The sequence below is a fragment of the Schistocerca cancellata genome, chromosome 10 (assembly GCF_023864275.1).
Source record: "Schistocerca cancellata isolate TAMUIC-IGC-003103 chromosome 10, iqSchCanc2.1, whole genome shotgun sequence".
Taxonomy (NCBI): domain Eukaryota; kingdom Metazoa; phylum Arthropoda; class Insecta; order Orthoptera; family Acrididae; genus Schistocerca; species Schistocerca cancellata.
In genome coordinates this window covers 180,815,950-180,960,128 of record NC_064635.1, presented here as the reverse complement: position 1 = coordinate 180,960,128, position 144,179 = coordinate 180,815,950, and positions in this window count along the sequence as shown.

Genomic DNA, 144,179 nt, shown 5'->3' with positions numbered 1-144,179 from the left:
GTTTGCTCGGACTTTCCACATAGCTGGCGTCGACAAACCAATATTGATGATCGATTTCCTGAAGCATTTTGGCCTATACACAGATCTACCGACTGCACCATGCTACTGGCACTTGCAGCCCTGGTGTTTTCAGTCCTTCTACCCCTCGAATATTCACAAAACGGTGACCCACTTCTGCTCGCCCTCTCCAATTGCTCTATACTGACTACTCACCTCATTCCCTCAGTGGTGAAGATTCCGACTGAGCACTCCGAGATTGAAGCCCTATACGTTTGTAATGTCGAGCTGAAACAACTGATTGATGCTGTATCAGAGAAACTGTCATGCACTCACTGCACATTCTGCTGCCTATGCACGTAGTCGACACATCCACCACAGCCAACATGCCCCTGCCAGGGATTTGGCATCTGCACGCTACGGTTAGTAACATTCTGTTTCCTAGAGTATCATGTGACCGTGCCTCTGCCCCTTGTTCCTTCTTCACTTACACAAGATGTACAATTAGGCACGACAACTAACTGCACCTGCCACAGGATAACCACCGTGGAAGGTCCTCCCATACACCACAAGGCTCGCTGCTTCTCACCAAAGAAAGTAAGCCACACGAAAGTAACTGTTAATGACCTTTTACATGTGGGAATCATATGCCCCCCAGACAGTGACTGGTCATCACTCATTCATCTTGTGCCTAAGATGAATGATTTGTTCCAGTTATGTGACTATTGGAAACTAAATGCTCACACCATTGTAAATATTTACCTTATTGCCCAACTGCTTAATGGGCATGAGTGTTTAGTGTTCTTGATTGCTGGAATGTGTACCTTCAGATCCCTGTGTTCAAAGATGATATTGCTAAAATGGCAATTGTTACACAATACGGACTATGTGAGTTCAGCTTTATGCCTTACAGCCTAAAAAATGCAGCCAGATATGGCACAGGTTCAATGGCTCTCATACTGTTATGCCTTCCTCAACAATATCCTGATCTTCTACCCCTCTGTCGAAGGACGTGGGTACCCGGCCCAGGTTTGGCCTGCCCTAAGTGACAATGGTGTAGAAATTCACCACAAGTTGCAGTCGGGCTGTGCATGTGTAACCTTTCTTGGTACCACCGTTCGCTACTGACGGCATCCATCCAATGTCTGATTGTGTTGATTTCATTTGTAATCTCCCATTATTCATGAATTACCATGATTTGTGCTGATTTATTCGTATGATAAATTACTACTGAAGACATTTGCCCCACAGTGCCTCCATCCAGGCACCACTCACAGACACTTTGGCTGGGAAACGGAAGGTACAGTGGTCGAATGAAATGATTCAATGCACTCAAGACAGCACTTTTGAATACTGTCACACTTACGCACCCAGCCTCAGGTACTTGCATCTTCATCACAGCTGACATCAGTGACACTTTGATTGATGCTGTTCTTAAGCAACATGTCAACGTTGCAACCCAACCACTCCGATTCTTCTTGAGGAACCTCATGGCTTCTCAATGGAAGCATTCGACTGCAAGTTACTCGAGGTTTATGAAGCCGTGAGATACTTCTGTGATGATATTGAAGGTTGCACAAATTTACAAATCACAACCCTCTACAGGACCTTCCTCTGAGGAGATTCCACCACAGGGACCTGATTAGCCAATATACCACAGACATTTGGTACAGCCGAGGAGCAGACAATGTGGTTGCGAATTACCTTTTCAGAGTGAACTCCATCACTTTTCCCTCTGGACTTACATGAGCTGGTACAGCAACAGGAGAACAATGTTGAACTTCAGTATCTGCAACAGGATCCTAACTTGGTGCTGACCTTGAAATCCAACTGCCTTCCCAGTTCTTCACTCCCTATATTATGTGATACGTCTATGGGCAACCTCTGTCCCCTCACTCCTGCTCCTCTCCAATGGACAGTTTTCTAAGCTATTCGTGACCTCACACATCCAGGCATCAAGGCTACCAAACACTTCACTGTGGAGCATTTTGGCTAGCATGAAAACGACTGCTGCACATGGACACATGCTTGCATTCAGTGTTAATGAAGCAAGGTCGGACATGATACACAACCACCACAGGGTAAATTTGACACAGCGACTGAATGCCTTGGACATGTGCACCTCAATATAGTACTCTCATTCCCCGATCAGAGTGGATAAGTATATTCTTTCAGCCATCGATCAGGTAACCAATGTTTGTTTACTGTAGAAAGGGATGGGTCTTTATCAATGGTCGATTCAAATTGTTCCCAGAAGCGGGACCACATTTCGACATCTCCACAAAATGACTCAAGCTTAATTGCTGGTAGCTTGACAGAGTGGAATACAGTTGGTTGTGTGAGCACTGGTGGTGACGTAATATTCATCTGCGACGTTGTGGCTGAAAGCTTGTAATCAATTGCTTTTGTAGCCTTCTGTATAGCGCGTTTGACTTTGTCTATATATTCCTCACAGCTCAGCACGTCTGCATTGTATTCATCGTCAGAGAGAAAATTATGAATAGCACCATCTAATGAAACGAGCTTCTCTAGAGTTTCTTGAAGACATTTCCTGTAATGTTCAAAATCATCAAATGGGCTTTCTGTGGTAAGAGCATCAACAGCCGCACAAAACCACGTAGCATTAGTCCTCTCCCTAGTTTGCTTTCTTTTGAAGTATGCTAACTGTATCTCTGATTTGTCCTGCATTATGTCTTACTGGAGACGGCTGTTGTAAGATTGTTTACGAGTGTGCTTGTGAATAGCTTAAACGTTTAACAAGCAGTGTATGCGCAAACATAAGTGAACGAAAACCTTTTAACAAAACTAGCTACTCTGAGTGCAAGTTTCAGGCTTGCAGTACAAAGCCGCAAAAATTGTTTTGAAGCAACCAGTTCATGCGATCATATTATATTGGAATGGACTTAGCTTGTGATGCGGTCCGACATCGTCTCTCGTTTTCTACAGCGTGAAGTAAGCCGTTAACTGTTGAAATCACACAGGAAATCGCAATTTCTTCCCGGGTTTCGGCACCAAAATATTACGGACACACAACACCGTGATTCCAATACGACATTAATTTATTTCTCTCCAAGGAACGTACATCATGGAATATAGAGCATTAATTCGAGGATAATCAATATTTCCAGAGTGTCTATAATAACAATATCAACGCGCAACACACATCATGACCGATTCAACTGCGTGCACTTTCATCTCCATGTGGATTGCATGCTACAGGTTCCCTCATCTACTACCACTGACTAAGGATGACAGTTCAAGTCCTTACTCTGTGATAAATTATGTGCCTTGTGTGGTGTCGACAAGTTCCATACAACAATATACCATCTGTAGAACAACAGGCTTGTAGAATGTTGACATTGCACACTCAAAGCCGTTCTAATGTGGCACAGCGGTTCCTGGTTGGAGGACCTGCTGTGGGTCTTACTTGGCATTTGCTCTGCTGACAAAGATGACTGGAACACTTCTCTGGCACATATCCTTTATGGCAAGCCTCTAACGCTTCCGACTGAGTGCATGGAACACTCCGAGCTCCCTGCCCTAGTGGAGTGCATCCACATATACCGTGAACATATGCACCCCAATACCATAGCCACATATCCTGCCATGGGTGTTTATACATAACAAACTGTCTCACTGTGGATTTGTCATGTTATATGATGACAGTTTCAGTGGCACTTCGGCCACCATACTCTGGCCCACACTGGATACTCAGCTACGTGAGTAACATAATGCACATCTTACTCAACGGGAAATGCCAAACAGTTTCCATCAACAGAGTAAAACATGCTTGCTCCCTGGACAATGATTCCTCCTCTGCTGCCTCCACTGATGCAGAAGTGACATGCAATGATGCCCCTGCCTCGTGTGATGACAAATCTATTTGGTGTGTGCCGTGACACTGTCTTTTCATGTGACACTTGCCCTCCGGAGGGGTAGTTAGGATACACGAGTGCTCTTCGACTTCTCCACCCCCGTGACCCCACACAGGGCTGCTGTGTTCACTGTCTATGATTTCAACTTTTGCATCGAGGATCTCCTCATCCGACTTCACAACAGCACGATCTTTGTGTTTGATGTTCCACTGCCCAAACACGACGACATGTCAACCACCGAAATCACTTTGCTTTGCTCATTCCAGATACCAGTTGATACCAACAAGTACAACATTGCAGCCATATTTGCCAGTGATGGCTGCCTCTCCACTACAGTTCAGTTGCTTGTGCATTTGCAAGACATTGGGCACTCGACGGGGACACTCCTTTCCGTGTGGGCTGGGCCCTACCACCGCCCGACCACCCATTGGCTCTGACACTACATTGTTTCATGCATTTGTGCCCTCATCCTCCATTGGCCATTGAGAAATGACTCAGCCGTGCCTTCTTTTGGGACCCATCATGATAGAGCTGGCCATGCAAGATCACTGTGTGGTCCACCTGATGCTGGCCACTTATCACATCACCTTATGTGGCTCCACATTAACCTCATTAGTCCCTTCTCCTCTTCGAGCTCTCCACACCCATAGAGGGAGGGAGGGCAGCTCTGTAGTGACTATCGACAGTGAACCAAATAATTTCATCAAAGTAAGTGGAGATCTTTGACTTTTGTTTGCTTTAGATCATTTTTGTATAAACGCAAGCCTGCTTGTAGTGTGTTTGAGATAGGAATAAATAATTACGACTAGGTGAGTTTCTACGTCTATCTCCGCTGAGTTTAGTAGCTAAAACACAGAGACATATGGTCCTTCATAAATGAGGAGAGAGGGAAAGTAACAAGAACAAAAATACAGAGGACTTTCGTCCACCAAGTGAAGTTGATCCTCTAGAAATACCACATGCTATATAACTGTAGTAACTGAACTGATAAAACAAAATGAAACAAATGAAGAAAATAAAATGCAAAAATCCCTCCCTCCCACCAATTGCATTTGTCCCATCAAATGACACAGAAGCTTTTAACCTAATCAAGAAACTAAAAGTCAAACATTCACCAGGATCACATGGTGTTACATCACACCTTATAAAGGAATGTAGGAAAAGATACTGAAACCCTTGCCACATGCACTGAATGCTACACTAGAGGAAGGTATGTTTCCAGAGTAACTAAAAGCAAGTAAAGAAAAGCCAGTACTTAAGAAATGAAGCAGAGGTGAATTAGGAAATTGATCTCCACTTTTGCTAAAATATGTGAAATGATGATAAAGGATATAATTGCAAGTTTTATAAATAAATTTAAAGTACTACACTCACCACACTATTATTTCGGAGAAGGGAAATCAGCTACATCACCATCAACAGATATTTAGGTGAACATATTCTCAGTTCACCTGAGAGGCAGCTGAAGACTAGCAGGATCTTCGTGGATCTGTCTAAAGCATTCATCATGATCATCATCATCATTTAAGACTGATTATGCCTTTCAGCGTTCTGTCTAGAGCATAGTCCCCCTTATAAAATTCCTACATGATCCCCTATTCAGTGCTAACATTGATGCCTCTTCTGATGTTAAGCCTATTACTTCAAAATCATTCTTAACCGAATCCAGGTACCTTTTTCTTGGTCTACCCCAACTCCTCCTACCCTCTACTGCTGAACCCATGAATCTCTTGGGTAACCTTGCTTCTCCCATGCCCCCACCATCTAATCCTGTTCGCCCTGACTGCTACATCTATAGAGTTCATTCCCAGTTTTCCTTTGATTTACTCATTGTTGACACCCTCCTGCCATTGTTCCCATCTACTAGTACCTGCAATCATCCTAGCTACTTTCATATCCGTAAGCTCAACCTTATTGATAAGGTAACCTGAATCCACCTAGCTTTCGCTCCCATACAACAAAGTTGGTCGAAAGATTGAACGGTGCACAGATAACTTAGTATTGGTACTGACTTCCTTCTTGCAGAAGAGAGTAGATCGTAGCTGAGCGCTCACTGCATTAGCTTTGCTACACCTCGCTTCCAGTTCTTTCACTATGTTGCCATCCTGTGAGAATATGCATCCAAAGTACTTGAAACTGTCCACCTGTTCTAACTTTGTTTCTCCTATTTGGCACTCAATCCGTTTATATCTTTTACCCACTGACACTACTTTCGATTTTGGAGATGTTAATCTTCATACCATAGTCCTTACATTTCTGATCTAGCTCTGAAATATTACTTTGCAAACTTTCAATCGAATCTGCCACCACAACTAAGTCATCCGCATATGTGAGACTGCTTATTTTGTGTTCACATATCTTAATCTCACCCAGCCAGTCTATTGTTTTCAACATATGATCCATAAATAATATGAACAACAGTGGAGACAGGTTGCAGCCTTGTCTTACCCCTGAAACTACTCTGAACCATGAACTCAATTTACCGTCAACTCTAACTGCTGCCTGACTATCTATGTAAAGACCTTTAATTGCTTGCAGAAGTTTGCCTCCTATTCCATAATCTTGTAGAACAGACAATAACTTCCTTCTAGGAACCCGGTCATATGCCTTTTCTAGATCTATAAAGCATAGATACAATTCCCTATTCCACTCATAACACTTCTCCATTATTTGCCGTAAGCTAAAGATCTGGTCCTAACAACCTCTAAGAGGCCTAAACCCACACTGATTTTCATCCAATTTGTCCTCAACTAATACTCGCACTTTCCTTTCAACAATACCTGAGATTTTACCCACAACGCTGATTAAAGAGATACCTCTGTAGTTGTTACAGTCTTTTCTGTTTCCATGTTTAAAGATTGGTGTAATTACTGCTTTCGTCCAGTCTGATGGAACCTGTCCCGACTCCCACGCCATTTCAATTATCCTGTGTAGCCATTTAAGACCTGACATTCCACTGTATTTGATGAGTTCCGACTTAATTTCATCCACCCCAGCCGCTTTATTGCACTGCAATATATTGACCATTTTCTCCACTTCCTCAAATGTGATCCTATTTCCATCATCATTCCTATCCCACTGTACATCGAAATCTGAAATATTACTGATCGTATTTTCACCTACATTGAGCAACTCTTCAAAATATTCCCTCCATCTGCCCAAGGCAACAACAGGATTCACCAGCAGTTTTCCTGACCTGTCCATAATACTTGTCATTTCCTTCTTACCTCCCTTTCGAAGACTGCTAATTACACTCCAGAATGGATTTCCAGCAGCTTGACCCAAAGTCTCCAACCTGTTTCCAAAGTCTTCCCAAGATTTCTTCTTGGATGCTGCAATTATCTGTTTGGCTTTGTTTCTTTCTTCAACATAATTTTCCCTGTCTACCTGAGTTCTAGTGTGTAGCCATTTTTGATACGCCTTCTTTTTCCTTTTACAGGCTGCTTTGACTGTGTCATTCCAACAAGCTGTTTGCTTCATCCTACCTTTACACACTACTGTTCCAAGACATTCTTTAGCCACTTCTAGTACTGTGTCCCTGTACCTTGTCCATTCCTTTTCCAACGACTGTAATTGACTACATTTAACTAACTGGCACCTTTCTGAGATAACTGTTATGTACTTGTGCCTGATTTCCTTATCTTGAAGTTTCTCCACTCTTATCCTCCTACATATGGACCTGACCTCCTGCACTTTTGGCCTCACAATCCCAATTTCACTGCAGATTAAATAATGATCAGTGTCATCAAAGAATCCCCTGAATACACGTGTGTCCCTCACAGCCTTCCTGAATTCCTGATCTGTTATTATATAGTCAATGACAGATCTGGTTCCCCTGCCTTCCCAGGTATACCGGTGAATGTTCTTATGTTTAAAAAAGGAGTTTGTGATTACTAAGCCCATACTAGCACACAAATCCAAGAGTTGTTTCCCGTTCCTGTTGGCCTCCATATCCTCTCCAAATTTACCCCTTCTGTTCGATTTCCAATCCTAGCATCAAAATCACCCATGAGCAGAACACTGTCCTTGTCCTTTACTCTAACAACTACGTCACTGAGTGCGTCATAAAAACTATCTATCTTATCTTGATCTGTCACTTCACAATGCGAATATACTGACACAATCCTAATTTTCTTGCTAGACACTGTCAAATCTATCCACATAAGTCGTTCGTTTATGTACCTTATTGCAACTACGCTGGGTTCCATTTCTTTCCTGATGTAAAGCGCTACACCCCATTGTGCTATTCTGCTTTGACTCCTGACAGGTAAACCTTCTATTCTCCCACTTCCTCTTCTTTCTCAACCCTTACCTGAATGTCACTAACAGCTAAAACGTCCGACCCCATCTTACTTGCAGCCTCTGCCAACTCTACCTTCTTCCCAGAGTAGCCCCCATTGATATTAATAGCTCCCCATCTCGTTACCATTCGTTTGCCGAGTCGTATCTTAGGAGTCCCTGGTTTGTCAATTAGAGGTGGGACTCCGTCACCTCCAAAGGTCCAAGGCATTTTGCTCTGGTTGTTGCCAGCATCATATTTAAAGTACCAGGGAAGCAGGTTGCTAGCCTTACTTGCCCCGAGTCCCATTGGGTTTTACCCCTAACGGCTGAGGGACTAACCGGTGGATTTGGTAGTCTTTGCCGTCTGAGCACAAAGGCGACCACGACTCAGAATATGTCCGAGATGCCCAGCCTTATTCCAAAGTAACTGGTATCCTGAGTGTCAGGACCACTTACTTGGCCACTCACACATTGCCTGTGGTTCATGAACTAGGACATGACAACAGGAACCCACACAATGAACCATTTAACTGTATAACTCATTTCAGGCTAATGGAGAAACTCTACTAGTATGGGATTCAAGGGCTATGCTATGACAAAGTCAAATTATACATTATGAATAGGAAACAGTGCACAGAAATCAGACATACGGTGTGCCATAAGGTTCTGTGCTCACACCAATACAGTTTGTTCTCTTTACGTACATAATTTCCCAGAATGTATAACACATATAATGTATGCTGATGATACTAAAATTATAAGTGCAGCTGAGACAGAGGAGGAGCTTGAAAAGGAAGCACTCCTAACCACTAAAACTGCAAATAAATACCTAGTACAAAACAGTCATAAATCAGTCTAAAACAGTGTCTGTAGTGTTCCAAACTAGAGTGAAATGTATAATGGAAATATTAAATTAAGTAATGAGGCAGTTAAAGAAGAAGGCAGCACAAAATTTTAGGAACTATTATAGATAAGCATTTGACACAGGAGCAGCAGATATATGTGGTGTGTAACAAGGGAAACATACAATATAATAACCTCATATGTGCCTTTAAAATGTAATTCTCTTTTCACTACTGAAAATTCATTGTGCATATAAAATTGTATGAAGCTCCCTATATTCTTAGCTGATAATTGTCAGCTAGAATCCATGGGCAAGGAATAAATAAATAAACAAAGCTTCAGTGACAAATTGCAATTTGCCTTTATTATAAAGCAATTTTGCTGACAAAATTTGAATCCCTGCAAATGTTATGCTTTACTCCTTTTTCAAAGAAGAATCATCGCAAATTTAAGACATGTTAATGAAACTCTAGCAAATCAGCTGCAAAATTACAGTAAGGGTAGTTTGACTGGCCAAAAGTTGTGTTAAACTATCATGTGAAACTCCACAACAAATCGGCTGCTTTACAGCTTCAGCTTCATCTGATGAGCATGGTCAGATGGAAGCATATGATAAGTTTAAAGTCAGTTTGGGTTCTCTTGCGGCTTCCCACCTTCAAATCCACAGTGTCAGTAAGCGCAGTCTGAAAGACCATATCAAATACAAGGTTAACCAGGCTTCAAGAATAACAAGCAGCATCTGCTTGTGGCTTCCAATCTGGTGAGTTGCAATAGCCTGAGGTTCAATAAAAGTTGACACCTGGCACGGTGGCTGATGCGACATGCTGTAAACAGGAAATGCTTTCGCACCTGAGAACTATAAAGATACTGTAAGATAAAGATTGAGAAACTCTCTTAAATTCCCCAAAGGCTTGGGTACCAGTTTAACAACGCAAAAAAGTCTCAGGAACTTTTATTAAGCAGCCCATTAGTGTGGTATGGAATCTGTCACTTGGTGGTGGGGACACTATCTGGTAGTCGTAAAAGCCACCATAGACCAAAGCAAGTTTTAATTAAATTGTGACTGACAAATGTTTTTAAAAATCTTGTGTTTTCTCATACTCCAAAATACTGATTTGCATGACAAACCATGATGGATAGTTGTAGAGCTTCAAGGAAAAAAGCATGTATGGAAATTTGACATTTTTTAGAGAAAAAGATATTCTTGCAAAATGGTAGCTACAAAAGGTATGGGTCGGGCAGTCCTGCTGATATACAATGGTTCAAAATTTACTTACTTTGGTAGCAAATCTGTTTTTGGGCAAATTTGCCCCTGTAGCCTATATATAAAAAGATATGAGCCCAAAAGTGATAAAACTAACAAACTTTGTAAACGTGCTGCTAGACAATAAAGGTTACAAAAGATGAAATTTCTAAACCAACTTGTTCTAACTTGGGAGAAATTTTTTTGTGACAAAATTTATTGACAAATTTTGGTGGCACTTGCATTAGAGCAAAAATAGTGAACCAAATAACCTAAAACTTATAGAATGTGCATAATGCCAACTGTTAGACTATCTTGCAAAGTTTTTCAGCTTTATATCAACTATCTACTGAATTACAGTATTTCACACATGATTAAAATGTTCAAAATTGATCTAAATCTTCTCTCTGTCTTTTAGCAAACCTGGACACCAAATCAGAACAAAGTCTGAGGTGGTCTCATAACTTCAAATGTTCAGAGGGCAAATATATACTTAGTAACTACTGTATTGACATTGCATCTTTTGATGAAATAGGAAAGTAACGTGGAATGAGCTGCAGTATACATGATCACAAAGATGAAGTGACGTTTGAGATTGCATCGATAACTAATTATAATTAAAGATATGTGCAAAAAGAAAGCTGAAATCAAGATAGAGGATAAAACTGCTGTAAATCCTTCTCAAATTTCTGAATTATTTAATGAATTCTTTATAAATGTAAACGAATCTAATGTCAGTGTAGCAGGTTACCCAGATAAGGTAAATATCTTCAATATTGAGCAATTTCACAGGGAATTTTTCAGTACATTTACCAAAACTACTGTAAAAGATATAGAAAATGTGATACTATCACTAAAAAGTAAAACATCAGCAGGATGGGATGAGATACCAAAAAAGTGTCAAAAACAGTCTCTAAATTAACTGTGCAGCCACTAACTACAATAGTTAACCAGTCCCTTCAAGAAGGTTATTTTCCAGACACATTGAAGTACTCAGTAGTTAAGCCACTATTCAAAAAAGGTACAAAAGAACATACAGGAAACTATTGTACCTTGCAAATAAATTAAATAGCCTAGCATTTGCAATGAGAATACTGTATAATGCTACCAGTATGGGCATAAGAAAAATAGTATATCACAGATACTTTGAATAAGTAATAAGGTATGGAATTGTATTTCTGGGTAACTCCAATCATGTGTTGAATACTAAAACTTAAGAAAACCATCATTAGAAATATGCACAATGTAGGGTGAAGAAAATCATGTCGCCCAGTCCTGAAAAATCTAAGTATATCAAGTGTTCTTTCACTATACATATACGAGCTGATTATGTTTGTACATATTAACCCTGATTTATTTGTAGCAAATCATTTTAAGCATGATACAACACTAGAAATCAAAATAATTTTATGCTCCCTACCCACCATTTTAAACTTTATGCTCAAACTCCTCATTATATGGGTACGAAAATTTATAACAAAGAGAAGGGAAGGGAATTGCTCAGCATAAATGTAGAAACACTGAAAAAATCCTTATATGAGAAACTAGAGCAGAAATGTTACTATTCAGTAGAAGAATTCATAAATGACAACCTGAAAATTTGAGCAGAAGAGAGCAAGTACTTAGGACTGTTAATCTTCAATTGCTTAACTAAGTAATTTTTCAGTGCTGTATATTATACTACTGGTATTATAAGGAAAACTGTAAACCAGTATTTGTGCTTTGCGAGTCTCCTGTACCTCAAGTCAATGGCTTGAAATTGTATGTTACGAGACAGTAAACTTCTATTCTATTCTATATTTCCAGTACTCCGTGCGTAAAAAAATCTTATGTTTTGGCATCACATAGTTAACAGGTAAACTCAATTCTTGAACAAACTGATGATTTTCTTTTAAATCAGGAGATGCTGAGGGATATTGGCCTGCTGCAACATTCTTAGCTAGTTAGTTACGTGTTCCATTGATCAATAGCACGGAAAAACCGTTATGATGTGGAATGTGGCAATTGCACAAAAAATGCACAGAGGAAACAAGTTTTTTTTTTTTGAACATTGCAGTGTTATACCTAAAAATTTCTATTACTTATCCCATTCCCTTAAATGGCACAAAATGCATATATTATATCTCCATATTTATTTACTCATATTCAAGAATTCATCTATGGTATAGAACGAGTTGCCAAGGACGTATGATTTCAATTTTTTTTGAAACTATTACTGCTGTCTGTCAGATATTTTATTTCATCTGATAATTTATCAAAAAATTTTATAGCAGCATATTTAACCCCTTTCTGTGCCAAAGATAGGTTAAGTAAAGGATATTGTAGGTCTTTCTTTTTTCTGGTATTGTAATCATGAATGTTGGTGTTGATTTTAAACTGGTCCATGTTGTTGAGAAAAAATTTCATTACTGAGTAAATGTATTGTGAAGCAGTTGTAAGAATTCCTACTCTTTTAAACAGATGCCTACAAGATGAGCGACTATAAAACCCACAAATTATTCTAACTACTTTCTTTTGAGCAGTGAATACCTTTTGCCTAAGTGTTGAGTTGCCCCAGAATATTATTCCGTATGACATTAGAGAGTGGAAGTATGAAAAGTATGTTAGCTTACTAATTTTTACATCCTCAAAATTGGCAATTATTCTGATTGCAAAAGTTACTGAACCTAGTCGCTTTAGGAGATCCAAAATACGGCTTTTCCAATTAAGATTCTCATCTATATGTACACCCAAAAACTTATTATGCTCTACCCTGGCTACTGACTTCTTTTGATGTGTTATGTTTACTGAAGGAATTATACTTTTTGCAGCAGAAAATTGGATGTACTGTGTTTTTTCAAAGTTCAGAGCAAGCTCATTCACAGAAAACCAATTAACGACTTTTCCAAAGACCTTATTTGTATCATTTTCCATTGGACTTTCTTTTACTGGATTAAAAATTATGCTTGCGTCATTAGCAAACAGTGTCTGTTCAGGGGACCCATGATCGAACCTTGTGGAACACTTAATGTAATTTCACCCCAGTTAGATGAAGTGGCAAACTCCTTTGAATCACTTGAAGCATATAAAGAGACTTTTTGCTTCCTGTTCTGTCGATATAACTTAAACCACTCATATGCTGTTCCATTTATACCATAGAATTGCAATTTCTCTGACGTAATGTCATGGTTCACACAATCAAATGCTTTGGATAAGTCACAGAATATTCCTACTGGTGACATTTTACTATTTAAAGACTCTGTTATGTGCACAGTGAAATTGTATATTGCTGGCTCAGTGGAACAGTATTTCTGAAATCCAAACAGTGATTTACTAAGTATCCCATTACTGTTGAGATGGCTAACACTCTTGAGTACATTACTTTCTCAAAGATTTTTGAAAATGCTGTAAGCAAGGATACTGGCCAGTAATTATTGACATCTGTGGTTTCCCCCTTTTTGTAGAGAGGCCTGACAATGGCATATTTTAACCTGTCTGGAAAAATACCCTGAGTCAGTGATGCATTACATATGTGACTCAAAACATCAGCTGTAATTGCTCCACCTTGTTTTAATAACTTGTTCGAGATGTCCTCTACTCCAACAGAACATTTATTTTTCAAAGATTTTATAATTTTTCTTATTTCACAAGAGGTTGTTAGATGAAACTTAATCTGACTAAAATTTTTCAAAACCGACTCTTCCATGTACTGCCTGGCCTTTTCTTTTTAACTATTCTCACCATTTTTTTCTCCTGCACTTAAGAAGTGATTGTTAAATACATTGTCTACCTGTGTACTGTTGGTTAAGATGGTCTCATTCTCTTTAATAGTAATACTACTTACCCCAGTGGCTACTTTTCCTGTCTCCCTTCTAACAACAGTCCATATTGATTTTATTTTATTGCTGGAGTTGTTAATTTCTTCTCTAACATACATATTTCTTGATTTCCTTACAACTTTTCTCAGTATGTTACAATAATTTTTATTGTGTAGAACTACTTCTGGATTTTTAATAGTTCTTGCTGTCTCATACAGTTTCCTTTTTCTTTCTGAAGACACTTTAATACCGGTAGTAATCCAAGGTTTCTTTCAAAAGTTTGTGGTCTTCCATTTAGTAATTTTCTTTGGAAACCAATGTTCAAAAAGGGATATAAATTTATCAAGAAATATGCTGTATTTATCATTAGCATTTGGCACATTATATACATCTTCCCAGTTTACATTTCCTAAACTTTCTCTGAAGTGATCTGTAGATACCGGGTTGAGCACCCTCACACTTTTACTTAATGGTTTCTTAACAAAGAGGTAATGATAATGATTACCTGTTCGCAGTAACTATTATTAGTTACTGAAGGATGGGGAGTGCTTTTCAATTAACGTTGATTCCTTTCTTCGTTTGAACATGGCAGCGAATCTTGGCGTGAAAAACAAAAAAATGAAAGTTCGTAAGTTGCGTTTCTCAACTAAAATCAGGAAATTCGTTACTTGTCCATAGTTATCACTGGTTAAAACGTCACTGACTTGGTTGATTAGTTCCACTACTGAAAAAATTGAAATATTGTGCCACGCGACGCAAAAATCTCAAGAATTCCATTTGAATCATGGAAATATCGAACGTTTGTTGCTACCAAAGCACCACCAAAGACTTTGCCGCCACCGTTTGAAAGGGGGACTAGTCCACCGCGTTGCCGACAGATGGCAGAGAAATCCTCTGCACTGTGTGCAGTTTCCCTGCAGGGCTTGCACTGTTTTTCCAACAGTCTGCTGTGACTGTATCTTTTCGTAACCTGTTAGAGAAGGGTGGTGTTGCGCTCTGCCGAAACACCCGCTCGGTAGTTTTGGCACAGTACTTAAATGACATAGTAAATGGTAGGATTGCCGGTACTATTGATAGCAATGGTAGCGAAAGAATCATAAATGAATGTGTGAGAGAAGCAGGAAGCCGACGACTTCTCTTTGTTTACTTGATTGGCACATAATTCGAACCACGCATCGTTCAGTGTAGTCCGCTGTGGATTTTATGTTCTTATAAAATATAAATTGTGTTTTATACTTAATAAATATTGGTTAATAGCGTAACTTCTGCACTTTTATGTAGCCAAAGCAAATACTTTTGATGCAACTAGAGTTTACATGCGGAAAGAGTTAAAAAACCAAATAATTATTATTGTTCTTCGTCATTATCAAAGGTAAAAGTTTCCGGTTATTATAGATAAGTGCGAAATTTGTTTATGAATAACAGAAACATGTCCTATACAAGCTCGACGAAGCGATGATAGCTGTGTTTGTTGTGCGCTGTATTGTAGTTGTTTCTTTTACATTTTCTAGCGCTATATGACAAATCTGTATTGTTTTTTTTTCTTTTTAGTACAATATCCCTCTGTTTCACGTTAGAAATCAGTAAATTTCGAACAGAAGCTGAGTTAAATATTGACAATTTCTACTTTGCTATAACCCCCCCCCCCCCGTTTTTTTTTAAGTAACCGACAGGGGGGTGGCGAGGTAAATAAAACAAAAACGTTCCGTAGGCTACGCAGCCCTGTATATATCCTCAGTCACTTAGTTTCCAGACGGTTCATCGCTTCCGGTTTCTACGGCGATCTAGTATAACACTGATCGCATACGCAAACCAAAGACACAAACAAAGCGATTACGATTTTACCTGAACAAGGATACAAACAAAAGTGCTGTGGTCTACGCTTACTTATGGTAGCCTGCGGCATTTTACAATTCTTGATAATTTCTGACGTAAGTCGCCATCTGATAATCTGTTTCCTTAGCGAGTATGTGTTACTATTTACTAATACAACAAAACTAGAAAAAAATATTATCGATGATTAAAGAATGTTCTTCTTAGCTGTGTTTCTCCGATTCTTGCAACTATTCAACAATCCTCGCTTCACTTTCTCTGTATTTCACTTCGGAAACGACGCCTTGCAAAAAAATCTACTTACTTGTTTTCCTTACACATAACAATTCCTTTGTATGTGCCTTAGTTCTGGAATTCTTAATCTTTATATGAGGCACTTTTACATCCTCTGGGGTAGCCGAACTCAAACGAGTATTTTGCTGCTCTGTGTGTGCCATTCCCTTTTCTTCGCAGCTGAAAGCAATGGAATTACAATCTTTATGGAGTGGGCATATTGTACTGCACATGTCGCCAACATCAAACGGGAAATGTCACGTAAGTCTTGGGTGTAACACTTGTTTATTTTGTTCGAAAAGACGAAGCTTTAAAATGAAACGTATTTCTCCTGGTTTGACACATCTGAGTCACTGTTACTGCTACGAATGCAACTCGAAATACGTGAAAGGAGAAAAAATCACTTTTCATAGACATGGGCGGTGTAAAGCCTAGTTTACACGACGACATTGGGTTGCGCCACTCGTGTGGAATGAGTTGCACGCAAATGGTTTCATATTTGACTGTAGACACGGCGAAACCAGTATATACTTCAGTTTCGTCGTTTTGTGGGTTCCTGAGTCACGTCTGAAATGAAAGTTTTGGCGGCTGCACGTCGCATGAGTTGTGATGGAGTTAAAACTTGTTGCGTGGAATCGCTGCATAAGAAAAAAATAAGAAACGTGTTTCGATTCGTGACTGGATGAAGCTCGATTGCTCAGCATCCTTGCTGAAATAATTTGTAATGGAAGACCCAAGTAGTTCTTTTAATTATCTTAGAATGACACCAGAACTCTTTACGTTTCTTCTAAATAGAGTTCATTATGCGATAAGGAATAAATATACTGCAATGCATGAAGCACTGTCGCCAGAACCGAAATTACATATCACACTGCTTACATTACAATCGAGAACATTCGGTATGCTATATGATGCTGTTTTAATTGTTGATGGCGCTTTTTCATTAACACCAATAATTAATTACTTTAATGGTAATAATTATTAACATTAACAGCATTAATTATTTGAATCAGGCCGCATTAAGAAGAGAATGGTTTGCAAACTACTCTCTTGAAGATAGATCTGTGCAGTGGAAATATTTCAAAATTCAAACATATGTGAATGGGGAGCACTGCTGCGACGTTTTCAATAGGTGAATACTGAATAAAGAATGCAGCTTCTTGATTTGTGTAGCCTTCCCTCCTGTCAACAACATTCATTAAAAAAAAAAAAAAAACTTGAAGGATGGGAGTTCAGTCTTGTAGACGAGAGTATTTCCACAGCTAGAATTAGATTCGCTTGTATTTTTATTAATTCAGTTGTATATGCAGTGTGCGATTTGCGATCAGATCATCACCTCCTCTGGTTTTGGTTTATGCATCCCTACCTGGGATGTTTATTTCCCACGCACTGGAGTAAAACTTTACATATAATTTAAATTTGTGGAACCGAACACTGGAAGTTTTTAATAAGTCTTACTATTAATATGTTTCAGTTTTCTATAATCAGAATAAGTACAACTTTTCACAAATGTGCCTCTACTTTTTGAATTCCCCTCATATATCTGTACCTGTATGTAGATGATTTTGTAGATAAGCTTTACTTATAATGTACTTTTAAAGATATAACAAGAGATGGATTTTCTGATAGTGCATACGCGTCAATAGTGAGTTTCGGCATTAACATCTATTTATAAATAGCTGTTTAACCATGCGTAACGCCACGGTCCAAGGTAGTAACATATATAATTCTACTAACCCCCTAAGACATCCCCCCCACTGGTAAAAGCACCCTGTGTATATGTGCTTCTAATTCAATAAATTTTGCCCTGCAGCTCAGATATCGTCAAACTGTCTGTGTTCTGATCGCACGTGAAGGTCTCAGGAGCAGCAATATAGTGCTTATTTTTGTAATCAGCATCACAGAAATCTCACAAACACCTATCCAAAGCAAAGGTATCCAAAAAGCGAACATCGCTCTCCGTTCCTCACTGCATATTTCAGTTTGTCTACACTCTACGAACACACATAACCTCAAAGTTGACGTCTTTTCTTCATCCAGTCACGAATCGAAGCACGTTTCATATTTTTTTCTTACGCAGCGATTCCACGCAACAAGCTTTAACTCCACCACAACTTGTGCGATGTGCAGCTGCGAAAAGTTTCATTTCAGACATGACTCAGCGACCCACAAAACGACGAAACTGAAGTGTACACCGGTGTCGCCGTGTCTATAGTCATACATGAAACCACTTGCGTGCAACTCATTTTACGCAACGAGTGGCGCAAACCAATGTCGTCGAGTAAACTAGGCTTTACCCTGAGCCCAAGCGCAAGACTTGTATATAGAGTGTTCACAGTTAGTGGCGAAAACTGGCACGGTGAACGTTTGCGAGGGAAAAATGTTCTCAAACTGGACCTGTTCGTAAGTACACTACTGGCCATTAAAATATCTACACGAAGAAGAACTGCAGATGATATTCATTGGACAAATATATTATACTAGAAGTGACATGCGATTACATTTTCACGCAATTTGGGTGCATGGATCCTGAGAAATCAGTACCCAGAACAACCACCACTGGCCGTAATGACGGCCTTGATACGCCTGGGCATTGACTCAGACAGAACTTGGATGGCGTGTACAGGTACAGCTGCCCATGCAGCTTCAACACGATACCACAGTTCATCATGAGTAGCGACTGGCGTATTGTGATTATCCAGTTGCTCGGCCACCATTGACCAGACATTTTCAATTAGTGAGAGATCTGGAGAATGTGCTGGCCAGGGCAGCAGTCGAACATTTTCTGTATCCACATGGGCCCGTACAGGACCTGCAACATGCGGTCGTGCATTATCCTGCTGAACTGTAGGGTTTCGCAGGGACTGAATGAAGGGTAGAGCCACGGGTCGTAACAAATCTGAAATGTAACGTCCACTGTTCAAAGTGCCGTCAATGCGGACAAGAGCTGACCGAGACGTGTAACCAATCGTACCCCATACCATCACGGCGGGTGATACGCCAGTATCGCGATGACGAATACACGCTCCTAATGTGCGTTCACCGCGATGTTGCCAAACACGGATGCGACCATCATGATTCTGTAAACAGAACCTGGATTCATCCGAAAAAATGACGTTTTGCCATTCGTGCACCCAGGTTCGACGTTGAGTACACCATCGCAGGCGTTCCACTGTGTGATGCAGCGTCAAGGGTAAACGCAGCCATGGTCTCCGAGCTGATAGTCCATCTGCTGCAAACGTCGTCGAACTGTTCGTGCTGATGGTTGTTGTCTTGCAAACGTCCCCATCTGTTGACTCAGGGATCGAGACGTGGCTGCACTATCCGTTACAGCCATGCGGATGAAGATGCCTGTCATCTCGACTGCTAGTGATACGAGGTCGTTGGGATCCAACAGGGAGTTCCGTGTTACCGTCCTGAATCCACCGATTCCATATTCTGCTAACAGTCATTGGATCTCGAGCAACGCTAGGAGCAATGTGGCGATACGATAAACCGCAATCGCGATAGGCTACAATCCGACCTTTATCAAAGTCGGAAAGGTGATGGTACGCATTTCTCCTCCTTACGCGAGGCACCACAACAACGTTTCACCAGGCAACGCCGGCCGACTGCTGCTTGTGTATGAGAAATCGGTTGGAAACTTGCATCATGTCAGCACGTTGTAGGTGTCGCCACCGGCGCCAACCTTGTGTGAATGCTCTGAAAAGCTAATCATTTGATTATCACAGCATCTACTGGCCATTAAAATTGCTACACCACGAAGATGACGTGCTACAACCGCGAAATTTAACCGACAGGAAGAAGACAAGCAAGTCGCCCATAGTGGCGTAAACTAGAAAGACTTGCGACTCGGCGGCCGAAATTTTCCAGGAGATCCTAGCCGTCAATCCCATACGATCATTTTATTTCATTTTTTATTCAGCTCTGTAGTAATGTCTAAATATTTTATTTTATATTAGATGTGGCTTATAATACGCTTATCTTAAAATCTGTATGTAAAACACGTAGAATGCCTGGTTAGATGAAGGAGACAGCCTGTTGGCTCTAATATCGCCAGGGTAAATAAATAAAACGATGATGAAAAATGAGTAGGAATGGCGCACTGAGAGTCCTGTGCAAACTTAATTATGTGTATATATGTTTCATCCATCCCGGGAATCGCGAATTTCTGTGGTTTGGCCCGTTATCGATATCCATACTGAGAAGATACCCGTACCGGGAATTCCAAGACTGTGTCAGCATCTATACAGTAATCTCTGAGACTAGACACGACATGCAAAAAGAAACGAGCAGGGCACTTCAGTTTTATATACACTCCTGGAAATTGAAATAAGAACACCGTGAATTCATTGTCCCAGGAAGGGGAAACTTTATTGACACATTCCTGGGGTCAGATACATCACATGATCACACTGACAGAACCACAGGCACATAGACACAGGCAACAGAGCATGCACAATGACGGCACTATTACAGTGTATATCCACCTTTCGCAGCAATGCAGGCTGCTATTCTCCCATGGAGACGATCGTAGAGATGCTGGATGTAGTCCTGTGGAACGGCTTGCCATGCCATTTCCACCTGGGGCCTCAGTTGGACCAGCGTTCGTGCTGGACGTGCAGACCGCGTGAGACGACGCTTCATCCAGTCCCAAACATGCTCAATGGGGGACAGATCTGGAGATCTTGCTGGCCAGGGTAGTTGACTTACACCTTCTAGAGCACGTTGGGTGGCACGGGATACATGCGGACGTGCATTGTCCTGTTGGAACAGCAAGTTCCCTTGCCGATCTAGGAATGGTAGAACGATGGGTTCGATGACGGTTTGGATGTACCGTGCACTTTTCAGTGTCCCCTCGACGATCAACAGTGGTGTACGGCCAGTGTAGGAGATCGCTCTCCACACCATGATGCCGGGTGTTGGCCCTGTGTGCCTCGGTCGTATGCAGTCCTGATTGTGGCGCTCACCTGCACGGCGCCAAACACGCATACGACCATCATTGGCACCAAGGCAGAAGCGACTCTCATCGCTGAAGACGACACGTCTCCATTCGTCCCTCCATTCACGCCTGTCGCGACACCACTGGAGGCGGGCTGCACGATGTTGGGGCGTGAGCGGAAGACGGCCTAACGGTGTGCGGGACCGTAGCCCAGCTTCATGGAGACGGTTGCGAATGGTCCTCGCCGATACCCCAGGAGCAACAGTGTCCCTAATTTGCTGGGAAGTGGCGGTGCGGTCCCCTACGGCACTGCGTAGGATCCTACGGTTTTGGCGTGCATCCGTGCGTCGCTGCGGTCCGGTCCCAGGTCGACGGGCACGTGCACCTTCCGCCGACCACTGGCGACAACATCGATGTACTGTGGAGACCTCACTCCCCACGTGTTGAGCAATTCGGCGGTACGTCCTCCCGGCCTCCCGCATGCCCACTATACGCCCTCGCTCAAAGTCCGTCAACTGCACATACGGTTCACGTCCACGCTGTCGCGGCATGCTACCAGTGTTAAAGACTGCGTTGGAGCTCCGTATGCCACGGCAAACTGGCTGACACTGACGGCGGCGGTGCACAAATGCTGCGCAGCTAGCGCCATTCGACGGCCAACACAGCGGTTCCTGGTGTGTCCGCTGTGCCGTGCGTGTGATCATTGCTTGTACAGCCCTCTCGCAGTGTCCGGAGCAAGTATGGTGGGTCTGACACACCGGTGTCAATGTGTTCTTTTTTCCATTTCCAGGAGTGTATATGCACACATCAAAAACGTTTTGCATCACCTCGGCTCCGAGAGTTCCGGAACCTGTACAGAAAATGGGAATAGAGATCAACATAAACATCATTTCCGCCCTTTTTATTGCTCACGAAAACCACGCATTGCACATTGTACCACTCTACAGCGGGGCCTTCAGAGGTGGTGGGCCAGGTTGCTGTACACACCGGTACCTCTGATACCCAGTAGCACGTCCTCTTGCATTGATACATGCCTGTATTCGTCGTGGCCTACTATCAACAAGTTCATCAAGGCACTGTTGGTCCAGATTGTCCCACTCCTCAATGGAAATTTGGCGTAGATCCATAAGAGTGGTTGGTAGGTCACGTCGTCCGTAAACAGCCCTTTTCAATCGATTCCAGGCATCTTCATAGGGTTCGTGTCTGGAGAACATGCTGTTCTCTCTAGTCGAGCGATGTCGTTATCCTGAAGGAAGTCATTTGCAAGATGTGCACAATGGAGGAGCGAATTGTCGTACATGAAGACGAATGCGTCGCCAATGTGCTGCCGATATGGTTGCCCTATCGGCCGGAGGACGGCATTCACGTATTGTACAGCCATTACGGTGCCTCCCATGACCACCAGAAGCGTACGTCAGCCCCACATAATGCTACACAAAAACAGCACGGAACATCCACCTTGCTCCACTCGCTGGACAGTGTGTCTAAGGCGTTCAGCCTGACCGGGTTGCCTCCAAACGCGTCTCCGACGATTGTGTGGATTAAGGCATATGCGACACTCATCGGTGAAGAGAACGTGATGCCAATCCTGAGCGGTCCGTTCGGCATGTTGTTGGGCCCATCTGTACCGCGCTGCATGGTGTCGTGGTTCCAAAGATGAACGCCGGGAATGAAGTTGCGCATCATGCAGCCTAATGCGCACAGTTTGAGTCGTAACACGACGTCCTGTGGCTGCACGAAAAGCATTATTCAACACGGTGGCGTTGCTGTCAGGGTTCCTTCGAGCCATAATCCGTAGGTAGCGGTCATCCACTGCAGTAGGGGCCCTTGGGCGGCCTGAGCGAGGCATCCCATCGACAGTTCCTGTCTCTCTATATCTCCTCCATGTCCGAACAACATCGCTTTGGTTCACTCCGAGACGCCTGGACAGTTCCCTTGTTGAGAACCCTTCCTGGCTCAAAGTAACAATGCGGACGCGATGGAACCGCGGTATTGACTGTCGAGGCATGGTTAACTACAGACAACACGAACCGTATACCTCCTGTCTGGTGTAATGACTGGGACATCTCTGAACAGTCAAGGGAACTGTGTCTGGATACAATATCCATCCACAGAAAATAAATAAATAAATAAATAAATATATATATATATATATATATATATATATATATATATATATATATATATATATATATGTTGCTCTCGTCATGCATGTATTTTCTCCGTATTATACGAGAGGTTATGAGCATCTAAAGATAATTGTATGTTTCCATATTCACCCACTAATAATTGCGTCAGTCGTCGGGTTTGGCCGGCAACTCACGAAATAAATTTATATGCGAAAACTACTGCTGTCTACATTATTTTACTAGGTATTTCTGTTGCGAACAGCTTTTCTCCGTTATGAATATCTGAATACACGAAATAAACTTTGAGCTTACGAGAGCCCAGTCGCTTGCTGTTGAAATTTCTAACCTGTGCCGACAGATGGCAGGCAAGCACCAGACTGAAACTTGTGCAGTGTGAACACACCACATTTCCAAAGATTTTTTGCAAGCACGGATATTTGCGTTTATGTCTATGCAGATAGGCCGTTGCGCGGTGGACGGGCCATTAAATTAGAGTTTCCAGCAATACCGAAAATTACTGAGGATTATTTCCCGTCTGCAGAGCTATAAACTCATGACGCCATCAAAACACTAAAAATCAACGAAGCAAGTGGTGAAGAGTCCATCACAGCAGAACTATTGAAATTATCGCAACTAACGATTATGAGCGCCTCAGGCTTGCGTTTTGAGAACAATTTGGAAAACATAAAAGGTCCCAGAAGAGTGGAAAAAAGCATTAATCAGCCTGTTGCACAAAAAAGGAGACAAAATGTCAACAATTACAGAGGAGTGTCGCTGTTGCCAGTAGCAACAAAAGTTAAGACTGTCAAAAATTCTTGTGAACAGAGTTGGAGAAACTTTAGACAAACAACCGGGAGAATATCAGGGTGGTTTCGAAATAAAGATCCTGCACAGAACAGTTTTCAAATTCGCCACAGAACGTTAAACATATAATAGCATCATTTATCGATTTCAAGAAAGCATTTGATCTGTTAGACAGAGAAACGTTTGGCGAAATCATTAGAGAATTTGGTGTCAAAGCTAAATTAGCGAACATAACTAGTGAAACTCTAAAAAATACGATATATAAAGTTGAATTTATGGGAAAATAATCTCAGACATTTGAAATAAAAACTGGCGTTAGACATGGTGATGGTTTATCACCTTTACTGTCTTCGCGATTTTTAGAAAAAAAAATGTAAAGATCTGAGATTTAGAGCTAAAAAATATCACAAAATTGAACCAATGATCCTGTGAAGGATAACAAATGGAATTAAGGTGAACTGCTTGGCCTCTACAGACGACATTACAGTACTTTCAGGAAATCGATAGAAGCAATTACTCCAATAACTTTTCCGGAAAAAAACAGCAAATAGAGTTTCATCTGAATTATCAAAATTCAATGGCAAGTATAAAAAATGCACCAAAATACATAGAAACACTAACTGGTAAAATAGAGTGAGTTAATAAATTTAAATATCTTGGAGAAACTGTACAGCAGAATGGACTAGAAAAAATTGCGTTAGATGTAAGCGCTAATAAAACAGAAAGAGAATATGGTTTCCCAAAAAAATCTTCAAAAGGAAATGCATGTTTAGAAAAACAAAACTAAAACACCATATCAGATGGCAAGACCAGAATTTTTATAAGCATGTGAGTGATTAACGATTACAAGTGGGACTGAATAGAGATTGTTGAAAGACGTTTTATTTGAAAGTTGATGGATGCAGTACGAACTACAGATGGCTGGAAAATCAGAAGATGAGATCTCCGAAAGTAAAGAAAATATGGGAGAGGTAATGGCAAAGCGAAAATTAATCTTCTTAGAACTCCTCCACCGAATGAATGAGAGTGCCAACAGAACAAATGTTCCTGTTTTTCTGGAAAAGAAATCGACAGCAGCATGGGGTGCACTGATAACACAGGATCTACAAAGAAAAAACGTCAAAGAATCGGAAATAATAGAATGAAACTTTCTTAAGAATAAAATACTAAATTTGGAAGAAGGTTCATAGAACCAATCTCAGATTATTGCTCTCGAATAGCAAGTGCCATAAATGAACTCCTAAATCTTTCCGTGCGAGCTTCGATTTTTCTTATTTTACAATGATGATCATTTTCCCCTATGTAGAAGGGGGCTAGTATAATATTTTTTCATTCGTACCAGAAAGCTGGTGACTGAAATTTCGCGAAAATATATCATGGCAACTGAAAACCCCTTTTAATGACTGCCACGCCAACTCGCTTATATCTGCAGCTCTCTCTCCCCTATTTTGCAATAATACAAAACGAACTCTTTTTCTTTCAACTTTTTCAATGTTCGCCTTCAAGGATCCCATAATGCCCGGCAAACAAGCGTAGTGCACGCCGTCTCTTAAGTGGATTTATTGAATCTTCTAAGTATTCTGCCAATAAAGCGCTGTCTTTAGTTCGTCTTCCCTACAACATTCGCCATGTGATGGCTACAATTTACGTTGTTCGTAATTGTAATCCTTAGGTATTTAAATGAATCGCGAATTTTTAAATGTATATGATTTATCGTGTAACCGAATTCTTTTATGCTATAGTCATTGCCGGTTTCGGCCGTAATAGACCACTTTCAGATGCTATGGGCGGCGTTTAGTGAAGAAGTGTTCATGAGTTGACAACGCGTGAACATATGTTCACCAAATGCTACTCATAGCATCTGAAGATGGCCTCTGAAGGCCGAAACCGTTAATAATCGTATCATAAAAAAGTCAAAAATAAAAATATAATACCTTACAATAAGTCAACCGCCATCTCCGCAAACGGTATGTAGTTTTTTCCAGTAACCGAAATTTAACGGAACTCTTTGTGTACTCTTGTGGAGGCCATGCAATTTTTTATCGTTTAGGGTCAGTCGCCACTTTTTGCACTATGCAGATATTCGTATTAATCTTCGGACGAGTTTACTAGATGTTAAACGACATCAGTCTTAGAGAGGCTGCGTAGATCGTTTCCTGAATAGTTTCTGTCAATAAAATTCTTCTGTACGGTTGACCGCATTGTCAGTATATAAAATTGTTAGACGTTTCGTCACTCTTGCAATAATGGCCAAAATTTTATATACTGACAAAGCGGTCAACAACCCAAAATAATTTTGTTGACAGTGACAACGTACGCAGAAGCCCACGCTTACAGATATCACTTTCGTTTACCTCTGTGGCTTAACGTCAGTTATTTTCAATGGTAACTTTCCTGACAGGAAATCACGAATCCAGTCGCACAACTGAGACGATCCTCCATAGGTTCGTAATTTGATTAGAAGATGTCACTTCTGGAAATCGAGAAATGTGGAATCAATTTGATATCTCCTGCCGATAGCACTCACTACTTCAGTGTGCTGTTTTCTTCGACGTATTTCGAAGTGTTCACACCAGTGGTTGTTACAAAAGCCTACTGCAAGTCGATGTCAGTGATATGAGTCTATAAACCAGCGGATTACTTACATTTCCTCTTTTGTGTATTAGTGTGCAGCTTTGCGGTCCTTAGGCACTACCGTCGAGGAAGTTGAAATGTTGCAGCTGTGTCAGGTCAATAAACACACATAAAAAAAAGTTTTGCATCACCTTGGTTCTCAAAACTCCTGAAGATAGATATTGTATCACAGACACAGTCCCTTTGACTGTTCAGAGATGTCACTAAACCCGCACAGAGATGTAAACAATCATGCATGAGCAGCGCCTATTAGATGGAGGGGGTCCAACAGCCGATCAGTTCCAGTCATTCCACCAGGAAAGAGGTACACGGCTCGTGTTGTCTGTAGTTCAACCATGCTTAGGCGGTCAATACCGCGGTTCGGTCACGTCCGCATTGTTACTTTGTGCCAGGAAGGGCTCCCAACAAGGGAAGTGTCCAGGCGTCTCGGAGTGAACCAAAGCGATTTTGTTCCGACATGGAGGAGAAACAGAGCGACAGGAACTGTCGATGATATGTCTCGCTCAGGCCGCCCAAGGGCTACTGCTGCAGTGGATGACCGCTACCTACGGATTATGGCTCGAAGGAACCCTGACAGCAACGCTACCATGTTGAATAATGCTTTTCATGCAGCCACAGGACGACGTGTTGCGACTCAAACTGTGCGCAATAGGCTGCATGATGCGCAACTTCAACCCGGCGTCCATGGTGAGGTCCATCTTTGCACCCACGACACCATGCAGCGCAGTACAGATGGGCCCAATACCACGTCAAATGGACCGCTCAGGATTGGTATTATGTTCTCTTCACCGATGAGTGTCGCATATGCCTTCAACCAGAGAATCGTTGGAGATGTGTTTGGAGGCAACCCGGTCAGGCTGAACGCCTTTAACACACTGTCCTGCTGTTACGTGGGGCCGACGTACGGTGCTGGTGGTCATGGAAGGCGCCGTAACGGCTGTACGATACGTGAATGCCATCCTCCGACCGATAGGGCAACCGTATCGGCAGCACATCTTGTAAATGACTTCCTTCAGGATAACGACATCGCTCGACTAGAGTGGCCAGCATGTTCTCCAGACATGAGCTCTATCGAAGATGCCTGGGATAGATTGAAAAGGGCTGTTTATGAACGACGTGAGCCACCAACTACTCTGAGGGATCCACACCGAATTGCCATTGAGGAGTGGGACAATCTGGAGCAGCACTGCCTTGATGAACTTGTGGATAGTAGGCCACGACGAATACAGGCACGCATCAATGCAAGAGGACTTGCTACCAGTGTGTACAGCAGTCCGGACCACCACCTCGAAGATCTCGCTGTATGGTGGTACAACATGCAATCTGTGGTTTTCACGAGCAATAAAACGGGCGGAAATGATGATTATGTTGACCTCTATTCCAATTTTCTGGTCAGGTTCTGGAACTCTCGGAACCGAGGTGACGCAAAACTTTTTTTGATGTGTCTATTTAAAGGGTGAAGGAAAATTCGCTTGCTAGGACTTCGCAGCGCGATTCCTCACATACTAGCAATATAAAAATGTCTGTCCTAAGTTTCGTCCTGTGCATATTTCTCACAGTGAATATACGTTAAAAATTGGCAGTCTGGCAGCAGTGTAAACAGATGTACGGAAACTACCTCTGGTAGCATTTCGGAGCAGTGGTGTGCAGTTGGTGCAGTGGATAGCGTTTATCGATAGCATGGAGGAGATCGAGGGTTCGATTGTCAGTCGAAGTGTATTTGTTTTTATTTGCTAAATGTAGTCTGCGAGGTACATTATCTGGTGTTTTAATTGTCATACAGGGATTACAGTGTATCTTCTACAGACCATTTGCACTTACGTTCTACGAACACAGAAATGAAAGTGTAATCGTTTTCAAAAAATGGCTCTGAGCACTATGGGACTTAACTTCTGAGGTCATCAGTCCCCTAGAACTTGGAACTACTTAAACCTAAGGACATCACACACATCCATGCCCGAGCCAGGATTCGAACCTGCGAACGTAGCGGTCACGCGGTTCCAAACTGAAGCGCTTAGAACCGCACGGCCACACCAATCGTTTTCACTGATCAACTTTTAAAGAAGCGATTTGCATGTCATGCATCTACTAGATATGAAACCCGTGTTGTGTGTATGCTCCCCCAATGGTCCTGTCGATTAGTACCAACTATTATTCTTGCCACGTTCCGGTCCATTAAATTTCGTTGGGGTCTTAGGTCACCAGTAGGGCGCGCAACGTGCTTTGGAAATAATTTCCAAACTCGGTTACCATTTGTATGTATTATCACCATGGAACCAGTAATTGTGCCTTTCAACATTGAGTCTTATAAGCACATGCTCAATGTGTTGCGATTATTATTAGTCTACTACTACTGTTATCCCCCCCCCCCTCCATGAACCATGGACCTTGCCGTTGGTGGGGAGGCTTGCGTGCCTCAGCGATGCAGATAGCCGTACTGTAGGTGCAACCACAACGGAGGGGTATTTGTTGAGAGGCCAGACAAACGTGTTGTTCCTGAAGAGGGGCAGCAGCCTTTTCAGTAGTTGCAGGGGCAGCAGTCTGGATGATTGACTGATCTGGTCTTTAAAACTAACCAAAATGGCCTTGCTGTGCTGGTACTGCGAACGGCTGAAAGCAAGGTGAAACTACAGCTGTAATTTTTCCCGAGGGCATGCAGCTTTACTGTATGGTTAAATGATGTTGGCGTCCTCTTGGGTAAAATATTCCAGAGGTAAAATAGTCCCCCATTCGGATCTCCAGGCGGGGACTACTCAAGAGGATGTCGTTATCAGGAGAAAGAAAACTGGCATTCTACGGATCGGAGCGTGGAATGTCAGATCCCTTAATGGGGCAGGTAGGTTAGAAAATTTAATTAGGGAAATGGATAGGTTAATGTTGGATATAGTGGGAATTAGTGAAGTTCTGTGGCAGGAGGAACAAGACTTTTGGTCAGGTGAATACAGGTTTATAAATACAAATTCAAATAGGGGTAATGCAGGAGTAGGTTTAATAATGAATAAAAAAATAGGAGTGCGGGTAAGCTACTACAAACAGCATAGTGAACGCATTATTGTGGCCAAGATAGACACGAAGCCCATGCCTACTACAGTAGTACCAGTTTATATGCCAACTAGCTCTGCAGATGATGAAGAAATTGATGAAATGTATGATGAGATAAAAGAAATTATTCAGGTAGTGAAGGGAGACGAAAATTTAATAGTCATGGTCTAACATTGTGCAACCTGGGACCTGTTGCTGTTAAGGAGACGCCAGACCACACATGACATGTGGAGTTCAGAAGAGTTCAGTGAGACTAGCGATGATATAATCAAATACATAATGATTTCAGCGTCAGCTCCACTGCACTCCCTGTAAAAGTATCTTAATACTAACTAAATTTAGTGGAAGGGGTTCAAGGCTTTCCTATTTTTTGTTAGCTGGTAAAATAACGTCGAAAACGCAATTAAGTTTACCATTGGAAATTTTATTCTACTCACAAAACATTGTTTATAAATTGCACTATTGATAAAAGGAAATATTTTAGTACAGCATGACAAAAACCAACTGCGTTCAACAAAAATGTGAACGAATATTCCCTGAGTGGGTCTTCAAGTTCTACAATAGATCGGAGGATGACCTATGCCACACCACATCTATAATCTAGATTTAAGTTAAGTTTCATAAAAGAGAGAAAACTATCAAAATGGTCTACGGTGATCATTATCTTTAATTATTTATCTAACTTGTCGTAAATTACAGTGGCTGATGTGGCTTCTCAATAATTACGTAACAGAAAAATCATCCCGTTTCAGATTTGTACTTCAAGTAGCAAATGTGAACACCATGAGATTTAATTGACGATCGACACTAGTATTACGTAAAAAGGGGATGTAACAGATGAGACTTCTGCAGTTCTGAGTGAAGCCTTATGCGCTGTTATGCGGCATCGCGTGCATTCATTACCTTGTCGGTGGTTAGGCAGCGTCAGGGGGCGGCAGGCGGAGCAGCTCCACACCTCGCTGTCTCGAAAGCAACTCTCCTTCTAACTTCTCCTTACTACAATTTACCGAAGTTGGTTTAAGAAAAAGGTATCTGGCTGTGTTTTCAACTGACCAATCAGGATCTCAATGTTAACCTTAAGCTCCGCCTACAAAATTCTGTCTATCCAATGAGAAACGTTATACCTTTCTTGGTGGGGCAATGTTTTTAACGTTTGCAACGTAACAGAGACGCGAAAAAGTCTCATGCTAAAACTTACAGCTGGTGTGGCCCTGTTAGTGTTATTGTAAGATCTATACTGTTCTTCTGGAGGGCTCTATCTTTTAACATGGGCTGGGGGGTGGCCCTGGCGGTCAGCTGGCGACGTGGGTGTCCGTCCCTTATCGTAGGGCCTTCTAGCTTAACACGGTTCCGCTCTCGGCTTCTGTTCTCGTTTCTCCCCTCGGAACTGCGTCTGTTTCACGGTGGGAAGGTATGACATGCATTTAGGCGTTCTTGTGTTAGTCTGTGGTATTCCATTTGCTCACTCGTTGATCATATTACTTTGGTTAATTTAATGTCAGGATTTATTTGGAGCTATGTGACATACTGCCAGATTTGCTATCATGTCAGGGTTTTCATGGAAGGTATTGGATTTGCCTGACACCTTACATATCACCACCCTTCGAACTTAATTTTTGCACTGAAGTTAGGCAATGATTGAATCGTTGTCTAAGTCAGTCAAAAATTATTCCTTGATCTAAATTTTGTTGCCTACTGTTCAGCCACATTATTCTACTTCTATGCTAGTTTGTATTACTAATTTATATTTTTATATTCTTCCACATTATTCTCAAAAATATGTTTATATTGACAAGAGAAGAATATTTTTATGCTATTATCATTATTAATTTTTAATTATTTTCTTTCTTTATTTAAGTGTGAAGTTTGTTTATTAAGAAGTTTGTTATCGAAAGTGAGGAGTCTTTTACATCGATTTTCTTAGAAATATATATATTTTTTTATAAATGTAGTAATTAGGTAAAATCTATTCCTAACACATTTTCTAAATATCATGTACAAGTAAAATGTTTTTGTTTCTAGTCACTCATTTCAACATTGTTACACTAACAAATAAGAATTATTTCCAGGAATTGCTTTGACAAAGAAATATACATACACAAGTACTGAGATATTATCCTAACAAATGGTACAAATGTTAAAAAAAAGGGAAAACATCCAACAAGATAATTTTATATTCTTTGTTTTTATAAGGAGAAAATAAGTAAAATATAGTTATTCTTTTATTTATTATGAGGGGAAAATAAGTGGCATATAGTTTTAGTGTTTTTATGCCTTACTTTTGTTCTTTATATACTGTCCATTTCAGAACTAATGACTTATTTTTATCGATAGTCTATTTTTTACTTAAGTCCATAGTCAATGACTGTTATTTTGTAGTTTATTAGCTGTCTGGTGTGCTTAACTTATTTCGTTTTTCACACGTTTCTTTTGCACAATTCCTACATCACATAATTTGATTTTACACATTCACACAATCCTATGAATGTTTAAGCATGAAGATGGCGAATGTGATGGACTTGAGCGAGATGGATGTGGGCAAGTATTTGATGTACAGCTTCGTTCGTCGTTCCTTGTTGGCTTTGCAAAAAAGAAGGTTGTATACATGGAAGAATCCAGGAGATACTAGAAGGTATCAGATAGATTATATAATGCTAAGACAGAGATTTAGGAACTAGATTTTAAATTTAAAGACATTTCCAGTGGCAGATGTGGACTCTGACCACAATCTATTGGTTATGAACTGTAGGTTAAAACTGAAGAAACTGCAAAAAGGTGGGAATTTAAGGAAATGGGGCCTGGATAAACTGACTAAACCAGAGGTTGTACAGAGTTTCAGGTAGAGCACAAGGGAACAATTGACAAGAATGGGGGAAAGAAATACAGTAGATGAAGAATGGGTAGCTCTGAGGGATGAAGTAGTGAAGGCAGCAGAGAATCAAGTAGGTAAAAAGACGAGGGCTAGTAGAAATCCTTGGGTAACAGAAGAAATACTGAATTTAATCGATGAAAGGAGAAAATATAAAAATGCAGTAAATGAAGCAGGCAAAAAGGAATACAAATGTCTCAAAAATGAACTCAACAGGAAGTGCAAAATGGTTAAGCAGGGACGGCTAGAAGACAAATATAAGGATGTAAAGGCTTATCTCACTAGGGGAAATATATATACTGCCTACAGGAAAATTACAGAGACCTTTTGAGAAAAGAGAGCCACTTGTATGAATATCAAGAGCTCAGATGGAAACCCAGTTCTAAGTAAAGAAGGGAAAGCAGAAGGGTGAAAGGAGTACATAGAGGGTCTACACAAGGGTGATGTGCTTGAGGACAATATTATGGTAATGGAAGAGGTTGTAGGTTGAGATGAAATGGGAGATATGATACTGCTTGAAGAGTTTGTCAGAGCACTCAAAGACTGAGTCGAAACAAAGCCCCAAGAGTAGACAACATTCCATTAGAACTACTGACAGCCTTGGGAGAGCCATTCCTGACAAAACTCTACCATCTGGTGAGCAAAATGCATGAGTCGGGCGAAATATCCTCAGACTTCAAGAAGAATATAATAATTCCAACCCCAAGGAAAGAAGGAAAGGCAAACCTACATCTCTAGCATTTGTAGCCTTAGAGAAAGCTTTTGACAATGTTGACTGGAATACTCTCTTTCGAAATCTGAAGGTGGCAGGAGTAAAATACAGGGAGCGAAAGGCTATTTACAATTTGTACAGAAATCAGATGGTAGTTATAAGAGTCGAGGGGTATGAAAGGGAAGCAGTGGTTGGGAAGGGAGTGAGACAGGGTTGTAGCCTGTCCCCGACGTTATTCAATCTGTATATTGAGCAAGCAGTAAACGAAACAAAAGAAAAATTCGGAGTAGGTATTAAAGTCCATGGAGAAGAAATAAAAACTTTGAGGTTCGCTGATGACGTTGTAATTCTGTCAGAGACAGCAAAGGACTTGGAAGAGCAGTTGAACGGAATGGACAGTGTCTTGAAAGGAGGGTATAAGATGAACATCAACAAAAGCAAAACGAGGATAATGGAATGTACTCGAATTAATTCGGGTGATGCTGAGGGAATTAGATTAGGAAATGAAACACTTAAAGTGGTAAATGAGTTTTGCTATTTGGGGAGCAAAATAACTGATGATGGTCGAAGTAGAGTGGATATAAAATATAGAGTGGCAATGGCAAGGAAAGCGTTTCTGAAGATATTCGAGTATAGATTTAAGTGTCAGGAAGTCGTTTCAGAAAGTATTTGTATGGAGTGTAGCCATATATGGAAGTGAAACATGGACGATAAATAGTTTAGACAAGAAGAGAATAGAAGCTTTCGAAATGTGGCGCTACAGAAGAATGCTGAAGATTAGATGGGTAGATCACATAACTAATGAGGAGGTATTGAATAGAATTGGGGAGAAGAGGAGTTTGTGGCACAACTTGACTAGAAGAAGGGATCGGTTGGTAGGACATGTTCTGAGGCATCAAGGGATCTCCAATTTAATGCTGGAGGGCAGCGCGGAGGGCAAAAATCGTAGAGGGAGACCAAGAGATGAATACATTAAGCAGATTCATAAGGATGTAGGTTGCAGTAGGTACTGGGAGATGAAGAAGCTTGCACAGGATAAAGTAGCATGGAGAGCTGCATCAAACCAGTCTGAGGACTGAAGACCATAACAACAACAACATTACTGTTATTAGTTCAATTGGCTCTGAGCACTATGGGACTTAACAGCTGAGGTCAGCATAAGAGGCACCCACATGCCTTGCTCATACTGTGGCATCAAGCAGTCAGGCCTGCAAGATGAGTGGTCTGCCAAGCGAGTGGTTTCATTCTTATTTATCGAGTAATATGAACTCTCGTACTCTCAATTAAGTTACAAATTATCCTCCTGTATGAATAATACGCAACGGAAACGCACATCTGACTATCAGTAATTTACAGAACCCTGACTGTTCACTACGCACTGGTAATACCACATTTTCTTTTTGTCTTTTATCTAACGGCTTTTATCAACACGTGGTCACCGCACTGAATATGAATGGCGCACAAATTATAAATTCGGGACATCATGACAACATACAATTCGAAGGAAAAGTCCACCAATCTTTTTCTTTTCACTATCTTATTTATTCCGATAAATTCTATAACCTAAACACACAAATTCTATAACCTACAACAATGACACATGTGAAATTCCGCCCAGTGGGCATGGCTTTACATTGGTGAATATCTATCTTATGGTCTCGTAATTATTTAACGCTACAGTGCACTTTCTGGATAGGATGGTGGATCTTTTATTATTTCTCACACTTCGACTCTCACAATCATCATCACGAAACTTTCCTCCAGACCGAGCAGTACAAAAGGAACACACATAATCCACTACCTCTGAAACTACCTTGCTACTCTCCCATGCAAACCACACATACTTAAATTACATGACATACACCACACTACAACATGAAATACAATACAATAAATAGTCACAACACTATCACTTTCAGCTTTCCCACTTCAATTAGTATTTATCCCAGTTTCACGCGACACTGCCCCACTTTGTAATTCTACTTTCCTACTATGAACTCTGGAGATACATGCACGTCTTCCTGTGCAATGCAAGCCAAGTGGCGTTGCTGGGTAGACGGCCGACTCACCTTGCTTCTCTCTCAGAGTTTGAATCTAGCGTCACACGGAATCATATCACGCAAAGTAATATTAAGAACATATTCATCACACATGCGAGTCCTTAACTGATACCATGGACGAGTACTTCTCTTTATCCTTTGTCTCATACACAGATTGAGACTCACACAGTACTCACCGCGTGGAAGTACTCGTCTCTAATTTCAAGTCCTGCACACGCCATTTCTTAAATATTTCAACTTATGGTACTCACGCTATTTCTTAACTATTTCAACTTATTGTACACACGCTAGTAATTCAGCTTAACTTAAGCACACAGAAGTATTTCAACTTATTGCTACACGTGGTTTCATTGTGACCGTTGGTCACTTCCGAAGATTACTACAATCCCATTAATATTAGCTGCCTGACATTTAAATCTCCCCACGAAAGTTCCTGAAATAGAGAAATTATTATTTCAAACTATTCTTAAATATTCCACATGCATACCATGTCTCCACTCTTTTGTCTTTACGGAGCACAACTAAAACAGGTCTTAGCAGCACAAGATCCAGCGGCAGAGTGCCAAAACATGGCCGTTCTTCAAGTCCTCTCGCACCTCTGCTGAAGTGGGGGAGCACCTTGCTACCGTATTGGTCAGCCACATTTCAGGCGTTCAAAGCTCAGGTAAATTTCATCTCTTTGGTCCCACCAAAGGTGGCCAAAGGATCGTCTCAAAGATGATCATATATTCACATTCACTATCTGCGGTTAGCAGATGACCATACATTCATTCATTTCACAGATCTCACCAAACTGGATGTAGGGATTTATTTTGCGGGAGTGCACATGTGATCAATTAAATAAATAAATTGTCATTCTTTCCTGCACTGGTATCCGGCTTCGCTGTATTAATTGAAATTGAGTTATTTTACAAAAAAAATGTGTTGTTCTGACAAAAATAATGAAGTATGTTGTACCTATTTTCAATGTCGGGCGGTACTGTACCCTTTCACCACCGGCTACCTATGCAGAAAAAAATGGCACGATACTATCCTTGCAATGCGAGGGTAGTTCCGAACATTTTTTTAAGAAAACTGTATCAGAACAAACGTAGCAAGTCATCAAAATAACCAGGAGGAGACCTTAGCCCCTGGTGACCTCAAATAGACGACCAAATGCTGTTACTTTACCAAATTATTGACACAGTTGTTCCATTATTGTACTCTCCACAATCCGGAGTAACGTACACATACAAATTTACAACAATACACATGACAAATAAAACATTACATCATACAAATAAAAAATAATGTTGAGATAAAAATTTGCTTAGTTACTGGGTTCTTTGTTATTTTTATGAGTAATCTAAACTTCACTAATTCTATGACAAATAAAAAAAAATACTAATTGTACTCATGAAATTTTAGATAGCTCACCGTCCAAACACAGAACAAGTAATCTGACATTCATAAATTGCATTGTAATAACCTTTACACGGCAATGTCTAAATACAAAACAAAATCAACAAAAGAAAAAAAATTGCGTACACTAGTTACACGTAGAAGTCAGGCTCCATATCAGTACTCTAAAATATACATCAAACCTACAGAGAAATAAAACTGAGAAGAAAAACAATGAAATATACCACAAGTTACATACTGATTACGTAATATAGTCAACCTAAGGCATCATGTCATACCTCGTTAACTATCATCACTTAAGCAATTGCCACCACTACTCGACTGTGAGTTTAACGTTATCCTTGTCCACCAGTACAAATACCTGCTGCTGAGCCAGTCAGTCCATCAACTTTGATCAATACACGCAGTAAATAGTTTAGCAATAAGTGCTTGAATCAAACAGTAGCTCTCGTATCTTACTCTACTGCTCATTTCTCTGCTGTTACACATTTAGACGACAAGAACTTGCATTTCGACTAGCCTTCGTTACACTTTAATGTGAAATATCACCACTGTGATAATGCAAATAAGTGGCTTCAGTCAACACACCAACAAGATCATTACTGTCCACGACATAAAAAAAATTCCGATATTTGTTGTGCAATGCAAATTCTTGTCCCCTGTGACAACCTTACTGACCTATGCAACAAGAGCCGCTACGATAGTATTACGCCACTGGCTAATAATTAAAGCATCTTTGTACCAAATTTTCTAATAAACCTGCTATGTGAACTGGTAGCCCAGATCAAACAAAAAAAAAACACTAACTGTTCTAAACACAAATGTTAATGAAATACAATTACATTTGCTGTCCCTTCAGGAATGAAACATATAAAAAACAATTTACACAATTACAAGTACAAATACATTATTCCCTATCTTGCGAGTCACACGGAATCACTTCATTCTGTGATTTTCTTGGGGTCAAAATAGTTGCTGACAGGTTCCCCAGAAACACTGTCTCGGTGTCAAAGCTCTCCCATGGTTACCTGGACGAAAGTCTTTAAGTCACTCAAATCGGCATTTTGAACACGCACTGAACAGTAAACTGTATCTCACATTAAACACAAATGTCATAGTCACTCTCAGAGTATCATCCACACGAATCTGGTCGTCCAGAAATAGCCCTACAACTACTATTACCCACGGTTCTGTCCTTTCAGTTCATGGTGTAATTAAAAGTCGTAAGTTCCAACAAACAGCACTTATTCCCGCACCAATTAAAGAAATGTCTCCTACTACAAATGCAAATGTCAATGTCTCACTTTAGTTTCTTGCGTTCATACAGTAATTAGTCACCAAACAACAACTGTCCTCTTTAAGTATACCAAGCGTCCCACATGCAATTCACAAAGCACACTTAACAAGTCACTGCCAAAAGTTTATGGATCCCACCGTTCAGTGGTCAAGACAAAACAAAACGATCGTCCTGTCTGCTAAAGACAAAATCTTTTCCACCACTCACAACGTGGAAACACCAGTCCTTCACTTTCCACCTTATGGAGACATACGAGCAGTCATCTTGCTTCACGGCTCCACAGTCCAGTACTAGTTAATAGTTGCTGGTAACAAATGCCCGCCGGACTCTGCCCCGCATTGTTCATTCTGCCGTGGCGCCGCCGCGCGCGCCGTTGAGCAGAAGAAACCACCCGCTGTTGCCTCCGCGGGATACTTTCCCCAGTCGTAAGGGTGGCGGAACTTATGAATGGTCAGTGGTACGTGCGTGTCGCCCCAGGCCGTTGACCTGCTGTAGCGGGCACGTGGAGTGTACCCCGACCGGCAGTGGAGTTGGGAATGCCGCGGCTCTGTCGCCCGTCGCCATGGCGACGTCAGCTCGGCCCCGCTAGCGGTATGGGCGCGATCTGCGTAGCACCTCAGCACTACGACACCCAATCAGTCAGACCCTTCCGTGCATCTCGCAACATTACAGACAAAAGGATATTCTTACATTATTTAAATACTCATTGATTACATGTATGATCTATTAGATACATTGGTAATAAAAGAATCTTTGTTCTAAAAAACATAAAATAATACACCCTAGTTTTCTACACATACAACATCAACATTTATCCCTTTTCTATATCCAGCCCACACTTGTGCTATTGATTGTACCTGTCGTCCCTCATACAAAACATGAAAGTGTAAAAAAGAAAAACAAAGGGAATAAGAAACAATCTATACAGCTCATAATTACAATATCAAATAGTAGACTACTCTAACATCATATCACAGTGAAAATATTAGAAACTGTTTATTCTAAAACTACAATATACAGTGAACCTTTGTGCTTGTGACAGTCTGAAATTAATACCCCTTGAAAGTGTTCTAACAAAAAAACTATGAAATAATCTACACAGCTCACAATTACCCACCACATGTTATTAAATAGTAAACTACTTTAACATCCTAACAGCATAAACATTTTAGAAACTGATGACTCTAAATCTACAACATACAATGCACCTTTGTGCTTGTGACAGACTGAAATTAGTATCTCATTATATATTTTACATTTTATTATATATAACAACATTTCTAGGACACGTATGTACCATCCACTTGTCAGATCCTGACAATCGAGGTTCGTCCCAATCAAACAATAAAACACAATAATGTTTTAGTTATGGATCGGTAGCATCCCCTTTACAGGAGTGTGCGCATTGGTCACACTACTCTACGACTCTCACTCACCAGACATCACATTTTCCTTCTTATTCAACCCATTAATACACTAACAGAATAGGTCTAGAAGTCAGCTAACCTTAACACCACCACACTCACGACAACATACCATATCTTTGCTCCCTTATACTCAACCACATAACACATGAAGCTGTTTTGGAGATAGCTTTACAGTCTCCGAATTCGTCCTTTCACTCTGGCACCTCTCTCCATCGGCTTACCTCTGCATTCACTTTACCGATTATTCATCCTGCTAAATATCCACTTAGAATTGCGACATTTCATCTAAGAACAAAAAATACACAAATTATTCATCCTGCAAGATAACTGTACACATTCTTGGTACCGTTTTGATTAGTTATACTGCTACCAGGCTTCAACAACAACAACAACAAAAATTATTTTTTTCATATAGCAAATGTTATGGTAAGAATTAGATATACACTTATATAACATCTTACGTCAGTATTCCACAACGTTCACCACCTGGATTTCATACTCCCTTTATGTCCTTTCACGTTGTGCAGTTGTCCTCATCTCTTCATTCGTATTTCGGCTCTCCGTCCGTCGATTACTCCATCATTTCCTGGTCTTCCTTCGCCATTCGCATCAATCTCGATTGCAGCACACACAGGCCTCTCTGTAACATACCTCTAAGACATCTCCGCATTATTAGTTCTACTCACCTTTATTTACCACTGTTTCATCACGTCGAATCTCTCTTTATTAATCACACTGCTTCACGTCGCTTCTCTCCTTAAATATCACCTTTATCCACTACTATTTATCACGTCGCTTCTCTATCTACCATCTTTATCCACTCATTAATCATCACGTCGTTTCTGCTTGATCCTGATTCATATGACAAAAAATACGTACATACACCACTCTGTCAACTCCTGTTCATGACTCATTCGACAAGTCTATTCCGTCATACTTCCTGACATCCCGCCTGAAAATTGTTATGTTCGATTTGACCCTGCACAACGTTACACACCACAAATAAATACACTGACTATCTACCATAAGTTGCCTACTTTCGATCTATCCTTAACTTTTCCATAATTTGATGTTAGAAATGTGATGAAGCTCACGAGATTGTTTTCCCTTGATCGTCTCAATCAGTACAGCATTTTCATGGACAATCCGCCTCACTCTGAATGGTCCACTATACACAGTAAAGAATTTGCTAGTTAGGAATCTAAGCTTACATGAAAATTAAATGTGTGCAGAGAATATACAAGCTGGGAGAAATGGGACAGCCCAAGTGTTACAAACTTTGGTGCTAGTGGCCTCTTTCCCTAACACCAGATTCCGAACAACCATACGCAGCACCTCAAAACTGTCACTATGACAATGACATAGTACCGATCAGATGGCATCTAATTTAAAAACTTCGACCACAATGTTGACTTTTTACATTACGTGTTAAGTACCTGCAATAGTCTAATCACACTAATTAAACTGGACTCATTGGCATTACTACATAACATTTTTAGCAATTGGTCTTTGAGGAAACAGTCCTTTTACTTTAGTGTTCGAAATAAAAAACTGCAAATTTTGCTCTGAGAGACCAGCCTAACAAGTGCCATTACTGGTGTTTTATTCTCTGATCAGAAGTATGGTATTTGCATTCCTACATATCAGTAGAGTATGTCTGCTACATAGACAATTTTCAGTGCCAGCAGCATGTGTTTTAAAGCAAGATGTTAAGAGCTGATATGTTGGATTAGTTTCTCCTATCCTTCAATCCATTATGACAAAGAATGAAATGCCAGGATTCCATGCTCTCCTGTCATTCTGATAGTATCTGCCGTTCCTATCCTCGACACTATCTGACCTATGAGTCGTGTCTCCGTTCACGATATTGCTCTCATTACCCAATTCTTGTAACAAGTGCTGAAATGACGCAGAATCGTCTACGCCTCTGCCTGCTATCGCTATATCTCTGCGCAATTTCACTGGCAACTTCGTTATACAGATCCTAATGAACTCCCCAGGTTCGTATGGCACATCCAAATACCTATTTCGTCTCAGCATTTCCTGATAGCACACCACTGGATCTCTTATACCACCTTCGTTACAATTTAGCATCATCAATATGCTTTGCGTAACCTGGTCCTGCTTACTTTTCGTCCAGAATTCATTTAAATAGCTACTACAGTCTTCAATAACTTCCTGCATTTTCGCTCTAGCCTCGTCCCTCAAATGGTTACACACAAACTTCATTTTGAGGAGCAGTCCCCATGATGAAGGTAATGAATCTTGAAATTGAGACAGCCTTGGACTATACCCAGTTGGGTTTGCCACCTGTTTTATCCGACACAACCGTTCTTCTAACTATCTGAGTTCGTCTTCCTCTTTCTGCCTATTTTCGTTTTTTGAATTTATCTCACACTCCCTCTGCAATCTACCTGGTGGTGTGTCACCTTCGCTACTGCACGCCAATTGCAACTGTGCTAGTTCTTCCCTATGTTTCCTATTTGTTTCTAATTGTGCCTCTTTAAACTGTAATAGTGATTGTATCTCCTCCTGGTCGGCATAAACCTCTCGCTGCGTACTGTCAGAGCCTGTTTCGCCTCTTATACTGATCTTTTCTACATCTGCGCTAATCGTATTCATTCTGACCACTACTTCCGCAACTTCATCCCTGTGTTTATTTAGCGCCACTTACTGCCGGGTGACTCTAGCTTCCACGCTGTCTAATGCCCCTTGTTTATCTGCAAGTAAGTCCTCCACTATCTCTTTGATTCGCTCATCCGGCAACACGTCCCTACGTTCTGTAACTTCACTCTCTATTGCACTTATTCGTACCTCCAACTTATTGGCTTTTTCTTTCACGGCATCACATACTTGCTTCAACGCATCCAGATTCTTCTCCCCCTCATCTAACCGATTATTAACTGCAGACAGACGCTCATCGATAACTGTGTGTAGCTTCCTCATTGCCTCTTTATTTCCCTTATCCATTGCCTCCAATCTTTCCTTATTTGCTTCCAATCTTTCCTTAGTCTCCCTATCTCTCTCCTTATTATCTCTATCCATCGCTTCCAATCTTTCCTTATTTGCCTCCAATCTTTCCTTAGTTTCCTTATCCATCGCTTCCAATCTTTCCTTATTTGCTTCCAATCTTTCCTTAGTCTCCCTATCCATCGCTTCCAATCTTTCCTTATTCTCCCTATCTCTCTCCTTATTATCTCTATCCATCCTCTGTAAAAACTGCAGTAGCACATTGTCATTTGCTACTTTCGGTGCGCTCACCTCGTTCGCCTGAGAAACCGTAGCTTCGCCAAGAGTAGCTTCACTTTCACTGCATACCTGACCTAGTCCTGGCTCGCCCGCATCGTCGGGAAAAGCCCCCGTTTGTGGACAAAGCCCGCCGCATAAAGGATCACCTAGCCACAGTCCGCTGAACAAATCAGCCCCTTCCGAGTGTTTGCTGTTCTCGCTCATTAACCCACGGTCGACAGCTACTTCCTGCTGCACTGCTACGTTCACGCCAGAATCATTATTGTCCATGGCGGCTACACTTTTCGACTGCGACCTAGTTACTACGGACATTACGCAAAAAAAATTATACAATGATCTTCCAACCTTGGACGATATAGCAATTAATTACCTAAAAAAATAAAAGATCTCACCAATCCAGAAAGAATTTGCAAACAAAAAAAATTTTTACTTCTTAGCGCTATCACAATATATTCCATCAAATAAAAGAAATCTTAACAGCAAACCCTAACAGCAAAATATCCTGGCAGGGTAGAAATTATGAGAGGCACCCACATGCCTTGCTCATACTGTGGCATCAAGCAGTCAGGCCTGCAAGATGAGTGGTCTGCCAAGCAAGTGGATTCATTCTTATTTATCGAGTAATATGAACTCTCATACTCTCAATTAAGTTACAAATTATCCTCCTGTATGAATAATACGCAACGGAAACGCACATCTGACTATCAGTAATTTACAGAACACTGACTGTTCACTACGCACTGGCAATACCACATTTTCTTTTTGACTTTTATCTAACGGCTTTTATCAACACGTGGCCACCACCGCACTGAATATGAATGGCGCACACATTATAAATTCGGGACATCATGACAACATACAATTCGAAGGAAAAGTCCACCAATCTTTTTCTTTTCACTATCTTATTTATTCTGATAAATTCAATAACCTAAACACACAAATTCTATAACCTACAACAATAACACATGAGAAATTCCGCCCAGTGGGCATGGCTTTACATTGGTGAATCTCTATCTTATGGTCTCGTAATTATTTAACGCTACAGTGCACTTTCTGGATAGGACGGTGGATCTTTTATTATTTCTCACACTTCGACTCTCACAATCATCATCACGAAACTTTCCTCCAGACCGAGCAGTACAAAAGAAACACACATAATCCACTACCTCTGAAACTACCTTGCTACTCTCCCATGCAAACCACACATACTTAAATTACATGACATACACCACACTACAACATGAAATACAATACAATAAATAGTCACAACACTATCACTTTCAGCTTTCCCACTTCAATTAGTATTTATCCCAGTTTCACGCGACACTGCCCCACTTTGTAATTCTACTTTCCTACTATGAACTCTGGAGATATATGCACGTCTTCCTGTGCAATGCAAGCCAAGTGGCGTTGCTGGGTAGACGGCCGACTCACCTTGCTTCTCTCTCAGAGTTTGAATCTAGCGTCACACGGAATCATATCACGCAAAGTAATATTAAGAACATATTCATCACACACGCGAGTCCTCAACTGATGCCATGGACGAGTACTTCTCTTTATCCTTTGTCTCGTACACAGATTGAGACTCACACAGTACTCACCACGTGGAAGTACTCGTCTCTAATTTCAAGTCCTGCACACGCCATTTCTTAAATATTTCAACTTATGGTACACACGCTATTTCTTAACTATTTCAACTTATTGTAGACACGCTAGTAATTCAGCTTAACTTAAGCACACGGAAGTATTTCAACTTATTGCTACACGTGGTTTCATTGTGACCGTTGGTCACTTCCGAAGATTACTACAATCCCATTAATATTAGCTGCCTGACATTTAAATCTCCCCACAAAAGTTCCTGAAATAGAGAAATTATTATTTCAAACTATTCTTAAATATTCCACATGCATACCATGTCTCCACTCTTTTGTCTTTATGGAGCACAACTAAAACAGGTCTTAGCAGCACAAGATCCAGCGGCAGAGTGCCGAAACATGGCCGTTCTTCAGGTCCTCTCGCACCTCTGCTGAAGTGGGGGAGCACCTTGCTACCGTATTGGTCAGCCACATTTCAGGCGCTCAAAGCTCAGGTAAATTACATCTCTTTGGTCCCACCAAAGGTGGCCAAAGGATCGTCTCAAAGATGATCATATATTCACATTCACTATCTGCAGTTAGCAGACGACCATACATTCATTCATTTCACAGATCTAACCACCTGGATGTAGGGATTTATTTTGCGGGAGTGCACATGTGATCAATTAAATAAATAAATTGTCATTCTTTCCCACACTGGTATCCGGTTTCGCTGTATTAATTGAAATTGAGTTAGTTTATAAAAAAAAATGTGTTGTTCTGACAAAAATAATGAAGTATGTTGTACCTATTTTCAATGTCGGGCGGTACTGTACCCTTTCAAGCAGTGCCATAGAACTTAGAAGTACTTAAACCTAACTAAGGACATCACACACATCTATGCCCGAGGCAGAATTCGAACATGCGACCGTTTCGGTCACGCGGTTACAGATTGAAGCGCCTAGAACCGCTCGGCCACTGCGGCCGGCTGTTATTAGTATTATTCTTATTAATATCATTGGAAATGTTGGAAGATCACGCCCATTACCGTTAGAGAAACAGTGCGATTCGAAAACGAACATTTCAGAATTGGTGGTGTCGGGACGTATCATGCAGAAGGAAAGCTGAAAGAGAGATGGTACGTGTTGGTGGAACAGCCCTCTGCGACTAATGACCTTTTTATACCGTGTGCGCTGTTCACCAGACAGGGACTAGCTGAGTAGCGTGCCTGTGACAGCCCCCATGTACATTCGTACACGTATCGTATTTTGTGTTGGCTCTCGTGAATATGTTGCTAGATGTCGTAGTCGACGTCGCCAGAATTATGATTCCTCTGGAGCTGTGCCTTTGGGAGACAGGTTCTCCCACCACCGCATGACAGAGGTCGACTAAGGGCTCCCTGTACTCCAGCTATTGAGGCAGCCATTATGGAAACCCTACGAAGTACACGTAGCGTAGGAAGGCAGCTGCGTGTCTCGCACGAGCACGGGCTGCAACACTATCATTATTCTTTAACGTAACACCTACTCCCTGGAGACCGTCATCTGTGGTTGCAATTCTGTAAATAGTTCCGACAACAGGAAGCCAACGACGACACCATGTTGTTGTTGTGGTCTTCAGCCCTGAGACTGGTTTGACGCAGCTCTCTATGCTAACCTATCCTGTGCAAGCTTCTTCATCTCCCAATACCTACTGCAGCCTACATCCTTCTGAATCTGCTTAGTGTATTCATCTCTTGGTCTCCCTCTACGATTTTTACCCTCCACGCTGCCCTCCAATACCGAATTGGTGACCCCTTGATACCTCAGAACATGTCCTACCAACCGATCCCTTCTTCTCGTCAAGTTGTGCCACAAACTTCTCTTCTCTCCAATTCTATTCAATACCTCCTCATTAGTTTTATGATCTACCCATCTAATCTTCAGCATTCTTCTGTATCACCACATTTCGAAAGCTTCTGTTCTCTTCTTGTCCAAACTATTTATCGTCCGTGTTTCACTTCTATACATGGCTACGCTCCATACAAATACTTTCAGAAACGATTTCCTGACACTTCAGTCTATACTCGAAGTTAACAAATTTCTCTTCTTCAGAAACACTTTCCTTGCCATTGGCAGTCTACATTTTATATCCTCTCTACTTCGACCATCATCAGTTATTTTGCTCCCCAAATAGCAAAACTCCTTTACTACTTTAAGTGTTTCATTTGCTTATCTACTTCCCTCAACATCGCCCGACTTAATTCGACTACATTCCATTATCCTCGTTTTGCTTTTGTTGATGTTCATCTTATATCCTCCTTTCAAGACACTGTCCGTTCCAATCAGCTGCTCTTCCAAGTCCTTTGCTGTCTCTGACAGAATTACAATGTCATCGGAAAACCTCAAAGTTTTTATTTCTTCTCCATGGATTTTAATACCTACTCCGAATTTTTCTTTTGTTTCATTCACTGCTTGCTCAATATACAGACTGAATAACATGGGGGAGAGGCTACAAGCCTGTCTCACTCCCTTCCCAACAACTGCTTCCCTTTCGTGTCCCTCGTCTCTTATAACTGCCATCTGCTTTCTGTACAAATTGTAAATAGCCTTTCGCTCCCTGTATTTTACTCCTGCGACCTTTATAAGTTGAAAGAGAGTATTCCAGTCAACATTGTCAAAAGCTTTCTCTAAGTCTACAAATGCTAGAAACGTAGGTTTGCCTTTCCTTAATCTAGCTTTTAAGATATGTCGTAGGGTCCGTATTGCCTCACGTGTTCCAATATTTCTACGGAACCCAAACTGATCTTCACTGAGGTCGGCTTCTACCAGTTTTTCCTTTCTTCTATAAAGAATTCGCGTTAGTAGGTTGCGGCTGTGACTTATTAAACTGATTGTTCGGTAATTTTCACAAGTGCCAGCATCTGCATCATAAACACCGTAATATAGTCGGAAGAAGCAGCGTTCACTCATGAGCGTGTCTTCAGTATGCACTATGCCCACCAGTGGTGTGGCGTTACCCCGCGACCGTGGATATGAAGTAGGCTTTGGCGTCAACGTCTGGGCTGGAAAATTGGGCAACAGAAGTTTGGGCCCCCTGCCTGTTGCCTGACCGACTGACTGCACGAACGTATCATGCATTCCTCTCAAGCTATTTGCCTGACGTGCTGGATCCGGCAAAGGTTATCGTTTAAACATGATGGTGCACCTCCACACCTTGGAATTAATGTGCCACGGTATTTGGACAGAACATTTCCAGGGAAATGGCTGGGACGGGGGAGGGGGTCTAGTTGTACGGCCTCCGCATACACCTGACCTAAATCCCATGGATTTCTTCCAGAGGGGACACTCGAAGGAGCACGTGTGCTCGTCTCCGCCGACACATGTGAGAGAAATGGTAGTGCCTGTCCGATGCTCTTGTATTTGTGGGTGCAGATACCTTGCGAAGAGGAGAGTCCAGAGTTGTATGATCCAGCGGGTCGCGCAACGTATTCTTTTGTAAACGTCATGCTATCATTAATAAGGAAATTATTATTGGAACTGCTAATGTGTTACATAGGATTGGACGTACTGCATGTACACTACTGGCCATTAAAATTACTACAGCAAGAAGAAATGCAGCTTCAACACGATACCACAGTTCATCAAGAGTAGTGACTGGCGTATTGTGACGAGCCAGTTGCTCGGCCACCATTGACCAGACGTTTTCAATTGGTGAGAGATCTGGAGAATGTGATGGCCAGGGCAGCAGTCGAACATTTTGTGTATCCAGAAAGGCCCGTACAGGACCTGCAACATGCGGTCGTGCATTATCCTGCTGAAATGTAGGGTTTCGCAGGGATCGAATGAAGGGTGGAGCCACGGATCGTAACACGCCTGAAATGTAACGTCCAATGTTCAGAGTGCCGTCAATGCGAACAAGAAGTGACCGAGACGTGTAACCAATGGCACCCCATACCATCACGCCGGGTGATACGCCAGTATGGCGATGACGAATACACGCTTCCAATGTGCGTTCACAGCGATGTCGCCAAACACGGATGCGACCATCATGATGCTGTAAACAGAACCTGGATTCATCCGAAAAAATGACGTTTTGCCATTCGTGCACCCAGGTTCGTCGTTGAGTACACCATCGCAGTCTCCCCTGTCTGTGATGCAGCGTCAAAGGTAACCGCAGCCATGGACTCCGAGCTGATAGTCCATGCTGCTGCGAACGTCGTCGAACTGTTCGTGCAGATGGTTGTTGTCTTGCAAGCGTCCCCATCTGTTGACTCAGGGATCGAGACGTGGCTGCACGATCCGCTACAGCCATGCCGATAAGATGCCTGTCATCTCGACTGCTAGTGATACGAGGCCATTGGGATCCAGCACGGCGTTCCATATTACCACTTCTCAACCCACGGATTCCATATTCTGCTATCAGTCATAGGATCTCAACAAACGCGAGCAGCAATGTCGCGATACGATAAACCGCAATCGCGGTATGCTACAATCCGACCTTCATCAAAGTCGGAAACGTGATGGTACGCATTTCTCCTCCTTACACGTCGCATCACAACAACGTTTCAGCAGGCAACGCCGGTCATCTGCTGTTTGTGTATGAGAAATCGGTTGGAAACTTTCCTCAAGTCAGCACGTGGTAATTGTCGCCACAGGCGTCAGCCTTGTGTTAATGCTCTGAAAAGCTAATCATTTGCTTATCACAGCATCTTCTTCCTGTCGGTTAAATTTCGCGTCTGTAGCACGTCATCTTCGTGGTGTAGCAATTTTGATGGCCAGTAGTGTAGTATAAATGACTAGTAGATGAGTGGAATCATCTTTAGTTTCTTCTGTAGTTATTCTGTGCTATGACAGGTCATTTACATCAACTGGTTATTTCTGACTTGTCTAACCACGTTTTTGCTATCTTCATCGTTACAAAACACTGTCCTATGTAAGTGTCGAATACGTGTGGCATAAGAAACGGTACATACTACAGTACCTTATGGGAGAAGAAACAAAACGTCTCGACCCAGAATCGAACCTTCGACCTCCTGCCCGCTAGACCAAGACGCCGCCCGCTGCACCAACTGCACGGCGCTACTCCTTTCTGCAGACCGGACACACCAGGAACCGCGGTGTTGGCCGTCGAATGGCGCTAGCTGCGCAGCATTTGTGCACCGTACATGTCATTACATTGTTGCCAGACTGCCAGTGTTTAACGTCCATTTACTGCTGGAGATATGCAGGACGAAATTTTGTGAAAGAAATTTTTGTATTGCTAGTATGTGAGGAATCGCACTGCGAAGTCGAAGTGCGCGAATATGTTCACCCTGTGTATTTAGCAATTGCGAAGGATTGCAGGGCTTGCTATTGTTCAATTCTTTTATCTTGGCGGCTCGCGCATGCCCTCCCAGACGCGGGAGATTGCTGCGTTGACAGTCGTACGCGCCAAGAGAAGCAGCGCCATAGTATAGCATAGTTCGCAAACTTACGTTTAGGGAGGAGCGCGCAGTTCATGAAGTAAAGCCACCACGCCTTCGCTGCTACTGAGACGTGCTCCCCGCATTGCGTATGTTTTGTTATCACAGCACTGCTCGCCTGTGCGGACACATGATGTTCCGAATGCTTTGACACACATATCATTCGATTTCACAAAAACTACACACCTGGAAATGGAAAAAAGAACACATTGACACCGGTGTGTCAGACCCACCATACTTGCTCCGGACACTGCGAGAGGGCTGTACAAGCAATGATCACACGCACGGCACAGCGGACACACCAGGAACCGCGGTGTTGGCCGTCGAATGGCGCTAGCTGCGCAGCATTTGTGCACCGCCGCCGTCAGTGTCAGCCAGTTTGCCGTGGCATACGGAGCTCCATCGCACTGGTAGCATGCCGCGACAGCGTGGACGTGAACCGTAAGTGCAGTTGACGGACTTTGAGCGAGGGCGTATAGTGGGCATGCGGGAGGCCGGGTGGACGTACCGCCGAATTGCTCAACACGTGGGGCGTGAGGTCTCCACAGTACATCGATGTTGTCGCCAGTGGTCGGCGGAAGGTGCACGTGCCCGTCGACCTGGGACCGGACCGCAGCGACGCACAGATGCACGCCAAGACCGTAGGATCCTACGCAGTGCCGTAGGGGACCGCACCGCCACTTCCCAGCAAATTAGGGACACTGTTGCTCCTGGGGTATCGGCGAGGAACATTCGCAACCGTCTCCATGAAGCTGGGCTACGGTCCCGCACACCGTTAGGCCGTCTTCCGCTCACGCCCCAACATCGTGCAGCCCGCCTCCAGTGGTGTCGCGACAGGCGTGAATGGAGGGACGAATGGAGACGTGTCGTCTTCAGCGATGAGAGTCGCTTCTGCCTTGGTGCCAAAGATGGTCGTATGCGTGTTTGGCGCCGTGCAGGTGAGCGCCACAATCAGGACTGCATACGACCGAGGCACACAGGGCCAACACCCGGCATCATGGTGTGGGGAGCGATCTCCTACACTGGCCGTACACCACTGGTGATCGTCGAGGGAACACTGAATAGTGCACGGTACATCCAAACCGTCATCGAACCCATCGTTCTACCATTCCTAGACCGGCAAGGGAACTTGCTGTTCCAACAGGACAATGCACGTCCGCATGTATCCCGTGCCACCCAACGTGCTCTAGAAGGTGTAAGTCAACTACCCTGGCCAGCAAGATCTCCGGATCAGTCCCCCATTGAGCATGTTTGGGACTGGATGAAGCGTCGCCTCACGCGGTCTGCACGTCCAGCACGAACGCTGGTCCAACTGAGACGCCAGGTGGAAATGGCATGGCAAGCCGTTCCACAGGACTACATCCAGCATCTCTACGATCGTCTCCATGGGAGAATAGCAGCCTGCATTGCTGCGAAAGGTGGATATACACTGTACTAGTGCCGACATTGTGCATGCTCTGTTGCCTGTGTGTATGTGCCTGTGGTTCTGTCAGTGTGATCATGTGATGTATCTGACCCCAGGAATGTGTCAATAAAGCTTCCCCTTCCTAAGACAATGAATTCACGGTGTTCTTATTACAATTTCCAGGAGTGTATTTGGTCCAAAAATTTGATTTTTACACATCTTCTTGACTGATACCTTCCCCCCATAAATGACTTAATTTTGTTTCGATATTCAACGCAGTTATTGTGCAGCATTAAATGTAGTAAACCATTGCACGAAATTTTGAAAAGTTTGCAGAGGTAAAAGTCCACAGCGTATACTTCCCGTATGGTCGATTTTAGTTGCCACTAGAAATTTCAAAAAATTACGTTCAAACGAATAAAATTCATGAAGTAAGACACTTCGATATTGTTTTTAAATAAAGAAAATACTTCGCACCGAACAAGAATTGAACTCGGAACCTTTCGCATAGCAGCCAATCAGATTAACCGTCACGCTAACGCAACTCGTCGTTCAACAGAATTCCTGGAGTACTTTAAAAAATCACACAAAATACCGACAAACATTGTTGGTATGACTATGAATTACTCACGTTTCGTCGAAGTACAATAGGAAATAAACAACTACCACTGTTCTTTATTGCGAAAAAGCGTTTAGTGAGAATGAATTAGGAGGCTTATTGATTCTTTGGTTTTATTAATTAATAGAATATGAAGGAATTGATATAAAGAATGCTTTTTCCAAACTTTCTTTCATAGAAAGTCTGCTCTCAAGACACTGCTTTTGTTGAATTACTTTATTTATGACTGAACGTTTCTAACACTGAAGACACTCGTCCGTGCTCTGCAGTACAGTCAAGTTCTGCAACAAGTGAAGTTGCGGTAGTTGCTGTCCCTGCCGCTGTTTCAGTTTTAATGGCCGACAGTGTGTAATGGCCTTTATGAACAACTTCATTACATTTACGCCCAAACAGCTGGTCGTAAACAGAGGGCTATTCCCCTCATGTCGGCAACGATATCGCTCCTTTATTTCTGCCTGTAATTCATTGCCTCGATCTCGGATAATAAACGCGCAAGGCAATAACCGCGCTACCGGCGTCACGACAGGTAGACCCAGCCTTTCTATTCGCCGTGATACTTGGAGGGGGAGGGGTGGCGAGCCCTCGCCGCAGCCGCCTTTTACCCTCGGGGAAGATCCCCTGTACTTATTTTGACAGCAGACTGAGTGGACTTGAGGACATCCTGGAACGAAGCAAAATCGCCACCCTTTTCCGAAACTGGACACGAGATCTCCAACACCAGAGTACAGTGCTGTGCCTGCAAGACCAGTACGCTAATCCATCTCGGATAACGTGTTAGAAAAGTTTTGGTATTCTTACAACTTTTCCACTCAACTTGTGGAACGAAACATTCCTTCGTTTTTGGTATTTCTTCATACAATAACACTGCACAAGATTTCAGCATTACTGTAAAACTGCCGCAGTGCTCAAAGTTAACATTTACTATGTAAACCCTCTGCAGCTGGTGTCCGTTTGTCAGCAGCTATTCCAGGTGTTGGTTTGCTGGTAATCACATCTAGCGCCGTTTACCCTTATGGGACAAAAGTCGTAGGATGGCGAATTTTTCCTTGTCATCAGTCTTCTGACTGGTTTGATGCGCCACGAATTCCTCTCCTGTGCCACACAGTGTGTTAGAGTAGCACTTGCAACCCACGTCCTCAATTATTTGGCGTTTGCATTCCAATCTCTGTCTCCCTCTACAGTTTTTGCCTTCTACAGCTCCCTCTAGTACCATGGAAGTCATTCCCTCGTGTCTTAACAGATGTCCTATCATCCGGTCCCTTCTCCTTATCAGTGTTTTCCACACATTCTTTTCCTCTCCAATTCTGCGCCGAACCTCCTCATTCCTTACCTTATCAGTCCACCTAATATTCAACATTCGTCTGTAGCACCACATCTCAAATGCTTCGATTCTTTTCTGCTCCGGTTTTCCCACAGTCCATGTTTCACTACCATACAATGCTGTACTCCAGACGTACGTTCTTAGAAATTTCTGCCTCAAATTCAGGCCTGTGTTTGATGCCAGTAGACTTCTCTTGGTCGGGAATGCCTTTCCTCCCATTGATAGTCTAGGATAGCGATATACAGGGTGAAAAGTATTTAAACCGACAAACACTGGGAGGTTGTAGGGGACATCAAAACAAATAGTTTTCCCTAATGTCATTTTTTCCTATGAGGAGTATTTAAACCGGTAGAGGAAGATTTCTCTGGCGGCAAATTAATTAAACCAACAAACACTTCTCCATTTTTTTATGACCAAGAGACAACACATTAACACAACACAATTTCAATTACAGTAGATTTTAAGAAATGACTCCATTGACACGTAAACAAAAGTTACACCGTCGGATCATGTTCTGTCTGACACGGGCAAAAACCCCAGGAGTATCCTGAATTGTTCCTGCTGCTGCTACTATCCGGGCAACCAGATCCTCTTCTGATACAACAGGAGTCGCGTAAACAAGATTGTGCATCTCTCTCCACACAAAAAAGTCCAGAGGGTACATATCTGGGATCGAGCAACCATGGTATAGGACCACCTCCGGCAATCCACGTTTCTGGGAACCGTCGGTCCAGGAATCGACGCACACGACGACTGAAATGTGCCGGCGCCCCGCCATGTTGGAACCACATGCGTCGTCTTGTAGGGAGCGGGACGTCTTCCAGCAATTCTGGCAATGCTCTGGCGAGAAAATTGTAATAGTGCCTGCCATTTAATGGCCTAGGTAGCAGATACGGCCCAATTAAACAGTCCCCAACAACACCCACCCACACATTAACGAAGAACCGCACTTGACGAGCGCTAGTAACTGTGGCATGTGGGTTATCCTCACTCGAAACATGCGAATTGTGCATGTTGAAGACTCCATGACGCCCGAACGTTGCTTCATCGGTAAACAATACAGAGGATGGAAATGTAGGATGCATTCTGGCTGTTCGAGATACCACTGTGAAATCTGTGCTCTGGGTGGATAATCAACTGGTTCCAGGATGTGGACACACTGTAAGTGAAATGGACGTCACAATTGCTTTCGAAGGACTGTTCTTACCTTCGTCTGATTCGCCCCCATGTTCTGTGGGTCCCGCTCCACAAGCTGCAAGACAGCTTCCTCAAATTGCAGCATTGTTACCGTGCGGCGGCGTCGCTGTGCAGGTAATCTGCTAAATGACCCAGTCTCACGCAGACGTTGGTACACAGCAGCAAAGGTCGTATGATAACGGTTACGGCGATTAGGATATTGTTGATAAACCCGCTGTGCAGCTCGTCCGTTGTGGTGCATTATGTAGTACGCACCAACCATATCAGTGTACTCACTCCAGGTGTATCGGTCCATTAGTAAACAGAGGCAGTGCACTACTACACTGGTGGACAGCAGTTGCCTACAACTGAAGAGCTTAATATGCCCTCTAACAACTGAAGAGCGTAATACGGCCTCTAACAAGTGAAGAGCGTAATACGGCCTCCACCGGTTTGAATAATCCTCAAAGGAAAAAATGACATTAGGGAAAAATATTTGTTTTGATGTCCCCTACATCCTCCCACAGTTTGTCGGTTTAAATACTTTTCACCCTGCACACATATACTAATGACGGTAGCATAGCTTACACAAGCTGTAAGAGGCCGGTGTGCTGGCGAAGCTGTCGTTTGTACTCAGTTGATTCTTGTGAAAAGCTTTTCGACGCGATTATAGCCGCACGACGTGACCTATCAGTCTGCGAATGCGTAATGGTAGTTGGAGCTAGAAGCTTGAGACATCCCATCTCGGAATTTTTTAGGGAAGTCAATAATCCGAGATTCACAGTGTGAAGACTGTGCCGAGAATATCTCTCACCGTGGACAACGCAGTGGACGACGGCTTTCACTTAATGCCCCAGAGTAGCGGGCTTTACCTACACTTGTCAGTGCTAACAGACAAGCAACATTGCGTCAGATAACCGCAGAACTCAATGTGGGTAATGTGCAATGGCAGCAGACGACCGACGCGAGTGCCTTTGATAACGGGCTACGTCGCCTACAGCGCCTCTCCTGGACTCGTGACCGTGTCGGTAGGACATCTACATCTACATCTACATCTACACCCACATCTACATCTACATCTACATCCATACTCCGCAAGCCACCTCACGGTGCGTGGCGGAGGGTACCTTGAGTACCTCTATCGGTTCTCCCTTCTATTCCAGTCTCGTACTGTTCGCGAAAAGAAGGACTGTCGGTATGCCTCTGTGTGGGCTCTAATCTCTCTGATTTTATCCTCATGGTCTCTTCGCGAGATATACGTAGGAGGGAGCAATATACTGCTCGACTCTTCGGTGAAGGTATGTTCTCGAAACTTCAACAAAAGCCCGTACCGAGCTACTGAGCGTCTCTCCTGCAGAGTCTTCCACTCCGTAACGCTTTCGCGATTACTAAATGATCCTGTAACGAAGCGCGCTGCTCTCCGTTGGATCTTCTATCAAGCCTATCTGGTACGGATCCCACACTGCTGAGCAGTATTCAAGCAGCGGGCGAACAACCGCACTGTAACCTACTTCCTTTGTTTTCGGATTGCATTTCCTTAGGATTCTTCCAATGAATCTCTGGCATCTGCTTTACCGACGATCAACTTTATTTGATCATTCCATTTTAAATCACTCCTAATGCGGACTCCCAGATAATTTATGGAATTAACTCCTTCCAGTTGCTGACCTGCTATATTGTAGCTAAATGATAAGGTGTCTTTCTTTCTATGTAGTCGCAGCACATTACACTTGTCTACATTGAGATTCAATTGCCATTCCCTGCACCATGCGTCAATTCGCTGCATATCCTGATGCATTTCAGTACAATTTTCCATTGTTACCTCTCTATATACCACAGCATCATCCGCAAAAAGCCTCAGTGAACTTCCGATGTCATCCACAGGGTCATTTATGTATATTGTGAATAGCAACGGTCCTAAGACACTCCTCTGCGGCACACCTGAAATCACTCTTGCTTCGGAAGACTTCTCTCCGTTGAGAATGACATGCTGCGTTCTGTTATCAAGGAACTCTTCAATCCAATCACACAATTGGTCTGATAGTCCATATGCTCTTACTTTGTTCATTAAACGACTGTGAGGAACTGTATCGAACACCTTACGGAAGAAACACGGCATCTACCTGGGAACCCGTGTCTATGGCCCTCTGAGTCTCGTGGACGAATAGCGCGAGCTGGGTTTCACACGATCGTCTTTTTCGAAACCCATGCTGATTCCTACAGAGTAGATTTCTAGTCTCCAGAAAAGTCATTATACTCGAACGTAATACGTGTTCCAAAATTCTACAACTGATCGACGTTAGAGATATAGGTCTATAGTTCTGCACATCTGTTCGACGTCCCTTCTTGAAAACGGGGATGACCTGTGCCCATTTCCAATCCTTTGGAACGCTACGCTGTTCTAGAGACCTACGGTACACCGCTGCAAGAAGGGGGGCAAGTACTCTGTGGACCCTAGACGACTGTAAAACCATGGTCTTGTCAGATTGCACTTGGCAAGAGCTGATGGTAGGGTTCGTGTGTGTCACAGACCCCACGAAGCCAAAAACCCAAGATGGGATCAAAGCTGATGGTAGCTCCATAATTGTGTGGGCCGTGTTTATATGGAATGGACTGGGCCCTCTGGCCCAACTAAACCCATCATTGATTGGAAATGGTTACGTTCGGCTACTTGGAGACCAATTGCAGCCATTCGTGGACTTTGTGTTCCCAAACAACGATACAAATTTTATGGATGGTGATACGCCATGTCACTGGACCACAATCGTCGCAGTTGGTTTGAAGGACATTCTGGATGATTCGAGCGAGTGATCTGGCCACCCAAATCACCCGACATGATTCCCATCGTACATTTATGGGACGTAATTGAGAGGTGAGCTCGTGCACAAAATCCTTTACTGGCAACACATTCCCAATTGTGGACGGTTATATAGGATAATGTTTGATTTTTTTTTCACCGTGTACAAACTTGATCCATGAGAGGATACGGAACAAAAGAAGTCTAATGAAATTTTGTTCGTAAATGCATGGCTTCCATACTAGAGACCAGAGAATTGTTACAGAGAATGCGGCCTAACATGCGCTGTACTATGCAGCCACAGTTACAGTATGTGTTGAAAACGGTTTCCATGTGACTCAACGCATGTGCGTAGACGCCTTAGCATGTTACGTCTCACACGTTCACCTCGGCCAGGCTGCATCCGAACAGTGTCAAAGTCAGCATGAACACGCTGCTCCTGTGTCTCCACCTCTGGAATGGGCTCTGCATACACGATACTTTTGAGATGGCGCCATAAGCAGAAATCGCACGGGTTGTGATCCGGTCTGGTACCGCGCGCCGCGGAATTTGAATCCCCGCCAGACGCCATGGACGTTGAAGACCCCTAGAGGTCTCTGCACCATCGCGCCGTAAACTGGCGGCGCGCGCCTCCTGGCCCGCACTTAGCGTGAGGGCGCCACAGTGGAACACGTGGGTCCAGCGGCCAATAGCGGCGCCCCCGATCGAGTACTTAAGAGCCTGCCTGTCGCTCAGCCTGCCATCCATAACACAGATTCCTACACCTTTTTCCCCTCCGCCGGTGTGCCCCAAGGCTCCGTCCTCTCCCCCCTTCTGTACCTTTTGTACACGGCGGACATGCCGCTGCCGTCACCCCCCGTCCACCTTCTCCAGGTTGCCGATGACACCGCCTTCCTTGCCCTTGTCCCCACCCTGCAGCGCTCCCAACACCTTCTCCAATCCCATCACGACCGGTTCACCGCTTGGTGCAACCAGTGGTTGCTCAAGGTCAATCCCTCCAAAACCCAGGCGATCATTGTAGGCAAAACCACCCCTTCCTTCCGCCTCCTTGATTTCTATCTCACCGTCTATGGCCGTCCTATCGCCCTCACCCCCAACCTTAAGTACCTTGGCGTCACCCTCGACCGTCGCCTCTCCTGGACTCCCCACCTCCGGACAATCCAAGCCAAGGCACACTCCCAAATACGTCTCCTCAAGCTCCTCTCTGGCCGTACGTGTGGTCTGGACCCCTCCACCATTCTCCACACCTATAAATCCCTCATCCGTCCTATCCTTTGTTACGCCCATCCAGCCTGGATCTCCGCCCCCTCTACCTTTTACAAATCCCTCCAAATTCTTGAACGTCATGTTCTCCGCCTCGCCTATCGCATCCGTCTCCCCTCCCCCACGTGGGTCCTGTACGATCTCATCCCCTTCCCCCACCTCCTCCTTTTCCTTGAAAGGATACGGATCCTGTACACCTCCTGTAAACTCGATCCTCCTCACCCGCTCGTCTCTCCAATCCTCTCCCACCCCCGCCCACTGCCGCGCCTGTATTCCCACGTCCCGCCTGGTCTCCATCCCTCCACCCTCCTTACCCTCTCCCAAGGTGGCTTCCGCCAGCTCCCCCTCCCTGATGATATCCTCCTCCCCTCCATCTACCCCTCCTATCAACTTTGACCCTGCCCCACCCCCCACTTCCGGTGTCCTTTCCTTTAGGCACCCTCCCTCCCTTCTCTTCCCTTCCCTTCTTTTTCCTTTTCCCCTGTCCCCTCCCTCCACCCCTCTTCCCCCGGGCTTCCCCTCCCCCTTCCTCTCTCCCCCTCTCTCCGCTGCCCGTGCCATCTCTGCTCTCCCCTCTCGCTCTCCCACTCCCCCTCCTCCTCCTCCTCTCTTGGCAGGTCCTCGGACTCGCACACGCATAGTGAACATTCGCGCGCCGGAGATCATCGCCATCAGTGTCTCGTGTGTGTGACGTCGTTTTGTGTTTCGTGTTCTTTCGCAGTTACAACTCCACTGTTCGCATGTGCCGTCGCCGTCCTCCGTGTTCTATGCACCGTGTCAACAAATGTTAGTGTTTTTATCGTCCAGAGTGAATGGCTTCATGTTTATTGTTTTTTGTCTCTACTTTTTTTTGCCCGCCATTTTCATTGTATTGTCTATGTCGCCTCTTTTTCACATGATTGTACCACTTAAGGCTGAAGAGCGGCGTACTATGCTGCTGACAGCCCGCCTGTATGAGGTGCTAAAATTACAATAAAGAAAAAAAAAAAAGCTCAGCCTGCTCTACCTCGCCATTTATGGCCGTCCTATCCACCAAAGTCCTACCCTCAAATACCTTGGCCTCACACTCGATCGCCACCTTACCATCCAAAACAAAGCTCACAACCGCCTCAGCCTCCTGAAACTGGCCGGACATGAGGTCTGCATCCTTCCACCATCCTTCACACCTACAAATCCTTGATCCGCCCCATGCCAGCGTAGCTTGGATTTCCGCCCCTCCCCGGTTCTATAAAGCCCTCCAAATCCTCGAACGCCATGCGCTCCGCCTCGCCTTCCGCATCCGCCTTCCATCCCCCACGCGCATCCTCTACGACCTCGTTCCCTTCCCCCACCTTCTCCTTTTCCTTGAACGCATCCGCATACTATATATTGTCCGCCGCCTTGATCCGCCTCACCCCCCTGGTGTCTCCCTTCCTCTCCACCCCCAACCAGTTGCCATGCTTTTACCACTGTGTCCCACCCTCTCTCCATCTCCACACCCTGCATCTCCTTTCCCAATGCAACTTCCACCGTCTACCCCTCCCAGACAATGAGCTTTGCCCTGACATCTACCCTTCCTACCAACTCTAATCTCATCTTCTTGCTTCCTCCTCCGGGCTCCCTCTCCTCCCCCTCCCTCCTCCTGAGCGGCTTCCCCCTCCTACTCCCCCTCCTTCTCTTGTGCGCCCTTTCAGTGTCTCTGCACGTCCTCATGCCTTGTCTTCCCTCTTCATCTCCTGCCCCACGTGTCTCCTGCCTCTTAGTGTACCCGCTGACGCCCCTACTCTCTTCATCCCGCCGGCCGCGGTGGTCTAGCGGTTCTGGCGCTGCAGTCCGGAACCGCGGGACTGCTACGGTCGCAGGTTCGAATCCTGCCTCGGGCATGGGTGTGTGTGATGTCCTTAGGTTAGTTAGGTTTAAGTAGTTCTAAGTTCTAGGGGACTTATGATCTAAGATGTTGAGTCCCATAGTGCTCAGAGCCATTTGAACCAATTGAATTTTCTCTTCATCCCGCCTCTTCCCCTGCTGCTCCTTGCTCTCCCCTCCTTTTCCATCCTCTCTCAGCTTTCCCTCGGCAGGTCCCACCTGGCAGTTTTATTCTTCATCGTGTGTGCTGCAAGTGGGTTTCAAGTGTGTTGTTCTGGAGTGTTTTTAATACTGTCGCTGACTTCTCACCTGTGCATACGCATTCAGTGTCTTCTCTGTGTTTTAAGAATAGCCAACTGTGTTTTTTAACTTTCTGGTGACTTTCTTTAACTGTCCCCCACGAACTTCTCCATGTCAGTGTATTGTTACCTCCATTTTCTCCCCTTACTCTGTTTTATGTTCCCCTTTTTATCGCCTTAAGTATGTATTATTTTATTCTTGTTTTAGTTGTCGTGTCACTCGGCTGAAGAGCGGCGGATTGTGCTGCTGACAGCCCTCCCCTGCGCATATGGGGCAGGGGAATGAAATCACAATAAAGAAAAAAAAAAAAAGCTCAGCCTGCCAGTCTAACCTTGCGTACGTCTCAGGACATATCGCCTCGCCTTAGACAGCGTATTGACTTTCGTGTTTTCGTCACGAGTGGGTGTGGTTGTCTTGTTTGGTTTTCGTAACTCTGTTGTCCGTTCTTGTTGTGTCGTAAGGTCCTTCCTTGGTCGTGTCCGTCCTCTCCCGTTGTGTTGTTGTTCGTGGGCCGCTCCGCGGGTCCCGCCGCGTTTCCGTCACCACAACCCCGCGACTGTTCCGGTCGCCGTTACAACAATCCGGTGAACGACGAGGCCACGCAACTGTACCTCGTCGTCTGATCCATCGATCAGGAAAGACACGATTGAGAAGCGTCCGGACGTTAACGGCGAAGTGGGCAGGAGGATCATCATGTAGCAGCCACATGACCCTTCGAATCATCAATGACTCTTCTTCCAGCAGGGAAGGGAAAGTCGTATGCAATAAACACCGATAGTTCCCGCCTGTTAGGCGATGTGGAAGGAAGACTGGTCCCAAAACACGGTCGCCAATTATCCGGGCCCACACGTTCTGGCTGCACCGATGCTCATGATTAGAGGTTCTGCATACTATCCGACAGGTGACTGTTATAAAAGTTGAAGATACCACTCCGCTTAAATGTGGCCTCATCTGTGAATAGGATGGATGACGCAAATCCCGGAATCCTGGTAGCCTGGTGAAGAAACCAGTGACAAAACTGCTCCCGATGTGGAAAGTCTGTCGCTAGTAAGCCCTGACACGCTGTAAGTTATAAGGATAGTTGTTGTTGTTGTGGTCTTCAGTCCTGAGACTTGTTTGATGCAGCTCTCCATGCTACTCTATCCTGTGCAAGCTTCTTCACCTCCCAGCACCTACTGCAACCCAAATCCTTCTGAATCTGTTTAGTGTATTCATTTCTTGGTCTTCCTCTACGATTTTTACCCTCCACGCTGCCCTCCAATACTAAATTGGTGATCCCTCGATGTCTCAGAACATGTCCTACCAACCGATCCCTTCTTCTAGTCAAGTTGTGCCACAAGCTCCTCTTCTCCCCAATTCTATTCAATACCTCCTCATTAGTTATGTGATCTTAAGCATTCTTCTGCAGCACCACATTTCGAAAGCTTCTATTCTCTTCTTATACAAACTATTTATCATCCACATTTCACTTCCATACATGGCTACACTCCATACAAATACTTTCAGAAATGACTTCCTGACTCTTAAATCTATACTGGATGTTAACAAATTTCTCTTCTTCAGAAACGCTTTCCTTGCCATTGCCAGTCTACATTTTATATCCTCTCTACTTCGACCAACATCAGTTACTTTGCTATCCAAATAGCAAAACTCATCTACTACCTTAAGCGTCTCATTTCCTAATCTAATTCCCTCCGCAAGAGCCGACTTAATTCGACTACATTCCATTATCCTCGTTTTGCTTTTGTTGATGTTCATCTTATACCTTCCTTTCAAGACACTGTCCATTCCGTTCAACTGCTCTTCCAAGTCCTTTGCTGTCTCTGACAGAATTACAATGTCATCGGCGAACCTCAAAGTTTTTATTTCTTCTCCGTGGATTTTAATACCTACTCAGAACATTTCTTTTGTTTCCTTTACTGCTTGCTCAATATACAGATTGAATAACATCGGGGTGAGGCTACAACCCTATCTCACTCCCTTCCCAACCACTGCTTCCTTTTCATGCCCCTCGACTCTTATAACTGCCATCTGGTTTCTGTACAAATTGTAAATAGCCTTTAGCTCCCTGTATTTTACCCCTGGCACCTTCAGCTTTCGAAAGAGAGTATTCCAGTCAACATTGTCAAAAGCTTTCTCTAAGTCTACAAATGCTAGAAACTTAGGTTTGCCTTTCCTTAATCTAGCTTCTAAGATAAGTCGTAAGGTCAGTATTGCCTCACGTGTTCCAGTATTTCTACGGAATCCAAACTGATCTTCCCCGAGGTCGGCTTGTACCAGTTTTTTCGTTCGTCTGTAATGAACTCGCGTTAGTATTTAGCAGCTGTGACTTATTAAACTGATAGTTCGGTATTTTTCACATCTGTCAAAACCTGCTTTCTTTGGGATTGGAATTATTATATTCTTCTTGAATTCTGAGGGTATTTCGCCTGTCTCATACATTTTGCTCACCAGATGGTAGAGTTTTGTCAGGAATGGCTCTCGCAAGGCTGTCAGTAGTTCTAATGTAATGTTGTCTACTCCCAGGGCCTTGTTTCGACTCAGGTCTTTCAGTGCTCTGTCAAACTTTTCACGCAGTATGATATCTCCCATCTCAACTCGACCTACAACCTCTTGTATTACCATAATATTGTCCTCAAGTACATCGCCCTTGTATAGACCCTCTATATACTCCTTCCACCTTTCTGCTTTCCCTTCTTTACTTAGAACTGGGTTTCCATCTGAGCTCTTGATATTCATACAAGTGGCTCTGTTTTCTCCAAAGGTCTCTTTAATTTTCCTGTAGGCAGTATCTATCTTAACCCTAGTGAGGTAAGCCTCTAGATCCTTACATTTGTCCTCTAGCCATCCCTGCTTAGCCATTTTGCACTTCCTATCGATCTCATTTTTGAGACGTTTGTATTCCTTTTTGCCTGCTTCATTTACTGCATTTTTATATTTTCTCCTTTCATCAATTAAATTGAATATTTCTTCTGTTAACCAAGGATTTCTACTAGCCCTCGTAGTTTTACCTACTTGATCTTCTGCTGCCTTGACTACTTCATCCCTCAAAGTTACCCATTCTTCTTCAACTGTATTTAGGTCCCGCATTCCTGTCAATTGTTCCCTTATGCTCTCCCTGAAACTGTGTACATCCTCTAGTTTAGTCAGTTTATCCAGGTCCCATCTCCTCAAATTCCCACCTTGTTGCAGTTTCATCAGTTTTAATCTACAGTTCATAACCAATAGTTTGTGGTGAGAGTCCACATTTGCCCCTGGAAATGACTTACAGTTTAAAACCTGGTTCCTAAATCTCTGTCTTAGGATTATGTAATCTATCTGATACCTTTTAGTATCTCCAGGCTTCTTCGATGTATACAACCTTCTTTCATGATTCTTGCAGCATGGCTCAATATTTCTTCAGGGGACGTCCAACGACTTGTTGAGTCCGTGACAATCGAGTTGGTGCGGCACGCTGGGCAAAACGATGTCCGACACGGTATTAGGAGGCGTCCGACGACTTTTCTCAGCTCAGAGTATCTCGACTGTGGGTTAAATTACTGGCGACCTGTCGCTGTTGGGAACCACACACAAGCGACGGATCGCAGCAACCCGTCGCCAGTCCACAGATCACTCATCGCTCGTAATTTCCACTCGCTACAACTACCAGGGCAGTTCAATAAGTAATGCAACACATTTTTTTCTGAAACAGCTGTTGTTTTATTCGGCATTGAAATACACCAGGTTATTCCCCAATCTTTTAGCTACACAACACTATTTTTCAACGTAACCTCCATTCAGTGCTACGGCCTTACGCCACCTTGAAATGAGGGCCTGTATGCCTGCACTGTACCATTCCACTTGTCGATGTCGGAGCCAACGTAGTACTGCATCAATAACTTCTTCATCATCCGCGTAGTGCCTCCCACGGATTGCGTCCTTCATTGGGCCAAACATATGGAAATCCGATGGTGCGAGATCGGGGCTGTAGGGTGCATGAGGAAGAACAGTCCACTGAAGTTTTGTGAGCTCCTCTCGGGTGCGAAGACTTGTGTGAGGTCTTGCGTTGTCATGAAGAAGGAGAAGTTCGTTCAGATTTTTGTGCCTACGAACACGCTGAAGTCGTTTCTTCAATTTCTGAAGAGTAGCACAATACACTTCAGAGTTGATCGTTTGACCGTGGGGAAGGACATCGAACAGAATAACCCCTTCAGCGTCCCAGAAGACTGTAACCGTGACTTTACCGGCTGAGGGTATGGCTTTAAACTTTTTCTCGGAAGGGGAGTGGGTGTGGCGCCACTCCATTGATTGCCGTTTTGTTTCAGGTTCGAAGTGATGAACCCATATTTCATTGCCTGTAACAATCTTTGACAAGTAATTGTCACCCTCAGCCACATGACGAGCAAGCAATTCCGCACAGATGGTTCTCCTTTGCTCTTTATGGCGTTCGGTTAGACAACGAGGGACCCAGCGGGAACAAACCTTTGAATATCCCAACTGGTGAACAATTGTGACAGCACTACCAACAGAGATGTCAAGTTGAGCACTGAGTTGTTTGACAGTGATCCGTCGATCATCTCGAACGAGTGTGTTCGCACGCTCCACCATTGCAGGAGTCACAGCTGTGCACGGCCGGCCCGCACGCGGGAGATCAGACAGTCTTGCTTGACCTTGCGGCGATGATGACACACGCTTTGCCCAACGACTCACCGTGCTTTTGTCCAATGCCAGATCACCATAGACATTCTGCAAGCGCCTATGAATATCTGAGATGCCCTGGTTTTCCGCCAAAAGAAACTCGATCACTGCCCGTTGTTTGCAACGCACATCCGTTACAGACGCCACTTTAACAGCTCCGTACAGCGCTGCCACCTGTCGGAAATCAATGAAACTATACGAGACGAAGCGGGAATGTTTGAAAATATTCCACAAGAAATTTCCGGTTTTTTCAACCAAAATTGGCCGAGAAAAAAAAAAAGTGTTACATTACTTATTGAACTGCCCTCGTAATAGTCGGCGAGGAATCGCCCAGGCGTGGCAATATGGCTGGCTGATTTTGACACCTTTATTTATTTTTATTTCTGTTTATGCACTTTGTTTGTGTATAGCTATTAACGGTGGTGGTGTAGTTTTGTTTCGTTTCGCTAGTCCACATTGAGTAACGACTCGACGTTAGAATTTATAATTTTTTCAGGGACCATGGACTACTTAGAAAATTCGGAGTCGAACCAGGAATTCCAATCTGTTTTAAGTAGGGATATAGACGTAAAAGCAATAATGCTCCCAGATTTTTCAGTAATCAGTATCTTCAATCTTGTTTCACAGGAGTAGAAATTCATGGAAAATTAATAGTAATAATCACAATATACGGGGCCCCAGATGGTGATAGCTATTCATAAATAACTTGCCGCTTTATTAAGCCGTTCTACATCCAAACAGAATGAGCTAGTATGAAGTGGAGATATAAATTTAATTTTTACAGGGCATACATTTATATCTACGTCTTCGACTATGTCTCGTCCATAACGTTATGGTGTGTAATGTAGGGTACTTTGTGTTACCACCGTCAGTTTACCCCTTTTCCAGCTCCATTTGCAAATGGTGCGTGGGACGAAAGGGTCTAATGGTTCCATCCAGTCCCTTGTTGATCACTCTGGTGTGGCACTTGAAGACAGAAAAACGAATGCCTGAGTTTTAAATTTCACGTTCAAGAAATCGATCAGACGGGACCATCTGACAGACTCCCGTATGGACTACATACTAATCAGCATCCCTGGCGTAGAGAAACAACTGAAAAATTTGAAAGGAAATACAGGGTGAGTCACTTAACATTGTTGTTGTTGTTGTGGTCTTCAGTCCCGAGACTGGTTTGATGCAGCTCTCCATGCCACTCTATCCTGTGCAAGCTTCTTCATCTCCCAGTACCTACTGCAACCTACATCCTTCTGAATCTGCTTAATGTATTCATCTCTCGGCCTCCCCCTACGATTTTTACCCTCCACGCTGCCCTCCAATACTAAATTGGTCATCCCTTGATGCCTCAGAACATGTCCTACCAACCGATCCCTTCTTCTGGTCAAGTTGTGCCACAAACTTCTCCCCAATCCTATTCAACACTTCTTCATTAGTTATGTGATCTACCCATCTAATCTTCAGCACTCTTCTGTAGCACCACATTTCGAAAGCTTCTATTCTCTTCTTGTCCAAACTATTTACCGTCCATGTTTCACTTCCATACATGGCTACACTCCATACAAATACTTTCAGAAAATCTATTCTCGATGTTAACAAATTTCTCTTCTTCAGAAACGCTTCCCTTGCCATTGATAGTCTACATTTTATATCCTCTCTACTTCGACCATCATCAGTTATTTTGCTCCCCAAATAGCAAAACTCCTTTACTACTTTAAGTGTCTCATTTCCTAATCTAATACACTCAGCATCACCCGACTTAATTCGACTACATTCCATTATCCTCGTTTTGCTTTTGTTGATGTTCATCTTATATCCTCCCTTCAAGACACCATCCATTCCATTCAACTGCTCTTCCAAGTCCTTTGCTGTCTCTGACAGAATTACAATGTCATCGGCGAACCTCAAAGTTTTTATTTCTTCTCCATGGATTTCAATACCTACTCCGAATTTTTCTTTTGTTTCCTTTACTGCTTGCTCAATATACAGATTGAATAACGTCGGGGAGAGGCTACAACCCTGTCTTACTCCCTTCCCAACCACTGCTTCCCTTTCATGCCCCTCGACTCTTACAACTGCCATCTGGTTTCTGTACAAATTGTAAATAGCCTTTCGCTCCCTGTATTTTACCCCTGCCACCTTTAGAATCTGAAAGAGAGTATTCCAGTCAACATTGTCAAAAGCTTTCTCTAAGTCTACAAATGCTAGAAACGTAGGTTTGCCTTTCCTTAATCTTTCTTCTAAGATAAGTCGTAAGGTCAGTATTGCCTCACGTGTTCCAGTATTTCTACGGAATCCAAACTGATCTTCCCCGAGGTCGGCTTCTAGTAGTTTTTCCATTCGTCTGTAAAGAATTCGTGTTAGTATTTTGCAGCTGTGGCTTATTAAACTGATTGTTCGGTAATTTTCACATCTGTCAACACCTGCTTCCTTTGGGATTGGAATTATTATGTTCTTCTTGAAGTCTGAGGGTATTTCGCCTGTTTCATACATCTTGCTCACCAGATGGTAGAGTTTTGTCAGGACTGGCTCCCCCAAGGCCGTCAGTAGTTCCAATGGAATGTTGTCTACTCCGGGGGCCTTGTTTCGACTCAGGTCTTTCAGTGCTCTGTCAAACTCTTCACGCAGTATGGTATCTCCCATTTCATCTTCATCTACATCCTCTTCCATTTCCATAATATTGTCCTCAAGTACATCGCCCTTGTATAGACCCTCTATATACTCCTTCCACCTTTCTGCTTTCCCTTCTTTGCTTAGAACTGGGATCCCATCTGAGCTCTTGATGTTCATACAAGTGTTTCTCTTATCTCCAAAGGTCTCTTTAATTTTCCTGTAGGCAGTATCTATCTTACCCCTAGTGAGATAAGCCTCTACATCCTTACATTTGTGCTCTAGCCATCCCTGCTTAGCCATTTTGCACTTACTGTCGATCTCATTTTTGAGACGTTTGTATTCCTTTTTGCCTGCTTCATTTACCGCATTTTTATATTTTCTCCTTTCATCAATTAAATTCAATATTTCTTCTGTTACCCAAGGATTTCTACTAGCCCTCGTCTTTTTACCTACTTGATCCTCTGCTGCCTTCACTACTTTATCCCTCAAAGCTACCCATTCTTCTTCTACTGTATTTCTTTCCCCCATTCCTGTCAATTGTTCTCTTATGCTCTCCCTGAAACTCTGTACAACCTCTGGTTCTTTCAGTATATCCAGGTCCCCCACCTTTTTGCAGTTTCTTCAGTTTCAATCTCAGGTCATAACCAATAGATTGTGGTCAGAGTCCACATCTGCCCCTGGAAATGTCTTACAATTTAAAACCTTAACATTACCGCTGGGTATATTTCGTAAACCACATCAAATACTGACGAATCGATTCCACAGACCGAACGTGAGGAGAGGGGCTAGTGTAATTATTTAATACAAACCACACAAAAATGCACGGAAGTATGTTTTTTAACACAAACCTAAGTTTTTTTAAATGGAACCCCGTTAGTTTTGTTAGCACATCTGAACATATAAACAAATATGTAATCAGTGCCGTTTGTTGCATTGTAAAATGTTAATCACATCCGGAGATATTGTAACCTAAAGTTGACGCTTGAGTACCACTCCTCCGCTGCTCGATCGTGTGTATCGGAGAGCACCGAATTATGTAGGGATCCAAAGGGGACGGTGATGGACCTTAGGTACAGAAGAGACTGGGACAGCACATTACGTCCACATGCTAACACCTTTTTATTGGTCTTTTTCACTGACGCACATGTACATTACCATGAGGGGTGAGGTACACGTACACACGTGGTTTCCGTTTTCAATTACGGAGTGGAATAGAGTGTGTCCCGACATGTCAGGCCAGTAGATGTTCAATGTGGTGGCCATCATTTGCTGCACACAATTGCAATCTCTGGCGTAATGAATGTCGTACACGCCGCAGTACATCTGGTGTAATCCTCTGGGGTTGTAGGCACATCACGGTACACACGGTACATACTTCCGTGTATTTTTGTATGGTTTGTATTAAATAATTACACTAGCCCCTCTCCTCACGTTCGGTCTGTGGAATCGGTTCGTCAGTATTTGATGTGGTTTACGAAATATATCAGCGGTAACGTTAGGTGACTCACCCTGTATATCAGCAGGTCCTGATGGAATCCCAATTCGGTTTTACAAAAAGTGCCCCTTACATAGCTTGCATTTATCGTGAATCTCTCGTCCAGCAAAAGTCCCAAGCGACTGGAAAAAGCGCAGGTCACTCCGGTATGTAAGAAGGATAAAAGAACGGACCCGCAGAATTATAGACCAATATCTCTAACTTCTGTTTGCTGCAGAATGCTTGAACATATTCTCAGTTCGCATATAAGAAACATTCTTGAGTCTGAGAAACTTACGTAAACAAATCAGCATGGTTTCAGAAAGCATCGCTCTTGCGAAACCCAGCTTGCCCTTTTCGCACATGATGTACTGAGAGCTGTGGATTAAGGACAACACGCAGATTTCCGGAAAGCATTTACATGGTGCCCCATTGCGGGCTGTTGACGACGCTAAGAACATATGGAACGAGTTCACAGAAGAGTGGCTCGAAGACTTCTTGAAAAATACGAGGTGCATTCAAGTTCTAAGGCCTCCGATTTTTTTCTCCGGACTAGAAAGAGATAGAAACATGCGCATTGTTTTAAAATGAGGCCGTGTTCATTGTCAATACGTCCCAGAGATGGCAGCACCGTACGGCAGATGGAATTTTACCGCCAGCGGCGAGAATGAGAACTGTTCTAAATACTTAAAATGGCGACGTTTTCCTTACTTGAACAGCCCGCAATCATTTGTTTTCTGAATTTGCGTGGTGTGAAACCAATTGAAATTCATCGACAGTTGAAGGAGACATGTGGTGATGGAGTTATGGATGTGTCGAAAGTGCGTTCGTGGGTGCGACAGTTTAATGAAGGTAGAACATCGTGTGACAACAAACCGAAACAACCTCGGGCTCACACAAGCCGGTCTGACGACACGATCGAGAAAGTGGAGTGAATTGTTTTGGGGGATCGCCGAATGACTGTTGAACAGATCGCCTCCAGAGTTGGCATTTCTGTGGGTTCTGTGCACACAGTCCTGCATGACGACCTGAAAATGCGAAAAGTGTCATCCAGGTGGGTGCCACGAATGGTGACGGACGACCACACGGCTGCCCATGTGGCATGTTGCCGAGCAATGTTGACGTGCAACGACAGCACGAATGGGACTTTCTTTTCGTCGGTTGTGACACTGGATGAGATGTGGATGCCATTTTTCAATCCAGAAACAAAGCGCCAGTCAGCTCAATGGAAGCACACAGATTCACCGCCACCAAAAAAATTTCGGGTAACCGCCAGTGCTGAAAAAATGATGGTGTCCATGTTCTGGGACAGCGAGGGCGTAATCCTTACCCATTGCGTTCCAAAGGGCAGTACGGTAACAGGTGCATCCTACGAAAATGTTTTGAAGAACACATTCCTTCCTGCACTGCAACAAAAACGTCCGGGAAGGGCTGCGAGTGTGCTGTTCCACCGAGACAACGCACCGGCACATCGAGCTAACGTTACGCAACAGTTTCTTCGTGATAACAACTTTGAAGTGATTCCTTATGCTCCCTACTCACCTGACCTGGCTCCTAGTGACTTTTGGCTTTTTCCAACAATGAAAGACACTCGCCGTGGCCGCACATTCACCAGCCGTGCTGCTATTGCCTCAGCGATTTTCCAGTGGTCAACACAGACTCCTAAAGAAGCCTTCGCCGCTGCCATGGAATCATGGCGTCAGCGTTGTGAAAAATGTGTACGTCTGCAGGGCGATTACGTCGAGAAGTAACGCCAGTTTCATCGATTTTGGGTGAGTAGTTAATTAGAAAAAAAATCGGAGGCCTTAGAACTTGAATGCACCTCGTAGAGCGCAGTATGTTGTCCTCGGCGGCGAGTGTTCATCAGAAACAAGGGCATCAAATGGTTCAAATGGCTCTGAGCTCTATGGGACGTAACTGCTGAGGGCATCAGTCCCCTAAAACTTAGAACTACTTGAACCTAAGTAACCTAAAGACATGACACACATCCATGCCCGCGCGACCGAAGCGGTCGCGCGGTTCGAGCCTGTAGCGCCTAGAACCGCTCGGCAACAAGTGCATCGTCAGGACTGTCCCAGCGAAGTACCAAAGTGTGATGAGACCGATGCTGTTACATAAATGATTTGGCGGGCATGGTGGGGAGCAAACTGCAGTTGGAGGAGGAGATTAGTGTTTAACGCCCCGTCGACAACGAGTCATTAGAGACGGAGCGCAAGCTCGGATCAGGGAAGGATAAGGAAATCGGCCGTGCCCTTTCGAAGGAACCATCCCGGCATTTGCCCGAAGCGATTTAGGGAAATGACGGAAAACCTAAATCAGGATGGCCGGACGCGGGTTTGAACCGTCGTCCTCCCGAATGCGAGTCCAGTGTGCTAAGCAATGCGCCACCTCGCTCAGTGATCTGCCGTTGTTTACTGATAATGTTGTGGTGTACGGTAAGGTATCGAAGTTGCAATGTTACTTATAATCCGTCTTGATTGCAAAATTTTTATTCGTATGACCGGTTTCGGTTCATCTAGAACAGGGCTTAACAACTGGCCGGTTTTGAGCGCGAGTACTCGCGTCTGCTCAGGCACGTGCTCGCGAGCAGGTGCAAGGTCGCGGAGTAGTGGGGGGGAATGCGCGCGCACGTTTAAATGGGATCTCGCGTTCTTAGCAGATTTAACTAGCCATCTGAATGCTTTGAACATTTTACTACAAGGTAAAGATCTGCTAATTACTCATTTCATAGATCGAATACGAGATTTTAAAATGAAATTGACACTTAGGGTGAGTCAGCTGGAAACAGGAAACCTAGCTCATTTTACTAAATTATCATCCATGCAAGATGTTCAGAAAGACTGCGAACGTTATTCACATAGTTTAGTTGATCAGCGCTTTCAAGATCTGACAGCACTAGACAGTGATTTTGATCTGTTCTCTCCATATTCAGCGAACATTTAAGAGATTCGTCCTGAGCTACAGCAAGAAATTATTGACCTGCAGTGTGACAGATAATACAGAGACAAATTTCAGAACAAGAAAAACATTTTGGAATTCTACAGACACTTCCCTCAGGATAGATTTCCCCGTTTGCACAAACTGGCGGCTACAATAATATCAATGTTCGGTTGCACGTATGTTTGTGAACAACTGTTCTCTGCAATGAAATGTAACAAGACGCGCCTGAGAATCGCATTGTCTGATCGAAATTTAAACTGCACGCTGCGCCTAAAATGCACAAGAACAATTACTCCGAACATAGACGCAATTGTAAAGGGCAAAAAGTACAAGATAACCGAGAATCCCACACTTCAGTGACACCTTTTATTGTGTAACAGTTCACAAATTAATGCGAATGTAGAGGCATACACTAAGCTAATAAAATTATGTGGCATGTGTACATTCTCCTTTATTTGTTTCATTTGTCGCAGTAATAAATCGTGAGTGATATCCCTGCAGGTGGCCGCGGATTTACATTGACTGGCGGCAGCTGTTGTGTGCCCCACGTGACTTTCCCCACTCTCCGCTCTGGTCCGGTAGCGTGCTCGCGCTGCTCCGTGCTCGCGCCTTGCTGCTCACAGCTTGCTCCGCGAGCACGTATGTTGTGAAGCCCTGATCTAGAACCATCTTCAGATCTGTAAGGATAATGATGCTAATTTACTATTTCACGAATGCAAATCTTTTTCATCCTACCTAATCAACATCAAATGTACCAGGACGTACCTGATACTTCGGTTACAGGAGTAACCGGTCCAAATCCAGCAACTTTCACATGCTGCGTCGCATAAAATTGGTTGGCAGAATGCACGTCATTTATATTAATTATAACACTATTACCGACAGGTGGCGTCTGGTACATTTGTTACATTACATATGCACATACTGTATTCAATAGATTTTTGTCGTTAACTTTTACCTCAAGGTTAAAATCTGTACTTATCAAAATTAAAAAAAAACACAGTAAAATTATCTTTTTTAAACGACCTAAAATCATAGGGCGATTCCTATATCTACGGCGCTGGTGTAGACTTTTTCCTCCACGGTCTGCTTTCGTGGTTCCCGCCATTTCGGTGTTGTACCGCTATCCGCTCAGTTGCCTGCTGCCCATCGCCGTGGGTAAGAGGGCCGCACAGGGGGGCCCCGTCATCGACGCCAGGCGCTGCAAGCATCTTCCAGCTTCTCCACCGCGCACCATCTCTCATCCCTCCGCCTGGACCTCCACACGCAACAGTTGTCATCTTAGTAAGTCGTCATAAATACTAAAACAGGCGTTATGCTTGAACTCGCTTTGCTCGTTGAGGATTAAATCCGGATCTTTCTTTTTGTGGGTGAATATCTCAATTTCTTCCAAAATGTTATGTTCCTTATGAGCTCTATGCAGGATGTCTAAATTTTGTTCAATGTTCGTGACTGAGTCCTTTGAAGCAGCCATATGCGCCCCAAACGCTGTTTTGTTTTGAGAGTAGGTGTGCTCCCTGAATCTGGTCTCAACCAGTCTGCCCTATATATTGTTTACAGCAGTCATCACATTTGATCTTATTTACATCTGAATCCTGAAATTTGTTCCTGCTATTACATATTTTGTGTTGGAGCTTCAATTTTAGCGTGTTATTTGTTCGGAACCCTATTTTAACGTCGGATTTACGAAAGCATCTTTCAATCTTATCTGTAATTCTTCCACTGTAAGTGAGTGCTACATATTTTTTCTTGTTGTTCCTCTTAACTGCGGCCGGCCGGAGTGGCCGCGTGGTTTTAGGTGCTACAGTCTGGAGCCGAGCGACCGCTACGGTCGCAGGTTCGAATCCTGCCTAGGGCTTGGATGTGTGTGATGTCCTTAGGTTAGTTAGGTTTAATTAGTTCTAAGTTCTAGGGGACTGATAACCTCAGAAGTTAAGTCGCATAGAGCTCACAGTCATTTTCTTATCTGCGACTTGACTTCCTTCTATTTGTCTCATTTGACTCTTCTTTATCTTATTATAAATATTCATCACCTGCTTACACGTATATCCATCCGCTACGGCCACGTGTTTTAAAATACTTAGCTCCTTTTCTACTTCCTGTTGGCTAAGTGGCGATCTCAGTAGCCTGTATACTATCGAAGCAAAATATGCCCATTTCTCTCCGTGAGTGACAAGGGCGCTCATTGATAACTAAATCTGTACATGTAGGTTTTCTGAATATTATAAATTCAGCTATGCTCTAAATGAGGAAAAGATGTGAGTTAATGCGAATGAGTAGGAAGAAAGAACCTGTAATGTTCGAATACAGTATTACTAGCGTCCTGCTTGACACAGCCAGGTCATTTAAATATCGATATGAAATGGAGCAAACATGTGATCGACCGGGGTGGCCGAGCGGTTCTAGGCGCTACAGTCTGGAACCGCGCTACCGCTACGGTCGCAGGTTCGAATCCTGCCTCGAGCATGGATCTGTGTGATGTCCTTAGGTTAGTTAGGTTTAAGTAGTTCTAAGTTCTAGGGGACTGATGACCTTAGAAGTTAAGTCCCATAGTGCTCAGAGCCAACGAACATCTGAGAATTCAGCTACGGAAGGTGAATGACGGACTTTAGTTTATTGGGAGAAGTTTAGGAAAGAGCGGTTCATTTGTAAAGGAGACCTCATATAGGACGCTTGTGCGACCTATTGTTGAGTACGGCTCGAGTGTGTGGGATCTGAACCAGATCGGATTGAAGGAAGACGTCGAAGCAATTCAGAGGCGGGCTGCCAGATTTGTTACCGGTGGGTTCGAACAACACGTAAGTGTTATGGAGATACTTCGGGAACTCCAATGGGAATGCGTGGGTGGAAGGCGACGTTCTTTTCGAGAAATACCACTGAGAAAATTTAGAGAGCCGGCATTTGAAGCTGACTGCAGAACGATTCTACTGCTGATAATACACATTGCGCGTAAGGGCAAGAGATATTAGGGCATGAAGATAGTCGTTTTTCCCTCGCTCTATTTGCGAGTGGAACTGGAAAGGAAATTAATATAGTGGTACAGGTACAGGTACTCTCTACCAGGCACCGTGCGATGGCTTGCGGAGTATGAGCGGTATATTTGAAACGGCAATAAAAACTAAACGAGCAGCGATAGAAATACACCGTTTGTTGCAATATGCTTGGGACAACAGTACATTTTCAGGCAGACAAACTTTCGAAATTACAGTAGTTACAATTTTCAACAACAGATGGCGCTGCGGTCTGGGAAACTCTATAGTACGATATTTTCCACATATCCACCATGCGTAGCAATAATATGGCGTAGTCTCTGAATGAAATTACCCGAAACCTTTGACAACGTGTCTGGCGGAATGGCTTCACATGCAGATGAGATGTACTGCTTCAGCTGTTCAATTGTTTCTGGATTCTGGCGGTACACCTGGTCTTTCAAGTGTCCCCACAGAAAGAAGTCACAGGGGTTCATGTCTGGCGAATATGGAGGCCAATCCACGCCGCCTCCTGTATGTTTCGGATAGCCCAAAGCAATCACACGATCATCGAAATATTCATTCAGGAAATTAAAGACGTCGGCCGTGCGATGTGGCCGGGCACCATCTTGCATAAACCACGAGGTGTTCGCAGTGTCGTCTAAGGCAGTTTGTACCGCCACAAATTCACGAAGAATGTCCAGATAGCGTGATGCAGTAATCGTTTCGGATCTGAAAAATGGGCCAATGATTCCTTTGGAAGAAATGGCGGCCCAGACCAGTACTTTTTGAGGATGCAGGGACGATGGGACTGCAACATGGGGCTTTTCGGTTCCCCATACGCGCCAGTTCTGTTTATTGACGAAGCCGTCCAGGTAAAAATAAGCTTCGTCAGTAAACCAAATGCTGCCCACATGCATATCGCCGTCATCAATCCTGTGCACTATATCGTTAGCGAATGTCTCTCGTGCAGCAATGGTAGCGGCGCTGAGGGGTTGCTGCGTTTGAATTTTGTATGGATAGAGGTGTAAACTCTGGTGCATGAGACGATACGTGGACGTTGGCGTCATTTGGACCGCAGCTGCAACACGTCGAACGGAAACCCGAGGCCGCTGTCGGATCACCTGCTGCACTAGCTGCGTGTTGCCCTCTGTGGTTGCCGTACGCGGTCGCCCTACCTTTCCAGCACGTTCATCCGTCACGTTCCCAGTCCGTTGAAATTTTTCAAACAGATCCTTTATTGTATCGCTTTTCGGTCCTTTGGTTACATTAAACCTCAGTTGAAAACTTCGTCTTGTTGCAACAGCACTGTGTTCTAGGCGGTGGAATTCCAACACTAGAAAAATCCTCTGTTCTAAGGAATAAATCATGTTGTCTACAGCACACTTGCACGTTGTGAACAGCACACGCTTACAGCAGAAAGACGACGTACAGAATAGCGCACCCACAGACTGCGTTGTCTTCTATATCTTTCACATCACTTGCAGCACCATCTGTTGTTGAAAATTGTAACTACTGTAATTTCGAAAGTTTGTCCGCCTGAAAATGTACTGTTGTCCCAAGCATATTGCAACAAACGGTGTATTTCTATCGCTGCTCGTTTGGTTTTTATTGCCAATATACTGGTCATTTTTGAAACACCCTGTATATAGATGTAGATTATTGGTGAGGCTCAATATGAGCTCGAATCTCTTTAATTTTACCTTCATTTTTTGTCGCGACATAACCATAGGAGGTAGTCATGTGTTGGCTGACTCTTACAGGAACGTACGCTCTCGGAATGTGAACAGCAAACACAAGGTGACCCACAACGCCTCTCTTGGTGTCTACCAATAGAGGCTGCTGAGCATCTGTGTGATGCTTTAGCCCTTACCAGATGAAACTGTAGCGAAACGCGCTTCTCATCTTACGATCTCCTCCATAAATCCTATCTCGAGTCGATACCAGACCGACTAGCAATATCCGAGTGTTTGCCGAAAGACAGCTTTGTTCTCTTTGATGGTCCACGCTTCTTGAGAATTCTTCAAGCGAATCTCCGTGTGGCATCTGCCTTACCAGCGCTTGGGCTTGTGTGGTCGTTTAACTCGTCCCGGGGTGTACGCAGTTTAATGGATGTGACTGCTTCCAGTGATTTCTGTGTAACGATGTATTCATACGATAAGGTGTCTTTCAACTTATTCGTGCACAACACGTTACATATGTCTACGCTGAGAGTCAACTGCCAATTCCTGCAGCAATCGTCCATCCTTCTATGGTCTACCTGCATTTCACTACCATTTCCTGCTCTGTGACTTCTCTGTATACAACTCCGCCGTTGATAAACAAACTCATAGTTTCCGACGACACCCACTAGGTCAATTATATCGGCCTACACATATCAAGAAAAGTTTTGCGTCATCTCGGTTCCGAGAATTCCGGGAACTGTACAGAAAATTGGAATAGAGATCAACATAAACATCTTTCCCGCTCTTTTTATTGCTCATGAAAACCACGCATTGCACATTGTACCACCATACAGCGAGACGTTCAGAGGTAGCCGTCCAGATTGCTGTACGCACAGGCACCACTAATATCTAGTAGCACGTCCTGTTGTCCCACTCCTCAAGGGCGATTCGGCGTAGATCCCTCAGAATGGTTGATGGGTCACGTCGTCCGTAAACAGCCCTTTTCAAACTACTCCAGGCATCTTCAATAGGGTTCATGTCTGGAGAACATGCTGGCCACTCAAGTCGAGCGATGTCGTTATCCTGAAGGAAATTCATAAGCTGCGCACGATGGGGGAGCGAATGGTCGTCCGTGAAGACGAATGCCTCGCCAATATGCTGCCGATATGGTTGCGCTATCGGTCGGAGGATGGCTTCACGTATCGTACAGCCGTTACGGCGCCTTCCATGACCACCAGCAGCGTACGTCGGCCCCACATAATGCCACCCCAAAAGAGCAAGAAACATCCACCTTGCTCCACTCTCTTGACTGTGTGTCTATGGCGTTCAGCCTGACTGGGTTGCCTCCAAACACGTCTCCGACGATTGTCTGGTTGAAGGCATATGCGACACTCATCGGTGAAGAGAACATAATACCAATCCCGGGCGGTCTATTTCACGTGGTATTGGGCCCATCTGTACTGCGCTGCATGGTGTCGTGGGGGCAAAGATGGACCTCACCATGGACGCCGGGAATGAAGTTGCGCATCATGCAGCCTATTGCGCACAGTGAGTCGTAACACGACGTCCTGTGGCTGCACGAAAAGCATTATTCAACACGGTGGCGTTGGTGTCAGGGTTGCTCCGAGCCATAATCCGTAGGTAACGGTCATCCACTGCCAGCAGTAGCACTTGGGCGGCCTGAGCGAGGCAGGACACCGACAGTTCCTGTCTGTCTGTATCTCCTGCATGTCCGAACATCGTTTTGGTTCACTCCGAGACACCTGGACACTTCCCTTGTTGAGAGCCCTTCCTGGCACAAAGTAATAATGCGGACGCGACTGAACCGCGGTATCGACCGTCTAGTCATAGTTGAACTACAGACAACACGAGCTGTGTACATATTTCCTGGTGGAATAACTGGAACTGATTGGCTGTCTGACTCCCTCCGTTTAATACGCGCTGTTCATGCATGGTTGTTTACATCTCTGGGCGGGTTTAGTGACCTCTCTATGTCTGTGATACAATATCCACAGTCAATGTCTATCTTGAGGAGATCTGGGATCGGGGTGATGCAAAACGTTTCTTTGATGTGTGTATATTGTGAAACGTGATGAGTTTATTACGGCTTGGATTGTCGAAACTACTTTTCTCTCTGAAGATTTCTGGACATAAAGAATGACATTCTGTGTTCTGTTTGGTAGGAACTCTTCTGTCCTATCAGACAGTTGGTTTGATATTCCCTACGGTCATATTTTGTCCACCAGGCGACAATCTGGAAGGTTATCGAATGCCATATGGAAGTTGTAAGAGGACCGAGCAGATGTAACTTCGATGTATTGCTCACGCGCTGCCTGCGCTATGCAAGGTATAAGAGAATCTCAGACCATAGAGCAGTGTTGACTGCAGTAGGAACTGTGTAGCAGTAGGAGTAAGTTGTTGCTAGCGAGCAGTCTGGTCTGGTCTGGTGTATCGTGTTGGCTGGGCCGGTCGTGGTGCAGCGATGCCGGAGGAGCATTATTGTATAAGGTAAAAAGCAGCCTCGCGCATATGTGGTATTGTTATCTCAAATCCCATGTAAATGTTTTAAAAATCTCCTAATAATAATCTTTCTCATAAAAAGCAACTTTTAACAACCACTCATTTCAATTTAAAGAATTTACTAATTTCTCCAATGCATGATCATTCCGATTGTTGCAAAAGAAAAATCAGTTGCTTCCTTTCATAAATGACAAATCTATCGGGCAGCATTCCACAGGGCTGTGCCAGAAAAATTTATTGTAAGAGCAGATATATATGCGTTATCCGGCGACTTCTTTGAGGTAAGAATTTTTCTTTTTTTTTATTCAGAATGATCTTTCAGGGCCATGACGCAGCACTGCTGACGTCCAAAATTTACCGGGTTAAACTCACAGTCAATTATTAAAAAGTTATAAGTGAGCGACAATTTAATTGAGAGGTTAGTTACATTGTATTATTACCAGGTTACTGAATTTTTTTTTGGTTGGGACGTTACACTGAATGTGAACGACATTATTATAATTTTTTACTGTTGAGAAGTTTAGGAATTTTACTTTTTTGAGGCTACACTAAAATGTGAACATAATTCTTATATATTCATAATATTTTTTTATTTTTGTGGGGAGGTTACAAAGGCAAGGAACCTGGAATCAACCTGGACGCTAATATCCATTCCAGTGGCATACTTAACTCTGCCGCAATTTCATTCAGTTTGTCTCTCCGTCAGGGAATTTACAAGAGTTGTGGAAACCATACTCGGTGCTATCGATAACGTTTCTACAGACACATTGAGATAAGGAAGCCATAGTGTAAATTGCATTGATTGGCAGTTTCGTCGGTTCTTGTCAGAATTTTTATAAATTGCTAATGAAACACGGGCATTACTGGTGTAATTTTCTGCAGTATTTATAATTTATTACGCGAATCGGTTTTTGGCTGTTACGCCATCACCAGGTACAAAGAATAAGTGTGTTGGATGACAGATTTATAACTGTTGAAATTTGTCCGTAGTACATTAGTTAACGTGTTACACATTTTAACGTGTTATTCATTTTAATCTTACATTGCACTTACACTGAATTACTCTCTCTAGTTTTATTCCTAATTCGAATATTAACATTTTTCATCTCTGGGAAAGGAAAACAAATTGGAAATTTGTGGTAAGGTCTTATGGGACCAAACTGCTATGGTCATCGGTCCCTAAGCTTATTCACTACTTAAGCTAACTTATGCTAAGGACAACCCACACACCCATACCCGAGAGAGGACTCGAACCTCCGACAGGAGGAGCCGCGCGGACCGTGACATGACGCCTCAGACCGCGCGGATCTGGAAGGCATATACTCTATAGATGGAGTAGTTTCAAAGCTTCGATCCTACAAAATTTCACTGCACCACATACGTACCTGATAACGTAGCCGAAACCCGGTTAGTGAAACAAATTATAAATACAGGGTGATTCAAAAAGAATACCACAACTTTAGGAATTTAAAACTCTGCAACGACAAAAGGCAGAGCTAAGCACTATCTGTTGGCGAATTAAGGGAGCTATAAAGTTTCATTTAGTTGTACATTTGTTCGCTTGAGGCGCTGTTGAGTAGGCGTCAGCGTCAGTTGATGCTAAGATGGCGACCGCTCAACAGAAAGCTTTTTGTGTTATTGAGTACGGCAGAAGTGAATCGACGACAGTTGTTCAGCGTGCATTTCGAACGAAGTATGGTGTTAAACCTCCTGATAGGTGGTGTATTAAACGTTGGTATAAACAGTTTACAGAGAATGGGTGTTTGTGCAAAGGGAAAAGTTCTGGACGGCCGAGAACGAGTGATGAAAATGTAGCACGCATCCAGCAAGCATTTGTTCGCAGCCCAGGAAAATCGACTCGCAGAGCTAGCAGAGAGCTGCAAATTCCACAATCAACTGTGTGGAGAGTCCTACGAAAAAGGTTAGTTATGAAACCTTATCGTCTGAAATTGGTTCAAGCACTGTCTGCAGCTGATAAGATTAAAAGAATCGATTTCTGTGATTTTATCCTTGCTCAAATGGAAACAGATGAATCTTTCGTTTCAAAGATTGTGTTTAGTGATGAAGCAATTTCCACACTAACGGGAAAGTCAACCGTCACAATGTCTGTATATGGGGCACTGAGAATCCGCGGGAAACAACTCAGTATGAACGTGACTCGCCTAAGGTGAACGTTTTCTGTGCCATTTCAGCCAATAAAGTTTTTGGTCCCTTTTTCTTCGAAGGTGCTACTGTAACTGGACTACAGTATCTGGAGATGTTAGAGAATTGGCTGTTCCCTCAGCTCGAACAAGAAGCACAACAATTCATATTTCAGCAGGATGGAGCGCCACCACATTGGCACTTATCTGTCCGTAACTACCTGAACGTCAACTACCCGAGGCGATGGATCGGCCGCCAGGCAGCCCGTGACAGAGCACTTCATCACTGGCCTCCAAGAAGCCCTGATCTTACTCCCTGCGATTTTTTCTTATGGGGGTATGTTAAGGATATGGTGTTTCGGCCACCTCTCCCAGCCACCATTGATGATTTGAAACGAGAAATAACAGCAGCTATCCAAACTGTTACGCCTGATATGCTACAGAGAGTGTGGAACGAGTTGGAGTATCGGGTTGATATTGCTCGAGTGTCTGGAGGGGGCCATATTGAACATCTCTGAACTTGTTTTTGAGTGAAAAAAACCTTTTTAAATACTCTTTGTAATGATGTATAACAGAAGGTTATATTATGTTTCTTTCATTAAATACACATTTTTAAAGTTGTGGTATTCTTTTTGAATCACCCTGTATTGTAGAATATTACACCAGTGTTGTGTGTGCTACATTCTTAATGTATAGTGTAAATATTTGTAGTTAAATTATTGGCCTAATAAATGAAAAAGAACTGAGATATTTTCGCGTAATACAGACTGCATGTTTGTACACAAAATACTTGTCTTGACATGAAAATATAATGTATTCTATAAAATAGTTTACAGTCCCCCACACCAGCCTAAAAAAAGAAATGTTAATAGACGAGATGAATTACCCCTGTGGTGCAGTTGTCCATTGCAGGGGAAAGCTGGTAATGTCGCTTCTTTGCCGTTTTTAATCAGTGCCCTCCAATGGTCATCCCCTGCTACAGCTGTGCCTGGGTGGGTTTGCAGCCTCCGAACTGATTAAAACGCCAAAGAAGGGACATTAACAGCTGTTCACTGCACAACAAGGTTAATTTGAACTCGTGGTTCACTCTTTGTTGGTCGCCAGGCGCTGATTAACTGCGACTGCAGATAAGCATAACAGAACTACATGATATTGTGGCGTTCGGAATACTGCTTGAAACAGCCTGGTAAACCGCTCGTATGTGGCGGTGTCGAAGAGAGAGAGAGAGCCAGAGAGAGAGAGAGAGAGAGAGAGAGAGAGTGAGAGAGAGAGTACAGGCACATTGTCCAGAGGACAAGCGATATATCGCTGAGAATGCCGCCCACCATTATAACGCTGGATAGTGTGCAACGTATCGAGCACCATCCCTAGCGTTGCAACAACACGCATGTAAATTATCGCGAACTGAATGGAAAAATTAATTTTATGTCCTGATTGGGGATGGTGTGAACAGCGATGTAACAGTATCGTATGTAGCGACGAGCCCCAAAGTCAACACTGTTAATTCCCTCGTTCAGATGTCGCTTTGCCAGCGCCAACTCCCATCTTTAGGGTGTTGCATTTATCTGATGACCACACGGACAGCACAGTACTCGGAGGGCAGCGAGGGTTCCGTTGCTAGGCGAACCAGATGCTTTGTCGCCCGTCTACTACCGCAGTACTAAAGGTAAAACATACGCCAAAAATGTTTCTACTCACCCGTGTCATGCAAGAAGATGCTGGAACTGCGTGTCATTGTTTTCCACGCATTTCTAAAGTCTGCTCAAGAAATTATTCAACACAAGATGTAATTCTCTTTGTGAAATTGTATTAATTGAATCGCCGATAATATGCTTGAGTTCCTGTACAGAGTGCAGATTTTTTTGTGTACACTTTATTCCTCCCCACAAATGGAAATCGCACAGGGCTAAATCCGGACCTTGAACGGGACAGATATTGTTGCTAACGACTCTGTCATTGAAAACATCATGAATTACACGAAATGCATTCGCCATTGCGAATGTGGGCAACCATCAGCTGTATAATGGAGTGAAAACAATTGTAACCTCCCCGTATAAATAAAAAATACAAAATAATGATGTGTAACCTTCCCGAACAGAAAATAAAAATAAAAATCATTAAATTTGGATAATTAAATTAGGGCGTATGAAAACTGATAAATTTTAACTGATGAAAAACTAATAAATTTTGACTTAAGCAGCGCTACGCCATGGCCCTGTGAAATCAATCTGAGTCTGTCCGTGAGAAATAAACTGAAAAATTCTTACCTCGTGATGGTGTTGCCGCATAACGCTGGTGCTCGTAAATGGCACAGCTTAGTGCAATGCTGGCCTATCTACTAATACTGGATAACATCTGTCTGAGATCTGAATTACGAGAAAAACTGACTTTACTTAGTGACACAGCTGCACAGCTGGTCGTTTGATTACTAAAGAACACATGAATATGATCTGACAAAAATTCTGGAATATTTTAATTTAGATAAATGACTGGATTGGGACTGGAAATGCCTTAAGGGGAAATTATACTTTTATAGCTGACTGGTAAAAACAATTATATTCTGAAACTTTTTTACGTTATTGATAAAGATCTACAATCCATTACACGGGAAAACTGAATATATTACAAATCTGGGTCAACTGGTGCTGACGAATCACAAAAGAAATGATTGAAACAAATTCATATTAACATCTCAGACAAGTGACTTAACTACGCGCATGCCAATAAAAATAATAAAATTTACCTTGCAATAGATGGTTGACTTAATTACACTGTTGACTTTTCATTACATTAACAATTATTCATTTGTTCATCGCCGGCCGGGATGGCCGAGCGGTTATAGGTGCTACAGTCTGGAACCGCACGACCGCTACGGTCGCAGGTTCTGCCTCGGGCATGAATGTGTGTGATGCCCTTAGGTTAGTTAGGTTTAAGTAGTTCTAAGTTCTAGGGGACTGACGACCTCAGATGTTAAGTCCCATACTGCTCAGAGCCATATACAGTGTGAGTCACCTAACATTACCGCTGGATATATTTCGTAAGCCACATCAAATACTGACGAATCGATTCCACAGACCGAACGAGAGGGGCTAGTGTAATTGGTTAATACAGACCATAAAAAATGCACGGAAGTATGTTTTTAACACAAACCTACGTTTTTTTTAAATGGAACCACGTTAGTTCTGTTAGCACATCTGAACATATAAACCAATACGTAATCAGTCACGTTTGTTGCATTGTAAAATGTTAATTACATCCGGAGATATTGTAACCTAAAGTTGACGCTTGAGTACCACTCCCCCGCTGTCGATCGTGTTTATCGGAGAGCACCGAATTACGTAGGGATCCAAAGGGAACGGTGATGGACCTTAGGTACAGAAGAGACTGGAACAGCACATTACGTCCACGTGCTAACACCTTTTTATTGGTCTTTTTCACTGATGCACATGTGCATTACCATGAGAGGTGAGGTACACGTACACACGTGGTTTCCGTTTTCAATTACGGAGTGGAATAGAGTGTGTCCCGACTTGTCAGGCCAATAGATGTTCAATGTGGTGGCCATCATTTGCTGCGCACAATTGCAATCTCTGGCGTAATGAATGTCGTACACGCCGCAGTACATCTGGTGTAATGTCGCCGCAGGCTGCCACAATAAGTTGTTTCATATCCTCTGGGGTTGTAGGCACATCACGGTACACATTCTCCTTTAACGTACCCCACAGAAAGAAGTCCAGAGGTGTAAGATCAGGAGAACGGGCTGGCCAATTTATGCCCGTGTTTGTTACAACACGCAACTGAACGTCGGAGGTTTCAAGCGTCAAATTTAGGTTACAATATCTCCGGATGTAATTAACATTTTACGGTGCAGCAAACGGCATTGATTACGTATTTGTCTATATGTTCAGATGTGCTAACAAAAGTAACGTGGTTGTATTAAACAATTACACTAGCCCCTCTCCTACGTTCGGTCTGTGGAATCGGTTCGTCAGTATTTGATGTGGTTTACGAAATATATCCAGCGGTAACGTTAGGTGACTCACCCTGTATATGCCATTTGTTCATTATCATCTCATTGCATGGTATCATTTAGCTCTGCGGCTGATCACAATTATTATTCAGTTCCATATATTAAAATTTTACAATTTGTTCTGCACTGTGTCTTTAACAACTACTAACTGTAAACTGCGCTCCACCAGCGACAGACTACAACTACACTGTAGCAGCGAGCGACTGCAACTGCTGCAGAGACTGCTCTGGCCTGCGACTCTATTGCAGCTCTCTTTTGACAGGGGCAAAGATATTTTATGTCCCAGGCAGCGCCTGTGAATTGTCGTTCTAGCAAGTGAGCAATACTACATCGAGATTACATATGCTCCAACAGAGTGGTGAACCCCTTACACAATGAAAATTTGTGCTGGACGGGGTACGAACTCGGATTTCCCGCTTATCGCCAGCAGTCGCCTTACTACACTCCTGGAAATTGAAATAAGAACACCATGAATTCATTGTCCCAGGAAGGGGAAACTTTATTGACACATTCCTGGGGTCAGATACATCACATGATCACACTGACAGAACCACAGGCACATAGACACAGGCAACAGAGCATGCACAATGTCGGCACTAGTACAGTGTATATCCACCTTTCGCAGCAATGCAGGCTGCTATTCTCCCATGGAGACGATCGTAGAGATGCTGGATGTAGTCCTGTGGAACGGCTTGCCATGCCATTTCCACCTGGCGCCTCAGTTGGACCAGCGTTCGTGCTGGACGTGCAGACCGCGTGAGACGACGCTTCATCCAGTCCCAAACATGCTCAATGGGGGACAGATCCGGAGATCTTGCTGGCCAGGGTAGTTGACTTACACCTTCTAGAGCACGTTGGGTGGCACGGGATACATGCGGACGTGCATTGTCCTGTTGGAACAGCAAGTTCCCTTGCCGGTCTAGGAATGGTAGAACGATGGGTTCGATGACGGTTTGGATGTACCGTGCACTATTCAGTGTCCCCTCGACGATCACCAGTGGTGTACGGCCAGTGTAGGAGATCGCTCCCCACACCATGATGACGGGTGTTGGCCCTGTGTGCCTCGGTCGTATGCAGTCCTGATTGTGGCGCTCACCTGCACGGCGCCAAACACGCATACGACCATCATTGGCACCAAGGCAGAAGCGACTCTCATCGCTGAAGACGACACGTCTCCATTCGTCCCTCCATTCACGCCTGTCGCGACACCACTGGAGGCGGGCTGCACGATGTTGGGGCGTGAACGGAAGACGGCCTAACGGTGTGCGGGACCGTAGCCCAGCTTCATGGAGACGGTTGCGAATGGTCCTCGCCGATACCCCAGGAGCAACAGTGTCCCTAATTTGCTGGGAAGTGGCGGTGCGGTCCCCTACGGCACTGCGTAGGATCCTACGGTCTTGGCGTGCATCCGTGCGTCGCTGCGGTCCGGTCCCAGGTCGACGGGCACGTGCACCTTCCGCCGACCACTGGCGACAACATCGATGTACTGTGGAGACCTCACGCCCCACGTGTTGAGCAATTCGGCGGTACGTCCACCCGGCCTCCCGCATGCCCACTATACGCCCTCGCTCAAAGTCCGTCAACTGCACATACGGTTCACGTCCATGCTGTCGCGGCATGCTACCAGTGTTAAAGACTGCGATGGAGCTCCGTATGCCACGGCAAACTGGCTGACACTGACGGCGGCGGTGCACAAATGCTGCGCAGCTAGCGCCATTCGACGGCCAACACCGCGGTTCCTGGTGTGTCCGCTGTGCCGTGCGTGTGATCATTGCTTGTACAGCCCTCTCGCAGTGTCCGGAGCAAGTATGGTGGGTCTGACACACCTGTGTCAATGTGTTCTTTTTTCCATTTCCAGGAGTGTATTTGGTTACCCGAGCACGACTCGCGGTTTGGACCCAAATCTCCGTATGTCGTCGACCTGTATTCGTACACTCATTACATGTATTCCTGACTGTAATTACTTCGCTGTCGACGGGACGCTATATTCCTATACAGTCGAGACATTGTACTTGAAAGTCACTTGCCCGATGTCGGCGGATAAATACCAGATTACGGTGCCTGTATTATTCCGAACTACGATGCATTGGGTCGTAACACAGGCACGGCAATATCGTCACATCGTGAACTGCGTGCATTGGCCGTACTAGGTCTTGCTGAATCCTGCTGAAAAAAACGCGAAACTTCGTTCTCTTTCACTTGCTTCATTAAAAAAAGGTTGCAAAATGCTTTGTACATTTCTTTCACTGTTAACAGTGTCAATAATAAAATATGCCTTATTGTTCTGTCACCAGTAACTGCTCACCACACTCCTATTTTCTGAACGTGAAAGCAAAGTAGTCTATCCGTACTCCATTGCCGAAAGTTTTGGGAATTAACACCCATGTAAATGGAACCAAGCCTGATCTGAAAACAGAATGGGGTAAGGGTCCATTTCACCGTCACGTAACTGCTTCAAAACCCATTCACAAAACCTAACCCTCTGTGCCAGATCACCAGGTTTATAGGGCCTTAGCCCAAGTAACATACAAGCTGAATAAAATGTTCTCGGGTTTCCAACCGCGTCGATTGCTTAAAACTACACTAGCTTTCGGCCAAGCGCTCCTTGGCCATTGTCAAGTGGGCTGGTGGTGCGCCCTTATATACGCTATCTGCCGGCTGTGACGTCACTGGTGCCCGTGACATTGCCACATATGGGCATGTTTTGAGTCGGCGTTCGATGTGCCCTCCTCAACCGCGCGATCGCTGGACCCCACGCAGCGCTGAGCTGCAAGCCACCGTCTCTATTCAGGGTGTTTGTGGTAATTTTTATTTCAATAGCTTTCTTTATTAAACTGTCCCAGAAGCCGTTAGTGGGAGCCACGACAGAGGTTGTTGTTGTTGTTGTTGTGGTCTTCAGTCCTGAGACTGGTTTGATGCAGCTCTCCATGCTAATCTATCCTGTGCAAGATCCTTCATCTCCCAGTACCTACTGCAACCTACATCCTTCAGAATCTGTTTAGTGTATTCATCTCTTGGTCTCCCTCTACGATTTTTACCCTCCACGCTGCCCTCCAATGTTAAATTTGTGATCCCTTGATGCCTCAGGACATGTCCTACCAACCGATCCCTTCTTCTAGTCAAGTTGTGCCACAAACTCCTCTTCTCCCCAATCCTATTCAACACCTCCTCATTAGTTACGTGATCTACCCACCTAATCTTCAACATTCTTCTGTAGCACCACATTTCGAAAGCTTCTGTTCTCTTCTTGTCCAAACTATTTATTGTCCATGTTTCAATTCCGTACATGGCTACACTTCATACAAATACTTTCAGAAACGACTTCCTGACACTTAAATCTATACTCGATGTTAACAAATTTCTCTTCTTCAGAAACGCTTTCCTTGCCATTGCCAGTCTACATTTTATATCCTCTCTACTTCGACCATCATCAGTTATTTTGCTCCCCAAATAGCAAAACTCCTTTACTACTTTAAGCGTCTCATTTCCTAATCTAATTCCCTCCGCAAGACCCGACTTAATTCGACTACATTCCATTATCCTCGTTTTACTTTACGACAGAGGTATCGTCAGATTTTATGTGGTGACCGTTTTCGAACGCATGCTCAGCTAACGCAGATTTCTCTGCATAGCGTAGGCGATAATACGTCTCATGTTCTTTCTTGCGTTGTTCCACAGTGCGCACTGTTTGTCCGATGTACTTCTGGCCACACTCACAAGGTATTTCGTTGACTCCAGGGGTTCTGAGACCTACTGCATCTTTAACTGGTCTCAGTAGTTGACGGATTTTCGTTGGATGCCTGAAGATTGATTTGATCTTGTGTCTTTTCACGAGGCGGCTTATCTTGCTCGACACAGAGCCACAGAATGGCAGCAAAGCAAGTTTCTTTTCCTGCCCTTCGTCGGTGGTCTTATTCTGATATTTCCCCGAAATCACTTCTTTCACTTGATGGGCGCAGTAGCCGTTATTCTTGAAAACCTTGTGTAGGTGGCTCAGTTCGTGGGGCAGGTCGTCGTCGTCTGATATTACTCTTGCACGGTGCACCAATGTTTGTAATACTGTGCGCTTCTGTGCTGGATGATGATGGCTGGTGGCGTGCAGGTACAGGTCTGTGTGGGTGGATTTTCTGTAGACGCTGTGGCCAAGGCACCCATTTCGTTTACGGTGGACAAGGACGTCGAGGAAGTGCAATGCATTATCTTTTTCCATCTCCATAGTGAACTGGATATTACTTTTGATGGCATTGAGGTGTTCCAAAAACTCGTCTAGTTTCTCGCGTCCGTGTGGCCAAATAACGAACGTGTCGTCAACGTATCGAAAGAAACACTTCGGCTTCAATGGCGCAGTATCTATGGCAATATCCTCAAAACTCTCCATCAAGAGGTTTGCAACAGCTGGAGCGAACGGGCTACCCATTCAAATAAAAGTTACATCAGACACCCTGAATAGAGTCTATGTGGAATACAAAGACAACTTCAACAAACAAAACAACTTAATGATACAGACTATAGTTTCAATAGTTAAGGCTTTCTTTTAACTGGTACTTGTATTACTGTCCATGTTTAACACCCATTGTAGTTGTCTCATCAAATACTGTTCATATTTTACTTTGCTCACTTATTTAATGAAAACTGGTACGCAGCCACTGTTGATTATAATGTTAATGTTAAAATGCAGTACCACCACACTCTCAAACTGTAGGTTTCCTCAAACACCTCCATTTTCCTGCATTTATTAATTTCTGTTTATCTTATTGATATTGCTTAAGTTCCTTACGTATTCTGTATTTGCATTGATAACTGTCTCTTCTTGTAATTGGTTGTGTATCACTCTCCATGTTTCATACCTCCTGATGCAGCCTTGTCTAGTACTAATTTTATTTTATTTTATTTTATTAGTTTTGTTTAGTAATAGAAACTGTTATGTAGGCATGCTATTCCTATTTTCTGCTAAAGGTTTTCCTGTCTACTCCATTGTTATTTATGTACTGTTCAGTTTTTACTTTTTCGTTGCAAAGATGACTTACTGTGTGTTTCTACTTCAGTGTAGATGTGTTACTACTCTTCCAATGTTGTCTGCTAACATTTAACTTCTTTGGTGATAATACTCAGTAAATGTCTGAAGTTGGCCTTGTAAGCCGAAAAGCGGTTAACAACCGGAGAAATGCTTACCATCACGTTTCCGACTTTGATAAAGCTCGCATTGTAGCCTATCGCGATTGAGGTTTATCGTATCGCGACGTTGCTGCTAGCGTTGGTCGAGATCCAATGACTTAGCAGAATATGGAATCGGTGGGTTCAGGAGGATAATACGGAACGCCGTGCTGGATCCCAACGGCCTCGTATCACTAGCAGTCGAGATGACAGGCATCTTATCCGCATGGCTGTAACGGATCGTGCACCCACGTCTTGATCCCTGAGTCAGTAGATGGGGACGTTTGCAAGACAACAACTATCTGCACGAACAGTTCGACGACGTTTAGAGCAGCATGGACTATCAGCTCGGAGACCGTGGCTGCGGTTACCCTTGACGCTGCAACACACAGGAGCGCCTGCGATGGTGTACTCGACGACGAACGTAGGTGCACGAATGGCAAAACGTCATTTTTTCGGATGAATCCAGGTTCTGTTTACAGCATCACGATGGTCGCATCCCTGTTTGGCGACATCGCGGTGAACGCACATTGGAAGCGTGTATTCGGCATCGCTATACCCGGCGTGTTGGTATAGGGTGCCATTGGTTACACATCTCGGTCACCTCTTGTTCGCATTGGCGGCACTTTGAACAGTAGACGTTACATTTCACATGTGTTACGACCCGTGGCTCTACCCTTCATTCGATCCCTGCGAAACCCTACATTTCAGCAGGATAATGCACGGCCGCATGTTGCACGTCCTGTACGGGCCTTTCTGGATACAGAAAACGTTCGACTGCTGCCCTGGCCAGCACATTCTCCAGATCTCTCACCAACTGAAAACGTCTGGTCAATGGTGGCCGAGCAACTGGCTCGTCAGAATACGCCAGTCACTACTCTTGATGAACTGTGGTGTCGTCTTGAAGCTACATGGGCAGCTGTTCCTGTACACGCCATCCAAGATCTGTTTGACGCAATGCCCAGGAGTATCGAGACCGTTATTACGGCCAGAGGTGGTTGTTCTGGGTACTGATTTCTGAGGATCTATGCACCCAATTTGCGTGAAAATGTAATCACATGTCAGTTCTAGTATAATATATTTGTCCAATGAATACCAGTTTATCATGTGCACTTCTTCTTGGTGTAGCAATTTTAATGGGCAGTGGTTTGTTAACTTTTCAGCTAGATAATTTTTTTTCGTATTATGCCTCGTTTTAGAGATATTTAGTTGTTTAAAGTTGAAACAAAGATCCTGTGTCCTGTCATTACCGTGTCACGCGCCCATTCCGCCAGCAGATGGCGTTCAGATCGGCTGTAGGAAGCGGTTACAGCGTCGCACCTCACCAGTGTAATTTACCACGTTTCAACGAGGGCGTGCTGAAAAGCAATGTCTACCAACCTTTTATGTGAAAACTCTTACGGCTTTTTAAATAATACAAAGGTTGAAACTTCCTGGCAGATTAAAACTGTGTGCCCGACCGAGACTCGAACTCGGGACCTTTGCCTTTCGCGGGCAAGTGCTCTACCAACTGAGCTACCGAAGCACGACTCAGGCTGTGGCTAAGCCATGTCTCCGCAATATCCTTTCTTTCAGGAGTGCTAGTTCTGCAAGTTTCGCAGGAGAGCTTCTGTAAAGTTTGGAAGGTAGGAGACGAGGTACTGGCAGAAGTAAAGCTGTGAGTACCGGGCGTGAGTCGTGCTTCGGTAGCTCAGTTGGTAGAGCACTTGCCCGCGAAAGGCAAAGGTCCCGAGTTCGAGTCTCGGTCGGGCACACAGTTTTAATCTGCCAGGAAGTTTCATATCAGCGCACACTCCGCTGCAGAGTGAAAATTTCATTCTGGAAACATCCCCCAGGCTGTGGCTAAGCCATGTCTCCGCAATATCCTTTCTTTCAGGAGTGCTAGTTCTGCAAGTTTCGCAGGAGAGCTTCTGTAAAGTTTGGAAGGTAGGAGACGAGGTACTGGCAGAAGTAAAGCTGTGAGTACCGGGCGTGAGTCGTGCTTCGGTAGCTCAGTTGGTAGAGCACTTGCCCGCGAAAGGCAAAGGTCCCGAGTTCGAGTCTCGGTCGGGCACACAGTTTTAATCTGCCAGGAAGTTTCATATCAGCGCACACTCCGCTGCAGAGTGAAAATCTCATTCTGGAAACATCCCCCAGGCTGTGGCTAAGCCATGTCTCCGCAATATCCTTTCTTTCAGGAGTGCTAGTTCTGCAAGTTTCGCAGGAGAGCTTCTGTAAAGTTTGGAAGGTAGGAGACGAGGTACTGGCAGAAGTAAAGCTGTGAGTACCGGGCGTGAGTCGTGCTTCGGTAGCTCAGTTGGTAGAGCACTTGCCCGCGAAAGGCAAAGGTCCCGAGTTCGAGTCTCGGTCGGGCACACAGTTTTAATCTGCCAGGAAGTTTCATATCAGCGCACACTCCGCTGCAGAGTGAAAATCTCATTCTGGAATACAAAGGTTATTAACATTCGACATCTTTATTCTTCATGTCTGCATATTTCTCAAGGAAATGCAGGAGGATCTGCAGCCAATTGACGCATAGTGCAGGGAATGGCAATTGAATCTCAATGTAGACAAGTGTAATGTGCTGCGAATACATAGAAAGAAAGATCCCTTATCATTTAGCTACAATATAGCAGGCCAGCAACTGGAAGCAGTTAATTCCATAAATTATCTGGGAGTAAGCGTTAGGAGTGATTTAAAATGGAATGACCGTATAAAGTTGATCGTCGGTAAAGCAGATGCCAGACAGAGATTCATTGGAAGAATCCTAAGGAAATGCAATCCGAAAACAAAGGAAATAGGTTACAGTACGCTTGTTCGCCCACTGCTTGAATACTGCTCACCAGTGTGGGATCCGTACCAGATAGGGTTGATAGAAGATCCAACGGAGAGCAGCGCGCTTCGTTACAGGATCATTTAGTAATCGCGAAAGCGTTACGGAGATGACAGATAAACTCCAGTGGAAGACTCTGCAGGAGAGACGCTCAGTAGCCCGGTACGAGCTTTTGTTGAAGTTTCGAGAACATACCTTCACCGAGGAGTCAAGCAGTATATTGCTGCCTCCTACGTATATCTCGCGAAGAGACCATGAGGATAAAATCAGAGAGATTAGAGCCCACACAGAGGCATACCGACAATCCTTCTTTCCACGAACAATACGAGACTGGAATAGAAGGGAGAACCGATAGAGGTACTCAAGGTACCCTCCGCCACACACCGTCAGGTGGCTTGCGGAGTGTGGATGTAGATGCAGATGTAGATGTGGAAAGTCACATTGACAACGAACACATGTCTCGCAAATGGAATCCAGTTCCTTTATATCGTCACTGTAGAATCCTCGAAGATGTTCTTTAAGTTCTGGAAACAGCTGAACGTTGGACGGGACGAAGCTAGAACCGGACGGAGGGTGATAGATGGCAGTGAACCCCAGACGTCAGATTGTTGCACGACGGGCGTTGAATAAGTAATGCAACACACTTCTTGTCAAAGCAGGCTTTTTTTTCAGGATTCCAATGCAGCTTATTATTCTTCACTTTTTCAGCTCAAAAGCCTATTTTTCAACACAACCGCCGGCCGGAGTGGCCGAGCGGTTCTAGGCGCTACAGTCTGGAACCGTGCGACCGCTGTCCCAGGTTCGAATTCTGCCTTGGGCATCGATGTGTGTGATGTCCTTAGGTTAGTTAGGTTTAAGTAGTTCTAAGTTCTAGGGGACTGATGACCAAAGCAGGTAAGTCCCATAGTGCTCAGAGCCATTTGAGCCATCAGCACAACCTCCGTTCAATGAGGCGGCCTCACTCCACCTTACTGGAAGGGCCCTCTGGGTACCCCACTGTATTTGTCAGAGTATGTGCTGATTAGAAATTTCCAAGGTTCCAACTGTCGAACTGCCCAAATTATAAAAGGTCTTCATAATATTTCCGTTCTCTGGGTGACGATTGCGCCAGTAATAGATGGGTTTGATAAAAAGCGGTGGCAACACTGTCAAAATTCAGACCAGATTTTATTGACAGATATTCACCGTATTACATGCTCTAAATAAGAGGTGCATTCAAATTCTAAGGCCTCCGATTTTTTTTCTCCGGACTGGAAAGAGATAGAAACATGCGCATTGTTTTAAAATGAGGCCGCGTTCATTGTCAATACTTCCCAGAGATGGCAGCACCGGACGGCAGATGGAATTTTACCGCCAGCGGCGAGAATGAGAACTGTTTTAAATACTTGAAATGGCGACGTTTTCCTTACTTGAACAGTGTGCAATCATTCGTTTTCTGAATTTGCGTGGTGTGAAACCAATTGAAATTCATCGACAGTTGAAGGAGACATGTGGTGATGGAGTTATGGATGTGTCGAAAGTGCGTTCGTGGGTGCGACACTTTAATGAAGGCAGAAAGAACATCGTGTGACAACCTCGGGCTCGCACAAGCCGGTCTGACGACATGACCGAGAAAGTGGAGAGAATTGTTTTGGGGGATCGCCGAATGACTGTTGAACAGATCGCCTCCAGAGTTGGCATTTCTGTGGGTTCTGTGCACACAATCCTGCATGACGACCTGAAAATGCGAAATGTGTCATCCAGGTGGGTGCCACGAATGCTGACAGACGACCACACGGCTGCCCGTGTGAGATGTTGCCGAGCGATGTTGACGCACAACGACAGCATGAATGGGACTTTCTGTTCGTCGGTTGTGACAATGGATGAGACGTGGATGCCATTTTTCGATCCAGAAACAAAGCGCCAGTCAGCTCAATGGAAGCACACAGATTCACCGCCACCAAAAAAATTTCGGGTAACCGGCAGTGCTGAAAAAATAATGGTGTCCATGTTCTGGGACAGCGAGGGCGTAATCCTTACCCGTTGCGTTCCAAAGGGCACTACGGTAACAGGTGCATACTACGAAAATGTTTTGAAGAACAATTTCCTTCCTGCACTGCAACAAATCGTCCGGGAAGGGCTGCGCGTGTGCTGTTTCACCAAGACAACGCACCCGCACATCGAGCTAACGTTACGCAACAGTTTCTTCGTGATAACAACTTTGAAGTGATTCCTCATGCTCCCTACTCACCTGACCTGTCTCCTAGTGACTTTTGGCTTTTTCCAACAATGAAAGACACTGTCTGTGGCCGCACATTCACCAGCTGTGCTGCTATTGCCTCAGCGATTTTCCGGTGGTCAAAACAGACTCCTAAAGAAGCCTTCGCCGCTGCCATGGAATCATGGCGTGAGCGTTGTGAAAAATGTGTACGTCTGCAGGGCGATTACGTCGAGAAGTAACGCCAGTTTCATCGATTTTGGGTGAGTAGTTAATTAGAAAAAAAAATCGGAGGCCTTAGAACTTGAATGCACCTCGTATAATCACCCCGCGTCTCTGTCAATTTCCCCACACAGATAGAGGGCGTAGTACACCGCGAGCACTTCCACCTCTATGGACGTCTTGCAAGGACCATCCTACGGCAAGGATGGTGTTGTGTGCCGCATGCAATGACCGAGGGGCCACAGTCGCATCGTTATGCACTTGTGGAGGAATTGCTCAATCGCTGCCACAGGGAGGGTGAAGGCTTCCTTGGAAGCATCGTCACTGTGGACGAAACCTGGGCTCGGTCTAACGAACCACGATTAAAGCGACAATCCAGTGAACGGGAACGCCCTGGTTCTACTAGCGCACAGAACGTACCGTGAAGCAGCTGGTACCAAAGTGATAGCAATTGTGGCTTATGGTGTCCATGGCTTGATTCTGGATCACGCATCACGGTGTACAGCAGGGGCAGGTGGTAACTGGAGCCTACTGCTGGGATCTTGCGACACCACTTTCGTCCAGCACAGGGAAGAAAGAGACAGCAGCTTGTCGCTCTGACAGGCACCGTGACAATGCGCGATTCCACAAGGTGTAGCCTGTACAGGAGCTGCGGCGTACGTGGAGATACTGGAACATCCACCGCTTCACCCGATATGAGACTGTGCGCTTATGACCTGTTCACCAAAATGAAGGAAGGTGTTCGTAGCGCGTGCTGCAGTAGGAGAGAAGAGATCATCCGTGCCATAGGGCGGTCCTTGCGAGATATCGACACAGATGGAAGCGCTGCGGTGAAATTCTGTGTGAGGAACGGTGAGTGACAAGCGGAGCGATCATATCGAGGGCACGAATCTGGTGAACGTCTGCCAATAAAGTTTGGTATGAATTATGACAGTAGTCATACAATGTAGGCTTTCACGGCCGGTGTTGTCTTCAGTTAAAACTTCCGGGCTGAGAGGCCGTGGTCGATGTATAAAATTTCCACCTGACGTTTCGTCTCCATCTGCAACCACACATCGGCAGAACGGACAGTTACATTAAAAACTCGGCGCATTTTATTGAAAAACTGAGGGAGATTAACGTCAGCCCATGTGATATTCTTGTGAGCTTCGATGTAGTGTCATTGTTTACCATGGTGCCTGTAAACGAAGCTATTTCATATGTAGCAGATTTTTTACGACTGACATAGTGGCTTTATTTAAACACAGCCTGACGACAACTTATTTCCAGTTCAACAACGAGTTTTACGAAGAGATCGGCAGGGTGGCGATGGGAAGCCCTCTCAGCCCAGCTGTTGCCAATTTATTTATGGAGATCTTCGAACAGCGAGCGCTGCAGACTGCCAGTAAAAAGCTTGCTAAATGGGACCGCTATGTTGATGACACATTTGTAGTGTGGACTCATGGTGAAGAAGTTGGATGTCTTCTTCGTGCATCTGAACAGTATTAACCCGAAGATACAGTTTCCGATGGAGAAAGAGAGCAACGGTCAACTCAATTTCTTGCATGTGTCGGTAATTAAACGGGTGGATGGGACGCTGGGCCATAAGGTATATAGCAAGAACACTCACACGGATCGATACCTCCACAAGGAATCTAACCATCATCCTAGGCAAAAAAGAGGTGTCATTAAAGCCTTGGTGGACAGAGCCAACAAAATCTGCGAGCCGGCTTACTTACAAGGTGAACTGAATCACCTACGGTCAGCCTTCATCAAAAACGGATATACCGGCAAGGAAATCCATCGAGCCCTCCATCAAAGAAGAAAAGAAGCCAGAAGTCCAGAGCAACAACGGTCACCTACTGGAAAAGTTTTCCTACCGTTTATTAATAAGGTTACGGACCGTGTCGGGAAAGTTCTGGCCAAGTATGGGATCGAAACAATCTTCAGACCCACCAAGAAGATTAAGCAATATTTAAAAACTGCAAAAGACGCCCGACATCTCCTAGCAACACCTGGGGTATACAAAATTCCATGCAGTTGTGGACAAGTATATATATATTGGAACAACGAAAAGAAGTGTAAACACCCGGTTAGCCGAACATAAAAGAAATTGTCGCTTAGGATACATCGAAAAATCGGTCGTAGCTGAGCATGTTTTTCGAGATGGGAATCACGAAATTAGATTTAATGAGACAAGCGTTCTAGCACGAACATCCCATTATCATGCCTGCATGTATAGAGAAGCAATAGAAATTCACAAACACCACAACAATTTCAATAGAAAAGAGGAAGTTTTAAAGTTGGACAAAATATGGATGTCGACGTTGCACCAGCAGAATGACAATCCATTACTCTTAATCGAGAATGATGACGCATTCCAAAGATAGGCGTACCGTCGGCATCACGTGACGAATGGTGGTGCTCTCTCTGCGCTCTATAAATGCGAGAGTACATGGTGCCTCAGTGGCTGTAGCCGGTCGACCTCAGAAGATGTCTCCCGCAGATGGAGACGAAACGTCAGGTGGAAATTTTATACATCGACCACGGCCTCTCAGCCCGGAAGTTTCAACTGAAGAAAATATGACAGTAGTGGCGATACTTTTTATCCAACTCTAGCATATACACTGGGAGCAATTACGAGCTGTATGACAGCTGGTACTTCCCACTGTACCACAGATTAGGGCTTCTTCTCTTTCCACTCAGGTACGGGACGTGGGAAATATTACTGTGCCCACTATAATTTCACTAATTTTTTTTAGTGGTTGGTACGAGCACGGGGCTCACAACCCGAACCACACGCCACTGTTAAGCACTTATGAAGGACTGGGTCCCTTACTTCGATTGCACATAATTCATTAAGGTCAGTCCAACACATTTATTTCAAATAACATGAATGAAGTTACATTTGAATCTGACATTATACAGGAATAAAAGAAACCATTTAAAAAACAGCTGATTAAATGCGTGAAGCGCGAGTTAAGCCAATAACCAGATAAACTGGACAATTTACCGTAATTCAAAGAAAGAGAAAAACAAAATTGAATCAATACACCCCACTGAAAAATATCCAAAAAGCCTTACAGTACTACTCAAAGAATACACTCACGTGAGGAGCAGTCGTTCACTCAACATAACACTTCAATATGAGTTCAATAACACAGCTGCGTGCCCCAGAAAACAGCAAGACATTACATACACTTCATTTGACAAATACTCATTAACATTACGCCACTCCTGTTTGAACTGCAGTGTCCCAAAGAAACAGGCGCTTATTCTGAATATGTTTAAATTACAGCATCAAGGAATTCCAAAAGATGTCCAATCGAACCCCCCCCCCCTTTCAGTTGAGACACAAATCTTTCCCCTTTCTAGGCGGAGGCTGAGCCAGAAACATAGAATGCCACAAAAACCCAGTTTTGCTCTGAAATCTTACAGGACATCCATAAGCAGTAACAGACAAGGGGTCGGCACCCACAAATAACACAGGCTAAGAGTCAGGCTGGGAGCACATCCTAAGAGAACTTGTTCACACTATGCTCACCACAAACTGTAGACATTCCGGCCGAACATCCGCTTGCGGTGGCCGCCAGAAGGACGAAGCAACCGACAGGCCCACGCCGCGCTTCTCACACAGGCACCTCAATTCGTACAAACATCTGGGCCAACACCAACTCCGGACTCCCCTCTCACTGCCAGGCTCGGCACAGTTTGTATGAAATGCCTTCCAGGCAACCAGTAACCGCCGCAGGAGTTTCACGATTAGCAAAGAGCCCCAGCGTAACAGACGTCACACGTGTGCTTACGCCCGAGCCACAACTCGGCCAGTCTCACCGGCCGCCCCAAGCAGACTGCCTCTCGCCGTCCCGCGCGCCCTAGCCGAAAACGCAAAGATGCTCATGCCCGGGGACGCGCCAGAGATAACAAGCCTATCGCTGATGATCGACCAGCGATCTGGCTCAGTGGTCACTACTGGAGCTCTACCTATCTACATTTACACCTACATGTTCACTTCGCAATTCACAATAAAGTGCCTTGCAAAGGATTCACCGAACCACCATCAAGCTATTTCTGTACCTTCCCACTCACGAACACAGTGCGGGAAAACAAACACTTACATCTTTCTGAACGAGCTCTGATTTATCTTATTTTTATTATGATGCCCATTTATCACTATATACGCTGACGCCAGCAAAATATTCTCGCACTCTGAGAAGAAAGTAGGTGATTGAAATTTCATGAGAAGATCCTGCAACGAAACACGCCTTTGTCTTGGCGACTGCCGCTCCAATTCGCGTACCGTATCCGTAGCGTACATTTATCTATGTTAAGGGTCAGCTGGGACTCCCTACGCCAAGTGCCTATCCGCAGCAGATCTTCCTGCATTTAGCTGCAATTTTCTATTGCTGCAACTTCTCTGTATACTACAGCATCATCCGCGAAAAGGCGCATGGAGCTTCCGACACTATCTACTAGGTCATTTACAGGGTGTTTCAAAAATGACCGGTATATTTGAAAAGGCAATAAAAACTAAATGAGCAGCGATAGAAATACACCGTTTGTTGCAATATGCTTGGGACAACAGTACATTTTCAGGCAGACAAACTTTCGAAATTACAGTAGTTACAATTTTCAACAACAGATGGCGCTGCGGTCTGGGAAACTCTATAGTACGATATTTTCCACATATCCACCATGCGTAGCAATAATATGACGTAGTCTCTGAATGAAATTACCCGAAACCTTTGACAACGTGTCTGGCGGAATGGCTTCACATGCAGATGAGATGTACTGCTTCAGCTGTTCAGTTGTTTCTGGATTCTGGCGGTACACCTGGTCTTTCAAGTGTCCCCACAGAAAGAAGTCACAGGGGTTCATGTCTGGCGAATAGGGAGGCCAATCCACGCCGCCTCCTGTATGTTTCGGATAGCCCAAAGCTATCACACGATCGTCGAAATATTCATTCAGGAAATTAAAGACGTCGGCCGTGCGATGTGGCCGGGAACCATCTTGCATAAACCACGAGGTGTTCGCAGTGTCGTCTAAGGCAGTTTGTACCGCCACAAATTCACGAAGAATGTCCAGATAGCGTGATGCAGTAATCGTTTCGGATCTGAAAAATGGGCCAATGATTCCTTTGGAAGAAATGGCGGCCCAGACCAGTACTTTTTGAGGATGCAGGGACGATGGGACTGCAACATGGGGCTTTTCGGTTCCCCATATGCGGCAGTTCTGGTTATTGACGAAGCTGTCCAGGTAAAAATAAGCTTCGTCAGTAAACCAAATGCTGCCCACATGCATATCGCCGTCATCAATCCTGTGCACTATATCGTTAGCGAATGTCTCTCGTGCAGCAATGGTAGCGGCGCTGAGGGGTTGCCGCATTTGAATTTTGTATGGATAGAGGTGTAAACTCTGGCGCATGAGACGATACGTGGACGTTGGCGTCATTTGGACCGCAGCTGCAACACAGCGTACAGAAACCCGAGGCCGCTGTCGGATCACCTGCTGCACTAGCTGCGCGTTGCCCTCTGTGGTTGCCGTACGTGGTCGCCCTACCTTTCCAGCACGTTCATCCGTCACGTTCCCAGTTCGTTGAAATTTTTCAAACAGATCCTTTATTGTATCGCTTTTCGGTCCTTTGGTTACATTAAACCTCCGTTGAAAACTTCGTCTTGTTGCAACAACACTGTGTTCTAGGCGGTGGAATTCCAACACCAGAAAAATCCTCTGTTCTAAGGAATAAACCATGTTGTCTACAGCACACTTGCACGTTGTGAACAGCACACGCTTACAGCAGAAAGACGACGTACAGAATGGCGCACCCACAGACTGCGTTGTCTCCTATATCTTTCACATCACTTGCAGCGCCATCTGTTGTTGAAAATTGTAACTACTGTAATTTCGAAAGTTTGTCCGCCTGAAAATGTACTGTTGTCCCAAGCATATTGCAACAAACGGTGTATTTCTATCGCTGCTCGTTTAGTTTTTATTGCCGTTTCAAATATACCGGTCATTTTTGAAACACCCTGTATATATATTGTGAAAAGCAATGGTCCCATAACACTCCCCTGTGGCACGCCAGAGGCTACTTTAACGTCTGTAGACGTCTCTCCATTTAGAACAACATGCTGTGTTCTCTTTGCTAAAAACTCTTCAATCCAGTCACACAGCTGGTCCGATATTCCGTAGGCTCTTACTTTGTTTATCAGGCGACAGTGCGGAACTGTATCGAACGCCTTCCGGAAGTCAAGGAAAATGGCATCTACGTGGGAGCCTGTATCTAATATTTTTTGGGTCTCATGAACAAATAGAGTTGGGTCTCACACGATCGCTGTTTCCGGACTCCATGTTGATTCCTACAGAGTAGATTCTGGGTTTCCAGAAATGACGCGATACGCGAGCGAAAACGTGTTCTAAAATTCTACAACAGATCGATGTCAGAAATATAGTTCTGCCGGCCGGTGTGGTCGAGCGGTTCTAGGCGCTTCAATCTTGAACCGCGCGATCACTACAGTCGCAGGTACTGCCTCAAACATGGATGTGTGTGCTGTCCTTAGGTTAGTTAGGTTTAAGTAGTTCTAAGTGAAGAAGAATTACATGATCTGCTGAACGGAATGAACAGTGTAATGAGTACACAGTATAGTTTGAGAGTAAATCGAAGAAAGACGAAGGTAATGAGAAGTAGTAGAAATGAGAACAGCGAGAAACTTAACATCAGGATTGATGGTCACGAAGTCAATGAAGTTAAGGAATTCTGCTACCTAGGCAGTAAAATAACCAATGACGGACGGAGCAAGGAGGACATGAAAAGCAGACTCGCTATGGCAAAAAAGGCATTTCTGGCCAAGAGAAGTCTACTAATATCAAATACCGGCCTTAATCTGAGGAAGAAATTTCTGAGGATGTACGTCTGGAGTACAGCATTGTATGGTAGTGAAACATGGACTGTGGGAAAATCGGAACAGAAGAGAATCGAAGCATTTGAGATGTGGTGCTATAGACGGATGTTGAAAATTAGGTGGACTGATAAGGTAAGGAATGAGGAGGTTCTACGCAGAATCGGAGATGAAAGGAATATGTGGAAAACACTGATAAGGAGAAGGGACAGGATGATAGGACATCTGCTAAGACATGAGGGAATGACTTCCATGGTACTAGAGGGAGCTGTAGAGGGCAAAAACTGTAGAGGAAGACAGAGATTGGAATACGTCAAGCAAATAATTGAGGACATAGGTTGCAAGTGCTACTCTGAGATGAAGAGGTTAGCACAGGAAAGGAATTCGTGGCGGGCCGCATCAAACCAGACTGATGACCAAAAAGAAAAAAAAATTCTAGGGGACTGATGACATCAGATGTTAAGTCCGATAGTGCTCAGAGCCATTTGATATAGGCCTATAGTTTTGCGCATCTGCTCGACGACACTTCTTGAAGACTGGGTCTACCTGTGCTCTTTTCCGATCATTTGGAACCTTCCGGGTCCGAGTCCCACAGTTTTAATCTGCCAGGCTGTTCGGCGCTAGCACACAGTCCTTGTGCAGAGTGAGAGAGAGATTCGCCCCGGGAACGAACAGCGCCGCTCAGCGGCGACCCGACAGCTCCGCTGCAGGTGGGCGGGCGCGGGGGCGGCCGGTCCGCGCGTCTGCTTATGAAGAGGCTTCCCTCTGACAGGCGGGTCGCCATGGCAACGGCCGCGGTCAAAGGCCCGCCCATATAAAGAAGCGGCGAGCCAAACAAAATTGGAAGGCGCGCCCGGAAATCCAATATGGGGCGCTCGCTACCTGCCGCAATATCTGCGACTGCCAATCTCGGCGGCAGTGCATCAGCAGCCGGACTGGGCGCGCACGCCCGCTTATTACCGGCCGCGGGCGAGCCGCGCATAACTTCGTTCATTAGCCGCCGGCGCGCCGGAAGCTCTTGCGCGGACTTCCCGCTGCGGTAATGAAAAACAACGGCCCGCCTTGTAATTGACCGGGCGTAGAGGGCGGAAAGCGGGAAAGCGCGGTGGCTTGTTTGGGCCTCTTTGTCGGCCGAGTCCGCTCGCCGGCCGGCCCCGTCCTCGAGGCGCGCCGCTCTGCTGGGCTTCACTTCTCCGCAAGCAGACGCTGCAAAGTTTATCAGTGGCGGCCGCGTTGCGCTGCGACCTGTGGAAACCGGAGGACCGCCAACTGCGTCGTACTGCTCCGTCACAAATTGACCGCCGCCTGTGTCTTCACCTGCGCGTTCCATCGCACGACATTCTGCGGCCTTCTCAAAGGGGAGGGCTCCTTCCTGGGATCTCGATACAAGCTTTTCGTTAATTATAGAATGCTTCTGCTCAATTATACGAAGTCTGATCAAAAAGTTAAAAAAAAATCAAATGTGTGTGAAATCTTATGGGACTTAACTGCTAAGGTCATCAGTCCCTAAGCTTACACACTACTTCACCTAAATTATGCTAAGGAGAAACACACACACCCATGCCCGAGGGAGGACTCGAACCTCCACCGGGATCAGCCGAACAGAGCAAAAAGTATGTTTGTTGTTGTGGTCCTCAGTCCTGAGACTGGTTTGATGCAGCTCTCCATGCTACTCTATCCTGTGCAAGCTTCTTCATCTCCCAGTACCTACTGCAGCCTACGTCCTTCTGAATATGCTTACTGTATTCTTCTCTTCGTCTCCCTCTACGATTTTTACCCTCCACGCTGCCCTCCAGTACTAAATTGGTGATCCCTTCACGCCTCAGAACATCTCCTACATCTCCTAGTCAAGTTGTGCCACAAACTCCTCTTCTTACCAGTTCTATTCAATAACTCCCCATTAGTTATGTGATCTACCCATCTAATCTTCAGCAATCTTCTGTAGCACCACATTTCGAAAGCTTCTATTCGTTTCTTGTTTAAACTATTTATTGTCCATGTTTCACTTCCATACATGGCTACACTCCATACAAATACTTTCATAAACGACTTCCTGACACTTAAATCTGTACTCGACGTTAACAAATTTCTCTTCTTCAGAAACGCTTTCCTTTCCATTGCCAGTCTACATTTGATATCCTCTCTACTTCGACCATCATCAGTATTTTGGTCCCCAAATAGCAAAACTCCTTTACTACTTTAAGTGTCTCATTTCCTAATCTAATTCCCTCAGCATCACTCGATTTAATTCGACTACATGCCATTATCCTCGTTTTCCTTTTGTTGATGTTCATCTTATATCCTCCTTTCAAGACACTGTCCATTCCGTTCAACTGCTCTTCCAAGTCCTTTGCTGTCTCTGACAGAATTACAATGTCATCGGCAAACCTCATAGTGTTTATTTCTTCTCCATGGATTTTAATACCTACTCCAAATTTTTCTTTTGTTTCCTTTACTGCTTGCACAATATACAGATTGAATAGCATCGGGGAGAGGCTACAACCCTGTCTCACTCCGTTCCCAACCACTGCTTCCCTTTCATGTCCCTCGACTCTTATAACTGCCATCGGATTTCTGAACAAATTGTAAATTGCCTTTCGCTCCCTGTATTTTACCCCTGCCACCTTCACAATTTGAAACAGAGTATTCCAGTCAACATTGTCAAATGATAGAAGCGTAGGTTTGCCTTTCCTTAATCTTTCTTCTAAGATAAATCGTAGGGTCAATATTGCCTCACGTGTTCCAACATTTCTACGGAATTCAAACTGATCTTCCCCGAGGTCGGCTTCTACCAGTTTTTCCATTTGTCTGTTAAGAATTCGCGTTAGTATTTTGCAGCCTTGACTTATCAAACTGATAGTTCGGTAATTTTCACATCTGTGAACACCTGCTTTTTTGGGATTGGAATTATTATATTCTTCTTGAAGTCTGAGGGAATTTCGCCTGTCTCATACATCTTGCACACCAGATGGTAGAGTTATGTCAGGAGTGGCTCTCCCAAGGCCGTCAGTAGTTCTAATGGAATGTTGTCTACTCCCGGGGCCTTGTTTCGATTTAGGTAAAAAAACAGTCAAGGGAATTTTTTAATTTCGCGGGCTGTATACATCCGATATTCAAAATTTTCTGATACACATGTTCCTGATTTATGTTTGAATTTTCACCTGTTTTGAGTATTTAGTTTGCTGTCGACAGTCGAAAAGGTTATACGTGTTACACGATTTTTTACTTTCGAAAAATATGAGTTAAAGCATTTGCATTAAATTTTGCTTGAATAATGGAACACAGTGCAGCACGGCACTCGAAATGTTGACTGATTTTTGCCGTATATGCTACGAGTAAGACAAGAGTTTATGAGTGGTGTAAACGTTTCAGAGAGAGTCGAGAAGAGATAGAAGACGACGATCGACCTGGACGTCGCGGCACATAAATTACTGTCGACAGTGCAGAAGTAGTAAAGAAAATGGTTTTGGGAAATCGCCTAATCGCCATCTGAGAGGTTGCTGACGGGGTCGGCATACCCTTTGGCGCATACCAAGCAATGTTTTCGGATGTTTTTGGCATGAAACATATAGCAGCAAAATTTATTCCGAAACTGCTGAATTTCGACCAGAAACGACGACGCGTAGACATCGCTCAGGAATTTTTTGTACGAAGTCGAGAACGATACATAACGTCTAAACAAGATTGTAACAAGTGACTATAAACATATACGGGTATGATGTCGAATTAAAGATCCATTTGTGCCAATGAAAACTGCCTGAAGAGCCAAGACCGAAATAAATTCGAGAAGTTCGATCAGATTGTCACGGTTTTCTTCGATCTCAATGGGACAGTAAACAATGATTTTCCAGCCTTATGGTTGTAGGGGCAACAAGGAATACTACCTGTAACTCTTGCGCCGTTTGTGTGAAGCAATCCGAAGAAAACGACTAGAATTACGGACAAACCACTCGTGAAAACTGTATCGCGATAATGCCCCCACTCACACCTCAGTGATTGTTCGTGATTTCTTGGAAAAAATCAAAACTGTTGTGTTGTCTCAGCCCCGACATGGCTCCCTGCGACTTCTTTCTATTCTCAGGGTTGAAGAGAACCATGAATGGACGCCGTTTTCTCACCATTGATGAGTTAAAAACAGAAACACTGAAGGAGCTGAACAACATAACGAGAAGTGAGTTCCACGAGTGCTTCCAAGATTGGAAAAAATCTCTGATACAGGTGTGTTATATCTGAGGGGTATTACTTTGAAGCGGGCAAAGTTGATATTGACGAATAAATAAAGATTCTTTAAGAAAAACAAAAATTCCTATTACTTTTTCATCACACGTACTATGCGACTTAACAAAACTGTGCAGTTAACATTGCAGAGCGCCACTGCAAATACTATGACTTACGCAATTACGATACAGCGTGCAAAAAATCTGTCATCGTCCCCTAATTTCTCTTGTGCCCAGTGGCAGAACTGTACACGACGTTCAAAGTCGTCGCCATGCAATTCCTGGTGCATAGAAATATGGTACGGGTGCAATCGATATTGATGTAGCATTCTCAACACAGACGTTTTTGAGATTCCCGATTCTCGCGCAGTTTATCTGCTACTGGTGTGCGGATTAACCACGACAGCAGCTGAAACACTTATTTGGGTATCATCATTTGTTGCAGGTCGTGGCTGACGTTTCACATGTGGCTGAACACTTCCTATTTCTTTAAATAACATAACTATCCGGCGAACGGTCCGGACACTTGGATGATGTCGTCCAGGATACCGAGAAGCATACATAGCACACGCCCGTTGGGCATTTTGATCACAATAGCTATACATCAACACTATATCGACCTTTACCGCAATTGGTAAACGGTCAATTTTAACAGGGGTAATGTATCACGAAGGAAGTACCGTCTGCACTGGTGGAACGTTACGTGATACCACGTACTTATACGTACGTCAGTATTACAGCGCCATCTATCACAAAGCGAAAAATGTGGTCCAACTAAAACGTTCATATTTGTTTACGTACTACACGAATATGTAATAAAAAGTGGGGGTTCCTATTTAAAAAAACGCAGTTGATATCTGTTTGACCTATGGCAGCGCCATCTAGCGGGACAACGATAGTGCCATCTGGTTTCCCCCTTCAAGGTAGACGAGTTTCGTTCTTTATCGTTTTGTCATTAGATGCTTATTTCGTGAGATATTTGGCCCGGTCACTATCAGTGGACCACCCTGTATACACTTTCAAAAGCCTTAATAACCATCTTTTGCAGCATGGACCGCCGCGAGTCGTGCGGGAACACAGTCAATGAGGTCTTGAGTATATTTTTAATAGCTTGTAAAAGGACACCCCCCTCTAGCATTACTTTTCGTCAACAGTAGTAGTCGATACCAGAACTAATTTTTCAAATTTTGGACAGGTCAGTATTATCTCAACTGTTTACCTGAAAATTTCATATAATTTTATACACAATATGTTGCATTTAAAGCTAAAAACTATGAAATTGAATTACTTTATTTTAGTTGTTACAATCGATATGTACTAGCTCTGCATGTACAGTGAAAATTATGTTTTTAGGAACATTTGAAATTACGAAATATCTGGCGCACAAAATTTCTGTTATTGACTACGCATTCTGGTACTGTTTATTATGTTTATTTCTGGATTAGTCCTCCCCGATAGCTGAGTGGTCTGCGTGACGGATTGCCGTCCTGTGGGCCCGGGTTCGGTTCCCGGCTGGGTCGGGGATTTTCTCCAGTTGTGCTGTCTTCATCATCACTTCATCCCCATGCGGCGCGCAGGTCGCCCAATCTGGCGTCGAATGTAGTAAGACCTGCTCCAAGGCGGCCGGACCTGCCGTGCAAGGGGCCTTCATTTCTGGATTCATTTATAAATTAATAGAAATTCATTTGTCAAGGTAATTTTTAAACATTTCGCAATATTGTTATTACCGCAGAGTGAGGAAGTATTTGTGGGCATACCTCTCATGTGATCGAACGTGTTTTGTATCTTAGAACACCAGTGTAATTTCGGCTATGTTAATGTGAAAATTCAAAATACAGTGTGAGATAGTAAAATGTGAAGCAAATAAGCACAAAAGAAACAAAAAATCTGCACGGGAATCAATCAGATTTGTTTACGTCAATTGGAACTTGAGAACGTAAAACATGAAAATTTCAGCTTCAAGAATCAGACCCGTAGGCGGCCGGAGTGGCGGAGCGGTTCTAGGCGCTACAGTCCGGAACCGCGCGACCGCTACGGTCGCAGGTTCGAATCCTGCCTCGAGCATGGACGTGTGTGGTGTCCTTAGGTTAGTTAGGTTTAAGTAGTTCTAAGTTCTAGGGGACTGATGGCCTCAGAAGTTAAGGCCCATAGTGCTCAGAACCATTTGAACCAATCAGACCTGTAGACAGGAAGAACTGGAGCCAACTACGAGAAAAAAAGATAAGTAAAAAGTTTCGGCCGACATAGCCGCGTATACGAACAGTGATCCAATACTGTCAAATGTTTTTTATTCCAGTCTTTGATCATTTTGTGTTAGCAGAAGAGCCAACACCGTGTTACGAATGGAGGCCGAAGTGCACGCTTTTTAGCTCACGCAGGCTGGCGTGAGGAGGGAAGAACTATACTGACGTGAGGTTTGGAACATGACAAGGAATGAGAATTCAGAAAGCGGACATAATTAGTTTGATACTTAACTTTAATCCATTAATGATCTACGACGCTTTTGAAGGTACATGAGTCACAATATTATCTGTTCAGAAGACATTCTTGAAGATAGTACTTATAGTAACTGAACGTGGCGCCTTGCTAGGTCGTAGCAAATGACGTAGCTGAAGGCTATGCTAAACTGTCGTCTCCGCAATTGGGAGCGTCTGTAGACAGTGAACCATCGCCAGCAAAGTCGGCTGCACAACTGGGGCGAGTGCTAGAGGGTGTCTCTAGACTAGACCTGCCGTGTGGCGGCGCTCGGTCTCCAATGACTGATAGTGGCGACACGCGGGTCCGACGTATACGGCGGCCGATTTAAAGGCTACCACCTAGCAAGTGTGGTGTCTGGCGGTGACACCACAGATCCCAGTATGAACTCTTTTGACGATGACTGGTTTCAGTCCGTAATGACCATCGTCAGATCTTTTCTAGGACATGGTGTAGAAAAGATCTGAGGATGGTCATAACGGACGGAAACCGGACATTGTAAAAAAAAAATTGAGATTGTGATCAAAGACTGGAAGAAAAAACATTTGATTAGTAAAATATTTATTGTAAATCTTACTCCTCTCGGATGTATTTGAAAAGACTTTACCGTCGACGAGAGTAGTGATAGCAACAAAGAAGGGGGCGGGGGGGGGGGATGATTACAAGGTGCAAGGGAGGAATGTATAGTTGTAAAGACGTGTGAGTGATTTAGATTCTCTACTTCTCAGTTTTTTGGACAGTCGCGAATCGTGGAAATTCGGACTGTGTTGTAATCGGTTTAAGATGCTTGATATGTGCTGTAAGGGGGAATAAACGACTCACACTGACGCAAATTGGCGGCGGTCCGTCGCACACGTTTCCCGTGCGACTGCGAGACGTGTGTCCGCGTTCGGCCCCGCCGACGTAACGTCGTTAGCCCCGGCCGAGTGTCCGTAGCGGCACTCGCCAGCCGAGACGCTCCAGCCCGCTCGCGAACGAAATCCCGGCCCGCGGAAAAAGGGGAGCACCGCTAATGGCGCGTCGCCCTTCTGTGGAATCGAGTTACTGGTTAATCTGTAACACGTCCCAGCGGCTGGCAGGGGAGCGGGGGGGATAATTTAGTGAGGCGCACCGGGCAGGAACCTGATGGGCCGTGTGGGAGTCGTGGCCGAAATAGTACCAGTACACTATCAGTACCCTCACCGAACGCAACCAGATTCATAGTTCAATATTACCACGCTTGACGGGTTGTTGTTGTTATTGTTGTGTTGATCTTCAGTCCTGTGATTGGTTTGATGCAGCTCTCCATGCTACTCTACCCTGTGCAAGCTGCTTCATCTCCCAGTACCTACTGCAGCCTACATCCTTCTGGTTGGTTGGTTGGTTTGGGGAAGGAGACCAGACAGCGTGGTCATCGGTCTCATCGGATGAGGGAAGGATGGGGAAGGAAGTTGGCCGTGCCCTTTCAGAGGAACCATCCCGGCATTTGCCTGGAGTGATTTAGGGAAATCACGGAAAACCTAAATCAGGATGGTTGGACGCGGGATTGAACCGTCGTCCTTCGGAATGCGAGTCCAATGTCTAACCACTGCGCCACCTCGCTCGGTCTACATCCTTCTGAATCTGCTTAGTGTATTCATCTCTAGGTCTCCCTCTACGATTTTTACCCTCCACGCTGACCTCCAGTACTAAATTGGTGATCCCTTGATACCTCACAACATGTCCTACCAACCGATCCCTTCTTCTAGTCAAGTTGTGCCACAAACTCCTCTTCTCCCCAATTCTGTTCAATACCTCGTCATTAGTTATGTCATCTACCCATCTAATCTTCAGCATTCTTCTGTAGCATTACATTTCGAAAGCTCCTTTCTCTTCTTGTGCAAACTATTTATCGCCCATGTTTCACTTCCATACATGGCTACACTCCATACAAATACTTTCAGAAACGACTTCCTGACACTTAAATCTATACTCGATGTTAACAAATTTCTCTTCTTCAGAAACGCTTTCCTTGCCATTGCCAGTCTACATTTTATATCCTCTCTACTTCGACCATCATCAGTTATTTTGCTCCCCAAATAGCAAAACTCCTTTACTACTTTAAGTGTCTCATTTCCTAATCTAATTCCCTCAGCATCACCCTACTTAATTCGACTACATTCCATTATCCTCGTTTTGCTTTTGTTGATGTTCATCTTATATCCTCCTTTAAAGACACTCTCCATTCCGTTCAACTGCTCTTCCAAGTCCTTTGCTGTCTCTGACAGATTTACAATGTCATCGGCGAACCTCAAAGTTTTTATTTCTTCTCCATGGATTTTAATACCTACTCCGAATTTTTCTTTTGTTTCCTCTGCTGCTTGCTCAATATACAGATTGAATAACATCGGGGAGAGGCTATAACCCTGTCTCACTCCCTTCCCAACCTCTGCTTCCCTCTCATGTCCCTCGACTCTTATAACTGCCATCTGGTTCCTGTAAAAATTGTAAATACCCTTTCACTTCCTGTATTTTACCCCTGCCACCTTCAGAGTTTGAAAGAGAATATTCCAGTCAACATTGTCAAATGCTTTCTCTAAGTCTACAAATGCTAGAAACGTAGGTTTCCCTTTCCTTAATCTAGCTTCTAAGATAAGTCGTAGGGTCAGTATTGCCTCACATGTTCCAATATTTCTATGGAATCCAAACTGATCTTCCCCGAGGTCGGCTTCTAGCAGTTTTTCCATTCGTCTGTAAAGAATTTGCGTTAGTATTTTGCAGCCGTGGCTTATTAAACCGATAGTTCGGTAATTGTCACATCTGTCAGCACTTGCTTTCTTTGGGATTGGAATTATTATATTCTTCTTGACGGGTATCCTGATTATAATTTCGTTCTTGTGCCACATACAGGGCGAGTCCTTGGTCACCATCATAAGTTGGAAGCTTAAAGGGAAAATTGAAATGTGATGATGGGAACATACGTTTGATGTGGGGCCGTCACTTTTGGAGTGAATGTTACACAAGGCTACCATCTTGTAATCCGCCATTTTGGATTCAAGTTTTTTTTTATGGGAAGGGGTGTGTGTGACACATCAGATAACACTCGCTTGAGCTCCGGAATTTAGTGGTGTAATTTTTTTTTTGTCTAACTTGTACAGTTTAGAGGTTATTTATGTTCAAAGTTGGGAAATTACCTTCATACCGACTGCTACAACATATGTTCTACCTGTTGTCCATCCCGTGCAATGCATAACTCTAGTCGCCGCAGTCACTCTGGCTGCACACGGAGGAGAGTGTCTCCTGCAGTTTGGTCACAGGCGTGTTGCATGCGTTCCTCCAGGTGTATGCTCTCAGCATACACTATCTGCTTAAGATGTCCCCATAGATAAAAATCGAGCGGCGTTAAGTCAGGGGATCTGAGCGGCCACTCCACGGGACCACGGCGACCAGTCCACTTCCCTGGCAGTTGCTCCTCCAGCCATTCACGGACACCAGTGCCGTAGTGTGGAGGAGCTCCATCGTGCTGAAAATAAGATGGCGAAAATGCCGTCAGCGTTCAGTGTGGAAGGGAACACAAGGTCCTGAAGCGGCATCAGATACTGTGGTGCTGTTAAGCTGTTGTAAATGAAAATTGGCCCAGTGATGCGGGTGTCCCATACGCCACACCACACCATCAGTTTCGCTGGACTATGTTCTCGAATTGGGGCAACCCATTTCGGATCTGCGTCACTCCAGTATCGACAATTATGTCGATTAACCTCCCCGTTCAAAGTGAAATACGCCTCGTCGCTGAACAGTGTGCCCTTGGCAAACGAAGGATCCAGTTCGTGTTGTTCAGTAGCCCACAGGCAGAACTCCAACCGGCGATTAGCGTCATCCTCGTTAAGTCGATGTTGCATCTGCAGCTTGTAAGGGTGCCACTTATTGGTGTGCAATATCCAGACAGCGGAGGTTTGGCTCATTCCACATGCTATGGCCACACGATGGGTACTTTGTTTAGGACTTTTCACAAACGAGGCAGCAACCGCAGTTGCAGTTTCCTCATTGGTGGCAGACCTTGGTAGCACACTACTTGCCCTATCGTGAACAGAGCCCGTCTCATGGAATTTGGTGATCACGTGAGCCACCGTGCTGTGCGATTCCGGTTCTCTGTCTGGGTGCCGTCTGTTGTAGTCAGCTGCTATTGTTCGATAGCTGCGTTCCCCTGATATAAGGATGATTTCGATCTTCTGTTCACGTGTCAGAACCATTTTAGATCACCTGGAACAAAGAGAGACATGACTCGGTATCAAGGTAACTTTGAACGTTAATAACTTCTAAACTGTACAAGATAGACAAAAACCAATTGCACCACTTAATTCCAGAGCTCAAGCGAGTGTTATTTGATGTATCATACACCCCCCTTCCCATTAAAAGAAATGACTTGAATCCAATATGGCGGATTTCAAGATGGTGGCCATGAATGACATTCACTCCAAAAACTTGCAGCCCCTCGTCAAACCTGTGTTCCAATCATCACATTTCAATTTTCCCTTTAATCTTACAACTTATGAAGGTGTCCAAGGACTTTTCAATGTAGGAAAGAGGCATTACCAGTGGCGGCCGCAAACGTGTGCTAATGTGCTGCAGTACACTGTAAATAGCGCACTAAAATTATGCCACTTTTCAAGTGCGAACCGAAAATCGTATTACGAGGGGCATTCACTATGTAATGCAACACATTTTTCTCTGAAAAAAGGCCGGTTTTATCCAGGATTTCAGTAAACCGTTGTGAGCGTGTGGGTGCTATTTTGTTATTCTGCGCAACGGATTAATCTGAGATGTACCCTTTAGCCTGTGGCTCCTGCAAGATGCAATTTCCACCCCCACACTACTACAGAAGTCAGACAGACGCTCCTATCGTTCTAAAGAGAAGTGCCTGAAAAACTGTCAACAATAAATATCTTCTGGAGTCGTCTGCTGTAAAGAAATGACACAAAAATTGCCAAAATTTCTTACGTAACTAGTGGGATACTTGGTACTGGAGTAGCGCTAGTTAGTGTAAGAAAAACATGAAACTAACGAAAATTATTATTTATTTTTTTTGCAAAAGTTCTGAGAAATCACAATGGCACTTTTAGTTATGAACTGAACACGTTATTTCCTGGTTCTTTTCGGAATGTGAACACTCTTCTGAAGGATAGGATTCGCTAATGAAATTTCTATACAAAGTTTAAAATTGTTATTGACTTGGGAGAATGGCTGAGAGCCACACCTACTCAACTTGAATAATTATCCATTAGAATGTTGCTAGGTATGGTCGAGGCTGTCGCGTGTGAAATGCAGTGAAAGTGTACTGTTGTGGAGGAAATATGGGGCTCGCAATAACTGTAGCGCACAATACCGTAAGCTGCGATGAGTGCTGTCTGTGCCGCTCGCTGCTGACAAATAAGATAACTCTCGTTCTATCTGGATTGACCTTCGCCAATCAAACTCTCCCTACGCCTTGATGAAGTCAAGGACTCCTATTCGCCCCTAGTCTAACTATTGGCATGGTACACCGGTCAGATAACCAGTTCACCATGGTGCCACTCAAAAATTCGCTCGCAGGCGTTTAACTATAACTCTGTCCGTTCACACAGCACAATAATTGTGTTGGCCAATACAGTGAACAATGCTTAATCGCAAGGACTCAATACAGAGTTGCACTTCGATTCGCTCTCGACAGAGGTGCTCTCCCAGTGAAGTACTGAGGAGAGACTTGTTCCTCGCTCTTTGAGTACACGTACGAGAGCGCACGTTCTCGTTATGTGTTCTCGCTCCCAGAGCGGCAACGGAATGGCCCCTCTCCACACCAGATGTGAAGGCGTTCCATTACTCCTTCAGCTCAAGGCGTCAGAAATATCGTCTGCCAATCAGCATTGCTCTTTTAAAACGGGAGAATGACGTTTCGTTTAAGGCGACCAATCCAAAAATCTGTAGTATTGGCGTTTGGCGTTTGCTGTCCCCCTGTGAAAATCTCTGAAACTGTGTGCTGTGTGTAAAGAATACGTAGGCTGGCCGCTCCCACACAATGTAGCGGAATTTGCTTTTAAGCCAAACACGGAGTCGGCCGTCCTTTCACTCGGGCAAACGCTGTCTGCTCTATGGGCAGTCACCGGCCGACATAAATACGCTGGGTCGTCCTCTGAAGGGACCGGCCCCCTGGCGTGCGGTCTGCCTCTCTCTAAGTAAAAGCTCCTGTGACCGTAGTGTCTGGAATGTATGTGTGTACGCCAGCCTCGAGTATTTCAACCACAGTGCGCTTACTTGTTATTTGCATATTGTTTATACGAATTCATACAACATTGACTTTATCTTGTCAAGTTGCGGTTCGAATGAAGCGTCTTGATATGCGGAATATGATTGTGAGGGCGGAATATGTAAGCAATGAAGGAGACCACAACGTCTTACACCGTATTATACCGAACTCTTTCGGCTACAAAACCCTGTTTTTCAGCATAATCTCCGTTCAATGCGACGGCTTTACACCACTGTACTGGGAGGGCCTGTATGCTCACATGGTACCACTCTGCTGTCGAGGTCATAGCCAACGTCTAGCTGCGTGAATAACCTCCGTAGTAACGCTCAAGTTGTTGCGTGCAGATGGTCCTTGTTGCTCTTTATGGCGCTCGCTTTGTTGGTGAGGAACCCACTGGGCACACAATTCTGAGTACCCCAACTTGTGGATGAGTGTGTCAGCAATACCGACAGAGATGTCGAGTTGAGCGACGAGGTGTTTGAATGCGACCCAATCGACCACGTCGAATGAGAGTGTCCGCACGTTCTAACATTGAGGAGTCACAGCTGTGAGCGGCCAGCCGTCAGGTTTGCGCGGCCTGTGTTGCGATGATGACAGACGCCTCGCCCGACGACTCGCCGTGCTTTTGTTCATTGCCAGATCTCTGTAGACATTCTTCAAGCGGCTAAAATACCTGCGAAGTTCTGGTTTTCCGCCAATAGAGAGTCAGTGACAGATCTCCACTTGGATCGCACCTCCGTTACAGACCCCATTTTGAAGTGTGCGAATAGCGCTGAAACTTATTGGAACTTAATTAAACTAAACTGAAGCGGGAATAATCCACTATGTTCCACAATAAATTCCGCAGTTTTCCAACCGAAACTGTTCGAGAAGGAACGTGTCGTTATTACCTGTTGGACCCCCTCGTAGAAACCAGTGACAGGTGCTGAAATAGTGGTCAACCGCACTACGATCAACTCAGAGAAGGCGACGCAGATGTCTTCTTTTCGATTGGGTATGCTCTGATGACACTACGAATGCTACGTTGCTCACAGCAACAGATCAGTATTTGTCTCTGAAAGTGCGTGTAACGTATTGTGCAGTCGGAGAGTATGAGAGATTCTTGAAGCGCAGTTGTCACTGAGAGCCCCTCCACGGTTGTTCACACACACTTGCTAGAAGACGTTCATCGATCATCTACTGATGTGTCGCCACGATGCGGATTTTCGCCCACAGATGAAGGCGAGGACGTGCTGGTACGACGGAGATGGATTAAATAAAAAAAAAAAGGCCTACCTTGTATCCCCCTTTCCTGTTTTCGGTAGACGTTATTGGAGTCTTTATTGACAGAGAGGCCAATGCCTGAAGTGGTGGAGTTTTTTTTTGGGGGGGGGGGGGTTTCCTTCGTAAGTTTAGTCTGAAAATGGCAGTGGCATTTTCTTCTGTCCTTTTTTGGAGACTTAAGTATATCTAGGAGTGTGGGGAATTAGTAGGAAAAAAGATAAAAAAATAAAAAATGGTTGTGCCACTGATCGCCAAGTCGCTAGCTCTGGTTCGATTCCCACTATTGCCATAAGCTTTCCTTCGATTTTACCTTAGTGCTCAAAATATTAAAGAACTAATTATAAAGTTTAAATACATTCAAACAGCTCAATTTATGTACGAAAAATTAATATATAAAATTTAGTTACGATTACTACACTTGTAGGTCAAAAGGCTAACGATAAAAAAAAGGGAATGCACGTGGAAATTTAGTATGAAAGTTTTTTCTGTAGATGCTCTACTAAAGAGGCCCTTTGGAGGAAAAAGTGAGATTTAAAGAGTTAGGTAGACCTACTTCAAACGTAAATCTAACAACAGAAGGGCGTGGCACGATGGTCACCGATTTGGTTCAAACTACGTGAGTAGAATCAGGCAGATGCCCCTTTCAAGTTCCTAGAATATTTCACCTGAGAGGGACCTAGGAAAAGGTAAAAGGCTCTTAAGATCCACGAATGGAGTGTGAGGTGTTTCCGAGGAGTAAGTTGAGTATTGAGTCTGTACCTCAGTGGTCAAGCGAACTGAATTTTTTATTCATTTTCGTTTATTCCTCGCAATGATACACAATTAATATAAAATTTAGATGTACAGGTGTCAATAATCGAAGTTCGAGTTTCAAAACACTGCACAAAGAGAACCGCTGCTCAGAATGAACAGCACATTATTGACGCAGGGGTAACGTAAAAAAAATAACGAAAATGTGACCAATAGATGGAGCTGTAAGCATCAGAAAATGTGCGCTGCTGGTAAAGCTCTTTTACAAGACCGGTGAGTGTGTGCCGGTGGCTCTGCAGAAGTTCCGGTCACTGAAGGTTATAAAAAAAAAAAGCACTGCAGAAAATAGCTACAAAATTCGAAAAGACTGGTTGTCTTAAAGTGCAATTTGGCAGAGGGAGAAAAGCAGTTGATCCGACCTTTGTCGAAGATGCGGCCACAACATTGCAGGAGGGGTCAAGCAGAGGTGCACAAACAATGCAGTGGATGGCGAATTGCCCGAACGTTGGACATGTTCGCGATCATGGTGCATAAAAACCTACGAAACATCCTGAGCTGTGCACGGCTCGCTTTTATCCCATTTATTGCACGTCATCTTCTATTATGGTACTGCCAACTCGTTTTCTTATTCCATTTACTGGCGTCTCTATCTTCCTGCCTTACTTGCCTGTGAGCGGCAGCAGCAGCGCGTGTCGATAAGCACACTGTCGTACCATCTCTGGAGCGAACGATAGTATTTCCGGGTCGTCGTGTGTCTGGCAGTCGGCTGGAGACGGACCAGCAGCGCAGTCGGGACGCAGCAGCTGTGAAGTCGGGGGCGGAGCGCCGGTGAGGCGCCGACAGCCAGTGCTCGCCGACCGCTGGCGACACACACGAACTGTCCGACAGAGGGCGATTGGAGCGGGACGAAGGTCGGTTGGCTGATCTCTTGGTCGTCTCATCATCCGACGTGTATGTGGTCCTTTCAGCGTTTCCCGGTCTGGGAGTCGGTCGGTTGGCGTGGAGCAGTCAGGAATTCTCTGCGGTGCGTAGTTTGGCCGGGCCTGCTGACGGCCTCTGTGCGGTGTCGGAGTGTGTGGTGCTGTTCCCATTGCTACGAGGTTCGTGGCTCACCGATCCTGGACATGAAAGTTGAGTTTTGACTTAATCTACCGGCAAGTCACGACTGTTCACATTGCACCGTTTGGAGTTCGTTGTCAGCTGTTGGGATATTCCCGCAAGCTACAATGTGTGTTTTCGAGTTGGCAAATTTTAGCCACCCTCCGGTGCAGTTTAACTGTACTTGGTTATTTGAATTGAAGTGCTCCTGCGGAATCTTCTGCCATGTGGCCGTTAACGTTCCAGTTACCTGGCCTGGCAATTGATGTAAATTCAGGCAGTGTATTTTCCTCATCATGTGGTCGCTGACCAGCACGGTGTGTAGTTTGACAGCTCAATGTATGATTGGTTGTGGGCGACAATACCTTCTACGTTGTTCCATTGAACTCCCTGTTGCGTGCTGGTCGGGTGAAGTGGAGGTTATCTTGTCGGTGGGTCCGTTGACTGTCTGTTGGTTGGGTTGTCGTCGGATCGACAATGGTTGGACCGACTGCCTGTCTCACCTAAGAGAGCGTCAGTGTTTGAATTCCAGGCCGACCCTCGGAACTTCCCTTGGGTATACTGCCTTTTCTTGTTCGTTCTTGTTGTTTGTTCTTGTATGGCTTCTAGCCGATTTTTAGATTGTCTTTTTGCCCTTAAGGCGTCACATGGTTTGGGCCTTCAGCCTAATTTAAGAACTGATTTACGTATTGAGTCTTAAGTGTTGGGCCTTCAGCCGATTTTGAATTTAATTTGTTTTGCTCTTAAAGTGGCAGATTCTTGGGGCCTTCAGCCGATTTTGAATTAAAGTTTTTCTGCTGTTAAGGTGTTAGATGATTTGGGCCTTCAGCCTAATTTAAGAACTGTTTTCCGCAAAGCCTTTGGCATTTTTTAAAAATTAATGTTATTGAGTCTTAAGTGTTGGGCCTTCAGCCGATTTTGAATTTAAGTTGTTTGCTCTTAAAGTGGCAGATTCTTTGGGCCTTGAGCCTAATTAAGAAACTGTTTTAAGATAAGGCTTTGCCTTTTAAATTTCTTATTTGGGTTGAGCTTTAAGTTATTGGCTTTCAGCTGTTTTTTTTTTTAAATTAAAGTGGTCTTGCCCTTAAGGCATGAGATTGTACGGCGCATTCAGCCACTAATTAAGTTCCAAAACTAAAGCTGCGTTTGTTTTTCAGTTTTTCTTGCCTTTGGAATGTTTGATCAAATAAAAGGTTGTATGTTCGAGTGTAACAGACAGTCGCTTATTTTGGCCCCTTTCCACAACTTAAGCTACCTGTCCTGTCCTGCGGGTTTAGCAGGGCGTCTCCCACCGTGCAGTGCTGACCGTACACAATCACTCATGTTCACGGGGTTGCTTCCTGCAGATCTCCCAGCAAGACAAGCGTTCGCTCTGGCATTTCTCGCTTGCTTGGACGTGGACAAAGAACGGCCTTGAAACATTCTGTGGGTCCACGAAGCCCACTTCCATCTCCAAGGATATGTCAATACGCAGAATTGCGAGTATGGGCAACGGAAAATCTGCAGGCACTTCCGCTTGTGCCACTCCACTCTGCAAAGATGACTGTGTGCAGCGGGTTGACGGCATCGTGTATCGTAGGGCCGTATTTTTTTTAATGAGTGAATGCTGCGGGTCCTGTAACCTGTTACATCACTGGTATACCCCATGAGAGTCTTTTGCGCACCAACGTCAACAGCGTGGATGTGTGGGTGGGATCATTGTTATTCAAGATGGCGCTCTGGCGCTCATTGGCAACCAGTGAAGCGGCTACTGCAGAGACATGTGGCAGATGCTAGAATTATAGTAATATCACAAATTTAGTCCGCCTCGATGCAAACACCGTGTTATTTGTTTATTTCTTTATTATCCCAAACTAGTTTCGGCGACAAATATCACCATCATCAGTGTTTTTTTTTTTTTTTAAATCTAAAACATTCAGAAATTGGTATGGTTGTACAAACACAGTAAAACATAATTACATTTTTACAGATCGTCTTTTGAAATACAGTTTTATATTGATACTTTTATACTACCTTATTTATTGTATGCTACAGCATGTTTTAAGCTATTATTGGCGCTGTTTGTGACATACACTCCTGGAAATGGAAAAAAGAACACATTGACACCGGTGTGTCAGACCCACCATACTTGCTCCGGACACTGCGAGAGGACTGTACAAGCAATGATCACACGCACGGCACAGCGGACACACCAGGAACCGCGGTGTTGGCCGTCGAATGTCGCTAGCTGCGCAGCATTTGTGCACCGCCGCCGTCAGTGTCAGCCAGTTTGCCGTGGCATACGGAGCTCCATCGCAGTCTTTAACACTGGTAGCATGCCGCGACAGCGTGGACGTGAACCGTATGTGCAGGTGACGGACTTTGAGCGAGGGCGTATAATGGGCATGCGGGAGGCCGGGTGGACGTACCGCCGAATTGCTCAACACGTGGGGCGTGAGGTCTCCACAGTACATCGATGTTGTCGCCAGTGGTCGGCGGAAGGTGCACGTGCCCGTCGACCTGGGACCGGACCGCAGCGACGCACGGATGCACGCCAAGACCGTAGGATCCTACGCAGTGCCGTAGGGGACCGCACCGCCACTTCCCAGCAAATTAGGGACACTGTTGCTCCTGGGGTATCGGCGAGGACCATTCGCAACCGTCTCCATGAAGCTGGGCTACGGTCCCGCACACCGTTAGGCCGTCTTCCGCTCACGCCCCAACATCGTGCAGCCCGCTTCCAGTGGTGTCGCGACAGGCGTGAATGGAGGGACAAATGGAGACGTGTCGTCTTCAGCGATGAGAGTCGCTTCTGCCTTGGTGCCAATGATGGTCGTATGCGTGTTTGGCGCCGTGCAGGTGAGCGCCACAATCAGGACTGCATACGACCGATGCACACAGGGCCAACACCCGGCATCATGGTGTGGGGAGCGATCTCCTACACTGGCCGTACACCACTGGTGATCGTCGAGGGGACACTGAATAGTGCACGGTACATCCAAACCGTCATCGAACCCATCGTTCTACCATTCCTAGACCGGCAAGGGAACTTGCTGTTCCAACAGGACAATGCACGTCCGCATGTATCCCGTGTCACCCAACGTGCTCTAGAAGGTGTAAGTCAACTACCCTGGCCAGCAAGAACTCCGGATCTGTCCCCCATTGAGCATGTTTGGGACTGGATGAAGCGTCGTCTCACGCGGTCTGCACGTCCAGCACGAACGCTGGTCCAACTGAGGCGCCAGGTGGAAATGGCATGGCAAGCCGTTCCACAGGACTACATCCAGCATCTCTACGATCGTCTCCATGGGAGAATAGCAGCCTGCTTTGCTGCGAAAGGTGGATATACACTGTACTAGTGCCGACATTGTGCATGCTCTGTTGCCTGTGTCTATGTGCCTGTGGTTCTGTCAGTGTGATCATGTGATGTATCTGACCCCAGGAATGTGTCAATAAAGTTTCCCCTTCCTTGGACAATGAATTCACGGTGTTCTTATTTCAATTTCCAGGAGTGTATTTTCTGTGCTCTTTTTCTGTTGCTGTCTTTTTACACTTAGCGAACATCATGTCATCTGCAACCATGTGAGCGGCTGTTAGTAAACAAATACTCAAAGGTGAAATTCGTATGTCAGCAGTATATACTTGCGGTTGTGGTAGTGTTTGTGGAAACCAGTTATTTTGGTGTGTATTTAGCTGTTGCTTAGCAAAATAACTGGTTTCCACAAACACTACCACAACCCCTAGTATAAACTGCTGTCATACGAATTTCACCATTGAGTATTTGTTTACTAACAGCCGCTCACATGGTCGCAGATGACATGACGTTCGCTAAGTATAAAAAGACAGGTGGAAGAATCTGTATTTTGATGTGTATTTAGTTGTTGCTTAGCACAATAACTGCAGAAATTACTGATAAAAGGGGGATAATTAAACAGTCGCCAGCCCGCCAGGGCAATGAATCTCCAGGATCTTAAGAAAGGCAATGGCAAAGAAAGATAATCACTGGCGTGGCAACAGAAGGTTGTCACGCTTTTCCACAGCATAACAGGTCACAAGAAAATAAATAAATCAGGGAGCACTGTGTTTGCAGTTATTTATTCTGAAATACTAAATTTTGAAAGTAAAGTTAAATGGAGTTACTGGTTAAATAAATGACTGGCTTACCTTAAACTCTGTCAGGTTACTTTCAGTAACCTCAGTGTAATGTAATCCAAAATTTAGAAAAAGGCAAGAAATTTACTTTTGACTGGATCAAGTTTATTTTAAGCAAATGAGCAGCTGATTTCACTTTTAATACAACAACAATAATATACATACCAAGTCAAGAGAAATCACTCGCTAAGCTAAATACAGAATTAATTTGTGCTGTATCTTTAGTGATTAGTTTAGGTAGTGAAGTTTTACATTACATTAAGTGAAAGAAGTTATTACTCAAATCTGCAAATTATTTAAACCTCTCTTATGCGATACAAGAATGAACAGTTAGTTACTGATGCAGAAAATTTAGACTGAAACTGGTCCTTAGCAAACACACAAAACTGGCAGTAAATAGGATCAATTTTAGTATTAGTTGAAAACAGTCTTGGTTGAAATTTTGTTTTTTTTATTTATCAACTATGTGTTTCACCTTATTTAGGTATCTTCAGGCTGATCTACATAGAAAAAAGAGAACAAATACATCTATATAGGGATCGTGATCACATTGTGTAGACTTGGATAACGTAAAAGCATGTGTAAACAGATCAAATACTGAAAGAGTAAGTACCTTAATTCCATCGCCTTCTTTTTTTTCCCCCTTTATTGTATTTCAATTCCCCATCGGGGCGGGCTGGCAGCAGCATATGCGCTGCTCTTCAGCTGAAAGACATAGAACAAACAATAGAAGACAGCTAAAAATATACAAAGGAGAGAATATGGTGAACATAGATATAAAAAAGGGGAACATCATGGAAGACAAAAAAGGGCGACTGTAAAATGGAGATAAAACCGTAAAAAAGTGGCACACACAAAAAAAAACAAAAAACCACACACTGGGACAGTTAAAAGAACACAAGGCATAGTATGACCGGAGCATAAAAGTATCGACGGATGGCGTAGCACATAACGAACACTGACAGGGAACCTCAAGGCAGAACACAATTAAAATCACACCTCTTGACACACAGGAGAAACAGCACTAAACACAACACTGACGTGGCACACTGACAATCATCAAAATGGAGGATCTGCCAGGTGCAAGGAGATGAGGGAGACCAGAAGAAGGGAGGGAGGGGAAGAGAGGAGGGAGATGGGCGCGCTTAAGAGGGCCAGGTAGGGGGGATGTGGGAAGGAAAGAGGCAAGGATGGGGTGCAGGGTCTCAGGGGGGGGGGAAAGGAAAATCCGCTCTGGGAGAAGGAGGGGAGAGGAAAAAGGGGGCCCCTGGGGAGAGGGGGGGAAAGAAGGCTAGGTTATAGTTGGAAGGAGGGGTAGATGTCACAGCGAAGTTCATCATCCAGGAGGGTGAGGTGCTGGAAATTGCCCTGATGAAAGAGATGGAGGGTGTAGAGGTGGAGAGAGGGAGGGATACAGTGATAGAGGCACGGCAACGGGCAGGGGTGGAGAGGAAGGAGGAAACCAGAGGGCGGGGGGATCAAGCCTGCGGACAATGTAAAGGATGGGGAGATGTTGGAGGTACAGGAGGAGGTGGGGGAAGGGGATCAGGTCATACAGGAGCCATGTGGGGGAGGAAGGTGGATACGGAAGGCAAGGCGGAGCGCATGGCGTTCAAGGATTTGGTGGGCCATGTAAAAGTGGGTGGGTGTGGAGATCCAGGCAACACTGGCATAACAAAGGATATGACGGATGAGGGATTTGTAGGTGTGGAGGATGGTAGACGGATGTAATCCCCATGTCCGGCCAGATAGGAGTTTCAGAAGGCAGAGAGGTGGGAATGGGCTTTCTGCTGGATGGTTTGGAGATGAGGGGTCCAGGTGAGGTGTCGGTCGAGGGTGAGGCCAAGGTATCTCAGGGTGGGGGTCAATTGGATGGGACAATCATAAAGGGTGAGGTAGAAATCATGGAGACGAAAGGAGCGGGTGGTGTGGCCTATGATGATTGCCTAGGTTTTGGAGGGGTTGAGACGGAGGAACCACTGGTTACACCAAGTGGTGAACTGGTTAAGGTGGCTTTGGAGGGTACGTTGGGACCGTTGAAGGGTAGGATAGAGAGCCAGGAAGGCGGTGTCATCAGTATACTGGAGAAGGTGGACTGATGGGGGTGGTTTGGGCATATCAGCCGTATACAAGAGATAAAGGAGAGGGGAGAGGACAGAGCCCTGGGGGACGCCAGCAGTGGGATAAAAGATACGGGAGTTGGTATTGTGGAGGGTGACATAGGAAGGATGGTGCGAAAGGAAGGAGGCGGCCAGATGGACAAAATTGATAGGCAGGGCGTATGTTTGGAGTTTAAAGAGACCAGGATGCCATAGGGCACGGTCATAGGCATTTTGGATGTCTAGGGAAACAAAAATGGCGGAGTGACGGGAGTTGAGCTGGAGGGACAGAAGGTGAACGTAAAGGAGTTGGTTTTCAGTGGAGAAGGAGGGTCGGAAGCCACACTGGGTAAGGTGGAGGAGGTGGTGTTGAGTAAGATGCTGATGGATACGATGGATTCGAAGACCTTACTGAAGGTGGAGGTGAGGCAGATGGGATGATAGGAAGAGGTGGCAGAAGGAGGCTTGTTGGGTCTGAGGAATAAGAGGACGGAGGAGGTCTTCCACAGGTCAGGGTAGGAGCCAGTAGAGAGGATGACGTCGTCGTCGCACAACAGTTTATAAAAATATAGAAAACACTGAACTTACTACTACATCTGGGGACAAGAAGAATTGCATTCCAGTAAAGAGTGTTGCAACCCACACCCTCGTCGATGGACCTTGTGTATTTCTTGGATGTTCACTTAATTTTAGCTTGGACATAAATGACACATTCTCACATGGAAATGGATGGTTCACCATTGCCATAGTGAGAGGTGGTAGTGGAGTTTCTAGTGTACTTGGCCTTGAAAGTTTTAATGATAGAGATGTAATTGCCTATCGTACCTACCATATGTTTGAACTTGCTAATAAAGACTTTGGTAAATCTGCTTATGATTCTACCTCTCCACTTGTATTGTATACACGTAACAAAAAGAATAGGGGCTTTCTTGAAGGTGACAGTAGGTGACACAGTCGTGACCAGGGGCCGTTTTGCGTTTGGACCGGAGGATAAGTTTAATGTCTTGTGCTGTGATGGGAGTTTTTATGTCGAAGGGGGGCAACTGCCCCAAGTACTGGAGACTAGGAGCAAGCAGAGCGACCGAGGTATCGGTACGTTGCATGACTTTGGGGAGAAGAGAATAATCAAAGTGGGGATCATCTGTGATGGAGAAGACCTCGGAAAGGTGGGAAGCGAAGTGGTTAGCCTTCCTGAGGTTGTCAGGAAGGGGGCGATCGTTATGGAGAAGGGGGTAGTGGGGAGCGGAAAGGAAACCAGTAAGGCGATGGAAGGTGGACCAGTACTTGGAGGAGTTGATAGGGACGGTGGCTTGAGTCGTGTGCAGGTTGGGCGCCAGTCTTGGCGTTTCGTTGCTGTAATAAGGTTCCGTACGTGTCGCTGTATTTGCCAGTGGCGTTGGAGTGTATCCCTGTCACGAGTGCGCAGGAAGGAGCGATAGAGGCGGCGGGATTCACGGAGGAGGAGGACAGCCCACGGAGGGAGAGTGGGACGGTGAGGGTGGATCGCATTCGTTTTTTTTTTTTCTTCATTGTGAGTTTCAGCACCTTGTATAAAGGTGGGCTGTCAGCAGCATAATACGTTGCTCTTCAGCCAAGAGTAATACAATATAAAAAGAAAATGGAGGTACAGAGAATACAAGACAAATGGCGGGTAAAAACCTGTAGACACTGACAAACAATATACACGAAGCCATTCACGTCGCACAAGAAAAAACACTAAGACCTGTGGACACGGCGCAGAAAACACGGACGACTGCGACAGCACAGGTGAACAGTGGTGGCGTGATGGCGAAAGAACACTAAACACAAAACGAAGGCACACACACTAGACACTCATGACGACGATCTCTGGCGCGCAAATGTCCACTGAGCGTGTACGAGTCCGGGGACCTGCCAAAAGAGGAGGAGGGGGGTGGGAGAGGGAAAGGCGAGAGCAGAGATGCCACGGGCAGGGGAGATAGGGGGAAGGGAGGAAGGAAGGAAGGGGGAGGGGAGGAGGGGTGGAGGAAGGGGGGATGGGGGGAAAAAGGAGAGAGATTGGAGGGAGGGTGCCCAGAGGAAAGGACACAGGAAGTGGGAGGGGAGGATCAAAGTTGATAGGAGGGGTAGATGGAGGGGACGAGGACATCATCAGGGAGGGGGAGCTGGCAGAAGCCAACTTGGGAGAGGGTAAGGAGGGTGGAGAGATGGAGACCGGGTGGGATGTGGGAATACAGGTGCGGCAGTGGGTGGGGGTGGGAGAGGAAGGGTGAGACAAGCGGGTGAGAAGGATCGAGTTTACGGGAGGTGTGCAGGATCTGTATCCTTTCAAGGAAAAGGAGGAGGTGGGGGAATGGAATGAGGTCATACAGGATCCGCGTGGGGGAGGGGAGACGGATGCGATAGGCGAGGCGGAGAGCATGGCGTTCAAGGATCTGAAGGGTTTTATAAAAGGTAGAGGGAGGCGGAGATCCAGGCCGGATGGGCAGATGAGGGATTTATAGGTGTGGAGTATGGTGTAGGGGTCCAGACCCCACGTACGGCCGGAAAGAAGCTTGAGGAGACGGAGTCGGGAGCATACCTTGGCTTGGATTGGCCAGAGATGGGGGGTCCAGGAGAGGTGACGGTCGAGGGTGACGCCAAGGTACTTAAGGGTAGGGGTGAGGGCGATAGGACGGCCATAGATGGTTAGAGAGAAATCGAGGAGGTGGAAGGAAGGGGTGGTTTTGCCTACAATGATCGCCTGGGTTTTGGAGTGATTGACCTTGTGCAACCACTGGTTGCACCAAGTGGTGAACCGGTCAAGATGGGATTGGAGAAGGTGTTGGGAGCGCTGCAGGGTGGGGGCAAGGGCAAGGAAGGTGGTGTCATCAGCAAACTGGAGAAGGTGGCTGGGGGGGTGACGGCAGCGGCATGTGCGCCGTATACAAAAGGTACAGAAGGGGGGAGAGGCCGGAGCCTTGGGGCACACCGGTGGAGGGAAAAAAGGTGTAGGAATCTGTGTTATGGATGGTGACGTAGGAAGGACGGTGGGAGAGAAAGGAGCCGATCAGACGGACATAGTTAATGGGAAGGGCGAAGGTTTGGAGCTTGAAGAGATTGGAATGCCATACGAGGTCATTGGCACGTTCAAGGTCCAGGGAGAGGAAGATTGCGGAGCGATGCAAATTAAGCTGTTCGGAAAGGAGATGAGTGAGGTGAAGGAGAAGTTCATTGGAAGAGAAGGACGGCCGAAAGCTACACTGGGTAATGGGAAGGAGGCAGTGCTGGTGGAGATGCTGGTGGATGCGTCGGGTGAGGATGGATTCCAGGATCTTGCTGAAAACCGAGGCAAGGCTGATGGCACTGTAGGAGGAGATGGCGGACGGCGGTTTACCTGGTTTAAGGAACATCAGGATATGGGAGGTTTTCCACAGGTCGGGGTAGTAGCTGGTGGACAGGAGTACATTGTAGAGCCTGGCCAGGGTGGAGAGAAAAGAGACAGGAGCTTCACGAAGGTGGCGGTAGGTGACACGATTGTGACCAGGAGCGGTGTTGCGTTTTGTGCGGAGTGTAGCAATGAGATCCTATGTAGTGATAGGGGCATTGACTTCCGTGTGTGCAATGGTGTCCAAGTACTGGAAACCAGGTGTGAGGGGAGGGACAGAGGTGTCAGTTCGATCGCAGACATCCGGGAAGAGGGAGTGTTCGAACTGGGGATCATCAGGGATGGAAAAGATATCGGAGAGGTAGGAGGCAAAGTGATTGGCCTTACTAAGAGTGTCAGGGAAGGGGTGATCATCATGGAGAAGAGGATAATAGGGGGAGGGTTTAGTTCCGGTAAGGTGACAGAAGGCTGACCAGAACTTGGACGAGTTTATAGGTAGGGTATCATTTTAACAGGTGCATGTCTATCACCAGTCCTCACGTTTCTTAGCCGCGAGCAAATTGCGAATGTGTCGCTGGAGTTGCCGGTGCTGTCGTAGTGTGTCCGGGAGAAAGGCACGGTAGAGACGGCAGGATTCACGGAGGAGGAGGACGGCCTGTGGGGGTAAGGTAGGACAGTGGGGGTGGATGGCGATAGTAGGGACGTGGGCCTCCATGTACTCAGACAAGGTCTGCTGGAGAAAGGAGGCGGCATGGGTAACATCATCAAAGTGGTGGTAGGTGAAAGGGTGGCTATCGACCTGGGTGGAGAGAGTATCCCAGTAGGCATTCCAGTTGGCATGGGAATAGTCATGGACGTACTTTGTGGGAGGGTCATTACAAGGGTCGGGGCGGGGGCGACGACCATCTGAAATGGTGAGGAGGACAGGGAGATGGTCGCTACCAATAGGCTCCAGGACATCCACCGTTATGCGGCCAAGGAGGTTAGGGGAGGAAAGGATAACATCGGGAGTGTAGTTGTATTCGGGACAGGTGTGCTGGGGAATGGGGATGAGGTTGCGTTGAAGGGAGGAGAGGAACCGATGCCACCGCCGTAACTGGGCGGCAGAACGACTATGGATGTTGAGGTCGGCGGCGATCATGTAGGAGGAGAAGGTACAGTCAATGTGGGAGAGGAAGTCGAAGGCAATAGGGGCGTTAGGGCGGAATAGATGGTGGAGCAGGTGACGGTAAGGCTGGAGAAGAAGAGACTAAGGATCAGGTGTTTGGTGGGGTCAGGAAGGAGAGGTTGGAGCTAAACTGGGATCTGGCGGTGGTGACCAATGGCAACTCCACCACGCGCAATCGGGAGGGGATTATCAGAGCAGTGAAGGAGGTAGGGCAAAGTGTGGATGGTGTGGTGGGGTTGGAGGAAAGTTTCATTGAGGAGAAAGGCATCCATGCGGTGGGTGGCAAGCATGTGCAGGAAGAGGTTCTTGTTGGCGGGAAGAGAGCGGATGTTGTTGAAAAGGATACGGTGCTGTCGCGGCATGACAGGGATTTAGACGAGGGTGTCAAGACGGGAGAAGGTGAAATGGTTCTGGTTGAGGGAGTAGGTGGCACAGATTTTTAGGTGGAAAACGGAACGGGTGGCGAGGGATATCTGTTGGAGGGTGTGAGGGCGCTGGAAAGGGTGAACATTTTGGAGGACAATGGTGAGGAATCTGATGATGTCCTCAGCGGTAGGGGGTGGGCCGGGAGGGGTGGGGGTGTCCAGAGGGCGGACAGGAACAGTGAGTTCAGGAGTGGTAGGAGGGGGTCAGGCCTTACATTTCTGGGCGTAGGTGGGATGGGGGAGGTTACAGGTATTACAGGAGGGGGGGACTGGAGATTGGGGCACTGCCATAATAAGCAGGCTTGCTTACAGTGCGGGTGGTTGGGGTCCTCGTGGCACTCAGATGTCAGGTGTGCATTATACCGCAAGCACCTCTGGCAGTGGAGGGATTGAGGAGGGGAACGGGAAGGGTCAACTTGGTAGCGATGGTGAAAGAGACGGGCACCCTCCTTCAAGAGGCGGTCTATGGAAGGGGCGTGTTCAGTAAAAACCTGCATAAGGTGGGTGGGGCCATCGGAGTTTTGTATACGGTGAACTGCACGCACCTCCAGATGGGGATGCGCCTCAAGCTCTGCCAACACTTCCTCCTCCGTGATTGTCGGACTAAGCTGAGTGATCACTGCGGTGAGGGTCTGCGGGCGACGTTGGGGTTGGGGTTGGCGGGAGGGAGGTGGGGAGGGAGCAGGTGTGATGGAGGCATTAGGGCCAAAGCGGGTGACAGGGATGTGGGAAAGGAGATCATTGTGAAGGGTAGGGCTAAAGGAGGGGATAAGGACCGAGTCATGGCGAGGCGTGAGGAGGGCGATGGGGGCAACGTAAAAATGTTGGCAAATGAAGAGGGTGAGGTTCCAGGCCTCAAGAAGGGAGGGATCAGGACAGGAGAGGAGGTAGCGGTAGGAGGAGGGGGAGGAGGAGGAGGAGGAGGAGGAGGAGGGGGGAGGGACAGGCGGAGAGACATCCATGGCACTGGGGCATTTGATTGTGGCGGAGGAGGTGTGGGGGACGGGAGCAACTGGAAGGTGGCGTGGAGTGGCAGGTCCCGGTGCTAGAGTTGGCGCCGGAGATGGTGAGGGCGAAGGCGATGGCGATGGCAATGATGAGGGGGACGACGTAGAGGGCGAAGGTGAGAGTGAAGCATGGGCTGTGGCCCTCCGGGCCACCACCCGAGCAGGGACTGCAGAAATGGAAGAAGCAGAGGGAGGGAGTGGAGGGAAGGGATGAGAGGAGGCACGGGAGGGAGGAGCTAGGGATGGGGCAACAAAAAGGAGGGAGATGGGAGTGGGGAGACGGACTGAGGGGGGGTGATTGGGCACACCACATGATAGTGGTGGTGGTGGGAGATGTGTATATGATGGCAGTGGTGGTGGCTGTAGTAGTGGTGGTGGGGGTTGACATTTTGATAAGGGGAAAGACACAGGACAGTACAAAGAAGCAAACGAGGGACGGGCAAGGCGAAGAGGAACACAGAGTAAAAGGGACGGAGAACGATGAAGGAGAGTAGGGCTGAAGCCCCACTCTGCTGCTGCTGCTGGCGTGGGGGGGGGGGGGGGGGGACCCGGCTGGCTGGCCGGTGGGGACGCTGCTGCCGCTGCTGCTGCTGGCTGCTGGCTGCTGGCTGCTGGCTGCTGGCTGCGGGCTGAACCGCTGCAGTGTGTCTGGCACCTGCAATAGACCTATCGCTTCGATTAGAGCTGGAAAGGCACAATCGAAGGGCGGTATCCATTCGGATTACCGCTGGAGATGATCGCCTTCTTTTTTTTTTTTCTTCTTTATTGTGATTTCATTCCCCTGCCTCACATGGGCAGGGGAGGGCCGTCAGCGGCACAATCCGCCGCTCTTCAGCCGAGTGACACGACAACTAAAACAAGAATAAAATAATACATACATAAGGAGATAAAAGGGGGAACATAAAACAGAGTAAGGGGAGAAAATAGAGGGAAAAAGATATGGACATGTAGACGTTCATGGGGCACAGTTAAAAAAGTCACCAGAAAGTTAAAAAACACAGTTGGCGATTCTTAAAACACAGAGAAGACACTGGATGCTCATGCACAGGTTAAAAGTTGGCCACAGTATTAAAAACACTCCGAAACAACACACTTAAAACCCACGTGGAGCACACACGACGAAGAGTAAAACTACCAGGTGGGACCTGCCTCGGGAAAGGTCAGAGAGGATGGAAGAGGAGGGGAGAGCATGGGGCAGCTGGGGAAGCGGCGGGATGAAGAGAGGAGGGGCAACCGTGGGTTCACGAAGAGGGAGGAGACACATGGGGCGGGAGAGGAAAAGGGAAGACAGGGCAGGAGGGAGCGCAGAGACACTGAAAGAAGGCACAAGTGATGGAGGGGGAGTAGGAGGGGAAATCCGCTCAGAAGGAGGGAGGGGGAGGAGAGGGAGCCCAGAGGAGGAGGCAGGAAGAGGGGGTTAGAGTTGGTAGGAAGTGTAGATGTCAGGCCGAAGCTCATCATCCGGGAGGGGTAGACGGTGGAAGTTGGGTTGGGAAAGGAGATGGAGGGTGTGGAGATGGAGAGAGGGAGGGACACAATGGTAAAGGCGCGGCAACTGGTGGTGAGTGGAGAGGAAGGGAGACACCAGGGGGTGAGGGGGATCAAGGCGGCGGACAATATATAGTGTGCGGATGTGTTCAAGGAAAAGAAGAAGGTGGGGGAAGGGGATGAGGTCATAGAGGATGCGCGTGGGGGACGGAAGGCGGATGCAGAAGGCGAGGCGGAGTGCATGGCATTCGAGGATTTGAAGGGCTTTATAGAACCGGGGAGGGGCGGAAATCCAAGCGATGCAGACCCCATGTCCGGCCGGACAGGAGTTTCAGGAGGCGGAGGCAGAGGCGGTTGTGAGCTTTGGTTTGGATGGTAAGGAGATGGGGAGGCCAGGTGAGGTGGCGGTCGAGTGTGAGGCCAAGGTATTTGAGGGTAGGAGTGAGGTGGATAGGACGGCCATAAATGGTGAGGTAGAAATCATGGAGGCGGAAGGAGCGGGTGGTGCGGCCTATGATGATCGCCTGGGTCTTGGAGGGATTAACACGGAGGAACCACTGGTTGCACCAAGCGGTGAATTGGTCAAGGTGGGTTTGGAGCGTACGTTGGGACCGTTGAAGGGTGGGATCGCCTTCGTTAACCTCAGTAAATACAAGTAGTATAAAACAGTAAAAACGGATAAAAGAATTGACCAATGATCGGACACTCAGAAATACAATCATATTGCCAAAGCCTTATGATAAGGCCTTACCTTTCTAGATGGATGTGATTGACTCCAAGACTTGCATAACGCGTACACGTTCACAGGAGCAAATAATAGAATAAGATGCGGCTTAAGTAGTCAGCACAATACACCACAGCGTAGTGTGCTAGTACGCCTAATACAGAATCGCCTCATTAGATGGCGCTGCCACGCAGCTGCTGGTAAGAATGGCAGATCGTAAACCAGATATACATCGCCACTAAAACTTTATAAATATCATGCATATAAAACATTAATAACATAGAATTACTAGAAGCAACAGCTGTGCATTAATTTATGCAAAAATTATGATGGAGTAAAAATACAGAAGAAGGCGGTAAATTTAAAGTATAATATCATGGTGTATAATACAACATACAGATGCGGTGCCTAAACAGGTATTACGTACCGCATATCACTAAAACGAGAACATTACCAACACAGGACTATAATTTCGGATGAAGAGGCCCACCTACAACACGCAATACTGCGCCATACGGAGCAAGAACTTCTAACTAACAAGAAAATTCTTTTTATAAAAATACCATAGTAAAATTATTAAGCTTGAAAAATACAACCAGCGTGGGAGGAAGACGTAATGCGGGTGAACTTTTCTTCCATTTCCATTTTTTACTTACATTAAAATGTGTAAGATACGTCGACATTTGAAGCGACAAACTCGCAGTATCATTTTCTTGTCAAAAAACTCTAAGGGCTTGACTAACAAGACGACATAATTATTCGAAATGATTTTCTGAAACGGCATTCAGTACAATTTAGGATGACATTTAATGCCTGCCGCCAGCTTTAAACGTATAAATTTTTCAGCATATCGAGGGTAGATTGAAGTCACCATCGACTATAATTGTGTGAGTGGGGTACCTATTTGAAAAGAGACTCAAGTTTTCTTTGAACTATTCAGCAACTATATCTTCTGAGTTCGGAGGTGGGTACAACGATCCAATTAATGATGTAGTCCGATTATCAGGTACAACCTCTGCTCATACTGTTTCACAGGAAATACATGCTTCAATATCACTACAGGCCAAACTACTTCTGACAGCAATAAATACTCCACCAGAAACTATATTTAATCTATCGTTTCTGAACACAGTTAGATCGTTTGAAAAAAAATTCGGATGAACTTATTTCCGGCTCTCGCCAGCTTTGTGTACCTATAACTACCGTATTTGAGCTTCGGTGTTTTGTATTAGGGCTTGGAGCTCTGGTTTTTCCCAACATAGCTACGACAATTTACAACTACAGCACCGATCGCTTCTACAACTACCTTGCCATGTTTTACCTGGCCCCTTTCAGACAGACGCCCTTTCTGTGGTTCCCTGAGATCCTCTAACCTAAAAAACCACCCAGTCCCTACCACACGGCCCCCGCTACCCCTATAGCTGCCTCCTGCGTGTAGTGGACTCCTGACTCATTAAGCGGAACCCGAAAACGCACCACTCGATGGCGTAAGTGGGTGGTCCATTGATTTGCCCGGGCCAAATATTTCACGAAATAAGCGTCAAACAAAAAATTACAAAGAACGAAACTTGTCTAGCTTGAAGGGAGAAACGAGATGGCGCTATGGTTGGCCCGCTAGATGGCGCTGCCATAGGTCAAACGGATATCAACTGCGTTTTTCTAAATAAGAACCACCATTTTTATTATATATTCGTGTAGTACGTAAAGAAATATGAATGTTTTAGTTGGACCATTTTTTTCGCTTTGTGATAGATGGCTCTGTAATAGCCACAAACATATGACTCACAATTTTAGACTAACAGTTGGCAACAGGTTGTTATTGTTGTTGTGGTCTTCAGTCCTGAGACTGGTTTGATGCAGCACTCCATGCTACCCTATCCTGTGCAAGTTTCTTCATCTCCCAGTACCTACTGCAGCCTACATCCTTCTAAATCTGCTTAGTGTATTCATCTCTTGGTCTCCCTCTGCCATTTTTACCCTTCACGCTGCCCTCCAATGCTAAATTTGTGATCCCTTGATGCCTCAGAACATGTCCTACCAACCGGTCTCTTCTTCTCGTCAACAGGTAGGTTTTTTAAATTAAAATACAAAACGTAGGTACGTTTGAACATTTTATTTCGGTTGTTCCAATGCGATACAGGTAATTTGTGAACTTATCATTTCTGAGAACGCATGCTGTTACAGTGTGATTACCTGTAAATACCACATTAATGCAATAAATGCGCAAAATGATGTCCGTTAACCTCAACGCATTTGGCAATACATGTAACGACATTCCTCTCAACAGCTAGTAGTTCGCCTTCCGTAATGTTCGCACATGCATTGACAACGTGCTGACGCATGTTGTCAGCCGTTGTCGGTGGATCACGATAGCAAATATCCTTCAACTTTCCTCACAGAAAGAAATCCGGGGACGTCAGATACGGTGAATGTGCGGGCCATGGTACGGTGCTTCGATGACCAATCCACCTGTCATGAAATATGTTATTCAATATCGCTTCAATCGCACGCGAGCTATGTGCTGGACATGCATCATGTTGGAAGTACATCGCCAGTATGTCATGCAGTGAAACATCTTGTAGTAACATCGGTAGTGTAACAGTTCTGCCACTAAATGTAACTGAGTTTCCTCTTTTGATGCTAGTCAGTTGTCAGGATGAGCATTACTGCAATGGGCATTTAATTCTAAAGCATTATGTAAGGGTGAAAATCCTAAATAAATTAATTTTTCTCTCTTAACAACATGTGAGCAGGGTGGGTTCTTCCTTGGCTCGGGTATGAGGTAGAATGAAACAGCATTTTTACATAAGATAATTTTTATTGAAAGTTTTGTACAACTGTTTCTTACTGGATGTTCTGGCTGGGAGAGTGGCAGCTGTGTCGTTTGCGAAGCCTTCTGCTGCGGCAGCGGCGTCGTCGTCTGATTACGCCTGGCGGTGTGTATCTTGTGTCGCCGTTTCGTCCAGTTGACTGGAGACGAGCTTCGTGCTGTGGCCCGTTTAATTATTGAGAGCGAAGTCGTGCATCGGATGGTGATACCTTGGATGTGGCGTCCCAGTGTTTCTCTTCTCTAAGCGGCCGCGTGTGTTGTGCGTCGGCCAGTGGAGCGGCGCGGCGGGGGAAGACCAGTGTCCCGGATTCAAACAACGGACTCCCGCTTGCCAGTCTTCGGCTGTCACATCTTCATCCCAGCTCACAGGTGACTGCTGATGTGAGGCCGTCTCCTTCCCGTCCTCACGAGTCACCTGGGTACGTAAAAATCAGACTTCAAATACCTTTTAACTTCTGTCTTCTGTCGCCGAGGCTGCTGCTTGCTACCTGTATTCTATTACAGCGGCGGACTTGGTGCGTCTGTGTATGATGTAATCTTTCTTGCATGACGGTCTTCAGCACCGAAACTGACTGAAAACTACTGCTACTCTCTTCTTCCTTTGTCTGTCAGGCCCACTGCGTCTCGCGTATTTATTCACTTCAGTTTACTGGAGGTGAACGACTTCACGGTCATTGTCTCTTCTGCTCTGCTGCTCTGCCCGCTGTTTGCCAGTGTGTAATTCTTCTAAACTAAACTAAGTTTTTCATTTATTTTCTAATTTCTACTTCACTTTGATTTCACTAATTTATTTACTTATCTTAAGTACCACTCAACAGTAGACCATTACGTAGGAAATCAGCATACATTGCACCATTTAGATTGCCAATGGGGGCCAATTATCCTTCCTCCCATAATGCCGCACCATACATTAACCCGCCAAGGTCGCTGATGTTCCACTTTTCGCAGCCATCGTGGATTTTCCGTTGCCGAATAGTGGATATTATGCAGGTTTACATTACCCCTGATGGTGAATGACGCTTCGTCGCTAAATAAAAAACGTGCAAAAAATCTGTCATCGTCCCGTAATTTCTCTTGTGCCCAGTGGCAGAACTGTACACGACGTTCAAAGTCGTCGCCATGCAATTCCTGGTGCATAGAAATTTGGTATGGGTGCAATCGATGTTGATGTAGCATTCTCAACACCGACGTTTTTGAGATTCCCGATTCTCGCGGAATTTGTCTGCTACTCATGTGTGGATTAGGCGCAACAGCAGCTAAAACACCTTGTTGAGCATCATCATTTGTTGCAGGTCGTGGTTGACGTTTCACATGTAGCATGTTGCTGAAAACTTCCTATTACCTTAAATAACGTAACTATCCGGCGAACGGTCCGTACACTTGGATGATGTCGTCCAGGATACCGAGCAGCATACATAGCACACGCCCGTTGGGCATTTTGATCACAACAGCCATACATCAACGCGATATCGACCTTTTCTGCAATTGGTAAACGGTTCATTTTAGCATGGGTAATGTATGACGAAGCAAATACCGACCGCACTGGCGGAATGTTACGTGATACCACGTACTTATACGTTTGTGACTATTAGAGCGCCATCTATCACAAAGCGAAAAAAGTGGTGTTACTAAATCATTGATATTTCTTTACGTACTACACGCATATGTAATAAAAAATTTGGGTTCCTATTTAAAAAGAAAAAACGCTGTTGATATCCATTTGACCTATGGCAGCGCCATCTAGTGGGCCAACCATAGCGCCATCTGGTTTCCCCCTTCAAGCTAGATGAGTTTCGGTCTTTGTAGTTTTTTCTTTTGAGCCTTACTTCGTGAGATATTTGGCCCGGGCACGATCAATGGACCACCCTGTATACAGTCAAAAATCATTACATCGATTACTTATTACGTGTAGTGTCTGTAATACATCTTACAGATTCAGAATCAGCAGTACAGTACATGTTATCAACGGATATTAAACGGCGAAGATTTTGGATCCCGCAGAAGGTATTTTATCTGCATTTTCGGTTTTACACTATGACGGTGTCTGTTGACGTGCCTACGTCACGAACCTAGAGTCGTGATACGCAGTGGCGTGGAGAACTGGGACGGTTCTGGTCAGGTGCTGCCGGCGTGTAAAGGGTGGCGCGTTGCTGGTAAAGACCAGGACGAATCTGGATCTGGTCTGTCGGCGTGGAGCGTCAAGTCGAAACTGCTGGTACTGCCGACTTGGCATAACTGGCATAACTGGCTTCGGACGATCTGGCGGTGGCTTAAATAGTTGGACACCAATGGGTATCCGCGAAGCGCTGCGAAGGCACGTGATTTGGCGTAGCAAAATAGTGCCTCATCTACATCTACATCTACATTATACTCCGCAAGCCACCCAACGGTGTGTGGCGCAGGGAACTTTACGTGCCACTGTCATTACCTCCCTCTCCTGTTCCAGGCGCGTATGGTTCGCGGAAAGAACGACTGCCGGAAAGCCTCCGTGCGCGCTCGAATCTCTCTAATTTTACATTCGTGATCTCCTCTGGAGGTATAAGTAGGGGGAAGCAATATATTCGATACCTCATCCAGAAACGCTCCCTCTCGAAACTTGGACAGCAAGCTACACCCCGATTCACAGCGCCTCTCTTGCAGAGTCTGCCACTTGAGTTTGCTAAACATCTCCGTAACGCTATCACGTTTAGCAAATAAGCCTGTGACGAAACACGCCGCTCTTCTTTGGATCTTCTCTATCTCCTCCGTCAACCCGACCTAGTACGGATCCCACACTGATGAGCAATACTCAAGTACAGGTCGAACGAGCGTTTTGTAAGCCACCTCCTTTGTTGATGGACTACATTTTCTAAGGACTCTCCCAATGAATCTCAACCTAGCACCCGCCTTACCAACAATTAATTTTATATGGTCATTCCACTTCAGATCGTTCCGTACTCATACTCCCAAATGTTTTACAGAAGTAACTGCTACCAGTGTTTGTTCCGCTATCATACAATCATACAATAAAGGATCCTTCTTTCTATGTATTCGCAATACATTACATTTGTCTATGTTAAGGGTCAGTTGCCACTCCCTGTACCAAGTCCGTATCCGCTGCAGATCTTCCTGCATTTCGCTGCAATTTTCTAATGCTGCAACTTCTCTGTATACTACTGCATCATCCGCGAAAAGCCGCATGGAACATCCGACACTATCTACTAGGTCATTTATATATATTGTGAAAAGCAATTGTCCCGTGGCACGACAGAGGTTACTTTAACGTCTGTAGACCTCTCTCCATTGAGAACAACATGCTGTGTTCTCTTTGCTAAAAACTCTTCAATCCAGCCACAGAGCTGGTCTGATATTCGGTAGGGTCTTACTTTGTTTATCAGGCGACAGTGCAGAACTGTATCGAACGCCTTCCGGAAGTCAAGGAAAATGGCATCTATCTGGGAGCCTGTATCTAATAATTTCTGGGTCTCATGAACAAATAAAGCGAGTTGGGTCCCACACGATCGCTGTTTCCGGAATCCATGTTCATTCCTACAGAGTAGATTCTGGGTTTCCAGAAATGACATGATACGCGAACAAAAAACATGTTCTAAAATTCTACAACAGATCGACGTCAGAGATATAGGTCTATAGCTTTTCGCATCTGCTCGACGACCCTTGTTGGAGACTGGGACTACCTGTGCTCTTTTCCAATCATCTGGAACCTTCCATTCCTCTAGAGACTTGCGGTACACGGCTGTTAGAAGGGGTCAAACTATTTCACGTACTCTGTGTAGAATCGAATTGGTATCCCGTCAGGTCCAGTGGACTTTCCTCTGTTGAGTGATTTCAGTTGCTTTTCTGTTCCTTGGACACTTATTTCGATGTCAGCCATTTTTTCGCTTGTCCGAGGATTTAGAGAAGGAACTGCAGTGCGGTCTTCCTGTGTGAAACAGCTTTGGAAAAAGGTGTTTAGTATTTCAGCTTTACGCGTATCATCCTCTGTTTCAATGCCATCATCATCCCGGAGTGTCTGGATATGCTGTTTCGAGCCACTTACTGATTTAACGTAAGACCAGAACTTCCTAGGATTTTCTGTCAAGTCGGCACATAGAATTTTACTTTCGAATTCACTGAACGCTTCACGCATAGCCCTCCTTACGCTAACTTTGACATCGTTTAGCTTCTGTTTGTCTGAGAGGTTTTGGCTGCGTTTAAACTGGCACTGAAGCTCTCTTTGCTTTCGCAGTAGTTTCCTAACTTTGTTGTTGATCCACGGTGGGTTTTTCCCGTCCGTCACAGTTTTACTCGGCACGTACCTGTCCAAAACGCCCTGTGGGCAGCGCTCTCTGCTGCGCCAGGCACGATGCCCGTCGGCGAGGTTGGTGCCTCCAGACACTGTCGATGTGCCTTCAACTCCGTAGTAAACGGGCCAGGCTGTACATGGAAGTATCTATGTACATCTCTGAGCAAAGCTCTTTGACCAAAACCTCTGTCTTACCATGTAAACGTGCTGGATGTTGTGAGAGCACGTGTTTCTAAAGTTACTAACATATAAAGTGCCACTACTTTATTAAAGACATGATATGGAAGCACCAATAATTAGCATGGTTCCTGATATACAGTTAACGAGTAAAAAACGAAATATTTTTGTAAAATCATGTAATAGATGCAATATGGAAATGACATGGATACACCACTTATATGTAACTATCATAATATTTTACAACACACGTCGCCTATCCAGTTCCAAATGTTTAGTTTGTGTGTTTTTAGTCATCATAACCATGTTTTTTCTTTTTTTTTTTTTTTGAACAGTGGTCTCCAACACTAAGTATGGAAACTCGACTCGTACGTGAATGAAACTTCCTGGCAGATTAAAACTGTGTGCCGGACCGAGACTCGAACTCGGGACCTTTGCCTTTCGTGGGCAAGTGCTCTAGCATCTGAGCTACCCAAGCACGACTCACGCCCCGTCCTCACAGCTTCACTTCTGCCAGTACCTCACCTCCTACCTTCAGATGGTAGAGCACTTGCCCGCGAAAGGCAAAGGTCCCGATTTCGAGTCTCGGTCCGGCACACAGTTTTAATCTGCCAGGAAGTTTCATATCAGCGCACACTCCGGTGCAGAGTGAAAATCTCATTCTACGTACATGAATGTAAATCACCTGAAGATGGACACAAGCCCTATCTGCTCGTGTGTTAAATAAAATCACCTCCTATGGCGACCGGTAACGGTTATTATACTACACCTCATAAAGAAATTGTCACTGAGTGCAACTGCAGCTATTATGGATAAAAATACACTGACGCCGGAGAAACAGGTGTAGGCATGCGTATTCAAACACAGAGATATGTACACAGCCAGAATACGGCGCTGAGGTCGGCAACGCGTATGTAAGACAAGAAGCACCTGGCGCAGTTGCTAGATCGGTTACTGGTGCTGCAATGGCAGATTAACAAGGTTTAAGTGAGTTTGAACGTGGTGTTATAGTCGACTCACGAGCGGTGGCACACAGCATCTCCGAAGTAGCGATGAAGTGGCGATTTTCCCGTACGACCATTTCACGAGTGTATCGTGAGTTTCAGGAATCCTATAAAACATCAAATCTCCGACAGCGCTGCGGCCGGAAGAAGATCCTGCAAGAACAGAACCAACGACGACTGAAGAGAATCGTTCAACGTGACAGGAGTGCAATCCTTCCGCAAGTTGCTGCAGATTTCGATGCTGGGCGCTCAACAAGTGTCAGCGTGCGAACCATTCAACAGAACATCATCGATATGGGCTTAGGAGCCGAAGGCCCACTGGTGTACCCATGATGACTGCACGACACAAAGCTTTACGCCTCGCCTGGGCCCGTCAACACCGACATTGGACTGTTGATGACTAGAAACATGTTGCCTGGTTGGACGAGTCTCGTTTCAAATTGTATAGGGCGGATGAACGTGTACTGGTATGGAGACAACCTCATGAATCCATGGACCCCAGAGGACTGTTCAAGCTGTTGGACGCTCTACAATGGTGGGGCCGTGTGCAGTTGAAGTGATATGGGATCCATGATACGTCCATATACGACTCTGACAGGTTAGACGTACGTAAGCGTCCTGTGATCAGCTGCATGTATTCATATCTATTCTGCATTCCATCGGACAGGAAATTATGGCAGGACCTTACGAACACCCCACACATCCTGAATTGCTACAGAGTGGCCGCGTGAACACTCTCCTGAGTTTAAACACTTCCCCTGGCCACCAGACTCCCCAGACATGAACATTATTGAGCATATCTGGGATGACTTGCAATTTGCTTTTCTCCACCCCCTCGTAATCTTACGGATTTATGGACAGCCCTGCAGGATTCATTGTGTCAGCTCCCTCCAGCACTAGTCGAGTCCACGCCCCGTCGTGTTGCGGCTCTTCTGTTTGCTCGCCGTGTCCTTGCACGATATTAGGCAGGCATACCAGTTTCTTTGGCTCTTCAGTGTACATTTATGAGAGCGGTTTACGCAGGTTCGCCTGGCTAGGCGGCTGCCCGCACAACCTGCCTGGCATATGGAGGAATTGACTGCCAGGCGGATATAACATGATAAATAGACGGATGACAATAGCTGAAAGCGAAGCAGAGCTTACTCGCGGAATGTGACCGCGGACCATTGGGAACATATTACTGGAAGCTGCGTTGAGGTCTCGAGTCGCCACACGCCTTTTAACGCTGACACCGTTCAAAAGACAATAGTTATATTGTGTAGAGGCACACTGAACAGTATTCAGCGACTTGTCTCGCTCCTATTGGCGACGGTCAGATTGACTCCAGAGAGTCCACAGACGACCTAGTGAAAGATCACAGGAAACATTGGTTCTCGAGATCCGTACGTATCTCTCTTCAGGAATCACTGTGGGGAAAGCTTTCGGATTCCACAATAGGATTGACTTAGTAATCGTCGAATGGTGTGTGAATGCTCGCCAGTGTGTGCCAGGTGTGGCTGTTGTACCCTTCACGAGCAGGCTATCAAATTCCGGCAGAATAATGCAAGACCCACACAGCAGTTTACACCACAAATGCTTTGAGAGATGAATGAGATTTTCACTCTGCAGCGGAGCGTGCGCTGATGTGATAGAGCACTTGCCCGCATAAGGCAAAGGTCCCGAGTTCGAGTCTCGGTCCGGCACACAGTTATAATCTGCCAGGAAGTTTCATATCAGCGCACACTCCGCTGCAGAGTGAAAGTCTCATTCTAGAAACATACCCCAGGTTGTGGCTAAGCAGTATCCTTTCTTCCAGGAGTGCTAGTTCTGCAAAGTTCGCAGGAGAGCTTCTGTGAAGTTTGGAAAGTAGAATACGAGGTACTGGCGAAGTAGTGAGGACGTGGCGTGTGTCGTGCTTGGGTAGCTGAGATGGTAGAGCACTTGCCCACGAAAGGTAAAGGTCCCGAGTTCGAGTCTCGGTCCGGCACACAGTTTTCATCTGGCAGGAAGTTTCATATCAGCTTTGACGGATGTTCGCTTCCTTCACAGTCCTGGCTGGTTCCAAGATCTGTCACCCATGGAGACAGTCTACGATGGGATGAGAAGATGCGCACTTCCTTGCCAGCCTACAGCCAGCAGTCTTGCTGAACTTTCATATGTGCAGCATAAGTGCAGTCACTTTATTGTAACTCTTTAGAAATTGAGATATACACTATGAGTAAATATTTCGAAACGTTTCTTGTCACTGTTTGCAGGTGTGATACGTGTTACAAACCGGAGCAATGGGAAGGACCATGCCCCTTTGCTTTTTTCTGTTATCACTCGTTTATTACATTAGAGAAATACACATTTTAAGACAAAATTTAACTACATGAAATATTGCTCCCAGTAAAGGTTAACATAAGCAGTGACAAAACTTAGTTGTCTTAAGGGTTTGTGCTGGCAATGTAAGGTTTATGTCAATTTAGCTCAAACACGTAGCTAGTGATTGAATCACGGCACACACACTTCAACAATTTCGGTAACAAATAAATAGCGTGATTTGTACTCACAATAACCAACTAATCAACAGCCTTGCCATTGAATAAGTAGTAGGCCATTTCGAACGAATTACAAAGACCCCGCAACTAGGGGAGTTAATACCAATAGTCTTTAAATGTCTTGCTCCACCTTAAATAAACAAACTTGCAGTAATTAAATGAATAACAAATCAAACACACTACGCTCCACTCAAGCTCTTCA